At 43.4% G+C, this 115083-nt stretch overlaps 1 protein-coding gene across 2 annotated transcripts; it reads left to right on the forward strand.

The window, feature by feature from the left end:
• Positions 1 to 12154: 12154 nt before the first annotated feature.
• Positions 12155 to 93855, forward strand: LOC110535764 (protein FAM222A). Of its 2 annotated transcripts, XM_036935559.1 has the most exons (3): positions 12157 to 13131; positions 61067 to 61221; positions 90377 to 93855. In XM_036935559.1, the coding sequence occupies exons 2-3, from the start codon at positions 61116 to 61118 to the stop codon at positions 91867 to 91869; spliced, it is 1599 nt and encodes a 532-aa protein (XP_036791454.1). In that variant the 5' UTR covers positions 12157 to 13131; positions 61067 to 61115; the 3' UTR covers positions 91870 to 93855. The 2 variants fall into 2 exon arrangements, with proteins under 2 accessions (XP_021476678.1, XP_036791454.1); XM_021621003.2 differs by lacking the exon at positions 61067 to 61221 and having other exon boundaries at positions 12155 to 13131.
• Positions 93856 to 115083: the final 21228 nt, after the last annotated feature.

Below are 115083 nucleotides of genomic sequence, written 5' to 3' on the forward strand. Positions count from 1 at the left end.
AAGAAAAGTTTACAATGTAGGTGCACACAGGTCGAGAGACAATTTTTTTGGCCTGCATCTAGCTGATCTAGGGTGTAATCATTAGACCAACAGTTGCAAACGAGAGTTTCTATTAGACAAATTCAGGTATGGCTATCCCTGTTTCGTTCCATTTGCTTCCGTTTAAGATTTTTTTTCCAACAGAATCAACGGAATGAACACACCTCTGATCATGCGTAAATACAGTTCATTTTCATAGCAGCCACATTGTATTGCTTCTCGCATCTATGCGCTCTCCTCCTCTCACCTTTTCCCTTTGCTTGTGGACTTCAATGCACAACACATCAGCTGTAGGCAAAAAAACTTTCCAAGCCAAACCATTACACACATAACCATTACACACAGGCTACATCGTTGTCAATATATTAGCTAAAGTAACATCACAGTCAACATAGCTAATAGAACTAGCGCGTTAATAAACCCACCACTGTAACATTACAGTGTACAGTCAGTAAGCAGTTTAGCACGTACACCGGCTGGCCCCAGTGGCAAAAATACATCCGTCAAACCAAAAGCTTACCTTGACTTGGAAGAGTTCCAGTGTTGTGTTGGATAGTCATAGCCGGCTAGCTAACACAGCAGCCCACTGTTTGAGCAGGGTGTTAAACTAATAAGTTACCTAGTTAAACTAGTAGTTAACTAGTAAGTTAGTTAGCTGCATTTGCTAGCTAAGTAAGTCGAACTCTCTCTTGCTTCTACTTCATATTGGAAGAAATTAATTTGTTCAAAACTGTTCAACTACTGTCTTTCTCGCTCTCTCATCTACTCACCACATTTTATGCACTGCAGTGCTAGCTAGCTGTAGCTTATGCTTTCAGTACTAGATTAATTATCTGATCCTTTGATTGGGTGGACAACATGTCAGTTCATGCTGAAAGAGCTCTGATAGGTTGGAGGATGTCCTCCGGAAGTTGAGGCTACTGTAGACATACATTGCACAACAGGGTGTTTTAATCAATTATTTGGTGAAGTGAATCTATTTACTATAGTTTTATATTAAAAAAGGATATATTTTTTTTATGTTTTACAATTTTATTTTCATGAAATTCACTGTGGAGGATAGTCTCCCCTTCCTCCTCTGAGGATCCTCCACTGCTGTCGATATACAGTGCCTTGCGAAAGTATTCGGCCCCCTTGAACTTTGCGACCTTTTGCCACATTTCAGGCTTCAAACATAAAGATATAAAACTGTATTTTTTTGTGAAGAATCAACAACAAGTGGGACACAATCATGAAGTGGAACGACATTTATTGGATATTTCAAACTTTTTTAACAAATCAAAAACTGAAAAATTGGGCGTGCAAAATTATTCAGCCCCTTTACTTTCAGTGCAGCAAACTCTCTCCAGAAGTTCAGTGAGGATCTCTGAATGATCCAATGTTGACCTAAATGACTAATGATGATAAATACAATCCACCTGTGTGTAATCAAGTCTCCGTATAAATGCACTTGCACTGTGATAGTCTCAGAGGTCCGTTAAAAGCGCAGAGAGCATCATGAAGAACAAGGAACACACCAGGCAGGTCCGAGATACTGTTGTGAAGAAGTTTAAAGCCAGATTTGGATACAAAAAGATTTCCCAAGCTTTAAACATCCCAAGGAGCACTGTGCTAGCGATAATATTGAAATGGAAGGAGTATCAGACAAGACCTGGCCGTCCCTCTAAACTTTCAGCTCATACAAGGAGAAGACTGATCAGAGATGCAGCCAAGAGGCCCATGATCACTCTGGATGAACTGCAGAGATCTACAGCTGAGGTGGGAGACTCTGTCCATAGGACAACAATCAGTCGTATATTGCACAAATCTGGCCTTTATGGAAGAGTGGCAAGAAGAAAGCCATTTCTTAAAGATATCCATAAAAAGTGTCGTTTAAAGTTTGCCACAAGCCACCTGGGAGACACACCAAACATGTGGAAGAAGGTGCTCTGGTCAGATGAAACCAAAATTGAACTTTTTGGCAACAATGCAAAACGTTATGTTTGGCGTAAAAGCAACACAGCTGAACACACCATCCCCACTGTCAAACATGGTGGTGGCAGCATCATGGTTTGGGCCTGCTTTTCTTCAGCAGGGACAGGGAAGATGGTTAAAATTGATGGGAAGATGGATGGAGCCAAATACAGGACCATTCTGGAAGAAAACCTGATGGAGTATGCAAAAGACCTGAGACTGGGACGGAGATTTGTCTTCCAACAAGACAATGATCCAAAACATAAAGCAAAATCTACAATGGAATGGTTCAAAAATAAACATATCCAGGTGTTAGAATGGCCAAGTCAAAGTCCAGACCTGAATCCAATCGAGAATCTGTGGAAAGAACTGAAAAGTGCTGTTCACAAATGCTCTCCATCCAATCTCACTGAGCTCGAGCTGTTTTGCAAGGAGGAATGGGAAAAAATTTCAGTCTCTCGATGTGCAAAACTGATAGAGACATACCCCAAGCGACTTACAGCTGTAATCGCAGCAAAAGGTGGCGCTACAAAGTATTAACTTAAGGGGGCTGAATAATTTTGCACGCCCAATTTTTCAGTTTTTGATTTGTTAAAAAAGTTTGAAATATCCAATAAATGTCGTTCCACTTCATGATTGTGTCCCACTTGTTGTTGATTCTTCACAAAAAAATACAGTTTTATATCTTTATGTTTGAAGCCTGAAATGTGGCAAAAGGTCGCAAAGTTCAAGGGGGCCGAATACTTTCGCAAGGCACTGTACATCCTTCACATACAGTACCAGTCAAAGGTTTGGACACACCTACTCATTCAAGGTTTTTCTTTATTTTTACTATTTTCTACATTGTAGAATAATAGTGAAAACATCAAAACGATGAAATAACACATGGAATCATTATCCTGTTGAAAAACAAATTGTAGTCACATTATAGTCACACTAAGCTCAAACGAGATGGGATGGTATATCGCAGCAGAATGCTGTGGTAGCCATGCTGGATAAGTGTGCCTTGAATTCTAAATAAATCACTGACAGTGTCACCAGCAAAGCACTTTCAAAGTTTCAAAGAACTTTCAAAGTTCCTATAGTAATATTTGACTGTCGTTTTGCTTTGTTTATTTGAGCAGTTCTTACCATAATATGGACTTGGTCTTTTACCAAATAGGGTTATCTTCTGTATCCCACCCCTATCTTGTCACAACACCACTGATTGGCTCAAACTCATTAAGAAATAAAGAAATTCCACAAATTAACTTTTAACAAGGCACACCTGTTAATTGAAATGCATTCCAAATGACTACCTCATGACGCTGGTTGAGAGAATGCCAAGAGTGTGCAAAGCTGTCAGCAAGGCAAAGAGTGGCTACTTTGAAGAATCTCAAATATAAAATATATTTTGATTTGTTTAACACTTTTTTGGTTACTACATGATTCCACATGTGTTATTTCACAGTTTTGATGTCTTCACTATTATTCTACAATGTAGAAAATAGTTTTAAAAATAAAGGAAAACCCTTGAATGAGTAGGTGTGTATATACCCTGTATATATATTTATATTCTGGACTCTGACATTGCTCATTCTGATAATGCTCATTCAAAACTGTTTTTAGTTAAGATGTAAGAAGAATGCTTAATGTATATGTATACTGAATGTATACTGATGTATACTGAATATACAGTGCTGAGAAAAATAGATAAAAGAATGCAGAAAATGTCGAAGGTTAAAAAGATTGGAAAGAAGAGCAGGAAAATAAAGGGAGAGAGGGGCAATTATGGTAAAGATGGTGAGCGTGTGGATATTACACAGAGCAACATAGTTCCAGTTTTAGGGAGAAAGAAAAGCGAGGGAAACACCCCTCATTCTTTTTAGAGAGAAAAGAGGCCAATTAACTTCTGAACTCCAGGGTCGTGTTCATTAGGCACTAAAACGGAAGAATACAGTCATGTTCATTAGGCACCAAACAGAAGAAAGCAGACTGAAACAGGGAAGGACTACCTGAACTTTCATTTTCATTTTCCATTTCAAAATATCCATTTAAATATTCATACGGTGTATCCTAATTAGCATGACCAAGCTCACCACGTAACAGTGGTTTACAGCTGTTTCTAGACAGTGGGATATGATGGAATGAAAATGAGCACCTGGCTCTCCGTTATCCAAAAAGCTTAATTTTGTCTCTTTTTTTAGAGCAACATCAGCTGAATAGCACACAATCACTCTGGGAGTCAATTATATCCTGTGAAATGGGAAATGGACTATTTAATTGTACAGACCTCCATCCTGTAACCCTTTCTAATTGCATGTTGCTTGTTTGAACTGGGTCCCCCCTTGTCTAGTGATTGCATGTTTCTTTTCTGCTCTGGCTCTTCTACTCACCACCCGCAGGACCCTGATTTTAGCCCCCTCTCTCTGTCCTCATTCATACTTTGTGTACTTCATTTCCCGAAGATCCACAGTGTTTTTGCCCAGCTACCAGAGCTGTTCATTGGGCAACAAATAGAAGAAAAACAACTAAAACAGGGATGGTGTCACAACCTGATCTGTTTCACCTGTCTCTGTGCTTGTCTCCACCCCCCTCCAGGTGTCGTCCATCTTCCTCATTATCCCCTGTGAATTTATACCTGTTTTCTCTGTTTGTCTGTTGCCAGTTCGTCTTGTTTTGTCAAGTCAACCAGCGTGTTTTTCTGTGCTCCTAGTTTTTCCCAAATCTCTTTTTCTAGTCCTCCCGGTTCTGACCTTTGCCTGCCCTGGCCTCGAGCCTGCCTGCCGCTCTGTACCTCCTGGACTCTGACCTGGCTTATAATCTTTTGCCTGCCCCTTGTTTATAATAAATATCAGAGTCTCGAACCATCTGCCTACCGTGTCTGCATCTTGGTCTCGCCCTGTATTGTTATAGAGGGACTACCTGGGACTTGTCCAATTAGAAATGTTCATTTTCTCATTGCCAAGTGATAAAAAGGTGTCTGTTATGCACTTTAATGAACACAATGATGTAAAAAAATATATTCAAATCTATTTTTGCTTGTCACATGCTTCGTAGACAACAGATGTACACTAACAGTGAAAGTGTCACACCCTGACCTTAGAGAGCCGTTTTATTTCTCTATTTGGTTAGGTCAGGGTGTGATTTGGGTTGGGCATTCTATGTTAATTTCTTTGTTGTTTTTGCCTAGTGTGGTTCCCAATCAGAGGCAGCTGTCTATCGTTGTCTCTGATTGGGGATCAAATATAAGTTGTCATTTTCCGTTTGGGTTTTGTGGGGTGTTGTTTTCCGTTTAGTATCTGTGCCTGACGGAACTGTTCGCTTTCGTTTTTGTATTCGTTATTCTTGTTTGAGTGTTTCTTGACAATAAAGATCATGAACACTTTCCACGCTGCGCTTTGCTCCACTCTTCCTTTTGACGACGAGCATTACAGAAAGTCTTACTTGCAGGTCCTTTTCCAGCAATGCAGAGTTAAAGATAAAAAGTCAAATAAAAAATATATAAATAGTGACATGATGAATAAATACACAGTGAATAACGAGTACAAGTAACATGGCTATGTACAGGGAGTTTGTGAGCATTCCCTAGATGTAGCACTGAGCATCAGCTAGGATACCAAAGGAACCACAGATGTCATCCTAGTCAGTCTTCTGGCTTCATTCGGCATCATGGAAAAAGGCTGAAGAATCGATATACTGTAACAGTGACATTAGGGGCATCATTTCAGAGATTGGAATGAGCATGCAACAATGTCTCCATCATCATCATCATCATACAATGTTCCCTACTGAAAATGTTTGACACCCAGTGATGATGCTTTAGGAGGACAATTCCTGCAAGTGATGTCGTCCAACCGAAAGGATAATACACTACTCGGCAGATATTTAGAAGTATGGATGGGAGTCTAACCCTCATTGTCAGTCGTTCCACTCTGAACTAGGACCCTTTGTGAGGAAGGAGACCGAGGAGAAAGTATTAATTTGACTTTCATGGAGAAGGGTGTGTTGTAGTGTTCTAGAGAGAGAGAGAGAGAGGTTGTCTCGAATGTGATTAGCTGTCTGGTTGAAATTAAACACAGGCCAATCATGAAACCAGGGACAAAGTAGCCCATTGTCCTCCACATCCCCTGCAGATCTCTCTCTCCCTCGCTCCTCTGTTTCTCTGTCTTTCTCTGACAGCTTTTGTTCCGCCTATCATCTCCAGACCCTGTCCTTTTTTTAGAGACAGACAAACAGAAGAGAGAAAGGGGTGGGGGTGGGGGGCAGTGGGTGAAAAGAGGGAGCACTCAAATCCCAATGGCTCTGGGGGGCTGTCAGAACTGATAGTACTCTATCACTTGCGAACGGAGGTGCAAAATTGGGCAGAGCCGAGCGTTGCGCGAAGCAAAGGATGATGGTCCTTCTGTCCACTGGAGCCTGACTGACAGAGATGGAGGGGAGACAGAAGGAAGGAGGGTGTCTCCAGCCGAATCTCCAGGTGTAACTACAAAAACTCCTCCATAAATCACCAATGTAGTTAGAAACACTAACAATAGCGCTACTGAATAAAACACCTATAAAGAAACTCACTATTAATCATAATAAATAACTGGTAATGAATTCTCAACATTCTATTCTGTTTATTACATTCATATTACATTTACTTTGGGCTTCTGTGTTCTAGCATATCCTACCATTAGTGTGTTATTTGGGGAAGACAGCAAGAGTAACAGCAGTAATTGGTGACAAGGTTTTGCCAGGCTTCTGTATGAGTATGCTGGGTGTGATGGACAGCCCTCTTACCTGTCACACCGAGGTATCAGGGAACAACGGCCTTGTCTAAGAGGAGAGGGTTAGCGATGCTACCACGGCTTTCACAAAGAACAAACAGAGTTTGCTGTGCTGTTGGCAAGACCGTCCAAAACAACTGTTGTCACTTTTGACCCTAAGCCACTTCACACTTCTATGTGTAAAATACCCAGGACCAAGTCCACTCCACTCCAACCTCTAAACATTTGAGATGATGACATAGCTTCCTGAATTGTGTCATAAAGTAGTTTACCTAATGCATGTACAGTGTTTGCACATTATTGTCCAGACAGAGCAGCTATAGGGGAAAGGTTGTGCTTGAGCATCTACATGTGAAATGTAACTGTAAATATACTGTACATAACCATATCACATACAACTGATGCATCCCGTTGCGTTGTATTCACGTGTAAAGCAGGAGACCTTTTCTCAGTGCTTTAGTACTGAATATGACATCCATGTGGTTATGCCGTGACAAAGATGAAAGACCAGCTCCTGTTTTACAAGTGTAGAAAGGCCGTATGACCTTTCACACCTCAGGCGAGAGGAGTCACACTCGGTCTGACCTTCCCACTCCTCTTTGGTGTGCTGCTGGTTTATAAGTCAAGTCACAGGAAAATCACTTTGGATACCAGACAAATACATGTCAACTTTGTGTCATGAATATTACATCTCAAATAAAGTCATTCACACAATGCATAGAGCTACGTATGTATTCCTTTATATGCATGGGAATGAGTTGAAAGACAGAGCGCTGGAATACCCTGGGACAATTTGACCCACTATGTCAGTCAAAAACTTCATGAACAATTAGGCATGACATTTGAAGTTGAATATCTTACAAAATGTCATTCTATTTGAGAATCTGTTGATGATTGACCCTTGAAACGTTACATATTTTGTGATCTAATTCTACAGTAAGCCAAATCTATAAAAAAAAATATACACTGAGTGTACAAAACACCTTCCTAATATTGAGTTGCCCCTTGCCTTTTGCCTTCAATTCGTTCCGCAAGGATGCTGGCCCATATTGACTCCAATTTTTTTAATTTTACCTTTATTTAAATAGGCAAGTCAGTTAAGAACACATTCTTATTTTCAATGACGGCCTAGGAACAGTGGGTTAACTGCCTTGTTCAGGGGTAGAACAACAGATGTTTTACCTTGTCAGCTCGGGGATCTTCGATCTTGCAAACTTTCGGTTACTAGTCCAACGCTCTAACCACTAGGCTACCTGCCGCCCCCCACACCCCAATGCTTCCCACAGTTGTGTCAAGTTGGCTGGATGTCCTTTGGGTTGTGGACCATTCTTGATACACACGGTAAATTGTTGAGGGTGTATATCAAATCAAAATCAAATCAAAATGTATTTGTCACATAAACAGGTTTAGCAGATGTTATTGCGGGTGTAGCGAAATGCATGTGTTTCTAGCTACAACATTGCAGTAATATCTAACAATTCACAACAATGCACACAATACACACACTACACACAACCTAAAAGTAAAAGAATGGAATTAGGGAATATATAAATATTAGGATCAGCAATGTCGGAGTGGCATAAACTAAAATACAATAGAATAGAATACAGTATATACATATGAGATGAGTAAAGCAAAAATATGTGAACATTATTAGTGACAAATCCCAGGAGCGTTGCAGTTCTTGGCACAAACTGGTACTACCATACCCCTTTCAAAGGTACTTAAATATTTTGTCTTGCCCATTCACCCCCTGGCACAAATGCACAATCCATTGTCTCAAGACTTTAAAATCCTTTGTTAACATGTCTCCACCCCTTCATCTACACTGAATGAAATGGATTTAACAAGTGACATCAATAAGGGAGTATAGCTTTCACCTGGATTCACCTGGTCAGTCTATGTCATGGAAAGAGCAGGTGTCCTTAATGTTTTGTTCACTCAGTGTAAATGTGTGTACACTAATACTGTACCACACCTGCATCCTGGATAAAGCCATATTATGGTGTGTACTTTTCATCAGTGCCACAGTAATTTCCATCAGTACTTTCCATCAGTACTTAGTTATGTGTTCTTGGTTTCCAGGGAATCGGTAGTTGATTTACCCTGAGCACCCCCTAGCCATGTCACACATGGTCTGGACACCTAAATGCATCACTGTTTCCAGAATCTGTCCCTAACCAGTTTTTGCAGCTCACAAGTCGTCTATAGCCTACCTCATCCCACTGGGCACAGACGTCATTTCATCATCTAGTTTTGATTTACATTTGGTTGACTTGTCAACTAATGTGAATTCAACATGAAAACAACAAAAATGACACCATGTCACAGGATTTAGGTTAAAAATACAACATTCCATTACGTTGATGACTTTTTATAAATCCAATCAACTTTCCACTGTGATTAAACGTCGTCACATTTAATTTTTTGTTGTTGAAATTACATGGGAAAAACGTTGATTCAACCAGTTTTTGCCCAGTGGGATCTAGTCTATCCATCCACACCATCTTTTTCAATCTGACACTTTTTTGCCTTTGCCCCCACCCCTGTCTACCGTCCTTTCCCTGTCACCACCCCACCCCCACCCCCTTCCCTTCCTCATCATCCACCCCTGTGTCCTCTAACCACTTGACACCTTTTCAGATTCATCCCATCACTTGGCAGACAGTGTGTGTTTCACCAGTGGGCCACAATGCAGCAATCCGCACGCAAATCAATGGCAGATAAATCAATGCTATCTCTTTTTTTCCATGCCTCTGCTGCCATAAAAACATTTTCTGTTACTTTGGTGTTTGAGAAGACTTGAATTTCGCTCAATTAAACCCCAGTTGACTTTGCCTGGGGAGCAAATTGTAACAGGGCAAGGCTTGTATCTGAGTAACAGACAGTAAATCCCTGCCAAATTGTAACAGGGCAAGGCTTGTATCTGAGTAACAGACAGTAAATCCCTGCCAAAGCTTAGACAAACACTATTTATGAGGTGCCCCATGACAAAAAAGGACCTGGGACTTGATGTCTTTGGAGGTTAGATTTACTCTCACTAATGTTATTGCAAAGTTGATATACAATTGCCGAGTCAAAGATAGAAGTTTGCTCTTGTGAAATAATGTCTCTCTTATATTTCAATGAGACTAATCTTGATAAAAAATGGGAAACAACAGCCACCTCCCTAGATTTACAGTAGTGGCTTATCTAATATTGGCCAAATGGCCACCCAAAAAACTCAAATAGGAAAACAGCTGAAGCTGTAACCAGGCCATTTCGGATCAGTATCATTTAGGGAGAAAACAACCGTTACCAGTGCATTGCATGGGGGAAGTGTTACTTCCAGGTCTCTTGGCAGGGAAATGTTCAGTGGGATCTGCTAGGCCTATCATCAGGCCTTAATGGCACCGATATCATTGGGAATCATTTCCAGCTGATGCACAAGCTCAGACATATTATTTTGAAACCTATATTTAATATAGCTGCACAGAAAATGATCCACTGTGCTTGTCTCCTGTATAAATAATCCATTATTTGTATGTATGTGCCCTCATGGTACCTTGGGGGATTGGAACAGCTAAGTGTTTTCACATTGCAGTTGCATCCATTCTTTGGCGTATTGGGCGTACTCTAATAAAACTGAGTAAACATGCTTTGAATATTTGTTGAGAATTAACAGTTGAGTCATCTGCTTATCAGCTAATCAAATAGCTTGCTTGCATGCCTCGCTCGGGCACAACAGTGCTCTGCTTGAGTATTTTTCAATTTCTAAGATATTGAGTTGATTGACTGGCTGTATTCAATGTACACTGTTCGTGGAGATAGGATTGTTTCTCACCAACCAGCCAGATCCTTCAATAAAGAAAGCACATGACAACTGGAGGGTGACTAGAAGGGGGGAACAATTAGAGCCCACCCGCTGGGCAAAAACTGGTTGAATCAACGTTTTTTCCACATCATTTCACCCCCCCCCCCCCCCCCCCCCCCCCCCAAAAGTCCATGTTATGATGTTGAATCAATGTGGAAAACTGATTGGATTTGCAAAAAGTCATCACGTAAGGGCATATTTTTTTTTTTAACCCTACTTTTAACCAAAACCCAATGACATGGTGCATTTTTTGTTGTTGATTTCACTTCAAGTTAACGTTAGTTGACAACTCAACCAAATATAAATCTAAACTAGATGTTGAACTGGCATCTGTGCCCAGTGAGCAGTGACTAACTACCTAGAGGATGATACCCACAGAGTAGTGTCCAGTGTCTCAGACCACATAAAAGACCACATACTGTATGTATTCTCCAAAGAGATGTGACTTTTTTTTTTTGCCCACTGAGACTAGCATGAAAGTGCAAGTCATACAGAGTATTTTCAAGGGAAGGGCCAGGACAGCCAGTAACATAGCATGGAACTGCCAGTGCAAGAGGGGGGATTGGTGAGCAATCAGATAGGGCAGAATTGATGACCTGGCTCAGGATGGATTTCTGGAAGAGCGGGCTGCCACAGCGAGGTAATACTTTCAGGCTCTTATCGGCACTGGCATAAGCTGAGGGCTGCATCACCCACTTCCCAGCGTCAGCTTATTATGAGAGGCCATGATGTGATTGCCTTGTACTGCTTTTGTGTGTTCCAGCAGGGTCTGTATGTGTGTGCCAGGCTGCCGGCTGGACAGAGTGCTTGTGGAGATGCCCTCACGTCACTTACCGCAAACTCCATGTAGCTCCCTGTATTCATTGTGATAGTTTCCTAAATGTGGAATGCATTTTTGCAAGCAGAATACCAATGATGGATAGACTAGAAGATGCTGGGGTCAAATTCAAGTGGACAGAGTAAGTTATTTAATTTACATATTTATTGTGGATGCTACATGTAATACGATGTCTTAATTAAAGTATTTTTTAAAAATGGGAAAGGTTAACAGATGGTTTTTAATTGTGGGTTGGGTTGCTCTCTCCCATGTTGCCAGGCTGTGCCTATTTAGTGCTCACAGCTCACAGCAGCAGGCTCTAGCATTTGTTTGAAAAATTGTGAAAACCATGAGACAGTCTGTTACATATATAGGCTAATTGTAATAAGAGTTTAAAGCACACGATATACCTACATTTACTCTATATGGCTGCTCCTTCGTAAATTGGGAGACCCTTATCAGGGCTTTATTATGCCTATAATAAAGAGAGAATGGTCAATCCTTGTGGGCCTGTAATAAACGGATTCACGTTTCTTATTTACAATGTGCAATCGAGGCGCCTAGACTGAATATCTGCATTCTAGACAACTAGTCTACTAATTTCATTAAATTGGATAGATTTTCCGCGAATAAACAACGTGGTTTCAATAAAGACGCCAGGACGCTGACAGCGTCACCGTGGTAACAATCCTCAATTACCAATGATAGGCTAACCCGTGCAAACGTTTCAATTCCCTCAGTGCAATGATTGGTTGGTGGGCGGTCTGAAGAGCTGGGAGAGTCTGCATCGTTCCGGTTATTGTCAGTTTGGGCAGCTCGGCATACGGAAAGGACCGCATCTCGAAGCGCAGTGAGCTGCCTAAAACAGACTAACATTATCGCTTGGTATTTAGATAAAAGAAATGAACAACGCAGAGGAATGTTTAGAGCTTGTTTTGTCACCTCAATTGGAAATCCGAGTCTGTAACCGGGAGGACAGAGGTTTCTGATAGGCAGAGAAAGTGTTTAAGACGAAAAGAGCTTCATCGCCAGGATTTAATTGCGCCTATTCATTTATTTCCAACAACTGCATTTGTTTCAAAGCCAAGCTTTGGAATCTGTCCGGTTACTCGGTGCCATAGACTACGTTGAAACATTTTGTCTACTTGACAAATCCAGATTGATCAGACTAAATAGGGGAAACACTTTGCCTATAGCCTAAACTATATCAATTCTTTTGGATTGACAATTCTGTTTTGTGACAAGGCTTTTTGGAGATATTATCCAGGAAACGAGGAGAAGAAAGAACACGAAAGCGGATAATTTTGACAGGCTACTTTGTTTCGGAGGGCGAAAGGTTGATGCGTTAGGTGAAACCACCGTTTAACTGGAGAGATTGACACGCAACGCTCCTGGATTTGCCGACCTGTTATTTTAATACACCGTCGTCCAGTCCAGGAAACGAAACGTATCAGTTACAATATTGTTCCTTGACAGAAAGAGCAATTATCTGAACTATTTGGTTTTCCGGTTTGGAATCCGATTCACTCTCTGAATGTTCACGGCACTGAAAAGGGCAGAATAAACTGTATTGCTGATCAACGACGAGTGGTTTTGTGGTTTTTGAGAGTGGGATGAAACGTTTTTGATTACTCTCTGGACGGCAACGCTCTGAAGCAGACTGCTCAGCGCCAGTTAACCTGCATGGGATTCTAGTCTGCAATACGAAACAATTTATGGTAAATATGTTCCCCTTTCTAACTAAATCTTCACCTGCCAAAACGATATCGGCCTAGTAATAAATTCATCGCTTGCGTAAATTTGGGATTTTGTTGCAGCCTGATTAATGGCAGCTTGGGTCATTTGGCGACATGTCCGCATATCATAATTGATGGATGGAGTGAAGGACAGCACAGTGTATAACAATTGATGGCTAGTGTTGTAAGAAAATAGAATGAGGATGTAAAATGCTCGGTCTATGGTACACAGATGTTGATAGGATTCTGGGATAGGATAGGCTAGAAAACCTTTGTGTTCATGCATAGTCTAACCTACAATAAAGGAAGCGTTGTAAAATCGATGTCAGTTACTGAATGGCTTTAGGATCTGCTTTGATGTGTAGTATTTGGTATTTCAAGGATTGGGAGCAATTAAGTATATTGCCGGGAAGTGGGCTATGCAAGGCACTGGCACAGTAGGCTCAGAATTAGGGTGTGAAATTCCTTTCTGTATGCCTCCATGCGTCATATAATTTTTAATCAGCCGTGGGTAAATATAGTTTCAAAGGAAATTAATGATTTCCCCATAAGTGTAACTGGCGCTGCGTTTCTGTAAATAGTTAATGTCATACACTGATGTTGATCAGAGCTCTCCGATGTTCGCTTCCTCAAATGAAAGAGCATCACCAGTGATTAATTCCTCAGAACTTTTTCAGCTGGTCCTTGTAGCCTATGCCTAGTGTTACCGGTAGGCCTACCACTGTCCCATTCGATGTAGCAATGAAGTATAAACTATGCCAGAGTACATGTGCCGAAGAACAGTTTCCAAGACTAAATCCACAGTTTGACTATCTCTAATTTAAATGGGGAAATCGTCCGAATGTTTCAGATTAAAGCAATTGTTCATGATTTTTTTTTTTTTAAACAGCTGTACTGCTTTGAGGCGGAGCCGAGTAGGTTTGCCAAAGTATTAAATACATTTTGATAAATGTATTCACAGGCTACTATTTCATCCCTCAACAAAAATATAGACCTAGTCCCCGATACATCTATAGATGCTAGCCAAGCCTGCTGGCCATTCATTCTATCAGTTAGCTGGGTTGTTTGAGATGGACCCATTTTTTTGCATCTATGGATGCGAGCCAGTCCTCCATTCTAAATGGCAACGCTCTTACAGTGGCTTGCAGAAGTGTTCACCCCCTTGGCATTTTCCTATTTTGTTGCCTTACAACCTGGAATAAAAAATAAAACAATTGGGGGGGGGTTGTATAATTTGATTCACACAGCATGCTTACCACTGACGATGCCAAATATTTTTTCTTGTGAAAAAAAAAGTCAATACTTTGTAGAGACACCTTTTGCAGCAATTACAGCTGCAAGTCACTTGGGGTATGTCTATATAAGCTTGGCACATCTAGCCACTGGGATTTTTGCCCATTCAAGGCAAAACTGCTCCAGCTCCATCAATTTGGATGGGTTCTGCTGGTGTACAGCAATATTTAAGTCATACCACAGATTCTCAATTTAATTGAGGTCTGGGCTTTGACTGGGCCATTCCCAAGACAGTTAAATGTTTCCCCTTAAACCACTCAAGTGTTGCTTTAGCATTATGCTTATGATCATTGTCCTGCTGGAAGGGGAACCTCTGTCCCAGTCTCAAAGCTCTGGGAGACTGAAACAGGTTTCCCTCAATTTCCCTGTATTTAGCGCTCATTGGCCTTCATGGTGCTACTTGCTTGGTGCTATGCCTTGTTTAGTGGTGCTGCAGACACTGGGACCTTTCAGAAGAGGTGTGTTATTTATTTATTTATTTTTTTATATATATACATACTGAGATCATGTGACTGATCATGTGACAATTCGATTGCACACAGTTTGACTTTATTTAACTAATTATGTGACTTCTGAAGGTAATTGGTTGCACCAGATCTTATTTAGGGGCTTCATAGCAAATGGGGTGAATACATATGCACGCACCACTTTTCCGTTTTTCTTTTGATGTTGAATTTTTTTGGAACAAGTGATTTGTTTTCATTTCACCAATTTTGACTATTTTGTGTATGTCCATTACATGAAATCCAAATAAAAATCAATTGAAATTAGTTTAATGCAACAAAATAGGAAAAATGCCAAGGGGGATGAATACTTTTGCAAGCTATCTAGCCAACTGCGGCCAACATAGTTACGTCAAACTGTGCAGCTAGAATAACTGCAAAGTAGCTGCATTTACTTTAGTTTGACCTGTTTTTCTATTGACACTTCTTTGTCTATGGTGCATTCGGAACGTTTTCAGACCCCTTGGCTTTTTCCACATTTTGTTACGCTACAGCCTTATTCTAAAATGTATTAATTAAAACTTCTTAAGGCTAGGTGTTCCACTAGCGGGACACTTGCCGACAACATCCTGTGAAATTGGAGGGCACGCAATTCAAATTAATATTAAACATGAACACACATGTTCACATACGTGTCTTATATCATTTAAAAGCTTAACTTCTTGTTAATCTAACTGCATTGTCAGATTTCAAAAAGGCGTTAGGGCGAAAGCATACCATGCGATTGTCTGAGGACAGTGCCCCACCTCAACATATTTTTCAACCAGCACAGGCTTCACAAAATCTGGAATAGCGATTTAAATAAATTACTTACCTTTGAAGATCTTCCTCTGTTTGCAATCCCAATGGTCCCAGCTACAACATGAATGGTTGTTTTGTTCGATAAAATCCTTCTTTATATCCCAAAAAGTCTTTAGTTGGCGCCATTGATTTCAGTAATCCACTCGTTCAACATGCAGACAAAGGAGTCTAAAAAGCTACAGCTAAACTTCATCCAAACAAGTCGAACAACATTTCTATAAAATCCTCGGGTACTCTAAAATGTAAATAAATTATATTTCATACGGAATGTAGTATGTTCAATAGGAAAGGACAATTCGTAAGCGCGCACCCTCTCCCTCGCACGCCGAAAGACTGATTTTCTTCTGGTCCCCTAACAAAAACAAAATACTTGTTCGTTTTTCAAAAAAGAAGCTTGAAACCTTGAATAAAGACTGTTGAGATGGATGTACATAGAAACAATAGGTTTCCATAATAAGAGCCTGGGAGCTAAAAATAATTCTGGTTGGATTTTCTTTGGATTTATGCCTGCCATATCAATTCTGTTATAGTCTCAGACATGATTTTAACAGTTTTAGAAACGTCAAACTGTTTTCTATCCAATGCTACCAAATTAAATGGCTTAAATCCTGGCTTCTGGGCCTGAGTAACAGGCAGTTTACTTTGGGCACGTCAGTCAGGTTGAAATTCAGGAAACTAGACCCTAGCCCCAAACTCCCTTGTCAATCTACATACAATACCCCATAGTGAAACAGGTAGCCTAGTTGTTACAGCGTTGGGCCAGTAACTGAAAGGTTGCTAGATCAAATCCCCGAGCTGACAAAGTAAAAAATGTCGTTCTGCCCCTGAACAAGGCAGTTAACCCACTGTTCCTAGGCCGTCATTGTAAATAACAATTCTTAAATGACTTGCCTAGTTAAATAAAATGAAAGAAAAAAGACAAAGCGAAAATGGGTTGTTAGACATTTTTGCAAATTTTATTTAAAAAAAAATGGATACATGAGTATTCAGACTCTTTTCTATGACACTCGAGATTGAGCTCAGGTGGATCCTGTTTCCATTGAGCATCCTTGATATGTTTTTCCAACTTGATTGGACATGATTTGGAAAGGCACACACCTGTCTATATAAGGTCCCACAGTTGACAGTGCATGTTAGAGCAAAAATCAAGCGTCATGGTCAAAGGAATTGCCCGCAAGAGCTCCAAGACAGGATTGTGTTGAGGCACAGATCTGGAGAAGGGTACCAAAAAATGTCTGCAGCATTGAAGGTCCCCAAGAACACAGTGGCTTCCATCATTCTTAAATGGAAGAAGTTGGAACCACCAAGAATCTTCCTAGAGTTGGCCACCTGGCCAAACTGAGCAATTGGGGTAGAATGGCCTTGGTCAGGGAGGGGAACAAGAACCCGATGGTCACTCTGACATAGCTCCAGAGTTCCACTCCTCAGTAAAAAGCACATGACAGCCCACTTGGAATTTGCCAAAAGGCACCTAAAGGACTCTGACCATGAGAAACAAGATTCTCTGGTCTGATGAAACCAATGTTTGGATTGGGCCGACGCCGGCAGATAGGGCAGCTCTGCTTCTAGCTCCTAAGCAACTTTGCAGCATTTTGTTTTTGTGTGCTATTTCTGAGCCGAGGAATTTTTTTGTTTTATTGCAAAATAACCTTTGGATGTCAGAGCGGCGGTAACTCACCAGCATTACGACCGGGACTATGACTTTCCTGAATTGGATCCTTTGTTCGTAACCCCCCGGGCAATTGAACTGATTCCAGAGGCTGAGCCAAAACACCACCGGTGGAGAAGAGTTATTCGGAGTGGACATTCTATTCCGACTAAGGAGGCGCGCACACACCACTTCTGAGTAAATTACTTGCTAATGTTCAGTCTCTGGATAATAAAGTAGACGAGCTCAGGGTGAGAATCTCCTTCGAGAGACATCAGGGATTGTAACATAATCTGTTCCACGGAAACATGACTCTCCCAGGATATTCTGTCTTTGTCCATACAGCCAGCTGGATTCTCACTATATCGCGCAGACAGGAATAAAGAACTCTCCGGGAAGAAGAAAGGCAGGGGTGTATGTCTCATGATTAACCACTCATGGTGTGATTGTGATAACATACAGAGGCTCAAGTTGTTTTGTTCACCCGACCTAGAATACCTCGCAACCAAATGCATTACCTCCCAAGAGAATTCTCTTCGGTTATAGTCATAGCCATGTATATTCCCCCTCAAGCTGATACCACAACGGCCCTCAAATAACTACCCTGTACTTCATGCAAACTGGAAACCACATATCCCGAGGCCGGGGGATTTTACCAAGCAAATTTGAGGAAAACGCTACTGAAGTCCCATCAACACATTGACTGTAGTACTGCTAAAACACTCGATCACTGCTACTTCAACTTCCGGGATGCCTACAAGACCCTCCCCCACCATCCCTTTGACAAATCTGATCACGTCTCCATTTTGCTCCTCCCTTCCTATAAGCAGAAACTCAAATGGGAAGTACCCGTGCTAAGAACTATTCAATGCTGGTCTGACCAATCGGAATCCACACTTCAATATTGTTTTGATCAACCGGAATGGGATATGTTCCGGGTAGCCTCTGAGAATAACATTGACAAATACACAGATACGGTGACTGAATTTATCAGGAAGTGTATAGGAGATGTTGTCCGCACTGTGACTATTAAAATCTACCCTAACCAGAAATCGTGGCTAGATGGCAGCATTCGCGCAGAACAGAAAGCCCGAACCACCGCATTTAACCATGGCAAGGTGAATGGGAATATGGCAGAATACAAACCGTGTAGTTGTTCCCTCCGCAAGGTAATCAAACAGGCAAAACGTCAGTGTAGATACAGAGTGGAGTCACAATTCAACGGCTCAGAGACACAAGACTCATCTGGCAGGGTCTACAGACAATCACAGACTCCAAAGAGAAAACCAGCCACGTCGCGGACACCGGCATCTTGCTTCTGGACAAGCTAAACACCTTAGCCCACTTTGAGGATAACACAGTGCCACGACACGTCCCGTTACCAAGGACTGTGGGCACTCCTCCTCTGTGGGCTCTCCTTTTTTTGTGGCTGACGTGAGTAAGACATTTAAGTGTGTTAACCCTCGCAAGGCTGCCAGCCCAGAAGGCGTCCTCAGAGCATGCGCAGACCAGCTGGCTGGGTTGTTTACAGACATATTCAAACTCTCCCTATCCCAGTCTGCTGTCCTCACTTGCTTCAACATGTCCACCATTGTTCCTGTACCCAAGAAAGCAAAGTTGACTCATTTTTGCCCCGTTGCACTCACTTCTGTCATCATGAAGTTCTTTGAGAGGCTAGTTTAAGGATCATATCACCGCTACCTTACCTGACACCCTAGACCCAATTCAATTTGCTTACCACCGCAATAGGTCCACAGATGATGCAATTGACAACGCTCTGCACACTACCCTATGCCATCTGGACAAGAGGAATACCTATGTAAGAATGCTGTTAATTGACTATAGCCCAGCATTCAACACCATAGTACCCTCCAAGCTCATCATTAAACTCCGGACCCTGGGTCTGAACCCCGCCCTGTGCAACTGGGTCCTGGACTTCCTGTCGGGCCGCCCCCAGGTGGTGAAAGTAGGAAACAACACCTCCACTTTGCTGATCCTCAACACAGGGGCCCCACAAGGGTGCATGCTCAGCCCCCTCTTGTACTCCCTGTTTACCCATGATGGTGTGGCCACGCACCCCTCCAACTCAATCATCAAGTTTGCAGACGACACAACAGTAGTAGGCCTGATTACCAAAAATGATGAGACTGCATAGAGAGAGGAGGTGAGGGCCCTGGGTGTGTGGTGCCCGGAAAATTCTCACTCAATGTCGACAAAACAAAGGAGATGATCTTGGACTTTAGGAAACAGCAGAGGGAGCACGCCCCTATCCACATTGTCGGGACTGCAGTGGCGCAGTTGGAAAGCTTCAAGTTCCTCAGTGTACACATCACTGCCGATCTGAAATGGTCCACCCAGACAGTGTGGTGAAGCCTCAACAGAGCCAACAGGCTGAAAAATGTTGGCTTGGCACCTAAAACCTTCAAACTTGAACAGATTCCCAATTGAGAGCAACCGGTCGGGCTGTATCACCACCTGGTATGGCAACTGCACCGCCCACAACCGTAGGGCTCTCCAGAGGATGGTGCGGTCTGCCCAATGCGTCACTGGTCCCTCCAGGACAGTGACGCGTGTCACAGGAAGGACAAATGGATAATCAAGGACAACAACCACCTGAGCCACTGACTGTTCACTCCGTTATCATCTAGAAGGCGAGGTCAGTACAGGTGCATCAAAGCTTGGACCGAAAGACTGAAAACAGCTTCTATCTATAGGCCATCAGACCGTTAAATAGCCATCACTAGGCGGCTTCCACCCAGTTACGTAACCCTGCCCCTTAGAGGCTGCTGCCCCATATACATAGACTTAATCACTGATCACTTTAATTGTTATATTTTTGCTTTTATACTGTATTCTATTCTACTGTATTTTAGTCAATGCCACTCCAACATCGCTCATCGTAATCTATCTAGCTTAATTCCGTTAATTTAATTTTAGGTTGTATGTATTGTTAGATATTACTGCACTGTTGGAGCTAGAAACACAAGTATTTCGCTACACCCGCAATAAAACATGCTGACGTGTATGTGACAAATTTGATTTGAACTCATAGGCCAGAATGCCAAGCGTCACGTCTGGAGGAAACCTGGCACCATTGAATTATGGTGGTGGTAGGGATTGGGAGACTAGTCAGGATCAAGGAAAAGATGAACGGAGCAAAGTACAGAGAGATCCTTGACGAAAACCTGCTCCAGAGTGCTCAGGACCTCAGACTGGGGCGAAGGTTCACCTTCCAACAGGAAAACGACCCTAAGCACACAGCCAAGACAATGCAGGAGTGGTTTTGGGACAACTCTCTGAATGTCCTTGAGTGGCCCTGCCAGAGCACGGACTTGAATCCGATCGAACATCTCTGGAGAGACCTGAAAATAGCTGTACAGCAACACTCCCCGTCCAACCTAACAGCTTGACTGGATCGACAGAGAGGGATGTGAGAAACTCCCCTAATACAGGGGTACCAAGCTTGTACCTTCATACCCAAGAAGGCTCGAGGCTGTAGTCCTTGCCAAAGGTGCTTCAAAGTACTGAGTAAATGATCTGAATACTTAAGTAAATGTGATATTTCTGTGTTATTGTTAATACTTTAGAAAAAATGTCTAAGCCGGTTTTTGCTTTGTCATTAGGGGGTATTGTGTATAGATTAAGGAGGATAAAAAAATATATATTTAAAAAGTATAATAAGTCTGTAACGTAACAATTTGGAAAGTCTGAATACTTTCCGAATTATGCTGATTCATAATTTCGACTAGCTGAGAAAAGATGACAGTCTTGTCCTGACGCTACATTCTCAGTAGGACAGTGGAGATCGAATTTCAATATTGGAACAATGTTGCAAAATATTTGTCAGACAGTCTAACGTTTCTACAAACCCCCATTGTGGCGACAGTCTCGGGTCTAACTGCCGTGTCATTATATCCTCAACACCAGCTTCTGACATTATTTAAGTGATAATGCCTGTGTTCGGAGGATCTATTGACACGGGTGCTGTTAGACCTGTTTATACAATGTGTTACCAACACATTGACATTTTCACAAATGTTATTTTGATGAATTTATTCATACTATTTCTTCCTTTTTTAATGCTCTAATTACATTGGTAACCAGTTTATAACCGCAATAATGCACCTTGGAGGTTTGTGATATATGACCAAGAACAGCCCTTAGCTGTGATATATTGGCCATATACCACACCCCCCTGTGCCTTATTGCTTAATTAGAACGTGTTGTAAACAGCAGGTGCTGACAGGAAATATATATTTTTTTTTATCTGTTTAGGATTTAACATGGGGACCATTAGTACATGCACACACACCAGAGGCGGCTGGTGGGAGGAGCTATAGGAGGACCGGTTCATTGCAATGTTTGGAATTGAATCAATGGAACGGACTCAAATGCGTTGTTTCCATGTGTTTGATTCCATTCCAGCCATTACAATGACCCCGTCCTCCTAATAGCTCCTCCCACCAGCCTCATCTGACACACACCACACACACACGTTCATCTTCATAGACCAGAGGGGGGGGACAAACCCTAATTTAAGCAAATTGTTATTTTCCCAATGTGGATATCCTGGAGTTTGTGGCTAGCTAATACTCCTGGATAATTTATTCATAGACCACTTCAGGCCTTAGATACTTTAAGCAATCTCTGCATTTTTTCAGTGGCTGGATAGTGGAGTAGCCTTCAGTTGAGCACAGTGAAGCTTTCCCTTCCCTCGCTTGCTCATTGATAATCTAACATGGGGCCCCTCTACATCCAGGGCCAGGCTCCTAGAGTCGCCAGCCCTGTGCGGCACCTGCTATAGCATAGCACGGCGCCTGTTTGCTACTATTGAATAAAACATTGGGTGATGTACGAGGCCGAGGCTTCACCTGAGGGGGCAGAGCCGCCTCATTTACTTCCTCCACTCGGCGTCTATGACCCGCTGAGCAAATTGTGTTCATATTAGCGCTGCGGCTGTTCTTCACTGAAAACAAATAGTCTCCCCAGCATAATCCTTACCTTAACTCAACATGATGGTTGGGGATGGTAGCTGGAGAGGATGGGGTTAGCTACTGGTGCTAGAAGGACAGCCTAATATGTAGGCTAGGTCAGTGATTTACCTCTTGAAAAATTTTAACAAAATATCATGACTCATACTGGCTCTGAAGGCTGAAAATTAACATGGTGGCCTTAAAGTGTTTACTTAGGAATTGGGATTTTGATAAAGTATCCTGACATATTTTTCAAAAATAAATATCCCAGCTGATTGTTTTTACTGTAGAAATCTCATTCACAGGATTCTAAATCCATAAAGAAAATAACTAAATGCAAGGTTGCTATTGTATTTTTTTTTATTTTTTATGAATTCAATTAATCCTTAATTGAAACCATAACAAAGAAATCTCCCTGCCCCTGTTGGGCTAAAATGCTGAGGGATTGGCCTGGAGAAATGTAACCACACTCAAAATCATAGACAGTACTATGGATTAATGCACTGGCCATCAATGGTATTAAATGTATAGTTTTAACCATGTTTTGAGGCTATACAGTGTTTTGTTTACATTTAAGAGTAAAGCTTTTTTGGGTTCTGAATCGGTACAACAGTTAAACTAAGCGGTTGAAGCGTTTATATTCTTCAAGAATGAATTGGCATACAGTGCCTTCAGATAGTATTCACATTCCTTGACTCTATCAGAATAAAATGTATGTTACAGCCAGAATGTTAAATAGATTAAATTGATACCCCATAATGTCAGTGATTAGCATGATTTTTTTTTTATGACTACCTCATCTCTGTACCCCACACACAATTATCTGTAAGATTTCTCCACAATACTAACCTAGTTCACAGTGAAAATAATGAAAGCCTGTGCAGAATAAAAATATTCCAAAACATGCATCATGTTTGAAACAAGGCACTAAAGTAATTCTGCAAAAAATGTGGCAAAGCAATTCACTTTTCGTCCTGAATACAAAGTGTTATGTTTGGGGCAAATCCAATACAACACTTTACTGGGCATCATTTTCCATAGTTTCAAGCATAGTGGTGGCTGCACCATGTTATGGGTATGCTTGTAATTGACTGGAGAATGTTTCAGGATAAAAAAATGAATGGAATGGCGTGACGCACAGGCAAAATCCTAGAGGAATACTTGGTTCAGTCTGCTTTCCACCAGACACTGGGAGATGAATTTAACTTTCAGCAGGACAATAACCTAAAACACAAGGCCAAATCTCCACTGGAGTTGCTTACCAAGAAGACTGTGAATGTTCCTGAGTGGCCAAGTAACAGTTTTGTCTTAAATCTACTTGAAAATCTATGGCAAGACCGGAAAATGATTATAATATAATAGCTATAATATAATAGCTATAATCAACAACTAATTTGACAGAACTTGGGCAAATGTTGCACAATCCCGATGTGGAAATCTCTTAGAGGTTTACACAGAAAGACTCATAGCTGTAATCGCTGCCAAAGGTTATTCTGCAACGTATAGACTTAGGGGTGTGAATATTTATGTAAATGAGATATTTATGTATTTAATTTTCAATACATTTGCACACATTTCTAAAAACATGTTTTGATTTTATTATGGGATGTTATGTGTAGATGGGTGAGGAAAAAATATTATTCTTTTCAGGCTGTAATCGAGGGCTATGAATACTTTCTGAAGGAACTGTATATCATTCATTTATACAGTAAGTCCAAAAATGGATGTAGAAACTAAGTATTCTAGCTGTGGTCGAATGATCAAAGCACTCTAGTGGTCACACGAGTGTAATGTTATTAATATTTTTCATAATGAATCAACACTGAACGTCCAGTGTTTCTATGTCAAATGGTTTTGTTACATTTCAGTCTTCTGTAATGTATATAAAGTGTAATATTGGGATGCAAACTCAAACTTTTTAATACATTTTAGCTATATATCTGACATGGTACAGGTGTCTTCTATTTTTTTTTAAGCCCTTAACCATGTGTTTGAGGCGTATACTTTTGTTTCCAAGTAGACTTGTTTAAAGACTACCAAGAAACACTCTGTGTGACCCTGATTTAGCCCTGTGCAGTAAAAGGTTAAGGCGGTTCCATCCTAGGTAAACTCAACACTACGCTGGGTAAGTGCAATAAGACGAGCCTATCTTTCAAAGTCCATCTTTGTTTTTGATTAATTGCCTCCCCAAAACCATCTAAAAAGCAGAACAAACCTGATGCCGTTGGCTGAGCTTTCAACAAGTATCCTTCTTAACGTGCACAGAATTGTGGTTGAAGGACTGATTACATTTGAGTAAGATATTAAAACAGAAGTTATACTAAGCAAGCCCAGGCACTATTTCAATTTCCAACACTGAAATATTATTTGGATTTGATTGATAGCATTGGTGTGAATGCACTGTACTCCTTGCTTATGTAAACTGCAGCCATGTGAGAATTAGTAAGGTTGGCTCATGAATATCTGTAGAATAGCTCAACTTTAATTTCCTGTTCTATGTATTCATCTTTTTTATATCCCACTATGGTTTGATTGTCTAAATGCAGACCCAGAGGCAACAAAACCACAACGTGTGCAGTGCCACTGCAAACATACCTTGTATGATATATATATATATATATATATATATATATTTAAATCCTCTGCTTTGGTTTATCTTCACTATAAAATGAGCTTACTGTGCCCACGTAATTATTTGTGATATATTTACAGCAACGCAATAGCACATTTGTTTTCCAGAGAGAGGTGTTTTGATTTATTCTGTATAGCCTATATTTTGTATATGAAAGTAAAGGGAATGAAAAGCAGCGATCCTATCTTCATCCTGTGGCACAGCTTCCACAACCACTGACAATATTAAGTTGCTTCTTTCCTTCCAGGAAATACATTTAGGCAACAAACAAAAAAAATGTAATGTGACACATGGGCATTTGGGAGTTAGGTCCATGAACCTTCTCTCTCAAGGGTGTCCAAACGGCATCTCATTAGATATTGATCAAAGAGTTCCTCGTGCGGGGAAGTTAGTGTACTGTATATATTTGCGCCGACTATACTGTGCACAATTATTTGTGTTAACAATTTACATATGAATGAAGGAAAGGTGTTCCCGTGAGCGTTGGTTTGTGTTACAAGCAGCCCTATATCGTTTGCCATTTTGAGGTACAGGTAATATGCCATACGCATTTCCCCATATGGTTGGTAGTGTTAGCAAGGATGGAACCTGTGTGTAGTCTGTCTCAAGTGGCTCTATAGTATCTTCAGTGACACTATTTCTTCCCCGATCTTGCTGCCTTAGCACAATACGGCTTAAAGAGGAAATGGATCGGTCGATGTGGCTAGTTCGTACTGTGTTTTCAAACAATGTAAGGACACAAAAAGGGAGGAGGTTTGTCTCGCCCGCTTGTGAAGATTAAGGAATGATCGATCCTATGTTACCGTTTACCACGTTCCAGGCATGTGGTTTTGACATGCCTTGGGTCTTTAATGAGGCTGAAATGATTGTTGTTAAAGGATACGGTTAACGCTGGACCAGAACGATGTACATGAGTCATGACAACATCTCATGTCCTAACAACGGAATTCAATTTCATTTGAATTTGTTACCAAAGTTTGTACCACATCAAATCAAATGGACAGAAACCTGACCTAAAACCCCAAACGGCAAGCAATGCAGGTGTAGAAGCACATCTACACATCAGGGGTAGAAGCACATCACATCTGTTTATATCAAGTCTATATCACCCCCCAATATCGCCTTCTTTTTGGCTACTGATATCAGCCGTCTCCCTTCTTGTTTCCCTGTTTGAAATCGGGCCTAGGACCCACTAATTTTTATTTTAGAAATCTGGTGAGAGAAACAGAAGACATTGGCTCTTTTTGGATTCAAGAGGGCAGAGAGAGAAACATTTTTGAGTCTTGATTGTGTACGCCACCCTGCAGTGTCTCCGCTGGCTGCCGTGTGTTGGCGAGCTGGTTTTGTTCCCAAAGCCTTATTATATGTCTGTGCCTTGAGGTAATCTCAAGATATGATTACCTTGCCTTGGACTGTGAAGGACAGGTTGGTGATGTGCCCAAACAAGTGTTCATCCACTGTAACCCATAGTGATTGGCAGGCAGTGGGCTTTTCATCAGGATCAAGAGTGAAACTATAGCATAACTAACACATCCAACAGTACGGAACCAGGCTCAGTTGACATTCTATTCCTACTCCGTGATAAGCTAACCAGTTCTCAAAAAGGGTCATATAGAAGCCTAACACACAGAACGCAGTTATGAATTTAAGGTACAAGGTGGAATCTCCCAAGAGATCCTTGTCCCCAGTAAGGATAGTTATGTGAATCCTATACGTTTCAGGTTTGCACAACGAAGATTAATAGGCTGAATGAAATCACCTCAGCTGCTGAGGCGGCAATACAGAATATTGCTAGGTTCATAACCAATCGAGCTGGAGTGAAGGAAGGACGTGTTGCCGCCCAAAAAAACTTTCCAACAAAGAGGGAGAGGATAAAACAAATCTGACAAGCTCTCCAACCGCAAATTTGTTCTCCTTTAAAAACGATGCCTCTCTGGCCTTGCCTCATGGTAACATTGATTTGTCATGTGTGACAGTGCTGGCTGCTCTCAAATCACCCCGGTGATGACATTGATCTCAAGGATTGTGAGCGGGGGGACCATGGAGACACGGCACAATGATAACTCAACTCAAAAGCTCACTGAAGCCACCTCAACCTCAGCAGTGCATTAAAAAGGCTATATAGCAACTATTTTCCTTCTGGGGGTGTGCTTGAGCCAAAAGGGGTTCTTTACACCTCGGCATTGCTTTGAGGCCTTGGATATGATTAGGGCCATTTATTCCTCCAGAAACCTATGTGTGTCTTGGCCTCATCAACAATTATGCATGATGGAAGCTTTTGATTCGTTGTGGAGGCTTGGATGCCGTTTGAGTTGCTGTTGTGTGTTCCCGCGTTGCGCGTTATCTCCTGAACTCTTTATCGCCAGTTGTTTCCATGCCAGAAGCAGCAAGGGATGTTTTTTATTTAATTTTTTATCTCGTGCGAGCGTCTGATTTAATCTCTCTTCCCCCCCAATGCTGGTGTACTTTAATCTGGAACGGGAACTATCTGATTCTCCTCGTTTATTGAGGAAGATCAAACTATAATGCAACAAGGAACTGCATCTCATCCTAATCTCCGTCTCTGTTTTGATTTTGGTCAGTTGCCCTTCCTTGTGGGGAGGGCAAGATAAAGCGTTTTGTCTTTATGCTTTGGTCGTTCTCCGATGACAGTAACCCGCACTTTACATGTCTTTTCATCTGCTGATTGGTTGATCACCTGGTTGTTGGAGCTGTCAGCACGAATAAACAGAGCCAATGATTGTAAAATATTGCGAATAGCCATATGACCTAAATGGGGTGAACTTTTGTCTGCCGTTTTTTTATTCATTTCCCTAATGATTAGGTAGCTCTGGCTATGGGAGCCAAGTGCTCTTTACATATTGGCAGATTTGCACAGGGGTTTGAGGCCCTATGTGAATGACCTAGGTCACCCTGTGCCCTCGGGGCCTGTGCTGTAGATTGGCTTCAGCAGTATGGATGTCTCATAGTTCTATTTTGTTTAATTAGAATGCAGTCATTCAGAAATAAGCTACTACTGAAATTTTGCTCAGCCAATTCAGATATTATATCATTCAAAACGATAGGGATTGTAATGTGTTCAGAAGCCTGGCTTTGGGAGTGTGTGACAATGGCTACATGACTTGATTGTTGTAAATGGATACTACTTATACGGGGGTGACACAGCGACCGTTAGCGTCTGTGACAAAAAAAAATAGAGTCTGTTACCCAATTCTGATGGCATTGCTGTAAAGGTAATACAATTTCCACTGACTGGTGAAAAGAATGTCTGTTCGGCATGGTAATTGGAGAAGCCACCCCTCTTTGTTTCCCCCAGCTCAGCGTGAACGCAACACGATTTAATAAAACTCTGGAGATTTGAATCTTTTACTGCCGGTCCTAGTACCGGGGACACGGAATGGAAAGCCGAGGCATGCACAGATAAAAGTAATTTAACTTTGACCTGTTTGAATTTTTAAGCTATAGACAGATTTGTGAGAGAGCATGCGAGGAGGGTGGGATGGGGGGGGGGGGGGGGGGGGGGGTAGTTGGTATATGTTTCTAGGCTAAACCCACTGTTAGAAATCCTTGCGATATTAAGATCTGAGGCCCCTTGGCTTCCCCGTGCCTGCTTTCACTCGCGTACAGTCAGGAACATAGAAACAATGGCGCCAGGACACATATGGACAAACACACCCACTTCTCTCTCCTCGCGCCTGTTTTATTACCTCCTGCCGGCTGCTGGAATTGCTTTCCTCCCTCGAGTGAGCCAGTCAAAGCCGGCTTTATTGTGTTAACCTATTTGTGTGTCAAGAGCGATTGCGGAGTTCTTTATCTCTGTTTGTATTCGGACGGGGAGAAGGCAGCGAGATGGAGGGAGGGAGGGTGGTGGGCAGGGGAGATGGGCGAGCCACCAGAGTTCGACGGATGGATCACCTCGATCCACTCCTGAAGATAATGACTGGTTGCTAAGCTATTTTTTTTTATCTGCCCCCCCCCCCCCCTCCACCCACTGCCATCCTGTGAAATCTGCCTAATAGTATTTAAATGTATTTAGATGAGTGGGGGTGGATATGGAATTGGAGATTTGAGTTTGAGGGTTGGAGATCTAATGTTTGACTCAACAACCTGTGTTTTGTGTGTGTTCCTTTTCCCAATAAGTTCAAACCACCTGCTGTAGCATATACGCTGATGCATTTTCTACTTTGGCTGTGAGCAGTTGGAGTTTGACGCCCAACCCCATACACACACACACACACACACATATTCAGAGACCAGGGGGGATCAGCGTTCCTTTTTGTGAGCTCTTAGTTTTATTAACATTTTTATTGAGTTGAAGGACTTGCTGACCCTTGGTGGCATAATGAATTGCCTGCTGTGCGAGTTTTGGCAGAAATGACTGGCACGGATCCAAGCTTTTTAACCTAAGATTTGTGCTCTGTTGATTGAGCAGGTAACTTGGAGTCGGGGGTAGGTAGGTATGGTAGGTCGGTCTGTATTTAAATGGCAGGATGAAGGCATATTATTTGAACATGACTGCAATTTACACAGGCTTTCGTCCCAGCAGTCACTCATGTGTGCCAAAGTCCAGCCTCATTTTAATGCCTGGCCAATTATCTTCGCTGCTTCTGAAATCACCCTTCCCTCTCCTCCTTTTCCCTTGTATGTAGAGGTAAAATATTAATTAGAAGTTTAAATTAAAACGTGAACATCTTCAATCAGGAAAACCTGAATACAGACCAGAATACTTGGGGTTCAAATAAAAATTGTACAGGATGGTTGGTGTTTGCGTTAATAAAGCACCACATTTGGATGTAGAAGTACATCTTGAGGTATTTGCTTATTTTTTGAGGAGCAGAGTGGGCGTCTCATCCACGTCTGTCTGGCGTTCGCTCAACTGTGTGCTGCTTCACTCACTCTGGTTTCTATTTAGTACCATCTCTCTTGAAATTTCAGACTCAAGAAACCGTTGCTACATCCGTTGCTATGTTTTGACAGCTTCCCTCGTCCGGGGAACTTCATACAGACATATGAAACGTTCTACCCCTCCTCCCTCCCTTTGTGGTATGGTTCTGTGACTGCGTCTCCGGGAAGGAACAGCTGTCCAGCTGTCACCACAGCCAGCCAGTCAGCTGGTATCCAAGCAAGGCAACATCTGTAGAGGCTGAACGGGCAAGGGGCAGCATGTCTCTACTCTTGTTTCTGAAGACCACGGAAGTGTGTCAAGCATGTTCACTCTACATGACCACTGTACTGACCATGTAAGTAGAATCGCTAGAAGTGGACGGCCCCTTGGAACACGACAATTTGACTGCACTCCCATAGGTACATTCAATATGGCTGACATGGTATTGACATATCGATGGGTTCGTTCGTTACGCAGTCTCACACTATTACATTATAGCTATAATACGTCCACCCTACTGTTTGGCGGCGCATACATAGGCAACTTCAGAACACCTTTTCACCAAGTACACGGAATTGTACTTGTTGATATGGTGCTGCTAGTGACTACATTTAGAGACAGAATACAAACAGTGGAGTTTAAACCGTTTACATACATTATATACAGTGCATCCACCCTGTACCGCGCTAAGCAACCCAAAATGGATCTTGGAACCTGTCATTATGGTTGACTTGGTTGAGTCAATATAAACCACCTAAAAATACATTTAAAATCCCACACACCTTCATGTGTTCTTTATCTGATGATGAGTGTGATTCCTGTTTTGGACATTGTCAAATACATAAGGAATTGGCTCTGTCTGCAATTCTTTCTGTTCTCATTCTAAGCTCCATCCCTACTAACAATTCTCAACCTCTGGATTGTGCATGTGTGTGTAAACAAAGTCCCAGCGATAGTGGCCTGGGCCTGACAACAACCGACTGGGAGACTCTCTCCTTCATGTAGCCCCCCTCTCCATCTCTCCCCTCACTCGCTCCCAACCTCCTAGCAGCATGGGGAGAGGGAGAGGAGGAGGACGCCCATAGAGCCACCTGAGTGGGGTGGGGGAGAGCAGAGTGCCAGTCTCCTCTGTCAGCCACAAACCAGGATCTGGGAGAGCGAGCACATGGGACTTCCTCCTGGGATGATCCTGTGGTGAAGGAAAGGGAGGACAGCATCTGTTCACTGGGCTTGTTTTCTTCCTCTTCTTTCCATCAACGCATCGCTTGCTCTTTCCTCTCCCCCTCTCTCTGATGCTGTCTGTCTTTAGCTTCTGTCATGCTGTTGGTGGATTTGTGGACTGGCACATGGAAAAGGAAACATGTAGCATATAATTCTATATGGACTGACTAAGAAGAGGTCAGTTTGAGGATAGTGTCATGACACTGCCATCCACCTTCCTCTTCCACCTTCCTGCTTTTGTTATGAGACAGAAGTAGTGGATGACTTGTACTATTTTAAAACAGGCCTCAGGCATAGACCTCTGGTTTTCTACCCCTAGACAGACAGCTGCTGCTGAAACTGCGATGTGATGGCTTTGAACAAAGTTTGATGGATACTGTTGACTGGAGCTGAGTGAGAGAATGCCTCGATGACTCCAATTAAGTGTCACTTCAAGGCTCGTCTCCCAGTCCCATTTACATTTTGTTCTCCATCTACGGCAGTGGTGTCAAACATATGGCCAGCGAGGGGGTCCAATCCTGCCCGCGGGTGGTCAAATTTGAACTCATCAGACCAAAGGAAAGATTTCCACCGGTTTAATGTCCATTGCTCGTGTTTCTTGGCCCAAGCAAGTCTCTTCTTAATGGTGTCCTTTAGTAGTGATTTCTCTGCAGCAATTTGACCATGAAGGCCTGATTCACAGTCTCCTCTGAACAGTTGATGTTGAGATGTGTCTATTACTTGAGTTTCTGAGGCTGGTAACTCGAATGAACTTATCTTCTACCGCAGAGGTAACTCTGGGTCTTCCTTTCCTGTGACGGTCCTCATAAGAGCCAGTTTCATCATGGTTTTTGCAACTGCACTTGAAGAAACTTTCAAAGTTCTTGAAAATGTTCCATAGTGACTAACCATCATGTCTAAAAGTAATGATGGACTGCCGTTTCTCTTTGCTTATTTGAGCAGTTCTTGCGATAATATGGACTTGGTCTTTTACCAAATAGTGCTATCTTCTGTATACCACCCCTACCTTGTCATAACACAACTGATTGGCCCAAACGCATTAAGAAGGAAATAAATTCCACAAATTAACTTTTAGCAAGGCACACCTTTTAATTGAAATGCATTCCAGATGACTACCTCATGAAGCTGGTTGAGAGAATGCCAAAAGTGTGCAAACCTGTCACCAAGACAAAGCGTGGCTACCTTGAAGAATCTCAAATATACCATTTATTTTGATTTGTTTAACACTTCTTTGGTTACTACATGATTCCATATGTGTTATTTCATAGTGTTGATGTCTTCATTATTATTCTACATTGTAGAAAATAGTAAAAATAAAGAAAAATCCTTGAATGAGTAGCTGTGTCCAAACTTTTGACTGGTACTGTATACGTTTTAGAAATCATTTTTTTTGAGGGTTAAACTAACTCAATATACACTATACAGTAATTCGGAAAGTATTCAGAGCCCTTGAGATTTTCAACATTTTGTTACGTCACAGAATAATTCTAAAATGTATTAAATAAAACAATTGTCATCAAACAATACCTCGTAATTTTAGCAAATGTATTAAAAACCAAAAAGATACCTTATTTACATAAGTATTCAGACCCTTTGCTATGAGACTCTAAATTGAGCTCAGTTGCATCCTGTTTCCTTGAGATGTTTCTACAACTTGATTGGAGTCCAACTGTGGTAAATTCAAATGATTGGACATGATTTGGAAAGGCACACACCTGTCTATACAAGGTCTCACAGTTGTCAGAGAAAAAAAAACAAGTCATGAGGTCAAAGGAATTGTCCGTAGAGCTCCCAGACAGGATTGTGTCGAGGCACAGATACAGGGAAATTTCTGCAGCATTGAAGGTCCCCAAGAACACAGTGGCCTCCATCATTCTTAAATGGAAGAAGTTTGGAACCACCAAGACTCTTCCTAGAGCTGTCATTATGTGTAGATTGATGACGAATAAGGCTGTAAAGTAACAAAATGTGGAAATAGTCAAGGTCTGAATACTTTCCGAAGGCACTGTATCTACAAAAGTATGTGGACACCCCTTCAAATTAGTGGATTTGGCTATTTCAGCCACACCCGTTGCTGACAGGTGTATAACATCGAGCCCACAGCCATGCAATCTCCATAGACAAATGTTGGCAGTAGAATGGCCTTACTGAAAAGCTCAGTGACTTTCAACGTGGCACCGTCATAGGATGCCGCCTTTACAACAAGTCAGTTCGTTAAATTTCTGCCCTGCTAAAGCTGCCCCTGTCAACTATAAGTGCTGTTATTGTGAAGTGGAAACGTCTAGCAGCAACAATGGCTCAGCTGCTGAGTGCTGAAGCACGTAAAAATCGTCTATCTTCGGTTGCAACACTTGCTACCGAGTTTAAAACTGCCTCTGGAAGCAACATCAGCACGATAACTGTTCGTCAGGAGCTTCATGAAATGGGTTTCCATGGCCGAACAGCCGCACACAAGCCTAAGATCCCCATGTGCAATGCCAAGCGTCGGCTGGAGTCGTGTAAAGCTTACCACCATTGGACTCTGTAGCACTGGAAATGTGTTCTCTGGAGTGATGAATCACATTTCACCATCTGGCAGTCCGCCGGACAAATCTGGGTTTGGCGGATGCCATGAGAATGCTACCTGCCCCAATGCATAGTGGCAGTAATGTTCTGGGGCTGTTTTTCATGGTTTGGGCTAGGCCCCTTAGTTCCAGTGAAGGGAAATCTTAACACTACAGTATACAATGACATTTTAGATGATTCTGTGCTTCCAAATTTGTGGCAACTGTTTCAGCATGACAATGCCACTGTGCACAAAGCGAGGTCCATACAGAAATTGTTCGTCGAGATTGGTGTGGAAGAACTTGACTGGCCTGCACAGAGCCCTGACCTCAACCCCATCAAACACCTTTGGGATGAATTGGAAAGCCGACTGTGAGCCAAGCCTAATCGCCCCAACATCAGTGCTCGACCTCACTAATGCTCTTGTGGCTGAATGGAAGCAAATTCCTGCAGCAATTTTCCAACATCTAGTGGAAAGCCTTCCCAGAAGAGTGGAGTCTGTTATAGCCACAAACGGGGACCAACTCCATATCAATGCCCTGATTTTGGAATGAGATGTTAGACGTGCAGGTGTCCACATAATTAAAACCAATTTGAAACTGTGTAGAAATTGTAATGGACCTACATTCATACAGTTCCTTGACCGTGTCCCGCCTGTTAAAAATCTAAATGAAAGCTAGACAGTCAGGGAGCATCGAAAATGTAAAAAACTAGGGGTGTTGTTTTGTACTAATTTTGAGTGCGATGAAATATAACACACTTTCAGTGCGATCCTCCGGACTTTGTTGGAGACCGAATGCGCGGCAAAATTAGTTTAACACTCCTGTTCTACGGTGATGTGGTCGTGCTGCTAATTGTACCAGGGGATTGAGAGGAAGGTGTTTGGTGATTAAGCGTCATTGTGGCTTGACTGGGGGGCGAATCCGGAATCTCAACATTCCATATGGCTCTGTAGTGGTAAAACCTCTCCTCTCCTCCCTTGGCCCCCATTCAGCCACTCCCCACCCAGCCCCCCAAGGAAATGGGGAAATGGTCTGTTCATGACTTATGGTTTTATCATTCAAATGTTCTCCATTGATGCCCCAACACTGTGATTGGCAGCTGAAGCTGAAAGACCAATGGAGCTGGGCGTCGACAGCCAGTTGGTAACCGTGACAATGGTGTCTCTCTCTGCTTTGTTTTCAAACTTTTCCTGTTGTCACGGAAACCCCTCCAACTACATTTCTGCCACAAGGACAGCATCCCCTATTAATCTTTTAAAGATGAGCCTGAGTGAAGAGGCCATAGGGGTGCTGCAGCACCCCCTGAACAAAAATCTGTATTAAAATACAATATTCATTTTTCCACAAAAAACACACAAAAGTAGTGCACTGGGCCTTTACTAGTCCTGTCTTAGTGGACGATATAGCCACGGGAAGCCAGCCAGCATTTGGCCTCCCTTGATAAAAAGTATACAATTATAGCCAATCAGCGTTGAGCAAAACTGAGTGAGCTCAACTGTGAAGGGAAGCCAGTTTGGATTTGGTTTCACTCCTATCACAGAGAAATACGTCATCGATAGAAACAAATTGAATTGTTGCATCTCCTTGTGTTGTTGTCCTCCGGTTGCTAGTTAGCTAGCTAGCTAAAATCGTCCTATTCCTAAATTAGCTGAGAAGATGGACGTTCAATATGTAGCTAGATGTAGAAGGCTAATGTTAACTAGCTAATGCTGCCCATGAAAGGAAGTTAGTCTAACAAGCATTTTGGCCAGGTAGCCTAGGACAACAAAAAATAAACGCATGTACTGTATGACAGAGTCATAGCCCGAAAATGATGGAAACATTTACTTTCTTGACCATGCTGTAGGTCATGTAACTGTTTGTTACCAGCAATATGCTTTGTGGACTTCACAGGACAGAGTTTGCGCTCTGGTTTTGTGATGAAACAAAGGTCTGGTTGAATTTATTCTGCCACTGTGTCTTCTTGTTGTGTTGGCCTTAAGCATATATCACGGTTGCAAGGCATATGAACTAACAAGTTATAGAGCAAACAATTCAATTATCACAACACGGTGATTTTACCCATGCACCGCTACTGAGCCTGAGTGCAGTCAGAAGCATCCTGATACCCCAATGCGTCAACAATTTAGGACACCCTCCACCTCTCCTGTAGGTGTGTCAGTACCAGGGTTTCCATTTGAAGGCAATATCTTGTTTTTGGCCGTTTTATTTGTTTTTCTAACAGCAGAAAAATAGAATTGCCGCCAATTGTCCGCGAGAAGAGAAAATCCAATTGCGAAATCCAAAATCCCATTTCGAAATAATGCTTTTTAGTTTATTCATTGATGGAAATATATTTGACTGGTCATGCATATCGGTCTATAGGTTAATTTAGTGGAATTAAATTGGTCCGTGTGTACAGTATATTCGTTATGTATCTTATTTATCACACGCGTACAGCATACAGATACAACGCCTTTGAGCGTAAAACACTGTCAGACAGCGCTAGCGCCGCTGCTACAGCATCTCAAACAGAAAATGCATAGATGGCCAACGGAAACCAGGCTTCATCAGCACGTCACACAACCCTTTGCAATGAACCGGAGGCAGTATACCATTTGAAAACATATACTCAATTGTTCGAAACCTGAACGTTTTACGACATAATATGAGGAATGTCTTACCTTGCTTCAAAGTAGCCTAGACTAAATCAGACCATATCCGCGGAGGCAATTATTTTATATCAACTTTCTTTCATTGTCCAGTAGCCAAAGGCACACTCCTTGTCACATAAGCAACCCATGCTAGTTTTTGCATATTAGATCTCCCCTCTTTCAATATTTGTTACGGATATGTTCATCTCTTGTCACGTGAAGCCGCTCTGGTACGCTTTTGATGGTGTTATCCCGCTAATTGCTTTATGTAACGAACCTTCAAGCATGGCCCACTTGTGCACATTGGCTGTATGAATTTGGGATCTATCGTCACACAACTGTCCCAGAGTCTGTTTGGAACAGGCTATTTCTTTCTCAGCAAGCTGACCAATAGAATAGGTCAACTTTTCTATTATGGGGATAGTCGATTAATATAGACTAGTGATTTGGTTGTTCGTTACTCGTCTTGTTGGCTGAGAAAAGGTAAATATGGACAGCTATTCTAACATCTTCAAAGTGCACGTCAGAATTCGGCAAGAAGGACCACATCGTTGCATCCTTGACTTGCATGTTCTGTTAATATGCAGTACCATAATCTAACAGGGATTTCTGTCATTCTGAGCCTCGTGGGTGAATGCCCTAATCAGTTCACTCACTTAATGCATTGGGTCCAGTAAATTGATCAAATGCCCGGTAAATAAAAAATGCTGCTGGTCAAATGTATGGCACAACATTTTCATAACAGAAACCCTGGTCTGTACTCAGATCTGGAAGATGGTAGTCTGAATATTCTAAGCATATATGGAATTATTTATCTGTTTTGTTATGGGAGAAATGGAACTTCATACATTCTGTAGTAGCAGTATGTTTCAATATTGCTACAGTATATTCAGAAATTCATGCTGTAGGGACCTCTCACTGAGAGATGCAACAGTAACAAGGCCAACAAGTCACTGTGCATAACAGAACAGCAACCTTGTAGAACAGCCCATTTCTCCTAACCTACATTCATCTCTGTGGAGATCATAGCTGGTCCCATGTTGTCTACATCACAATTCTTTTTTATGGTTGCTAAGGGTTATTTTGTTTTGTGTGGGTTACTATTTCATGTAATTGTTATTAATTTTCCTAACAGTGAGTCCAGATTACTACCCCTTTCAAGGAAAAGCCTTCTTGACACTTTAATTTGTCATGAAAGCCTCTGTGTGCACTGCTACTAAATCCCACTTCATTTAAGAATGGATGATGTGGAAATATACACATAAATAACATAAATATACAGCAGCTAGAGTTGCTGTTCTATGAGATATGGTGGGTCTTGTATGAAGATACTAGACGCTATCAGGGCACTTGTGTCCTTGTCTCCCATGCCCTCCCCTCCCCTCCTGGCCAGTTTGGTCGGGTGCTCCCTGGTTGTGGTCTCATTAGAAACCTGATCAGACAGGCCCAGCTCAGCTCCAGACGGCCTGGCTGGGCTGACTAAGACACCCAGGTCTGGGTCAGGCCAACCCCATCTCCCTCCCTCTTTGGCTCTCTCCCGCGCTCCCTAAACCAGACCCCCACGCCCCAGTCCTGGTCAATGGGGTTGGATTGGCTTTCCCCCTCTGGTCCTCTGGTCAACCACTACTGTCATGCTCTGTGGTCTCTCTCCCTCTGTCTGCGTGCGGAGCTATTCATAGTCTTCTATTCTGAAAAACACTGTCAATCAATACATTAATAATGAGACACGTATAGAGTTCAGAACAATATAACCCATGACGTAAAGCACTAGTCTGAACTATTCCATTCTTGCAGAATTCTAATGTGGTACATGTATATGTGGTGTAAATGTTCACTTGATCTGCAGAAATATCGCTGTTAGACTAACAGAATGTTGAGTCTTTTTCAATGTTGATACAATGCTGTCACATGATCAGGCTTAATAATGAGTTTGCTTTGTACTAACCCCCTGGAAAGTCTTGCTGTCTTGATTTTTTTCATGACTTCCAGTGCAGTTAATGCAAACCTGGCTCTTTGTGGATACCTAATTAAGTGTGTGTGTGTGTGTGTGTGTGAGAGAGAGAGAGTGAAGGTTTACCTTTGTGAGACTGTATATGTCAATGTTCCTCCTGACCTGGCAGATGTGTGTTAGCGCACAGTGAGGGGACCTCTTTTTGTGTTCCTGTTTGCAGTAGATAAGAATCAACACAAACACTGCTGTCCCAGATTCAGCCTCTCTTCAGTCTACCAATGTCTGCAATCCAGCGCAAGTAGCGCTGTGATCATGTGATCACACAGCCACTAGTTGTCCCTCCACCACTAAATCTTGAATTTCTTTCACTTTCAAAGGGGTTGCGATGCATAGCCCAACAGTAGTGTGTGTAGAGGCATCCTCCACCTCTCCTGACCTCCCCTCCCCATTGAGACAGCACTCTTGACCTGCCGCCCCATTGTTTCCACTGGGGATGGATGGGGAGCCAAGGCGCCTCTGCCAGGGTGATCCACCCCTCAATAGCCACCCCATCTGTCGGCTGCATGCCTGGGCGTCGCAAGCAGGGATTTGACACCGTCTGTGCGAGATCTGAAAGGCGCCCATCTCGGGGGGCTCTGTCTCTGAATAGGGGTTTAACACTGCTGCGTTGGGGTGTTGTCACCCCCCCCCCCCTCGTCCCGTCGCAGGCCCCGACCGATGCAGCCGGCTGGGAGTGTGTGTATGTGTGCGTGGAGGATGAGAGACCTTCATTGTGTCTGTTCACAGGCCCCCCGAGCGACAGGGTCACCTTGTCCCTCAAACAAACGCTGCCCTCAGTGGGATTGTTGGCACTGTGTGTGTGTGTGTGTGTGTATCTCTAGCATCTATCCCTTTCACATCACAGCCTATTCAGCTCAGTCTGTCTGGATCAAGCTTTCAAAGGATGTCTGAAATGTGTGGGGGAAACACTCCAAACTGCTTTGCAGGTTAAACTAGACTTAGTTAGCATTAAGGCTAACAAAACTGCTGATGTCACCCGCTCTGTCTTTTCACTGCTGATTTACGAGGATTCATTGAAATGTATATTTGTTTAGTCTCTTTAGTGGGGCATGAGCAGCCTTCGGCTGGGTTGTGGGAGGAAGAGAGAGGCTGTATCAGAAAGAACAGAAGACAGCCGGGGGCAGGAAAAGAGGTCACCCGGTAGCTACTTAGCAGGTGCTCACCAATCCCCACAGTCACCAACCACTTTGCGGCTCCTCCAGGCAATTTCAGTCAGTTCAAACTGGGGTTAAACACCACCAACAGCACCCTCTCCACACCTGTGTGTGTGTGTGTGTGTGTGTGTGTGTGAGAGATCCTTCAAACCAAAAGCGCCCTTTGGAAATCTGGGCATGTCACTGTTCTCCAAATTAGTGCCGTGGCAGCTCCACTGCATATCTGAACCGGAGGAATCTATTTCACACCAGCGTATGCATTATTAACTGTACGGCGGGTCCGGTGCTAAGCATTGTGGCGATAGACTGGTTATTCACAGCTCTATTGGGAACGAACGTGTCGCCAGGAGAAACCGCTGCCGCGCTCCACCCTATCAGATCGTTTGTCATGAGTGATAGACAATTTTCAACGGGAGCCTTTTTCAATTTATTCACCACTATGCTGTCACTGCAGTTTCCTACCCCCATCCTCTCTCTCGCTCTCCCTTTCTCTTTACCCATCTCGTATAGAAATGGGTAAACTCATTTTTACTAGAGTTTGTGTATGTGTCGTTTGTGTAAAGACCGTGCTCTGTAGGCTTGGTCTGGATAATTCCGGACCTTTAGTCCTGTACTGAATTTTTCTAGCTCGCATTCGGGGCCCTGATACCAATTATGCAAACTATTAAAAATTTAAGGAGGACAGTCTTTTTATAATTTAATCCTAAAGTAATAGATTTGATAAAAAATGCATGAGAGGAGCTTTATAGATGAAACTAGAATGAGTGTATCAGAGACTCCAGTGAAGGATGCAGAGGGACTGGGCAGGAGGGAGGGGTGCGATCTCCTCATTATTCAAATGAAATGTGATTAGCACAGAGTAATAGTCTCTCAGAGGCAGGGCTCACTGGCCAGTCTATTCAGACCAAACACCCATTGAGGTCATGTTCAGCAGACAAGAAATGGAAGAAAATGCTACGAAACTGGGTGAAATGGGGAGGTTCTATCTGAACTTGTCCAATAACAAATGCTTCTTGTTATTTTCCTTAGGCCCACATTTTGAAACATTTTGATACAATGTGCTCTAATGAACACAACCTGGGTTTGGGGAGACTCAACAATAGCGTTTGCTTCTGTGTGGTAGGGCTATAAATATAATGATTTCTGAAACCTTTTTCTAGAGGGATGTATTCTACTCCTGTAGCTCCCCGTCTCTCTGGCTCTCGCTCTCTTCCGATTGTTTCGTCTTGTCCCTGCGTAAAGTGCACATAGAGAGGCGTGAAAGCAGGAAGCCTGCACAACTCTAACAGAATGGCTTTTTCCCCTCGGGAGCGACAGAGCTTTTATTGTCTGTTGTGCTGCTCATAATGTATAATTGCTGAGTGGCAGCAATGGCACATTGACACTCCGCAATGATACATTGAGGGCCACGACTTGGAGTCAACATTGAGGCAAACGTTGTGTTGTGGTTGTATGTCCACTGGGTCAGTCTGAAAACACTCTGACCTGTTTGCTATGAGTTTAAAGTTGTAAAGGCATGTAAAGGGATGCAGATCTTGACTGTGTCGTAATTCCCATACCAAACCGCCACTGAAAGGGATCTCTAGGCTAGTTAAATACAGGTTAAATAAAAAAATAAAAATAATAATCCACTTCAATCAGTGTAGCCGGTTAAAGAAAGACTTAAGGATTTTTAAGTCTTGAGACATGGATTGTGTATGTATTGAACTGGGTATGGTTTTACGTGCCAGGCGCACCGGTTTGAATGTGTCAAGAACTGCAACGCTGCTGGGTTTTTCACACTCTACAGTTTCCCGTGTGTATCAAGAATGGTCCACCACCCTAAGGACATTCAGCCAACTTGACTCAACTGTGGGAAGCATTTGGAGTCAACATGGGCCAGCATCCCTGTGGAACGCTTTCGACACCTTCTAAAGTCCATGCCCTACTGAATTGAGGCTGTTCTGAGGGCAAAGGTGGTTGCAACTCAATATTAGGAAGTTGTTCTTAATGTTTTGTACACTCATTGTATATAAATATGTATATATATTCGAGAAATTGGGTTGAAACCACCAACGAAAATTGAAAGCCAGCGAAGCTTATGGATTTTAAGTTGTGCCTCAGGGGTAAATTCCTTGTTTTTCTATGGTTGCCTGTTTGTGGAATCAATCCAATCGGGCTGAATCGATCATCTCCGTGGAAAGGTCAGGAGAAGAGGCAGCCGTGTTTGAAGTGCTTATCCCCGGGAAAGTGAGCCAGAATTGTGACACCTCCATATGAGTAGGCCAGGCGGATTAGAGGCGGACAGGGTGGCCCACGGGGGCGATTTAGGCAGATCCAGCTCTAAATAACCCACATATATCACCACAGAGGGAGAGAGAGCGAGAGAGAGAGAGAAAAAAGTTTAAGCTGCCTATACTCTAATCCCCATTTTCAACAGAAAAGCATATTAGCTAGTAGATTTTGAAAAAAAAATAGGACATTTAGAAAAAGCTGAGGGGGTCAACACTTGTGTAGGATGGGGGCGGTGCACTTCCTTCCTGTGTGTTTTGATTTCATATTGTTTGAAGTCACGGGTCGCTCGGCATCATCCTCTGCAGTCTTTATCTAATGTGGAGTGGGTGGTGGTTTTGAGCAGGAGGCAGCAGCATCTGTGCAGAGTTGAAACAGGGCTCTCTCTAGCTAATCCTCTACCCAGGGATCACTCAGTGGGGTGAAGACAATTACTAGGCTGCTTTCTCATGCTAATGGATTCTCCAACTAGATCTTCAACAAAAAAAAAAGGGAGAAAAAAGGAGGAGAGGGAGGGAGGCATGGTGGTGCAGGAACAACGACCGACCTAGCTAAAATGGGTTTTTAGATTACTGTTTAATTATGGATAGGGTCCCAGTTGTAATGGCTAAGGTCAGGAATAAGGAGTGAGAATTGGTTTTGTTTCGGAGAGAGAAAGGAGATAGGTTGTTATTGGGATTTTGTTGCGCGTGTATGTGACGTCAAGGACTTCAGTGTTCAGAAAGGTCACGCGGTACAGATGCTGCCACTCACCCTTCCTTCATATTCGCCCTGCAGCAAGGTGTCAGACTCTGGAGTGGTTTAAAATTGAATTAATATGCCGGAATTTATAGAATTCACTCCCTTGCCATTTCTCCTGGGAGAGGAAAAGAGTATAATGGTCTCCATCTTCACTAATTTCTGGGTCTTGGCAACACTACCTGTCTCCAGTGAAGGACACACCTGGGCACACAGCTGTAACTCACAGTGATGCAACCTGGAGCAGCAGCCACTGATCTGCTGGAGAGGCGGCCACAGGAAGATGGATGTCTCAGGGGCCTTTTGTGAGCTTGAACTTCACGAGCGACGTTAATGAAGGGGACGACTTCAGCCAACTTCCAAGTTCCTTCTCTCTCTCTCTCTCTTTCTCTCTCTCTTTCTTTCTTTCCCCCTGTGTACCAAACTTCTCCAAATTCTTGAGAAGGAAAAGAGACTAATAATCTGTCAGCCCGTGTTGTTATCTCTAAATGTCTGGTCACATTCGCTGATAAAAAGGCTCTTTATCAGACTCCCTTTGTCATGGAAAGTGGTCACCATTTTAAAATCGTTATGACCCAGGCAGTTTTTCACTCTCATCACTGAACTACAAATGAACTAAGACCTTGCAGGTACAGTTGAAGTCGGAAGTTTACATACACTTATGTTGGAGTCATTTAAAACTCATTTTTTCAAACACTCCACACATTTCCTTTTAACAAACTATAGTTTTGGCAAGTCGGTTAGGACATCTACTTTGTGGGTGACGCAAGTACTTTTTTCCAACATTGTTTACAGACAGATTATTTCACTTATAATTCACTGTATCAAAATTCCAGTGGGTCAGAAGTTTACATACACTAAGTTGACTGTGCCTATAAACATTGTGGAAAATTCCAGAAAATGATGTTATGGCTTTAGAAGCTTCTGATAGGCTAATTGACATCATTTCAGTCAATTGGAGGTGTACCTGTGGATGTATTTCAAGGCCTACCTTCAAACTCAGTGCCTTTTTGCTTGACATCATGGGAAAATCAAAAGAAATCAGCCAAGTCCTCAGAAATAAAATTGTAAACCTCCACAAGTCTGGTTCATCCTTGGGAGCAACTTCCAAACGCCTAAACGTACCACGTTCATCTCTACAAACAATAGTACTCAAGTATAAACACCATGGGACCACACAGCCGCCATACCGCTCAGGAAGGAGACGCGTTCTGTCTCCTAGAGATGAACGTACTTTGGTGGGAAAAGTGCAAATCAATCCCAGAACAACAGCAAAGGACTTTGTGAAGATGCTGGAGGAAACAGGTACACAAGTATCTATATCCACAGTAAAACAAGTCATATATCGACATAACCTGAAAGGCCACTCAGCAAGGAAGAAGCCACTGCTCCAAAACCGCCAGAAAAAAGCCAGACTACGGTTTGCAACTGCACCGTACTTTTTCGAGAAATGTCCTCTGGTCTGATGAAACAAAAATAGAACAGTTTGGCCATAATGACCATTATTATGTTTGGAGGAAAAGGGGGGGGGGGACTTGCAAGCCGAAGAACACCATCCCAACCATGAAGCGCGGTGGTGGCAGCATCATGTTGTGGGGGTGCTTTGCTGCAGGAGGGACTCGTGCACTTCACAAAATGGATAGCATCATGAGGATGGAAAATTATGTGGATATATTGAAGCAACATCTCAAGACATCAGTCAGGAAGTTAAAGCTTGGTCGCAAATGGGTCTTCCAAATGGACAATGACCCAAAGCATACTTCCAAAGTTATGGCAAAATGACTTAAGGATAACAAAGTCAAGGTATTGGAGTGGCCATCACAAAGCCCTGACCTCAATCCTATAGAACATTTGTGGGAAGAACTAAAAAAGTGTGTGTGAGCAAAGGAGGCCTTACAAACCTGACTCAGTTACACCAGCTCTGTCAGGAGGAATGGGCCAATAGTCACCCAAATTATTGTGGGAAGTTTGTGGAAGGCTACCCGAAATGTTTGACCCACGTTTAAATTGTTTCAGGCAATGCTACCAAATACTAATTGAGTGTATGTAAACTTTTGACCCACTGGGAATGTGATGAAAGAAATAAAAGCTGAAATAAATCATTCTCCCTACTATTATTCTGACATTTCACATTCATTAAATAAAGTGATGATACTAACTGACCTAAGACAGGGAATTTTTATTAGGATTGGATTTCAGGAATTGTGAAAAATGGAGTTGAAATGTATTTGGCAGAGGTGTATGTAAACTTCCGACTTCAACTGTATATAGGCAGGAGGAAAAGGTTATATTAGCACACACTCCGTGCAAAAGGACCCATAGTCCAGAAGGGATGGCTTTTTGTATGTACAAGGGCTGTGTTAATGGGAGAGTATCCTCATGGGAAACATCGCACCTTTTTCTCCCTCTTTGTTTTAGATGACAGCCGCTCTCACTCTACATTTGCGGTTCATCTTTCCACACACTCGTTCTCTCCGATTTGTCTTAGAGCTCAGTGTTGTGTGAGCCTGAGAGAGACAAGTCTACCTGTCATATGGGTCTCTATCAAATGTTTCCTTGTTCCGTGGTAACAGCTTGGTGGCGTCTCTACTCAGCATTACAGAGTAGAGGGAGGACTGTTTTTGAGAGTCTCAGTATTTCCTGTGTTTGAGGGGGTGCACAATCCACTTGTCATTTAAATCTCGCTGGATTGATTGCTTTCATTTTACTCTGGCGACTCTATCCCACTCTTGCTTGTACCATTCGTTTCTCTCCGTTAATGTAACGACCGCGGAAACGTTTGTAATGACCTGTCAAACACACTCCGGTAATGGCTGCAATGGGCTCAGCTGAATACATTGGCTTTCCGTTGCATCTATAAGAGCACTGAAGCTTGGTCGGGGATTTAACAATAGCGTCTTGACACCTACATCACAATAAAGATAATAAATAACTTTTGTTTTGACGGGTATTGATTTTTGAAAAAAAAAAAGCGTTATGATTTAATACAGTTGAAATGTTTACAAATTAGATGTGCTGAAATGAAAGCAACTTCCTGAAAATGAACGCTGGGATAATAGTGTGATATTATGTCTGATCTCACAAACAATGTAAAGTATGTTTAGATAGGTGTCATCTAGAACCAAGCGTTTTTAGTTTAAATCACTGGGTGTCCTTCTCTTGACACACTTGTAGAGTTATGCAAGAGAACGTGACCACAACAGTAATGAATAATTCATCAAGCAGTAGCCTAGACAGAGCACATTTTTGGTCGTTGCAGCGCTGTTCCTCCCTTTTTATATTCATTTATTAATGTACGCAAATACACGGTATGCGGTATACGGTATATGCAAAAGAGGCACATCTCATTTTTTTTTTATTTTATCAGAAAGTATAAAAAAATAACTGGTATACTAAGAACATGTATATATGAGTGCATTATAAGAAAGGAAAAAGTGATGTTTTACAATAAATGTAATACCCTAATTCCCACCAAAATGCCTGAGCTGAGTATCTTCATCCATTGTCCAACAGTTACAATTATTCCATTTATTTTTTTAACGGTCCATTTTTTGTTGTAACTGTTGCTAGTCTCAGGTCTAAAAACCGGACTCAGTGTGAGGAGGAAAACACCTGCTGGGTTTCGAACTGTGTTTTGCTGTGTGGACAAATCCAACAGCACAAAAGTAAAGGAATCTGTCACCCCTCAGTTTGATTGAATGCGATCAGTGTCAATATATGAAGAGGCCCTCATAACTCTGTGCCACCATTTGATCTGTGACGCCCTCCAGTCAGACCCTGGGGGTCACCTAAATACCAGCACGGAGTGTTTTTTTGTTCAGAACTAAACATGAAGGAAACAAGGAAATAAATCATGTTTCCTTTTAATTATATCCCATTGATTTATTAATCACCACACATATATTTTCAGACATGCATCTTTTCAGGCGGAAGTCTTTTGTGTGCGAACGTGCATGTGACGTGTGTGTGTGCGTGTGTGTGTGGGTGTCTGTGTGCGTGAAGGCTTCGCCATTTCTGTCTCTATTTGTCTGTTTGGTTTCTTCATAAACTGACGTTGGCTTCTCTTTGATCTGTCGGAGCCAAGCTGAGAAACGATGGCACCAACAAACAATGAACAAAACGTATGAAGATGACGCTCTGTGTTTGAATATTCGGGGGGGTGGTGGTGGGGGGGGGGGGGGGGTGTATTAGAATAGACCATGTTGTTGTGTTAATCGATGAATAGATCTATCTGTGACACACACACATCCTGGGATATGAAACTTCTCAGTGTTTTTTTGGACCAGGGTTTGGAGACTTTTTGGAGACGAGGCATTGAGAAGGGTAGATGGGGGAGATTCCGTTCCATGACTACTTGCATATAGGCATAATTTTAAAGTACGTTTTTAACAGTAATTAAGTCCTACTTGAGTGGTTGTCTTAACATGTGCTTAGTTGGTCAGAGGTGTCGGTGATGGAGCAATCGAAGTGGCACACTGACATGTCAAGAGCTGGAAGCATCATGGGGGGCGTCACAGGGAAGTCACATCTTTGCAGTGGACCACTGAGACTAAGTGCTACTTGCTCCTGTGTTTCCTCTGTCGTCTCTGACAGACTATACTTGTATTTTTGTTTCTTACAGGCCAACAGCAGCACCAATACACACTACATGACAAAAAGCATGTGGACACCTGCTCATCGAACATCTCATTCCAAAATCATGGGAGTTAATATGGTGTTGGTCCTCCCCTTTGCTGCTATAACAGCCTCTGCTCTTCTTGGAAGGCTTTCCACTAGATGCTGGAACCTTGCTGGAGGGACTTGCCTCTCCATTCAGCCACAAGAGCATTAGTGAGATCTGGCACTGAGGTTGGGCGATTAGGCCTGGCTCACAGTCGGCGTTCCAATTCATCCCAAAGGTGTTCAATGGGGTTGAGGCCAGGACTCTGTGCAGGCCAGTCAAGTTCTTCCACACCGATCTCGACGAACAATTTCTGTATGGATCTCGCTTTGTGCATGGTGGCATTGTCATGCTGAAACAGGAAAGGGCCTTCCCCAAAGTTGGAAGCACCGAATTATCTAGAATGTCATTGTATGCTGTAGTGTTACGATTTCCCTTCACTGGAACTAAGGGGCCTAGCCCAAACCATGAAAATCAGCCCAGACCATTATTGGCACTATGCATTGGGGCAGGTAGCGTTCTCGTGGTATCCGCCAAACCCAGATTTGTCCGCCAGACTGCCAGATGGTGAAGCGTGATTCCTCACTCCAGAGAGGGCGACACCACTGCTCCAGAGTCAAATGGTGGCATACTTAACATGGGGATCTTAGGCTTATGTGCGGCTCCTCGGCCATGGAAACCCATTTCACCACGAACAGTTCTTGTGCTGATGTTGCTTCCAGAAGCAGTTTCGAACTCGGTAGTGAGGATTACAACCGAGGACGGTCCCGTTCTGTGAGTTTATGTGGACTATCACTTCGCGGCTTAGCCGTTGTTGCTCCTAGACATTTCCACTTCACAATAACAGCACTTACAGTTGACTGGGGCAGCTCAAGCAGGGCAGAAATGTTACGAAACGACTTGTTGGAAAGGTGGCATCCTATGACAGTGTCACGTTGAACGTCACTGAGCTCCTCAGTAAGGCCATTCTACGGCCCAATGTTTTGTCTATGGAGATTAATTTTATACACCCGTCAGCAACATGTGTGGCTGAAATAGCCAAATCCACTCATTTTAAGAGGTATGTATGTATATAGTTCTACCTGTATGCATTTTCTATGTGTGAACTGTAGGAAAGGGGTTGTTGCTTGGTCAGAGTGTCACGGTTGTCTCATTTGGGTGGCCTTTTATTAGGCAATAATGATAGAACAAGCCCTGCACAGAGACACCGCAGTCAGCCCAGAAGTCAATTAGTACTCATTGCTATGACATGGCGGACATTAGTGTATGCAAGCGTGTGGTGATACGAGATGGCAGTCTACTCACTGCTTTTTAGACTGACAGCAGACCATGACTGAAAGACTGATGCAGACTGGAATATGGAACCAAAAGGATACTGCTTTATTTTATTTGACAACCCAGATTTAGCTGGTACTCACCTAGGCCCGGTTTCCCAAAAGCAAAGTTAATCCTTGGAACCTTTTTTAGGAGCATCGTTAAATCTCCGAGCTGTGTCCCAAAACCATTGTTATTGACGTTGCACTTTAAAACGCCTGCCTCAGACCACTCGTAGAACAGCTAAATGCGTTGTTAATGCTTTTTGTTTTTTTTTGCCCTTCCGCAACACTTTATACACAGACGTTCTCCCCTGAACTTAGGATCATATGGTTTATCCGTCTCTTGACCGCGGATAACCTCAGAACAAAGTTGATTACGAATAGAACGTAGCCTAACGTGAGCAATGATGTGCCAAATCGGTGATTTAGTGCATTTTTATAGGGTAAGCCCCATCAATATTTGCAGCCATAGGTGGTAATATCTCTCCAGGAGCTGATCCGTCTTCAGTATTGTGAAACAATTATAATCTTAAGGTAAGATTTGAATTGAGAAAGCTGATCCGAGAGCAGCATGGCCTTTCTTTCGATCCTATCAGTATCGACACATGCTCCAACGACGCACTTGGTTCTCTCTGTGTGTTTTGGGAAACGCGCGTTGCGTCTTCGGCCGCTGTGGGAAAGATGCATCATTAAAACACCCGTAAGCCTAAATTCCATCACTATTGGGAAACTGGGCCCTAGTATTTAGGCAACCAAACTAGGCTGTTTGGTGACAACGGCTCCTTTCTGGTCGGCGTGCTTACCGTCGAAGAGGGTAAGACTTTGTAAGTATTGTCATTCTGTATTACGAATGACCGTGATTACTAACAGTGAAGTGAATGGATCCTTCTGCACTGACCATTCTCCATACGTGTTATATAAATAATGTGTCACCTACCAAATAGTTCCTGTAGGCTTTAGCACACAATGGCCTTTTGTTGGGCCAGTTTTGTTTTGCTGGTGTATTGGGTTGTGCAGGACTGTTGAGTATAGACTGTGTCTAGGGGCCTGTATTGTTCTAGGGAATCGGTGTCTCTTGTTAGTGGAGCTGTGCGGGTTGGTTAACAATGCCTTATTTAATGTCCCAGCTTGCGTGCCTGTCAGCAAATGTCCTCTCAGGATTTGTATGTGTGTGTTGTTTATACTTGTGTGTGCTGGTGCAGTGTGTGTCTGCGATCTATGGGAGCCTCTCCCTTTGTGTTTGTGTGTCCAAATTGGGGTCTGTAGCTCTTCTATTGTGTGCCCTATCCACCGTAGACTAGTGTGTATGCGTGAATGTGTGCGTGCGTGTATAGTGCTGTGCGTGGAGGAAAGTTAAAGGGCAGGGGAGTTTACTGCCAGCCATTCCTAATGGTAATGGGGCCTTTCATTCTCCCGCTATTCATGAGGGGGAGCTGGGGGATCAGCGGGGTAGAGGCAGTGCCTTGTTAAAGAAAAAAGAAAGGGATTTGAGTGTGTCGATTGGATTAACTTGTTTGGGTCTATTAACAGGGGAGACACAGCATCTTGTTAAAAGCGCTGCATGGGGCGTCCCACAGTGAGCCGGTGGGTCACTATTCAATTAGGCCCAAGCCCCGCCCTGTTCACCAAGCACGCCCACTACCAGTCAGCCCGCCACCAGGCTCCCAGACCTGAACTGCTCTGGTGGAAGGGGGAGGGGCATCACCAGGGCTGCACAGACAGACAGACGATCGCAAACACACATGCACACTACTCTTTTACAATGGCTTCCACTTTTGGAGCGTACAAGGCCCTTTCTTGAGGTTGCTCTCCCAACCTGGTTGGATGCTTGTCTAGGCAGACAAGTGCAGGGTGCAGGGGGACGCGCCTCCTATAATCCGAGGGTCCATTCTCATTGATGAGAATTAATATTTATTCTCGAGAGACATAACTGTAATGAATATTCATTCATCTGAAATTGCAGTAACAGCGTGAGCCACCACCCATGCAAGAAGCTGATCAACTCACCAAGGGAATTATCAGCATTTTCAATCGGCATTTTGCGTTTACCTCATATAATGACTTCATGGCATTGATAAAACTAAGCCTGGTTTGTTCTAAGATAGCTTTAATACGGTGGAGCTGTACTTTTACATTTTCATATGAGAGGGGTAAACGTTTATGTTTAATATACTAACATTGCTAGCTAGCATAGCTACCTGGGTGTGTTTATTGTCATGCAAGCCACATTTATATGCAAGCGACATTCAGCCAGTGCGTGTAAGAATGACAAAATAAACATTTAATGATCTGCACACGCTTGTGAATGGTTGAAGAGTGTAGCTAATATGGTTTGGTTGCATTATTCAACAGTAGTTCATGTTGGAAAAGTTGATTGCGTTGTTGAATAGTTTGCGACAAACTGGTGGCTACTGTGATACTGATATTTACGGTAAATTTAGAGCTCCAGAGCAATCGTGTCACGTTGCCAGACAACGAAAGGCAAAGGCAAGGGAGTGCATTCAATTTCGTTTATACAATTTGCCCCTTTTTTTTTGCTAGAAACATTATACTGCACATTACTATATATATTATATTATATTATTATTTAGCTCCTTTGTTAGCAGTAAGATACAGTTTATAGTTCATGCCCAGTACGGTAGGAAAATGTTTGTTTGGAAAGGTATGTTCATAGTGTAACGACCCTGGGTTTATAAGCGCAGTCGATAGCGCGACGGACCTCGGGCTCGAAGGTCGAGGGTTCAAGACCTGCTCCCTGCTATTTCATTACAATATATTCCTTTCCACACATACATGCGGTTATTTTTTATTTAAAAAAAATATATATATATTTCACCTTTATTTAACCAGGTAGGCAAGTTGAGAACAAGTTCTCATTTACAATTGCGACCTGGCCAAGATAAAGCAAAGCAGTTCGACACATACAACGACACAGAGTTACACATGGAGTAAAACAAACATACAGTCAATAATACAGTATAAACAAGTCTATATACGATGTGAGCAAATGAGGTGAGAAGGGAGGTAAAGGCAAAAAAAGGCCATGGTGGCAAAGTAAATACAATATAGCAAGTAAAACACTGGAATGGTAGATTTGCAATGGAAGAATGTCCAAAGTAGAAATACAAATAATGGGGTATTTACCCGTCTCTAAGCCTACTCAAGGATGAAACTTTGTTTCGGTGCACAGAATCATCATAACACCACGAGATAGAAACGGTTTATTTTGGCCTGTTAATGCTTTTCTTTGTTCATACTTCCCGAATTGTTGGAGTTCCGTGTGTCTGTCATTTGGGTTGTGCGCTAGGATCGCGCGCACCACTATATGCTACTAGGTTGCCGGACGCCATTCACTGGTTCCATTCATGTTCATGATGTTATTTAACGTGTGCCCAATTGAACCTTTTACTGCAGTGGGCTAAATCAGGGTCACAGAGTGATTCTTGGTAGAGTTAAACAAATCTACTTTGAAACAAAAGTATACACCTCACACGCATGGTTATGGGCTTAAAAGAAAAGAAGACACCTGTACCATGCCAGATATAGAGTTTACATTTATTCCATTTTGAGTTTGCATCCCAATATTACACTTTACATACATCACAGAAGACTGACCTATAGAAAAACTGTTTGACATAAACACCAGAATTTGTCATTAATGATTCAGTGTACATGGAAGTGCTCATGTCTGTTTCGGACACAATATATTTCATGCTTGTGCTTCTAGCTCCGACAGTGCAGTAATATCTAACAAATTACATAACATATACACAAAACACACAAATCTAAGTAGGAATTAATGAATACTATATACAGTGCCTTGCGAAAGTATTCGGCCCCCTTGAACTTTGCGACCTTTTGCCACATTTTAGGCTTCAAACATAAAGATATAAAACTGTATTTTTTTGTGAAGAATCAACAACAAGTGGGACACAATCATGAAGTGGAACGACATTTATTGGATATTTCAAACTTTTTTAACAAATCAAAAACTGAAAAATTGGGCGTGCAAAATTATTCAGCCCCTTTACTTTCAGTGCAGCAAACTCTCTCCAGAAGTTCAGTGAGGATCTCTGAATGATCTAAATGACTAATGATGATAAATACAATCCACCTGTGTGTAATCAAGTCTCCGTATAAATGCACCTGCACTGTGATAGTCTCAGAGGTCCGTTAAAAGCGCAGAGAGCATCATGAAGAACAAGGAACACACCAGGCAGGTCCGAGATACTGTTGTGAAGAAGTTTAAAGCCGGATTTGGATACAAAAAGATTTCCCAAGCTTTAAACATCCCAAGGAGCACTGTGCAAGCGATAATACTGAAATGGAAGGAGTATCAGACCACTGCAAATCTACCAAGACCTGGCCGTCCCTCTAAACTTTCAGCTCATACAAGGAGAATACTGATCAGAGATGCAGCCAAGAGGCCCATGATCACTCTGGATGAACTGCAGAGATCTACAGCTGAGGTGGGAGACTCTGTCCATAGGACAACAATCAGTCGTATATTGCACAAATCTGGCCTTTATGGAAGAGTGGCAAGAAGAAAGCCATTTCTTAAAGATATCCATAAAAAGTGTCGTTTAAAGTTTGCCACAAGCCAGCTGGGAGACACACCAAACATGTGGAAGAAGGTGCTGTGGTCAGATGAAACCAAAATTGAACTTTTTGGCAACAATGCAAAACTTTATGTTTGGCGTAAAAGCAACACAGCTGAACACACCATCCCCACTGTCAAACATGGTGGTGGCAGCATCATGGTTTGGGCCTGCTTTTCTTCAGCAGGGACAGGGAAGATGGTTAAAATTGATGGGAAGATGGATGGAACAAAATACAGGACCATTCTGGAAGAAAACCTGATGGAGTCTGCAAAAGACCTGAGACTGGGACGTCTTCCAACAAGACAATGATCCAAAACATAAAGCAAAATCTACAATGGAATGGTTCAAAAATAAACATATCCAGGTGTTAGAATGGCCAAGTCAAAGTCCAGACCTGAATCCAATCGAGAGTCTGTGGAAAGAACTGAAAACTGCTGTTCACAAATGCTCTCCATCCAACCTCACTGAGCTCGAGCTGTTTTGCAAGGGGGACTGGGAAAAAATTTCAGTCTCTCGATGTGCAAAACTGATAGAGACATACCCCAAGCGACTTACAGCTGTAATCGCAGCAAAAGGTGGCGTTACAAAGTATTAACTTAAGGGGGCTGAATAATTTTGCACGCCCAATTTTTCAGTTTTTGATTTGTTAAAAAAGTTTGAAATATCCAATAAATGTCGTTCCACTTCATGATTGTGTCCCACTTGTTGTTGATTCTTCACAAAAAAATACAGTTTTATATCTTTATGTTTGAAGCCTGAAATGTGGCAAAAGGTCGCAAAGTTCAAGGGGGCCGAATACTTTCGCAAGGCACTGTACATATGGATGAGCGATGTCAGAGCAGACCGGACTAAGATAAAGTAGAATAGAATACAGTATATACATATGACATGAGTAATGCAAGATATGTAAACATTATTAAGTGAATGAGATACTGTAGAATAGTATAGAAAACAGTATATACATATGAGATGAGTAATGTAGGGTATGTAAACATTATATAAAGTGGCATTGTTTAAAGTGGCTAGTGATACATTTATTACATCAATTTTTCCATTATTAAAGTGGCTAGAGTCGAGTCAGTATGTTTGCCCCCGCTAATGCGTTGGGCAGGTCGCACCCCTCTCTGGAGAGCCTTGCAGTTACGGGCGGTGCAGTTGCCGTGCCAGGCGGTGATACAGCTCGACAGGATGTTTTCAATTATGCATCTGTAAAAGTTTGTGAGGTTTTTAGGTGACAAGCCACATTTCTTTAGCCTCCTGAGGTTGAAGAGGCTCTGATGCACCTTCTTCACCACACTGTCTGTGTGGGTGGTCCATTTCAGTTTGTCAGTGATGTGTACACCAAGGAACTTGAAACCTTCTCCACTGCACCCCCACCACTCTCCCAGAGCCCTCACCTCCCTGTAGGCTGTCTCGTCATCGTTGGTAATCAAGCCCACTACTGTTGTGTAGTCTGCAAACTTGATGATTGCAGACGACACAACAGTAGTAGGCTTGCTTACCAAACCTACTAATACAGCTAATACATCGGTATTAGCCAGATGTTGGTGTCATGTTGCCATAAATGTTGGTATTTTCCTTGGGTATACAGTATATGGGCTCGTTTTGGATAGAAATTCAGTTCTGCTTTAGAATGTAATTTGGGAGTCTGTTTGAGCCAGGTACACTCCTAACCTGCGGTTTGCTATTTTGTTTGAGATGTAAGTCTATTGTCTACTCGTATGTGTTGTGAATATCTTTGCCAGCTATCACTATTGAACACTGTGGAGAAATATGGACACCTTTGCACCAGACCTTCAGTCACACTTTATTTGGATAGTCCATCTGTAGATGATGGTCATACTATCTGTTCATAAGCATCTGACGATCTGTTGATAAGCAACTGCTTGCTAAGGGTACGGTTAAGGTAAGGTTTAGAGTAAGGGTTAGAGTTAGGGCTGGGATTAGGGTAAGGGTTAAGTTTAGGGTTAGGATAAGGATCAGAGCTAGAGTTAGTTTATAAGTTAATTGAAATGTTACTGACAGTCTGTAGAACGTGTACAGATGGACTATTCAAAAAGTCTCTTGAATATCTACCCTTAAGACCACATCTCCACGTTACCTAGTTCACATTTGGTGGCAGCGGTGGGATATGAACCCACGCCTCCGAGGAGACTGGAGCCTCAAAAAAGAGCCACAGGAGTAAAGTGACAGCTATATCAATCCAGCGAGATTTGAGTGACAAGTGGATTTTGCACCACTCAAACACAGGAAATAGATGGCTGAAAAATACATCCTCAGGTGGGAGGGGCATGCACGGCGCTAACTTAATTGTTACCAGAAATGATTTGATATTGAGATGAAAACGGCTGCATTGGACCTTTAATAAATGGGCTGAGAGGACACAGAGAGAGGCTTTTAGCCTTTGAATGGCCAGTAATGAGCTCAAAGTGCCTGTGTGTTTGGGCCAGGCCTGCCTCACTGTGTGTGTGAGAGAGAGAGGGGAAATGGCACTGCACACACTAGTAGGCTTTTCAGGGGCACCTGGCATGTGCGTGCATGCACATACTGCAATCAATAGGTCTTCTTTGACTATGCATACAGCACATGAACGCCAGGGCTTTTTGTCCATCAAAAAGGGGCTTAGATGGTGGGCGTGTCATGGGGCGTGGCAATCAGCGAGATCGGAGCGGCTGAATTCTAGAGAACATTTTAGAGTGGCGCAGCGGTCTAAGGCACTGCATCCCAGTGCTAAGGCGCCACTACAGCCTGGGGTTCGATCCCAAGCTGTGTCACAGCCGGCAGTGACCGGGAGCCCTATGGGTCGGCGTACAATTGGCCCAGTGCCGTCCGGGTTAGGGGAGTGTTTGGCCGGGGGGCTCATTGTGCTCTAGTGACTCCTTGTGGCATGTCGGGCGCCTGCAAGCTGTCATCATGGCTACTTTGAAGAATCTCAAATACAAAATACATTTTTATTTGTTCTAACACTTTTTTGGTTACTACATTATTCCATATGTGTTATTTCATAGTTTTGATGTCTTTACTATTCTCCAATGTAGAAAATAGTAAAAAATTAAAACCCTTGAATGAGAAGGTGTGTCCAAACTTTTGACGGGTACTGTTTATAAAAAAGATTTAGAGGCCCCCCATCTTGGCGGTGAAGATACATTTTTTGCAGTTTAAAGATCATTTCTTGAAATTCTACCCATTTTGACACGCAGCTTACAGAAAATGTTGCAGTTTTAAAGCTAATTTGCTGAAATTCTATGCATTTTGCAATGGGCTAAAGCTATGTTATTTTTCTTAAACATAATACCTAAATCAATGCTGCTAAATTAAGTGTTTTTGGAGTTTTCAATTCTCCCTGACTGTTTAGCTTTTCTTTTGGTGATTGTCAATTCTCAAAGATTATGTTAGAAAAAAATATGTAGGTCCATTATATTTTTTTATGTACTTTATATCTGAGTTTTAGTCGTTTAAGTTTACACTGAAAGTGTTTTTTCATCCTGAAAATGTATAAACTAAAAAACATATATATATATACACATGCACTGAGTGTACAAAACATTAGGCACACTTGCTCTTTCCAGGACATAGAATGACCAGGTGAACCCAGGTGAAAGCTCTGATCCATATTGTTGTGACTTTTAATTTTAGTTATTTAACCTGTATTTAACTAGTCAAGTCAGTGAAGAACAAATTCTTATTTACAATCACGGCCTACTCCGGTCAAACCCTAACCCGGACGACACTGGGCCAATTGTGCGCCTGTCTATGGCACTCCCAATCACGACCAGTTTTTAAATCCAATTCTAATCATTGTAGATTAAGGGGGGGAGAAAGGTTAGAGAATACTTTTTAAGCCTTGAGACAATTGAAACATGGATTGTGTGTGTGCCATTCAGAGGGTGAATTGGCAAGACAAAAGATTGAAGTCCCTTTTAAATGGGGTATGGAAATAGGTGCACACAGACACATGCTTTAAACATTATAGGCTTACTTATAGTTTGAGGTTCTGATCTACTGTTTTTACATTGTGTTTAGTCTACAACGAATGAGGCGATAGAGTTTATACACACAATAACTTACATTCTGTGAGGCATTTGGGTCTTTATGGTCATAGAGCTGGAGATTTATAGCCTACGGGGAGATTGATTAGTGCCGTCACTGGCCCTGATGCAGGGTTGGCACTCCCCCTCCCCACCCATTTGCCTGTTCTCACACACACACACACACACACACACACACACACACATCTTGGTCCCCCAGGCCTTTGCTGACAGTTTCCGAGAGCGGTCGCATGTTAAGTTGCTACAGACAGACTGCTGTTTCTCAAGATTACAATTTTTTTGCTGTCCAGAGATAATGCTATCAATCACCATGGCACAGGAGTGTATGTGTGTGTGTATGTACTGTACAGTGCCTTCAGAAAGTATTCATACTCCTTGACTTATTCCACATTTAGTTGTTTTACAGCCTGAATTCAAAATCGAATAAAAATAATAATCATTCTCACCCGTCCACACACAATACACATAATGACAAAGTGAAAACTTGTTTTTGGAAATTCTAGCAAATGTATTGAAAATGAAATCCAGAAATATCAAATTCTGTAAGTATTCACACCCCTGAGTCAATACACTTTAGAATCAACTTTGGCAGCGATTACAGCTGTCTTTCTGGGTAAGTCTCTAAGAGCTTCCCACACCTGGATTGTGCAAAATTTGCCCATTTATTATTTTCAAAAGATTTTGAAGTAGATTTTAGTCAAAACCGTAACTTGGCCACTCAGAAACATTCACTGTCTTCTGAGTAAGCAACTCCAGTGTAGATTTGGCCTTGTGTTTTATGTTATTGTCCTGCTGACAATAGGTTACTGTGCTGTTATTGTCCTGGGAATTCATCTCCCAGTGTCTGGTGGAAAGCAGACTGAACCAGGTTTTTCTCTAGGATTTTGCCTGTGCTTAGCTCCTTTGCGTTTATTTTTTATCCTGAAAAACTCCCCAGTCCTTAACCTCTCTGGGATCGTTCGGGACGCTAGCGTCCCACCTCGCCAACAGCCAGTGAAATTGCAGGGCGCCAAATTCAAAACAACAGAAATCCCATAATTAAAATTCCTCAACCATACAAGTATTTTGCACCATTTTAAAGATGCACTTCTCGTTAATCCAACCACAGTGTCCGATTTTAAAAAGGCTTTTCGGCGAAAGCAGAACATATCATTATGTTAGGTCAGCAACTAGTCACAGAAAGCATTCAGCCATTTTCCAACCACAGAGAGGTATCACAAAAAGCAGAAATACAAATAAAATGAATCACTAACCTTTGACAATCTTCATCAGATGACACTCCCAGGACTCAATGTTACACAATACATGTATGTTTTGTTCGATCAAGTTCATATTTGTATCCAAAAACCTCCGTTTACATTGGCGCCATGTTCAGAAATGCCTCCAAAACATCCGGAGAAATTGCAGAGAGCCACATCAAATAACAGAAATACTCATAAACTTTGATGAAAGATACATGTTTTACATAGAATTAAAGATAAACTTGTTCTTAATGCAACCGCTGTGTCAGATTTCAAAAAAGCTTTACGGCAAAAGCACAATATTCAATAATCTGAGAACAGCGTTCAGCCACAAAAGCAAGCCATACAGTTACCCGCCAAGTTGTGGAGTCAACAAAAGTCATAAATAGCATTATAAATCTTCACTTACCTTTGCTGATCTTTGTCGGAATGCACTCCCAGGACTTCCACAAGAAATGTTTGTTTTGTTCGATTACGTCCATATTTATGTCCAAATACTTCCATTTTGTTAGAGCGCGAGCGCAAAATCCAGACGAAAAGTCAAGAGTTCCATTACAGATTGTAGAAACATGTCAAACGATGTTTACAATCAATCCTTAGGGTCTTTTTATAATAAATCTTCAATAATATTCCAACTGGACAATAGCGTATTCATTACAGAGGAAAAAGTTGTTTCTAAAACTTGATTGGAGTCCACCTGTGGTAAATTCAATTGATTGGACATGATTTGGAAAGCCACACACCTGTCTATATAAGGTCCCACAGTTGACAGTGCATGTCAGAGCAAAAACCAAGCCATGAGGACGAAGGAATTGTCCGTAGAGCTCTGAGACAGGATTGTGTCAAGAGGCATATACGGGGAAGGGTATATGAGAACATATACCCAAGAACACAGTGTCCTCCATCGTTCTTTAGAAGAAGTTTGGAACCACCAAGACTCTTCCTAGAGCTGATCGCCCGGCCAAACTGAGCAATCGGGGGAGAAGGGCCTTGATCAGGGAGGTGACCAAGAACTCGATGGTCACTTTGACAGAGCTCCAGAATTCCTCTGTGGAAATGTGAGAACCTTCCAGAAGGACAACCATCTCTGCAGCACTCCACCAATCAGGCCTTCATGGTAGAGTGGCCAGACGGAATCCAATCCTCAGTAAAAGGCACATGACAGCCGCTTTGGAGTTTGCATAAGCACTCAGGACCTCAGACTGGGGCGAAGGTTCACCTTCCAACAGGAAAATGACCTTAAGGACATAGCCAAGACAACATAGGAGTGGCTTCAGGACAAGTCTCTGAATGTCCTTGAGTGGCCCAGCCAGAGCTTGGACTTGAACCCGATCAAACATCTCTGGAGAGACCTGAAAATAGATGTGCAGCGACGCTCCCCATCCAACGTGACAGAGCTTGAGATGATCTGCAGAGAAGAATTGGAGAAACTCCCCAAATACCGGTGTGCCAAGCTTGTAGCGTCATACCCAAGAAGACTCGAGGCTGTAATCGCTGCCAAAGGTGCTTAAACAAAGTACTGAGTAAAGAGTCTGAATGCTTATGTAAATGTTCTATTCAGTGATGTAAAGTACGTAAGTATAAATACTTCAAAGTACTACTTAAGTACTTTTATTCGGTATCTGTGCTTTACTTTACTATTTATTTTTTTGACAACATTTACTTCACTACGTTCCTAAAGAAAATAATGTAGTTATTACTCCATACATTTTCCCTGACACCCAAAAGTACTCGTTATGTATTGAATGCTAAGCTGACAGGAAAATGGTCCAATTCATGCACTTATCAAGATAACACGTGGTCATCCCTACTGCCTCTGATCTGGCAAACTTACTAAACACAAATGCGTAATTTGTAAATGAGTGTTCCCCCTGGCTATCAGTGCATTTTAAGGAATTAGAAATTATTTATACTTTTACTTTTGATACTTAAGTATATTTAGAGCCAAATACTTTTAGACTTTTACTCAAGTAGTATTTTACTGGGTGACTAACTTTTACTTGAGTAATTTTCTATTAAGGTATCTATACTTTTACTCAAGTATCACAATTGATACTTTACCACTGGTGATAGTTCCGTTTTGTATTTTTAATAAATGTGCAAAAATGTCTAAAAACCTGTTTTTGCTTTGTCATTATGGGGTATTGTGTGTAGATTGATGAAGGAAAAAAACACTATAATCCGTTTTAGAATACGGCTGTAACGATACAAAATGTGGAAAAAGTCAAAGGGCCTGAATAAATTCCGAATGCTCTGTATTGACTGAAGACATTACAGATTTTCATTTTTTATTAATTAGTCAAATAAATCAAAGACGTTATTCTACTTTGACATTATGGGGTATTGTGTGTGGGCCAGTGACAAAAAAACCTTATATTTAATACATTTTAAATTCAGGCTGTAACACAACAAAATGTGGAAAAAGTTAAGGGGTGTGAATACTTTCTGAAGGCACTTTGTGTTAGTTAGAAAGATGTGTATCTAATAGACAGAAGTCACGCTAGAGCAGATGCCATGTTTGAAAGCGTCAGTTTGGATCCTCCTTCCTCAAACCTGTTTGAACTCTTTGTCACAGAGTTCCTAAGAAGACAGGCAGTTGTAGGCGGCATCGAGCCAGTCCTTGTCCCAGCCTGCTACTGAGCTTCACAGACTTCCATGCCCGTGAAGTTTTGCTTCTTCTGTTCTGATTCTTTCTTCATTCCCTTCTCTCGTTCTCTTCTCTCGTTCTCTTTCTCCCCCAGGTTGGCCTTGGCAGTCCTCCGGCTGTAGTTGTCTCCCCACCCCCCCACCATGCTGGCCTGCCTGCAGAGGAGGCAGAACCCTCCCATCCCATCCTCCCAGCACCCCCTGTGTGCTAGCAAGGCCCTGGAGCCGCCTCAAGCACTCAGCCGAAAATGTAAGTCCACGACAAGGAAATATAAGAAAGGTCAAGAGTTTTGTTAGGTTGACGTTATTTGTTGTTTCCAAATGTACAGTGCCTTTAGAAAGTATTTACACCTCTTGACTTTTTACTAGGGCAAGATGAAAATCTTGGTCGACCGAGAGTCGTCTGTTCTTTCAACCAATCGATTGGTCGAAATGTTAAAATGTGTATTTTTCAATATATAGACACACTGTTTGAATAAATGTAACTATATGTAGGCTACTGAGCTTTATGCACTTCAATGAAAAATTAAGAAACACAAATGACTAAAGAGGGAGCCAGAGATCAATATAGCCTAACCAGAAGGGGGAAAAAATGTTGTCGCCCCCCCCCCCCCCGCTGCCCGTTGCTACTGGCCTTAGCAGATTCTGCCGTTACGCTCCTGAAGTTGCTGGTAATAGGCTACACCAGCAGTCTGAAACCTTTTCCATTTGGAGTGCCATGTCTATTGTTCTGCATGCCAGTTATGATTTTCATATGCACATTTTCGTGGAACAGTTTCATTTAATTTATAATAAAGTCTAAATATCTACAAATCAATGTCATGTGGTTAATCAAAATGATATCTAAATGAAAATTATACAAATCTAAAAGTAACTTCTATTGCCATTGCCAATATGTACAAATAGCCTACCTTAAGCCAACAAGTAAAAACATTGCAGCCCGCAGGTATAAAATATCCCGATAAAGATAAATATCCTATAAATCACATTGGCCACGCATGGCCTGCCTGCAAGGAACTTGAAACATTGTATCAACAATTAACTTGATCCAAAATCTTGTGTTAGCAAACTTGAAACATTGTATAAAATATTCTGGGCCCTCAGAGTTTCCTGCGCCATTAAGCTCCGGACAGACAGCCACAGCTGTCGGCTATTTGTGCAAGGTATAAGAAATAATCAGATAGGCCTATTTTATGACGTTTCCACCGGATCGGAGCATGACATTTTTTCTCCTTTCATGCTGAGTGGTTATCGAAAGGGAGAGCGCTGGAAATATTTTTCAAATAAACTATATTGTCATTCTCAATGGAGGTCAAATAGACATTGTTTACTTGCTGTTTGATTTAAATAAAAAAATACTTTGATAAGCTCCACGGTGATGGTGAGTTAAGTCAATCAGAAATAGTATCAGATCCCCAAATGGGCACATTTATAGGCCTACATTTGCGCGCAGGCCAGGCAGCCTAGGCCGACTGTACTTCTATGCATAAACAGGTGCGTATCCTTACTCAAGATTGACAGGAGCACTCCAAACAAAAAACAATGAATAACTCGACCAGTCGACTAAATAGGGTCAGCCCCACTTTTGACACATTTTGTTAGGTTAGAAAGTGAGATTAAAATGGATTTAATTGTCCTTTTTTGTCAATGATCTATACACAATATTCTAATGTCATACTGGATGGAAAAATTATACGATTATGTAAAACAAAACACATTTTGATTAGACAAGTATTCGCCCTCATTGGCAATGATTACAGCTATGAGAGTTTTTTGGTAAGTCTCTAAGAGCTTTGCATACCTGGATTGTACAATATTTGCCCATTTATATTTAAAAAAATTCAAGCTCTGTCAAGTTGGTTCTTGATCATCGCTAGACAGGCATTTTCAAGTCTTGCCATAGATTTTCAAGGAGCAAACTGTAACTAGGCCACTTGGGAACATTTCAATATCGTCTTGGTAAGCAACCCCAGTGTATGTTTGTAATTTTCCTGCTGAAAGATGAATTTGTTTCCAGTGTCTGTTGGAAAGCAGACTGAACCAGGTTTTTTTGTATCTCCAAAAAACACCTTAGTCCATGCCGATGACAAGCATACCTATAACATGATGCAGCCACCACCATGATTGAAAATATGAAGAGTGTTACTCAGTGATATGTTGGATTTGCCCCAAACAATGCTTTGTATTTAGGGAAAAAAGTTAATTTCTTTACCACATTTTTTTGCAGTATTACTTTAGTGCCTTATTGAAAACAGGATGCATGTTTTGGAATAATTGTATTCTGTACAGGCTTTCTTCTTTTCACTTTGTCATTTAGGTTAGTATTGTGGAGTAACAACAATGTTGATCCATCCTCAGTTCCATCACAGCCATTAAACTCTATAACTGTTTTAAAGTCACCATTGGCCTCATGGTGAAATCCCTGAGCGGTTTCCTTCCTCTCCAGCAGCTGAGTTAGGAAGGACGCTTGTATCTTTTTAGTGAGTGGGCGTAGTGGTACACCATCCAAAGTGTAGTTAATAACTCCAGCATGCTCAAAGGGATAGTCAGTGTCTGCTTTTTTTCTCACCCATCTACCAATGGGTGCCCTGCTTTGCGAAACTTTGGATAACGTCCCTGGTCTTTGTGTACCTTACAGATAATTCTATGTGTGGGGTACAGAGATGGGGTAGTCATTCAAAAATCATGTTAACCACTATTATTGCATGCAGAGTGAGTCTATGCCACTTATTATGTAACTTGTTAAGCAAGTTTTTACTCCACTTTGACATTATGGGATATTCTGTGTAGATCAGTGACACACAATCTCAATTTAATCAATTTTAATTTCACTCTGTAACACAACAAATGTGGAAAAAGTCAAGGCACTGTATTTGATGTGGTGTGCACTTACAGTAAAGTGAGTCTTTGGGGTTGCCGTGTTGTTCCTCATTGTGAAGAGAGGGACTGTTTAGCTGTGCTGACTGTGCAGTCCTGGCAACGCCGCGTTTGAACAGTGTTAGTGTTTAATGTGCCTCCCTTGCCCTGGGTGACCCTCAGGGACCCTCGGGGTGTGTAAACATTTACAGTGTCTGGCCCCTGCCTCTGCGGCACGGTGGGCTGGCTGTAAAGCACCACAGCTGCTCTGTTTGAGCCCAGAACACAAGCCTCCAACTTCCCTCACATGAAACACTATGTCCATGGGAAGTTATGTAAAACGGGAGGGGAAAGAAACTAGAAACTAGTTTGGACCAGCTAAGGATTAAAGAAAGCTGCCGTATTCCCGCTGGAAGGTGAATTTCTGCCTAAATTCCCTGAAGCCTCAGGATTAACCCTTTAGTGGAACAAAACTGTCCTGTTTGTGTGTGTGTGGCGGGCTGTTACGCTTATAGGGCACTCAATACTCTGGGAACGTTCTATGTTTGCGTGGCAGTCCTAGTACCTCACAAGCCGATTAAAGGGGAAGTAGAGAAGGAGCACACTCACCTAGCAATGTCTACCTCAGCTTAGGGAAGCTTAAAGGAACTATTGTACACGTAACGATTTCACCTGCTAATAGCCCTACTTTTCAATAGCATATCACTAGTAGTAAAGGAAACATACTTTTCTGACTTCCGCATGCCACAATAAAATAGCTTTATTGGTCTGGCCAGCTTGTGTACACCTTTCACTGTTGCATGATTGATTCATGTTTGCAAGGTTGACAACTTGTAACATATGTTTTTTAAAGTACGATAAGGTTGTAAAGCGATACTCAGCTTTCTCAAGTTTAACCCCCCCCCCCCCCCCCAAAATATTATGGCTAAAAGGTTACATGTTACTCCTTTAATGGGGATAGCAGTGCCTGCTCCCCTTCCTCGCTCTACCCAGCTATCGACGCCCCTGATTGGCTGTAGGGCAAGAAATGAAATACTAACCTGGGTCTGACAGGCCAATTAGATTTCAACAATGTCCTTCCCCTGTTTGCGTCAATTATCAAAGGGGAGAGGTAAAGAGAGGACCTGGTTGTTCAGACCTTACGTTAGTGTTTCCTGGTTCCATGAGGATGGAGCAGACCTATAGTGGAGTGAAGCCCGTCCAGTTGAGTGAATGAGAAAGTGATTAAGAGGGGAGAAATGAAGAGTGCGAGGACAAAAGAGGTCGGCCTCGAATGGCCATCTTAATCGATTCCTTCCAATTTGGACAGGATTAGCCCACTTCCTCCCCGGGCCTCTTATTGAAGAGCAGCCAGTGGGAGTCGGAGTTAGAATCAATAGATAAAAATAACAGTTTCTCCTTGTCCCCCCTTCTCTCCCTCTCTGTCTCTCTGTCCACCTGTTAAATCCGTTGATTGAAAGATTACCACCGTGGCCGCATTGAGGTTTATAATGAGTGTATTTGAGAAGACTGGCCTCCTTTCTGTCCCGGCGAAGGTGAGACTGTGTGTTGGATTTCAGAATTGTACTGTACTCTATAGCCCTTGCCCCTCAATGAGAGAGGGGATTGTTCAGCCAGGCTCAAAAGGGGTTCGGAGGGGCAGATGTCGGCTTTGGCCGGGGGAACGTGGGCACACACTGAGCTCCCTCATGCAAAGCTAGGTCATCGTCGATCGATCACCCGTGGCCCAGTTAGAGATGAGGGACGAGGAGGCGGCGTTGTGGGGTAAGTTGACCCGGGCTCTCAGTAGAACGCTGCTGCCTGTCTCTGCCTAGCCTGAACGATTCCAACCGCTCACAGAGAGAAAGAGGGTGTGAGGGAGATTGTTACCTGGCAGTGACAGGAGAGGGGAGCTGGTCTCCCATTTGCATCTTCTGTCTTTTACACAAAAGCAGTGAGGAGGGTGGGTGCTTAGGAAAGCGGTGGTGGGTAGGGAGAGGGTGAGGAGTGGGGCAGCAGGGGTATTAGAACCCCCCCCCCCCCTGCATGTAAATGCAGAGGGGCTGCACAGTTCATTGACGTGACTCCCATTAAAAATACCTCATACCCTCAATAAAAAAGGACTTAACTGGCGGAAAGCATTCAGATCGGCTTGCCAGACAATCAATTTCCCCTGAGCGCACAGAGCTTAGCGGGAGAAACGGGAGGCGGGGGGGGGGGGGGGGGGGGGGGGGTGTGTGTAGGTAATACCACTGAGGAAGCCATGCCAGGAAAAATGTGTTTTGACAGTTGCGTTGTTTGCAATATAACCTATAAGTTCATATCCTTAGCCTAGGCCTATATACATATAACGGTGGCAAAGACAATAAGAAGACACAGTGGCAAGATAAATTCAACCCCACCTTTATTTATAACAAAACCAAAACCAGAGTGTACCTGTGGATTTTCAAGGCCTACCTTCAAACTCATTGCCTCTTTGCTTGACATCATGGGAAAATCAAAAGAAATCAGCCAAGACCTCAGAAAAAGAATTGTAGACCTCCACAAGTCTGGTTCATCCTGGGATCAATTTCCAAATGCCTGAAGGTACCACGTTCATCTGTACAAATAATAGTATGCAAGTATAAACACCATGGGACCACGCAGCCGTCAGACTGCTCAGGAAGGAGACACGTTCTGTCTCCTAGAGATGAACGTACTTTGGTGCGAAAAGTGCAAATCAATCCCAGAACAACAGCAAAGGACCTTGTGAAATGCTGGAGGAAACAGGTACAAAAGTATCTATATCCACAATAAAACAAGTATTATATCGACATAACCTGAAAGGCCCCTCAGCAAGGAAGAAGCCACTGCTCCAAAACCGCCATTAAAAAGCCAGACTACAGTTTGCAACTGCACATGGGGACAAATATCGTACTTTTTGTAGAAATGTCCTCTGGTCTGATGAAACAAAAATAGAACTCTTTGGCCATAATGACCATTGTTATGTTTGGAGGAAAAAGGGGGAGGCTTGCAAGCCGAAGAACACCATCTCAACCATGAAGCACGGGGGTGGCAGCATCGTGTTGTGGGGGTGCTTTGCTGCAGGAGGGACTGGTGCACTTCACAAAATGGATGGCTACATGAGGATGGAAAATTATGTGGATATATTGACGCAACATCTCAAGACATCAGTCAGGAAGTTAAAGCTTGGTCGCAAATGGGTCTTCCAAATGGACAATGACCCCAAGCATACTTCCAAAGTTGTGTCAAAATCGCTTAAGGACAACAAAGTCAAGGTATTGGAGTGGCCATCACAAAGACCTGACCTCAAACCTATAGAAAATGTGTGGGCTGAACTGAAAAAGCGTGTGCGAGCAAGGAGGCCTACAAACCTGACTCAGTTACACTAGCTCTGTCAGGAGGAATGGGCCAAAATTCACCCAACTTATTGTGGGAAGCTTGTGGAAGGCTACCCAAAATGTTTGACCCATGTAAAAAAAATGTAAAAGCAAAGCTACCTATTACTAATTGAGTGTACAGTATGTAAACTTTTGACCCACTGGGAATGTGATGAAATAAATTAAAGCTGAAATAAATCATTCTCTCTAGTATTATTCTGACATTTCACATTCTTAAAATAAAGTTGTGATCCTAACTGACCTAAGACAGGGAATATTTACTAGGATTAAGTGTCAGGAATTGTGAAAAACTGAGTTTAAATGTATTTGGCTACGGTGTAGGTACATTTCCGACTTCAACTGTACATGACCTACTACAGCACGGTAAAGCAAGTTAATGTTTCAGATATTTATGGACTACTAAACAACTACTGATTTAGAACCACAGAGATTTACCGCAAGTCGCAAAGAAAACAGGAGCTGCCTCCACTATTCTAGCACCACTTCAACTTCAATATTTCATCATCACATCACCTATACAGTGACAACTAAGATACTTTTGGTCATGTAGTGTATTGGGACACCTACTCGTCACACATCTCATTCCAAAATCATGGGCATTGGTCCCCCTTTGCTGCTATAACAGCCTCCACTCTTCAGGGAAGGCTTTCCACTAGATGTTGGAGCATTGCTGTGGGGACTTGCTTCCTTTCAGCCACAAGAGCATTAGTGAGGTCATTCAATTAATCCCAAAGGTGTTTGATGGGGTTGAGGTCAGGGCTCTGTGCCGGCCAGTCAAGTTCTTCCACACCGATCTTGACAAACCATTTCTGTATGGACCTCGCTTTGTGCATGGGGGCATTGTCATGGTGAAACAGGAAAGGGCCTTCCCCAAACTTAATCGTCTACAATGTAATTGTATGCTGTAACGTTAAGATATCCTACCCCAAACCATGAAAACAGCCCCACACCAAACAGCCCCCTTGGCATCGTTGAATACAGGCCACTGCTCACTGGGTGAATGTTTTTATCTTTCTGGCCGTGGAATTAAAAGGAGTGTGGAGGCATTACTTAAATTATAAATCATAGGCACTTGCTTTCAGCATCCCCAAATTCCCAGAGTATGTGGCTGCACACTCCCTGTGCCAGGCCCTGTCATTTTTTATTAAATCTCCCTTTGTAGGTGACATTTGTAGCGTCCAACCCCCCATCATGCCTGTCTGCAGCTAATGTATACGCTGCCCTAGATGGAGGTAGGGGAGGAGACGGCGGTGGAGTCAGGGTCTCTTGTCAAGCAGTTCCCCAGAGAGGGGAAGTCCAGTCAGAGGAGAGCGAGGGAAGGCTCTGGGCCTTTCGGGGAGAAGGATGCCACTGACCTCAGTCCCCCCTCTCACTTCCTCAGCCTTCAGCCCCCGTGGAACTGGCCTCTCCCTAGATAGGGAGGTGTGGACAGCGAAGGGTTCTGAGGTTAGAGTTAGTAGCTCTAAGAGGGCTGGGCAGGACCGCAGCACAGCAGCAAGTAGCAGCCCTTCCATAGCACCTCTTTCTAGCCCCAGACAGAAGCCACTGTACGGTACTCTCTACAGCATTTCACCTACATTATTTCAGTCTACAATTTGACAATAATGTAAGAATGTGTCCAGGCCATTTTATTCTCTGCAACGTCATTTGTTTTCTTGTATGGTGGGTTTAATGTTGGCAAGATAAGCAGGAGTGACGATGACGCTCGTGGCTATCCATATGGTGTGTTTGTGACAGGCCTGTCAGAATGGGTTCTGTACGTTGGTGGGTTCTTCTTTTCCCCGGTCGGATCGCCGTAGGTTCTTCCCTCGTTAGACCGCACATGTCACAGCCACTCCTGTGTCTGCCCCGTGATTGGATCAGACCTCTCGGGCTCTGTCCTGTGATTGGATCAGACTTCAGGTTCAATCTGTGTCTCCCTGTCATGCCTCCAGCCAACAGCAGGCCCTGGCTCTAAACCCAATGTCCAGAAGGCATGCTGACATCATCATCCAGCAGGCCTTTGGAAGCCAATCGGGGAGGTGCATGGAGAATGAGTAGAACAAGAAATAAAAGAATGGGAATGTCAGTTCTAGTCATTATTTTTCTATGCTGATATTCTGTGCGCCCTGGTCAAAAAGTAGTGTACTATATAGACACGACCTATGTTCCAGATAATGACTTCCAGTCTCTCGCTCTTTCTCTCTCGCTCTCTCGCTCTCGTGTTTGAGCCAGAGGTAGACATGACAGTAGAATTACCCTTCAATATCCAATTTAAGTACTGTACCTCCACGACCTGTTAAGTGGGGAGAAAAAGGGAAAGGTTTTCTGTAGAATATTTAAATGTGGTCACGAGTGGCAGCAGAAATAACAAACCTTTTCCCTGATTGCCTTTGAGCCCGGAGGGAGAGAGGATTGGAGTGGAAATGCAGAGTGGAGGAGAGAGAAAGGGAGGGTATAAGAGAGGGAGAGAAGCAGCGGTGGACCCGGGGAGAATCTGCATGCACTTGACCTTTCTCCACTGATTGAACTGCCTCTCTTTTCCATCCCCTGTTTGGAATTCCACAGACTCCCTGCACAAGGCCAGCCTGCCGCCGTCATTATTCCACTTATTCCGCTTTAGCCAGAGAACAGAGAGAGAGAGAGAGAGAGAGAGGTCAGAAGGATTTCTTTTCAAAATGAGAGGTGATTGACAGCCAAGGATTCCATGCTCCACCCCCTGCCCACACTCCCTGATATACACACTCTTCTCAGTATCCCTAAGTCTATCTCTACAACAGCCACCCATATATATTTTTTTACATTTTTGAACGCACCAATTTGTTTTCATGAGGTAACAACTTTACCTACAATTGATTGAGCTTGCTCGGCACCATGGAACCAATGGAATATTCCCAAAAGTTCAAACCTGCCCTAATTTGGCACTGAAGGAAGGCGTTTAAAAAAAAAGAAAAAAATAAGAAAACAAAGACTATTTGAACCCAGGCCTGAGCATGGTTTTGAGGACAGGCACAGTCTGAGCAAACAGTACAAGCAATAGCAGCCTGTCTCATGCTCACTGGCACTCTGTTGTGCCAGGATGGTGGAGGGCATCTCAGCGCTGGCACTCAGATGATCATTTCCGGCGGGCCGCATCCCACAGTGCCATGCCTCTTTGCTCTGCCCTCTGCCGTCTGTTAATGGGGCAAGGAGGTGGCGTGTGGGTGGGGGTGTGGAGTATTGTTACTGCATAGTGCAGTTAGGCTCTGGGAGGCAGGCCACCGCTCTAGTTTTGGCCACAGTGGGACTTGGTTTAGAAACATACTGTAGGCTCCCGTTCCAAGCCAAACCCCCTCCCAGCTAGCTGGCATTTGGGCATCACAGGTGCATGACAGTGGCACCATATTACTAATAGGGGAAGGAGTGTCCACGGCCCCTGCTGTCCCACAGGAAATGACATGGTAGCCCCCGCCATCTCCTGAGCTGAGCCCTCAGTGGGCTGGGGTGTAGGATGCTGCGGAGGTGTTGCACATTGGTGTCATGGGGGCTGTGAGATTCTGTTTGTCACTGCCAAGATTAGGACTCTTTCTTCATAAACAATGTCGTAGTGCTCCTACTAACGACACCATCTTTCGGATGGATAATTTTACAGTTGCTGTCCATATCCAGCACTGCCTATGTTGACTGAGACAGTTTTCTCCTGGCCTCTGTCCATTCAGTCCAGTTAAGGATGACTGAAAGGGATGGACTGAGAAGATGGAGAGAGAGGAGAGGGTTGTACTGAGAGAGGAGAGGGATGGACTGAGAAGATGGAGAGAGAGGAGAGGGTTGGACTGAGAGAGGAGAGGGTTGGACTGAGAAGATGGAGAGGGAGGAGAGGGGATGAGAGGGATGGAGGGAGAGGAAAGGGTTGGAATGAGAGAGGAAAGGGTTGGACTGAGAGAGGAGAGGGTTGGACTGAGAGAGGAGAGGGTTGGACTGAGAGAGGAGAGGGTTGGACTGAGAGAGGAGAGGGTTGGACTGAGAGAGGAGAGGGTTGGACTGAGAAGATGGAGAGGGAGGAGAGGGATGACGAGAGATGAGAGGGATGGAGGGAGAGGAGATGGGTGGACTGAGAAGACAGAGAGAGAGAGGAGAGGGATGTAGAGAGAGGAGAGGGATGGACTGTGAAAACACACGCGAATGTTGGCCACAGCACAATGCTAAAAGCATGGTGTCTAAAGAACCTTTAACTTGAATTAGTGTGGCCCATCTTAACTGTGTTGTATATGCATGTACGTGCGTGCGCGTGTGTATGTTTGTTTATTCCATGTGTAACTCTGTGTTGTTTGTGTCGCACTGCTTTGCTTTATCTTGGCCAGGTCGCTGTTGTAAATGAGAACTTGTTCTCAACTGTCCTACCTGTTTAAATAAAGGTGAAAAAATTAATTAATAATAAAAACTGTGTCGGAGGGTCGGCCATCCAAGCTATTAGACCTAGAGCAGCGTTCAGTAACTGTGTCAGAGGGTCGGCCATCCAAGCTATTAGACCTAGAGCAGTTTTCAGTAACTGTGTCGGAGGGTCGGCCATCCAAGCTATTAGACCTAGAGCAGCGTTCAGTAACTGTGTCAGAGGGTCGGCCATCCAAGCTATTAGACCTATAGCAGTTTTCAGTAACTGTGTCGGAGGGTCGGCCATCCAAGCTATTAGACCTAGAGCAGCGTTCAGTAACTGTGTCAGAGGGTCGGCCATCCAAGCTATTAGACCTAGAGCAGTTTTCAGTAACTGTGTCGGAGGGTCGGCCATCCAACCTATTAGACCTAGAGCAGCGTTCAGTAACTGTGTCAGAGGGTCGGCCATCCAAGCTATTAGACCTAGAGCAGCGTTCAGTAACTGTGTCGGCGGGTCGGCCATCCAAGCTATTAGACCTAGAGCAGCGTTCAGTAACTGTGTCAGAGGGTCGGCCATCCAAGCTATTAGACCTAGAGCAGCGTTCAGTAACTGTGTCGGAGGGTCGGCCATCCAAGCTATTAGACCTAGAGCAGTGTTCAGTAACTGTGTCAGAGGGTCGGCCATCCAAGCTATTAGACCTAGAGCAGCGTTCAGTAACTGTGTCAGCGGGTCGGCCATCCAAGCTATTAGACCTAGAGCAGCGTTCAGTAACTGTGTCGGCGGGTCGGCCATCCAAGCTATTAGACCTAGAGCAGCGTTCAGTAACTGTGTCAGAGGGTCGGCCATCCAAGCTATTAGACCTAGAGCAGCGTTCAGTAACTGTGTCGGCGGGTCGGCCATCCAAGCTATTAGACCTAGAGCAGCGTTCAGTAACTGTGTCAGAGGGTCGGCCATCCAAGCTATTAGACCTAGAGCAGCGTTCAGTAACTGTATCGGCGGGTCGGCCATCCAAGCTATTAGACCTAGAGCAGCGTTCAGTAATTGTGTCAGAGGGTCGGCCATCCAAGCTATTAAACCTAGAGCAGCGTTCAGTCGGCTCTTCCCCCTTCTTCTCTCTCTATCGCTCTCCTAACTCTTTGGCCTTTCTCTTTCCCCTTCTTGCTCGCTCCCTCCCTCCCTCTTGCTCCCTTTACTTCTCCCTCTCCCTCTCCCTCTCTCTCTCTCTCTCTCTCTCTCTCTCTCTCTCTCTCTCTCTCTCTCTCTCTCTCTCTTCCCTGGCTGCTGGTGTAGTGCAGACAGCGGAGGGCCTTGTTGTCTGTGCAGTGTTAAATATTAATTGGGAATCAGTGGAGGACTTGTCTCCTAAATGATAGAACAGAAGGGCCCGGGCTTTTGCCTCAGGCAGCCTGCGGGTGCCTCTCTTCTCCCATTTGCGTGCAGGCCCGCGAACCAGCGCTTCCTCCAGTCTGACAGCCCAGGCCTCTCCCTCCCTCTCTCCCTTTCCCACCCTCTGCTGCTCCGTTCAGCTCTGCCTCATCTCTTACCTCTGTTTCTGTGTGCTCCTACAATCTCCAGGCCTCAGGTCCCGTACTCAAACTCTGGGTTTGGTTGTGCATGTGGAGGAAGTGTGCGCGTGCAACCGCCGGCTCTCGACTCTCGGCTCTCAAGGGAATAGTGTAGCACAGTGGCAAATACTACTGAAGGACAGCAGCCAGGACAGGAGAGGTGCCTCGTTGTCATCACAGGTGATATAGACGGGTACAGTGTGCTGCTTAACACAGAGCCTCCCTTTGTCCCTGTTTATCAGGGCTATCATCTGGAGAGGTGTGGTGAGATGAAACAAGTGCCCCAGTGCATGCTGGTGGGTGACCCCTATGTCTCAGGGATCATTAGCGTGTATATATATATATATATATATATATATATATATATATATATATATATATTGGAAACCAGTCTGGGTTGATATTGAATGTCGGCTCTTTAGTGCAGCTTCAAACACAGAACACAATGAAATGGGGGGGGGGGGGGGGGGGGGGGGGGGCACATTGTGTTGGAGGGGGCACATTGTGTTGGAGGGGGCAGGGCTGGACGGGGACTAGAGAGGGAGATAAATAGTGCGGGAGGAAGAGCGAGAGGGAGGGAGAGGGCAGGGGGCTGGGTTGACTTTGATGCCACAGGAATGAGTTCACAGGTTCCTGAGCACAGGCCTAATCGCACATGACAATATCGGCTGGTGTGCCAGTCGCAACGCATAACCGCCCGCCGCTGGCTAGTGCTGCTGACTCGGGGTATTTGCTGATAACGCTCTGCATTCTAGACCATGCTGTGTGCACAATGAGGGTGGCCCAGGCTTGCCTCAGGGAGAGGGGCAGTCTCGTCATAGCCATACTCCAATCGAATCGAAGGACAGGCCGGTGAATAAAGTCATTTTCCTTTCAATTTCTAATTTATTATGTCACCCGTTGGGCCCCATAAATTATTGCAAATGGAAACGAAAAAGACTGGCGAGGCTCAGGGCTTGAAATGAGATTGGGGCTACAGGCTTTGCCGGCGGTATGAGATGAAACATTTTCAGTTGTTTTTTTCTACAGGATTGATTGGAACACCCTTTTTTGTCTTTCATGGGAACAAACAACGAAGCATAGCTCTTTTTGTTTGGCCTGTTTTATTTGTAGGGTACCGCGTGAAGTGTGGGGGTAAACATGTTGCCCCAGATTCTCTGTTTGTTTGGTGCACAAGCCGCTGTCCCACAATAGAGCCGACATGGCGGCTGCTGACGGACTGCATTCTTCCTCCCCAGCCAGCACAAAAGAGGGACCGGCTGGGCCAGCGCTCGCTCTCTGTCTCTCTCTGTGTCTCTCTCTCTCTCTGTGTCTCTCTCTCTGTGTCTCTTACTCTCTCTGTGTGTGTGTGTGTCTCTCTCTCTGTGTCTCTTACTCTCTCTGTGTGTGTCTCTCTCGCTCTCTCGCTCTCTCTCTCTCTCTCTCTCTCTTACTCTCTCTCTCTCTCTCTCTTACTCTCTCTCTGTGTCTCTTACTCTCTGTGTGTGTGTGTCTCTCTCTCTCTGTGTCTCTTACTCTCTCTCTCTCTGTGTGTGTGTCTGTTACTCTCTCTGTGTGTGTGTCTCTTACTCTCTCTGTGTGTGTGTCTCTTACTCTCTGTGTGTGTGTCTCTTACTCTCTCTGTGTGTGTGTCTCTTACTCTCTCTGTGTGTGTGTCTCTTACTCTCTGTGTGTGTGTCTCTTACTCTCTCTGTGTGTGTGTCTCTTACTCTCTCTGTGTGTGTGTCTCTTACTCTCTCTGTGTGTGTGTCTCTCACTCTCTCTGTGTGTGTGTCTCTCTCTCTGTGTCTCTTACTCTCTCTGTGTGTGTGTCTCTTACTCTCTCTGTGTGTGTGTCTCTCACTCTCTCTGTGTGTGTGTCTCTCTCTCTGTGTCTCTTACTCTCTCTCTGTGTGTGTGTCTCTCTCGCTCTCTCTCTCTCTCTTACTCTCTCTCTGTGTCTCTTACTCTGTGTGTGTGTGTGTCTCTCTCTCTGTGTCTCTTACTCTCTCTCTCTCTCTGTGTGTGTATCTGTTACTCTCTCTGTGTGTGTGTCTGTTACTCTCTCTGTGTGTGTGTCTCTTACACTCTGTGTGTGTGTCTCTTACTCTCTCTGTGTGTGTGTCTCTTACTCTCTGTGTGTGTGTGTCTCTTACTCTCTCTGTGTGTGTGTCTCACTCTCTGTGTGTGTGTGTCTCTCACTCTGTGTGTGTGTGTGTGTCTCTCTCTCTCTGTGTGTCTCTCTCTCTCTCACTCTGTGTCTCAATCTCTCTCTCTCACACTCTCTGTCTCTCTCTGTATGTGTCTCTCTGTCTCTCTCTCCCTGTTGTTGTTCGTCTAGCAAACAGGGTGATGGAGGGCTAGAATCGCTGTTTAATATAGTCAGCAACCTCCTTTTTCTCTGTGGGGATTAAACATAAATATTTGGCGCAATCTGAAATGGCAGCCTATTCCCTATATGGTGCACTACTTTTGTCTAGGGTCCAAATGGAATAGGGTGCATACAGGCTGTCCGTGACACACTGCACAAACAACTGAGCTTTAGTTTTGAGTACTTTATTAGGATCCACATTGGCTGCTGCTAACACAGTAGCTACTCGTCTCGGAGTCCACACGGAATGTCAAACACGGCATGATACGAAACGTCAATAGGCAACAACAACTCAAGGACAGACCTACATGTAGCCAAGATGACCAACAAGCAAGAAATGCCCATGAATATTTAGCAAGACACGGCAAACTTCACTGAATATTCAGCCATAGGAGTTCTTTGACCGTGACATATGGAAATGGTCTTTCTGTGTATTAAGAAGACTATAGAGGCACCATAACGACATGGCCACCAGCGCTACTAGGATTAGTCCTCCTTCTAATAATAATCCTAAAAATGATAAGAGGAATTCCAGGTCAAATGGAGTTGTAGCAGGGGTGCCTGCAGGGCAGGAATGCTGTGGTGCTTTCCCACGCTGTTGCTTTCCCTCTGCCGGCCGCGTTTGAGACGAGGCTCTGCTCTAGGCTCGGCTGGGCTTGCCTAATGCAGCCCGAGAGAGGACAAATGGAAAGTGACACTTGTGTGTGTAGAATGGTATTTGTGGTGACTCTTTGACTACAGATAATAAAGTGTTCGCCCGAGGTGATTTCACGCGGCGAGCACCCCCAATGGACCTCACTTACTCGGGGAGAGAGAAGAGACGTGGAGGGGGGTTAGAGGGAGGGGTGGAGGCTGAAAGATAGAAGGAGGAAAGGAGGTAGAGGGAAGGCGAAAATCCAGACTTCTTCAAATGATGCACGGTGGAAGTGAAAAGGATGTGGTGTATGTGTGTGCCTGCGCGAACGTGCGTGCACAGGTGTGTGTTAGGCCCTGTGTACAGTGGAATTCTTCAGAAACAATCGATCCTCAGTCATTTCCCCTACAGCCCATAAAAAGCAGGTTGCTACATCAAACCAGCTAATTATACTGAACCAAAATATAAACGCAATATGCAACAACTTCAAAAGATTTTACTGAGTTACAGTTTATAGAAGGACATCAGTTAATTGATATAAATGAATTAGGCCCTAACTTGTGTATTTCACATGACTGGTGTCGTTACACATGGTCTGCGGTTGTGAGGCGGGTTAGACGTACTGCCAAATTCTCTCAAACGACGTTGGAAGCAGCTTACGGTAGAGAAATGAACATTAAATTCTCTGGCAACAGCTCTGGTGGACATTCATGCCGTCAGCTTGCTAGTTGCACGCTCCCTCAAAACTTGAGGCATCTGTGTCATTGTGTTGTGTGACAAAACTGCACATTTTAAAGTGGCCTTTTATTGCCCCCCCCCCGCACAAGGTGCACCTGTGTAATGTTCTTGCTGCTTAATCAACTTCTTGATATGCCAGGTGGATGGATTATCTTGGCAAATGAGAAATGCTCACTAACAGGGATGTAAACACATTTGTGCATAACATTTCAGAGAAATTAGCTTTTTGTGAGTATGATTTTTTTTTTTACATTTCAGCTCATGAAACATGGAACCAACACTTTACATGTTGGGTTTACATTTTTGTTCAGTGTAGTTTTGATGTAGCGCTATTTACAGTGCCTAGCGAAAGTCTTCACACCCATTGCACAATATTCACATTTTGCTGCCTTAAAAGCTAAAGATTTATTCAATTGGGTTGTTTTCCCACCGATGTACACAACCTACTTCACATTTTCAAAGTGAAAGAAAAATGCAATAACATTTTCTTAAAAAAAATAAAAGACGTCTTGATTTGCGTATGTCTTCACTCCCCATAGTTAATACTTGATGGATGCACCTTTGGCAGCCATTAGAGCTGTGATTCATTTTGAACCAGATTCTACCAGTGGCACGAATTGATGGATGCCAAGGTAAGCCAGGCTTCCCCATATAATTGGCCATGTAATGTATCTTTCATATCACGGTGTTCCATAACTTTCCTTCAATTTGCAAGAGGCTGACTGTATCTCTCCGGCATCCGAGCGAGTGAAACAGTGCCCCTCTGTCTCTGTATGCGTAGCCCATCTATCTGATGCTGTCTGGTCAAAAAGACTATAACATTGTTGCCGCCCATAGCATTGAATGCAGGGGAAGCAAAGCGAGCATTTGAGCTCCCTTGATTAAAAAAAAGTATAAAAGAATAGCCAATCAGCATTGAGCTAAACTGAGTGAGTTCAACTGTGAATGGTCCTGGCGCACCAAAAAAAAAGTTTCAAGGGAAGCCAGTTTGGATTTGGCTTCCCACCAATCACTTCACATCAAAAGCAAAACTTAATTGACGGAAAAAAGTTTAATTGTTGCATCTCGTGTTGTTTTCCTCTGGTGTCTAGATAGTTGCTAGCTAAAATGGGCCCTTTCCTAAATTATCCGTGAATGGAGATAGGGATTTGGACTTGTGGTTATTTCTCCGTTTCGGCCAAATATTATTAAGACAATTCTGATCCAAACATCAATGTATACATTGTGCCCCTGGCCTGAGAGGATGGTAGTTCAATATGTAGCTTGATGTAATTGTCTAATGTTAACTAACTGCTTCACCGTTGCCCATGAAAGGAAGTTAGGCTAACGAGCAAGCATTTTAGCCATACCCATAACATGATGCAGCCACCACCATGCTTGAAAAGAGTGGTACTCGATATTGTGTTGTGTTGGATTTGCCCCAAACATAATGCTTTGTATTCAGGACATAAAGTCAGTATCTTTGCCACATTTTTTGCAGTTTTACTTTTACCTTGTTGCAAACATGATGCATGTTTTGGAATCATTCTTTTCATTCTGTAATTCATGTTATTATTGTGGAGTAACTACAATGTTGTTGATCCATCCTCAGTTTTCTCCTATCACAGCCGTTAAACTCTGTAATTGATGTAAAGTCACCTTTGGCCTCATGGTGAAATCCCTGAGCGGTTTCCAGAGTTATGAAGGACGCCTGTATCTTTGTAATGACTGGGTGTATTGAGACACCATCCAAAGTGTAATTAATAACTTCACCATGCTCAAAGGGATATTCAGTGTCTGCTTTTTTAAAAAGTGTTACCCATCTCCCAATAGGTGCCCTTCTTTGCAAGGCATTGGAAGACCTTCCTGGTCTTTGTGGTTGTATCTGTGTTTGAAATTCACTGCTTGACTGAGGGACCAGAAATCATGTTAATCACTATACAACTTATGTGACTTGTTAAGCAAATGTTTACCTGACTCCAGAAATGATGTCTAAAAACACAATTCCACTTTGGTATTATGGGGCGTCTAATCTAAATGTAATCCATTTTAAATTCAGGCTGTAACATAACAAAATGTGGAAAAAGTTGAGGGGTATGAATACTTTCTGAAGGCACTGTATTTACAGACACTGTAGTAAATGATTGCCTAATCATATTTAAGTACATTTCCTTGAACAGTGATTGGCCACGTGATTGGCAGTTAGGCAACCTACTCTATTTCATTGAGCCCACACATCGGCCTACTGTACTGTAGGTGCACTTGATCTCGCAGGCCCAACTAGGGGAGGAGTGGTAAGCTACTGAACTTGAATCAGCGAGTGCTGAGATGGTGTGAATAGGTAGGCTGACGCATACAAAGCAGAAAGACAGCCGTTTCCAAATAATCTGCGGGGGGGGGGAATATATATTTGTATCTCAAAAGTTCTGTCTGACCGCCCGGTCCCGTTCCTCAGCATGAAGAAATGCAGACCGCGCCGCATTGATCTCTGTCGGGGATATGCAGCCCTCTACAAAATGTTCAATCATTTTTGTTTCACTTTGAAAGGTTGTGAAAAAAAATTGAATTTATTCCCTTTTAAATTTCAGGGCAGTAAAATGTGAAGACTGTGTAAGGAGTGTGTGGACTTTTAGTAGGCGTTATATCGAGATTTCTGGGGAACAAATGCTAAAATGAGGAGAAAATGATCTTGTCTACTTGTTAAAGCTAATGTACTACAGTGAAGTTTATCTCCCAGACCTAAGCTTATACAGATCAAAACCAAGACTAACCTAAGATACTCCAGTGTACTGAGACCCTGAGAAAAGGAAAGGTGCTCAGTGTGTCCGAAGGCTAAAGCTTTTGCCAGGAAATCAATTGATTGAATCTGAGGCGAGATAGACTCTAATGAAATCAAATATTACATTTGGGAGTCATGTCCGAGCTTTTTTCCATATTCATTTCTAAATCCATTTTTTTTGACACAGCCCTTATGACTCAGTAGCCGGCTGTGATAGATCACGGTGGAGATTGCAGAGTGCCTCAACGGGCCATTAGTAGAACACTCTCAATTCCCTCCAAAGCCTTATGGGAAGTATGTCTCCATCTCTGTTACTCAGTCAGGGTAACCATCAGGGACAGGGAGTACACAGATGGGGGTGGGGTTGTAGAACCTATGTATCATCATCATCATCATCATCATCATAATTCAAGATATCATCATCATCATAATTCAAGATATCATCATCATGAGCTTTGATACAAATCTGCCCAATTATAGCTAGCCTAATCTTTGAATCGTATATATTTTTAAAAAACTACGCCGTCCCCTAGCAAATAATCATCAACCTTGAGATGAACCTAGATAGATGTGTACCTGGAATGTTTTCCCTTTTTTCCTGTTGCCGAGCAGAGCAAGCAGCAGAGTCCCCCCCCCCCCCCCCCCCCCCCCCCACATATAGACTTGAATTGATTAGTTCCCCTAGCTGAGGGCATATTCAACGTGTCTCTACCCCCCCCTCCCCACCAGGCAACTCTTCCCCGCTGATCGCTGGCTCACACATGCTCCTCCTCTCTTCTGCAGTGTCTCTCTCTCCATCGCTCTCCTCAGAAAGCTCCTGCGGGGGAGCCAGGTTTCTGATTGGCTGACAGCCGAGACGGCAGCGCACTATTACTATTGTTTTTACCTCCGACGAGGAGGTGGGGGGTGCTGTCCTGGGGGTCTGGCCAACAGCCCCTGCTTTGTGTGCCCAATAGTCAATTAGAGGCGGCGCCCCGGCTGAGACGACAGGGATGCAGGGTTAATTGCAGAGGACCAAACAGCTGGCTCTATCAGGGCCCATTGTGCATTGCAGCAGTTGTCACGGCAATCCAGGGCCAGCCTGTAATCGCTAACTAGTCAGCCCTGTGGCAGATGACACCTCCATTAGCACAAGGCAGGTATTGTTCAGCGAGCAAACCCGTCTCTAGCTCCCCCCCCTCCACCCCCGCCTGCGCCTCCTTTCATGGCCCAGCTTTTGTCCGGTGTTGGTAACAGAGGGGGGCGGAGAGGATGTCTGTCATAGGATCAGGGTCTATCTAGCCCTGGTCCAAACGATAGGCACGGGTCAAGGGTGTCCCTTCGCAACAATGCATTTTCATATCGTTCCATTCCCGAACGGCAATGCGTTTGAACAAGTCAAACTTTTTCCAAAGTAAGTGATTCAAGCATGAGGGATTCGAAGGCTGTTCTACACATGAATTATTAACTTGAATAGCTCCATAACAATGAGGTGGAAAGGGCAAAGCGTCGCTTGCTTGCTCCGTGGAGACAGGATAGATTGAATATGCAGCAGGATGGTGGAAGGGGAAAAAAAGTAGATTAGCATGGCTTGGCCTAAAAGCATTGTAATTTATAGGGACCTGTGGTTTTAAAAGGACACATGGGGGTGGGTGATGGGGCCCCGGACTGCAGCGGATAATGCCCTCTTTGGGCTTCGCTCGTGCTGACAGCTCATGCACATTTAACAGCAGCTTCTCTTCTCTGGAGAAAAAGTTCCCGGTGAACCTGGTGGATGTTGCACTGCTGCTGACCTAGTGTTTTCTTTCATCTCTCTCTCTCTCTCTCTCGCTCTTTCTCTCACTACGAATCAACTCCTGTTGGAATTGCCCTAACCCTGTTATCCTCACAGCCTCTGCTTATTTGGTCAAAGCTAATGCGTGTTATGTGCTCATCGTTCTGTGAAGACATCATTGCAAACCGCTCAACCACATGGTCTTTACAACCCTTTTTTCTCTTAAACTTAAATGGTATTTTCTTTGGCTTTGTTGCTGTAGAAAGAAAGAGGGGATGGATGAATGTGTATAAGTAAGCGCCACATTGCTGCCATTGGCTGAGAGTAAAGATTGAGAACATAGCAGATCTGATGTGTCGGTGTTACCCGTTGGTTTCACTACTAACTAGAAATGTCTCCAACCTGCTCATGATTTCAGAACATTTGGAGCTCTAATAAATGGGAGAAAGGAGGGAGAGGATTTCAGGCAGTTCTTTCCGGCTTATTCCTGTGAATATTCAATTAAGCCACTAATTAGAATGCAAAGCAGTTTTATGCTCCTCTGAATTTCATACTGCACTCTCTCTGCACAACCTCTGACTCCTCATCCCTGTCTGTCTCTCCTTTTCTGCCCTCCCTCCCTCCCTCCCTCCCTCCCTCCCTCCCTCCCTCCCTCCCTCCCTCCCTCCCTCCCTCCCTCCCTCCCTCCCTCCCTCCCTCCCTCCCTCCCTCCCTCCCTTACTTTCTCCTTTGCCCCCACCTCGCCTAACTCTACACTCTCCTGCTCAGTCCATCTGCCACTGCTTCTATTGATCAACACAATTTGACCCCTCACTTGGAAGAAGTGCACCAAATTTAATGGATTTTTTAGAGTCTGATCCCGTTCCCAAATCTCTCCTTATTGCTGTTTCGTACCCTTCCCTCCTCCAACCCCATACACAGAAAAATGTGTTCATCAAAATTCAGAGTACCGCTGGCTAATTAAAGGAGTGTTAATTGAGTGTTCAGGATTGAGCTACACACGAGCACACAAACCACCCACAAAGATGGCACAGGGGCACCCCAAGGATGATGTGCTTGGGGAGCTCCACGTCACTCAAAAGACAGAGGGGAGAACAGTTACATCCACCCCGTCTGCTTTGTTCTTTTAGTGTCTAAGCCCTGTCTAAGCCGGGGGAGGGGGGTACTATTAATTCTGGTATATGAAATTGTTTTAAGAAAGTCATACCAAGGATTGTTTTGCTATTTGATTTGGAATTTGAAGACCCCTTGAAGTTTGAAAAATATCGTAAAACATTTTTTTTTATTATTTTTTTTTATTTCCGGGGGACTTAATGCCATTAGCCCATACAGACACATTGAATAACTGATTCACTACATGGAACAACAAATGGTCCCAAAAACATACCAAAAGGATGTTTTTTCCTTGGGACCCCTCTCAGATATAGGAGAGGCACTGTGTAGCTCAGTTGGTAGAGCATGGCGCTTGCAATGCCAGGGTTGTGGGTTTGATTCCTACATGGGACCACTTTGAAAATGAATGCACTCACTACTGTAAGTAGCTCTGGATAAAACAGTCTGCTAAACGACTAAAAGGTAAATATAAGAAATATTTATTTTGTTTATTTTTGATTTATTACATGTACATTTTTATTTATTACATGTATTTAACTCCATAACAGTCTATATACAGTATACAGTACCAGTCAAAAGGGGTTTTCTTTACTTGTACTATTTTCTACATTGTAGAATAATAGTGAAGACATCAAAACTATGAAATTACACATATGGAATCATGTAGCAACCAACATTTTTTAAACAAATCAAAATATTTTTAGATTGTTCAAAGTAGCCACTCTTTGCCTTGATGACAGCTTTGCACACTCTTGGCATTCTCCCAACCAGCTTCACCTGGAATGCTTTTCCAACAGTCTTGAAGGAATTCCCACATATGCTGAGCACTTGTTGGCTGCTTTTCCTTCACTCTACGGTCCACTTCATCTCAATTGGGGCCGTCATTGTAAATAAGAATGTGTTCTTAACTGACTTGCCTTGTTAAATAAAAAAAAATACAAACAATTTGGGCTGAGGTAGGGTTATTGTGGAGGCCAGGTCGTCTGATGCAGCACTTCATCACTCTCCTTGGTCTACCGACGGACACTTGTGGAGGTCGTAGAGTAAAAGGGAGAACACTAATTGTGTTTGTGAGAGTCATCTTTCCATAGAGGGATTTTGAGGATGTCTCATGGTCTAACAGACACTGCTCTAACTCTGTTACCTTTCACCGCAGATGCAGAAGTGCGACATAGGCGGATTTGGTGGATTGAGACTCATCCAATGCAAAAAAAACCCGTATATTTCTGGCTTAAACTGACAGAGTATGGGGATTTTTTTTTTATTATGCTAATAAACCTTAGGGGTTAAAGAGCTTCACGATTCTGTTGAGAAAGACCCTCTGCTGTTCAGTTCTCTTCAGTTCTGTCTTGCCATGCTATGGTGTATACACACAAACACATAGCCTCTCTCACTCGGGTGCGAGGCGCTAATGAGCCATGGCATTTCGAGATGTGCCTGCTCTGACACACAGGCATTGTGTGCCAGGCGCTGGGTGATTAAGGACGAAGGTCAGTCCGTTAATTGCCTCCCTGCCATCTCCTCTCCCTGGCGTGGGAGCCAAACCCAGCTCCCAGCTCTCACCACCACTAGCTGTACGGTGCTGGCTCTGCCACTTTTATCTTCACTGCTATAGTATATACGCAATTGAAACGTATGGTATGAGGATGACCTCACTATGAAGTCTGGGTTTGGATAGTGATATTGTAACATTACGCTATGAAGCCGTGCTTGTCTTTCCCGTTTTTTCTCTGTTCGGTGATGCCGTTTCAGATGTGCATGTGAGAGTGCCGGTCGTCACCTCATGCCTTGTTGTGGAAAATAAAAAGTGTCTTATTCCATCCCCAAGGGAAATAATTAATCCGTACAAGGCTGTCGTGTGTTGAAATGAAGCAAGTGTGAAGCATTTAGCCCAGGAGGCATTGCAGGCTGTCGCCTGCACAGGCACCTGTTGTCGTCCCTGCCCTACATTTCAGCAGAGTGCACAGAGCAGAGCATAACAACATGCTCCACTGATGCCACTGTGTTTGTGTGCGCATATGCACGTAGGTGCATGTGTGTGTACACGTGAGTGTGTGTACAGGAAATCCTAGCCCTGTGAAGAGGAGGTAGGGAAGCTCAGCGGAGGCAGTGGCGGGCACCTCGGTGGCTGTTTATCAGCCAGTAACATCTGTACGCTGTGATCTACTGTAGCTGGAGCCAATAAGTCCCGCAGCGCTGCAGAGCTGGCCTCAACACCGTTAGGCGCTCTCCTTTCACCTCCTCTATGCCCTTCGCTTACTTATCCTGCAAACCCACAGCTCCTCCTGGGAGAAGACGGATGAAGATCCCCTGGCCATGCACATCAAACAGCACGTCAAAGTGTGTGTGTGTGTCACATTTAATCAACTCTGCAACTAACAGAATAGTAGGCAACTAGAATCCGAAAGAGCACAGACGCTCATTTGCCTCCTCCTCCTCTTCCTCGGTGCCAGTAGGCTCTAATAACCGGAAGCCTTTGTGGGGCTGAGATGGGTTTTGTGGGACCTGTCAAGCCTCTAATCCCTGTGGCCTCTGAAGTGTGAAACCCTTTGATGCCAGGTCGCTCCCCAAAGGCTCTGCCTGTTGACAAACAACGGGCGAGCCAGGGAGAGATGGAAGGAGACTGAGGAGATCGGGAGGAGTGGAACTTTTGTCCGCAGCAGAAGGAGAGACAGCACAGTAGAGTCAGACATGGAAAATATGGACTCAGTCACTGACAAGGAATGGGAATTTGCCACCCTTGAATGAATTTTCTGGTTGTTTTGCAACGTTTTTTTAATTCACGTGGCAGTAATTAGGGGGAATGATGGGCATGTTGCAGGGGGGTGAGGAGGGGCACAGCCCCTTGATATGCCAAAGCAGAATATCGCTCCTCATTTAAACCATGTAATGATCAAATATGTTTATTTAAAAATGCAGCCAGCCCATTTGCATGTGGACCGGCGAATGCCGAGATTTTTTTTCTTTGGAGCACATTAAATAAGTCTTCTGTCAGTTTCCCCTGCCTGTGGGAACATCAAAGCGTGTTGCAATCAACGCTGTCACCAGGGAAGGTTAGGTTGGGAGAATTGTGCCCCAGTCAGGCAGCCTCAGTCCTGCTGCCCACTGATCTGGATCTCTATGTTCATGCCTGTAAGGTGTCCATATTAGGACATTCCTACATATGTACTGTGTCCTTCTAAGGACAGTCAAGCATTCCTTGGTTTCCGAGTCATATATGACCCTTTCAGCCCAACCCATTACAATGTGATCAGATTAATTTACAGCCATAAACATAACATTGTATTTTTTTTCAACCTTTTACTCCAGTGGGCTAAATAGTCTTAAACAAAAATCTACTTTGAAACTAAAGTATACACCTCACACTCATGGTTATGGGTTTAAAAACACCTGTACCATGTCAGATATACAGTTGAAACATATTATATTTAGAGTTTGCATCCCGATATTACACTTTATATACATATATCACAGAAGACTAAAATATAACAAAACCGTTTCACGTAGAAACACTGGATTTCCAGCATTTAAATTTGTTTAATTCATTATGAAAAATATGAATAAAATTCCCCACTCAAGGGTGAGGGTGATTTGACTGCAGAAAAGGGATACTACATTGTCTCTCTTGTCTTATTTAGGACCAGTTGTGATGCTGGAGTCTGATCGTACTGTCATTGACTATTGAAAAGGTTGTGATGTGTAGACCTAATATATTTGCTTGAAGCATCAGTATGTTTTATTTACTTCAACAATCTCCCAGGTGGCATAGCGGTCTGAAGCACTGCATCTCAGTGCTAGAGGCGTCACTACAGACCCTGGTTTGATCTTGGGCTGTATCACAACCGGCCGTGATTGGGCATCCCATAGGGCGGCGCACAATTGGCCCAGTGTCGTCTGGGTTAGGGGAGGGTTTGGCTGTCATTGTAAAATAACCATTTGTTCTTACTTGACTTGCCTATTTAAATAAAGGTTAAATTAAAATAGTATTTTCTTGTCTTGTAGTTGGAGCATTCACAATTTCACAGACGCAAATACTATGCAAGCTCTAACTCCCAATTTATTTCCTTTATGATACGGATCTTGTAGATTTAATCATTTTCACAGTTGGAGGCCCATTGAATAGTATAAATGAACTTCTCATGCTATCAGTAATGGGAGCAGAAGAATAAGAGTTGGTGACTGCTTGGCTGTAAAGTATCTTTAAACTGAAATGGAGTGAGTCCCGCTCATACAGCTCTTTGCCTCGAAACTCCTCAGGTCACCACGACATTCGCTGACTGGCGCGTTTCTATTTTGTTTAGTCTTGGTGTTTTTTTTGTTCGCTTTTGCATAAAAATTCAAAAAGAGCAATTGCTAATACTGCAAGGAACACAAGCTACAGACATGGCTTTTATTAGTAATTTTCTGGATCAGAAATTAAACAAATGAAACTGACAGGATGTGAGAAGACACTTGTATATCTGGGAAATAAACATGTATGTCAATAATTATTCATATTCAGATAATGAGATATAATCTAGATAGCTAATTAGCTAGCTATAGCTAGACAGTTTATTGCCAAGTAATGTGCTGAGGCTGCCATTCAAACAGCTAAGACTAGCTGGCTAACTAGCTAGCTAAATGTTTTAGTTGTTAAGACTGGTTGTATGAAACAACACATGTATAATGAATGTTAGCCAGCTAGTTACCTAGCTAATAAACTTAGCATACATATTGTTTCCCAAGAAGTAAACTATCTAGCTAGCTACACTGGCTGCAGCCATTGCAGACAAAAAGCTAACTAGCTAACCAAAATGTGGCTAACTATCACATGAAAACAATGAAGCTATTTCTGATCAAATGTTACCATATGTAGATAGCTAGACCCTTTCTTACTAATTGTACTGTGAATTCAAGGTTAGCTAGCTAGTAAGCAAACATTAGCTAGCCCAAGTGTGGGTTAGCTAGCCAAAAACATCCATGATCATGATCTCTCCCAGGGAAATTGCTTTTAAAAGCATATACTCATACACAAACACTCTTACTACTTTGAGCTGGCCCTTAATAAAGATCACTGTAAACAGTAGTGTCGTTTCAAGTGATTTATTATAGTTAGATAGAAGGAGAACAGCATCTTGTCTTCTCATTCTGCAGCATAAATCTGCTCCGACCACCGACTGTCACAGTGCAGCACTAGTGAAAAATATAAACTACTTTGAAATCCCAGTAGCTAGCTACAGACAGACTATCAAGGTTATCTCTTGACAGATTAGCTTGATCAAATGTGAAATTGAGTTCTGATTGTGTTCTCAACAGTACAATATCGAGCATGTGATATGTTGAACATTTTCAAATTCTGGAATTTTCACAATGCCCTCAAATGACATCCTTTCCAAACATTCCAAAAGAGAATGTTGACAGGTAGTCATGCCTGTTTTAGTGTTAAGGTTTGGAAAAACAGGGAAACCTTTGCCTGTCAACTTTAAGTAGCCATGAAATTGCCTGAATATCATTTAAATCCAATCTCTGTACCCCACCCCCCAACACTGACAAATAATGGTGGGCTTTTAGAAAGGGACATTTTCCTGATTTGCCACCTCATCTCTGGGTCGATTAAGCTGTCGCTACCTGAGTAAAGGCCAATAATACTAGTCTGTGTGACCGAACTCAGACGTTGTGGGATTTCATTTGGGGTTTGGAATGGCTCCAAGTACTAGGTAGCGTACCACAACCACCATTTAGTTGTGAGTGACAGAGGATCTTGCTTATGATAGTGGAATTCTGGCACTAGGCAGGATATCTAGCTAGTGTTACAGCCATAGAAATACGTACGTACATATGACTGCATATTACTATGTGTTCTAGTGAATTCTGTGGACCCCAATACTGAAATTACAGAGAAATAAAAAACTATATAAGCCATATGCCAACTTTAATCTAAACTTTACAATTCAGAGATTTTAAAATTAAACATTTTGGAGTTACACTTTACTATGTTCATTCTTTATTGTTTTGTAGCAGCAGGGTTGAAACACATTGTATTAAACGTGACTTGCTATTCTCATTATTTAGCTCACCCTAAAACCAGGTTAAGAATTCCCTACAGATGGTTAATTGTGATTTTAGTTAGGGTTTCCATCGCCCCATCTCCAAGTAGTCCTGGGTCGAATCATTGAGGAAGGGTAAAACCCAGTAAGTGATACTACTTATAAATCTCAACTGTGCCACTGCAATTAAATATGCTTCTCTACCCCCTCCCCCTCCTCCCTCTCCTCATATCAAAGGCTAACCCAATTCGACGCTAAAGAGAGTCTGAATTAATTTCACAAAGCACTGATTTAACAGTGCCTAAGGTGCCAGCCTTCAACAGAATTAGTTTTTTTTTATTTTTAAAGATCCATTCGTCGTGGGATATACTTTCGGGGGGGGGGGGGTGAAAATGAGATGGAGGGGTCCTGGGGTCCAGCAACATTAAGGCAGTTATATACAATTTTAAAATATTACATGACATTACATTTCATAGCACTTCACAACACATTAAGTCTGTTCCCTCTAGCCGCTACTCTCTATCACATATCTACAATACAAAATCCACGTGTGTGTGTGTGTGTGTGTGTGTGTGTGTCGAGTGCGTGTCTTAGCATGTGAATGTGTGTCTGTGCCTGTGTGTATCTCTTTACAGTCCTCGCTGTACACCATAAGGTGTATTTTTAAATCTGATTCTACTGCTTGCACCAGTTACCTGATGCGTAGTAGAGTTCCATGTAGCCATTGCTCTATGTAGTACTCCAATAGTCTGTTTTGGATTTGGGGATTGTGAAGAGACCTTTGATCGCATGTCCTGTAGAGTATGCATGGGTGTCAGAGCTGTGTGCTAGTAGTTTAAACAGACAGCTCGGTGCATTCAGCATGTCAACACTTCTTACAAAAACAAGTAGTGATGAAGTCCATTCCTTCTCCACTTGGTACCACGAGAGATTGACATGCATATTATTAATGTTAGCTCTCTGTGTACATACATTGGTCAGCCGTGCTGCCCTGTTCTGAGCCAAAATGTAATTTTCCAAGGTCCCTCTTTGTTGCACCTGAACCCACGACTGAACAGTACGACAAAACTAGAGCCTGTAGGACCTGCCTTGTTGATAGTGTTATTAAAAATGCAGAGCAGCTCTTTATTATGGACAGACTTCTCCCCGTCTTAGCTACTGTTGTACCAATATGTTTTGACCATGAGAGTTTACAATCCAGGATTACTCCAAGCAGTTTAGTCACCTCAACTTGCTCAATTTCCACATTATTTATTACAAGATTTAGTTGAGGTTTAAGGTTTAGTGAATGATTTTTCCCAAGTACAATGCTTTTAGTTTTGGAAATATTTAAGATGAACTTACTCCTTGCCACCCATTCTGAAACTAACTGCAGTTCTATCTCAAGCGCAGCAGTGATTTCACTTGCTGTAGTAGCTGACTTGTATAGTGTTGAGTCATCCGCGTACCTAGACACACTGCCGTTATTCAAGGCCAGTGGCATTTCATTAGTAAAGATTTTAAAAAGTAAGGGGCCTAGACCACTGCCCTGGGGAATTCCTGATTCTACCTGGAGTATGTTGGAGAGGCTTCCATTAAAGAACACCCTCTGTATTCTGTTAGACAGGTAACTCTTTATCCACAATATAGTAAGAGGTTTAAAGCCATAACACATATGTTTTTCCATCAGCAGACTAAGATCGATAATGTCAAAAGCCGCACTGAAGTCTAACAAAACAGATCCCATAATATTTTTATCATCAATTTCTCTCAGCTAGTCATCAGTCATTTGTGTAAGTGTTGTGCTTGTTGAATGTCCTACCCTATAAGTGTGGTGACCTGTACGGACTTATTACTTTGTTCCGTGCTTAGCTCTGTCTCTTGTGCTCACTCCCATGTGTCTCTTGTCTATTTATCTTGCAGGTGACATGGTGGTTCCCATGCATTCTCCCCGCTACCCCAGCGTGGCTGAGCTGGATGCCTACGCCCAGAAGACGCAGAGCAGCCCACTCTCCATCAAGATCTTCCCCACCAACATCAGAGTGCCCCAGCACAAGCACCTTAACCGGACTGTGAACGGCTTTGACACCACAGGTAGCCAGCGCTACAGCCCCTACCCACACCTCCATACAGGCGGTTACACAGGCCTCCTGGCCATTGTCAAGGTCTCTTCCCCCTTCGCCCCCACTAAGGGCGTCCTCAAGAACTCGGAAGGCAGGCGAACTAAGCTTTCCCCAGCCCAAATAGCTGTCGCCCCGTACCCTCCCCCTAGCAGTAGTACTTTAGCCAATGGCCACTGCCGGATGGTGTACCACACTGGACCCTCGCAGCCCCCCGAGGCCCCTGGCCTCTCCCTCTCGGTGCCCCCTAACGTCACTGTGGCCGGCTCTGGGATCCCTGTGACAGGGGGACGAGGCCTGGTCCAGCTACCCCCACAGTCCAACCTCCCTTCCATCCAGAGCATCATCTATCAAATCAACCAACACTGCCAGGCCCAGGCTCTGCAGCAGGTGTGTCAGGGTGCAAACTCCTCCACCGCACCCTCTACCAACCCCAGCCCCTCCAAGCAGGGAGCGGGGGGTATCATGGGGGTATCCTCCTGCTCCTCGGGAGGCGGCTACGTGGGCGGCATGGCGCCCCAGCCTAACCTGGTGTACACAGGGGCAGGGCTGCCGCTGGCGGTGCACAGTGGCGAGACCATGAAGGCCGGGATGTACTCGGACAGCATGGACTACATCCTGTGGCAGAAACAGCAACAGCAGCAGCAGGCTGTGCTTCGCATGTATAGTGCGGGCAGCGGGGGAGGAGGGGCCATCAGTAAGTCCCCTGAAAGCTGTGGTGCCCCGGGGGGTGCAGGGATCATGGCTCAGGCGCAGGTGTCATCCTCCTCCTCCTCCAGACCCTACCACCTGACGGGGGGAAGTGGAGGGGGTGGGGGGTGCCTGGACAAGGTCAGCTCCTCCCCTCTGAACTGCATGGGGATGCATGGGAACTTCTCGGTGGGCCAGTACTTTGCCCCACCCTGGAACAGCGTGCTGGTCACCCCCGACAGTGACTGTTACAACCCGCACCAGGAGCTCCTGGGGACCACCACCCGAGGGCCAGCCACTGGGGGGCACAGGGAGATGGGCTACCCCCACCACCATCATCCCCACCATCACCACCACCATCACCACCACCACCCCGCAATAGACAGCGGGAGCGGGGGATGCCTGTGCTGCAGCTTGCCCAGTAAGAACCAGCTGTGCAACACATCGGTGCTGAGCAGCAGCCTGCAGTCTCTGGAGTACCTGATCAACGACGTCCACCCGCCCTGCATCAAAGAGCAGATGCTGGGCAAAGGCTACGAGACTGTGTCGGTGCCACGGCTGTTGGACCATCAGCACGCGCACATCCGCCTCCCAGTTTACAGATAGAGCGTGGGGGGATGAGGGCGAGAGCCAGGGGACAAGAATGAATGAATGATGCGAAATCTGGATCAAAAGCTGAGGGACAGAGAAGAAGACCTTGATTTCCTGGGGACATATAGGCCTGTTGAGACTGGCACGGCTTGAAGCAGCTCGGAGGCTCCAGGGAGGGAAGCGATGGTGTTAGAGTGGATCTTGTGTTGGGTGACGGGTTGGGGGGTTTCTCCCTCCCAGCCCAGACTGGTTATTTATCAGTCAGGGAGAAAAAGGGTTTTGGTGGTTTTGGGTGCCCTGACAGAAGATTCTCCAGATGTCCCATAGTGTGGTTTGCCAACAGGAATTTGGGGGTGATTTTATTTGTATTTGTTCCTTTCTTGTTTTATTGTTGATGTTGTTGTTTTGAGTCGATTCAACTTTTTTGGTGAGAATTCTAGCTTGATATGAAAGTGCATACAGCCACCTCTGTTGTTCCCCCATCCAAATACAAAGCAACTGGGGTGCTATAGTCACAAAGAAGGCCCCAAAGGGCCAAAGGGTAGGGCTGCTTTCTAGTCCCTAAAGAAATACATCATACTCGCACACATTTTCATACATACACATGCACACACTCAAAAACTCATACACAAATACAGACGTGTACACACAAATGTCACAATGTTGAATGAAAAATATGTGACAATATTAGTAATTATTGTTCTATAATTGATCCCATAAATTGCACTGCTTGGAGTTTAAAAACTTTGTTAACTTTGGAGTTTGGAATTGGGTAGTTTGGATATGATATATTTAAGAAACTTGAAAACTTGAACCTATTTTTGTTGTTTTCTATATTTGTAGGTATATTATATGCATAGGCTGCTATGGGGGAAAAGTGTCTCAAAATGCTTTTTTATTGTTTCTTGTTATTCCTCCTCAAGCTGACGTGCAGTTTCTGATGTCCTGGTACAAGGCATAGTCGCTGCTCTGGTTCTGTAACCTAGCCAGAGAGCTATCTTCTCTAAACAACACTGGAATCTACAGTACATCTTGAAAACACTTACTAAAAAGAAAATGTTGCAACAAAAAAAAAGTTTTTTTTTTTTTTCCTCTATTGAAGATTGTTACTGTCTGATTGAGAGGTTTTCCAGCATGACCTCTTGTGTGTGGTTTAGTTATACATCTTTTAATATATTTATTTTAATATATTCCTTTTAATCCCTAGATTTGTTTTCCCTAAACCCCCCCCCCCCCCCTCCCCCACACAAAAAACAAACCCAGTTTAGGAATCTGAAAAATGAGGCTGAATCAGCTTTTTGCTATGGGAGGCTTTTGACTTCGTTCCGTTATAGTGCTATTCCTGTCATGCCTCCCTTTTATAAGTATGGTAGAAGTGGGATATCCCTTTTCACTTCTGGGCACTATCATATAGGAGGAGTGAGAGCTGGGACCAAAAGGGAGTCTTGATGTGAAACAATCATGCCCTGTTCTCTCGGGTGATGTGAGATGAGACAAGGTACACTGCTTTTTCCTGGTCCGTTTCAGCCCATGGTTGAGACGCGTTGAGCCCGAGTCATTCGTTGACTTTAGGATTCAGAACATTTGAATATTTATGACTGTGAGTTTCCCTTGAATGTACTGCACTTAAATTACTGAAATGTCTAATGCCTTGGCTTGAGGGACTCGAGTGAAAATATTTTTAAAAAATTATAATAATTGATCAATGCAGCAGTCCTATGGTCCTAAATTAGCATTTCCTTGGTCAGTCAAATTTCACTGGTAAATTGAGTTTATTAACTGGAGAGAGCGCTGAGGCTTTGTCACGTGGAAATGCTGGCAACAGTGGATATTTATGAAGTGCAATTATTATGACTGTATTAACATTTTTCTCTGAGCTTACACCAAAAAAATGTAAACTACAGTTGTAAATACATTCCCAATGTACCACGTGCCCGACCCCCATACTTTTCTGTTTTGAGGTGTAAAATAAATCTTATTTAAGAATATATTCAGAAGCCACATCTTGGCTGTGAGGTCTGTCATTATTATTATTTGTTTTTATATTCCGCACAAGAAAAATTGATAGAGAAAAACATGGACTCAAGCCAAATATCTATGATTCTTGAGAGGGTCATATTTTTGGCAAGTCTCATCGTGGTGTGTATAGATCTGAGGTTTGTGTGTGGAATGTGTGTTAAAGTTGAACTGAAACCATTTAGGAAGCAAGGGTCCTTTTTAATAACCTTATACGATCAACAAGCATGTCCCAAAGGCTTCATAAATGTTTTTGTGATCACCGTGGAACCTCTTCCACAAAAACAAACCTTTATATAATGGATTGATCTTCTTTTAAATTTGCCACAATGTGTTCAAGTAGCCGCGTCCATACCATTGTTCATATAGGCCTACCGCTGAAAGAAAGTAGTTATCGACCTACAGTCTTTTCTATCCCAGGATTTGAAGATATTCCAACTCAATATCCTTAGCTTTAGTAGAGATGACTAACGGCAAAACTGAAACTTTCATCGTTTTGCACCTCAACACATCAGCAAATGTGATTTGCATTTCCCCCTCAAGATAACCCTCTTTACCATGAGCCTTAAAGTGGCAATCAGCAGTTGAAACATTCCCAAAGCGTTTTCCCCACCACTATTTCGGTAAAAAGCAGGGTGATGGGTCTGGAGAAATGTAATTACTCTCAAATTTAAAGACAGCTATGGATGCAAGGACTTACCATCCATGGTATCCAAATGATAGTTTAACCATGTTATGAGGCTGTACAGTGTTTGTTTACATTTACAATGTTTACAAACAATGGAGTATAAAGAGCTTATATTTTGTGTTCTGATGGGGTGTGACAGATAACTAAGCTCATGAGGCATATATAAGGGTGGGGTGGCGGGGTGGCCTAGTGGTTGTAGCATTGGACTAGTAACCGAAAGGTTGATAGTTCAAATCCCTGAGCTGACAAGGTACAAAGCTGTCATTCTGCCCCTGAACAGGCAGTTAACTCGCTGTCATTGAAAATAAGATTTTGTTTTTAACTGACTTAAATAAAGGTAAAATAAAAATAAAAAATAAGTTATACAGTGCTGGGAAAAAGTATTTGCTCCCTTTTATAGTTTTCTCTACTTTTGTGTATGTTTGATACTGAATATTATTAGATATTCACCCAAATCCTAATATTAGAGAAAGGGAACTCGAGTGAACAAATAACACAACCGTTTTCTTGTGGTGAAGGAGAGGCGGACCAAAATGCAGCGTGGTGGTTATTCATGTTCTTTAATAAAGGAACTATACATGAATAAACTAACAAAACAATAAATGTGCGAAAACCTAAACAGTCCTATCTGGTGCAAACACAGAGACAGGAACAATCACCCACAAACACACAGTGAAACCCAGGCTACCTAAGTATGATTCTCAATCAGAGACAAATAATGACACCTGCCTCTGATTGAGAACCATACTAGGCCGAAACAAAGAAATACCCAAATCATAGAAAAACAAACATAGACTGCCCACCACAACTCACGCCCTGACCATACTAAATAATGACAAAACAAAGGAAATAAAGGTCAGAACGTGACAACAACAATTACACACTTATTTCCTAAACAAAGTTATTCAACACCCTGTCACGCCCTGGCCATAGAGAGGTTTTTATTCTCTATTTTGGTTAGGCCAGGGTGTGACTAGGGTGGGCATTCTAGTTTCTTTATTTCTATGTTTTCTGTTTCTATGTTTTGGCCAGGTATGGTTCTCAATCAGGGACGACTGTCTATCATTGTCTCTGATTGGGAATCATACTTAGGCAGCCTATTTTGCCACCTTAGTTGTGGGTAGTTGACTTTGTTAGTGGCCTGTATAGCTCTAGTAAGTGTCATGTTCGTTTTGTTGTTTCTTGTTTTGTTGGCGACATTATTATAAAAAGAAATGTACGCTCCCCACGCTGCACCTTGGTCCGGTCATTTCCCTGACGACGTTCGTGACAGAACTACCCACCACAAACGGACCAAGCGGAGTGGCCGGGAGGAGCAGCTTTTTCTGGAGGAATGGACATGGGAGGACATCCTGAATGGGAAAGGATCCTGGACGTGGGAGGAGATCCTGGCGGGAAAGGATCACCTGCCGTGGGAGCAGGTGGAAGCAGCGAGGAAGGCGGAGGCAGCGAGAAAAAGGGCCCAGGGTTACACAGGGTCACAGCTGACACGAAAGACCTGAGGGCCACTCCAAATATTTTTTTTGGGGGGGAGGCACACGGGGAGTGTGGCAGAGTCAGGACTCAGACCTGAGCTAACTCCTCGTGCTTACCGTAAGGAGCGTGATACTGGTCAGGCACCGTGTTATGCGGTGGAGCGCACGGTGTCTCCAGTGCGCATTCACAGCCTGGTGCGCTACATTCCAACTCCCCGCATTGGACGGGCTAGAGTGGGCATCCAGCCAGGACGGATAGTGCTGGCTCAGTGCGCCTGGCCTCCAGTGCGTCTCTTCGGCCCAGGATGTCCTGCGCCGGCTCTGTGCACTGTGTCTCCGGTGCGTCTGCACAGCCGAGTGCGTCCTGTGTCAGCGCCCCGCATTTACCGGTGAAAGGTAACCATCCAGCCAGGATGGGTTGTGCAGGCTCTACACTCGAGTCCTCCAGTGCGCCTCCACGGCCCAGTGTATCTGGTGCATACTCCAAGAACCAAGCCTCCAGTATGTCTCCTGGTAAGCCCTGTGGCAGCTCCACGCACCAGGCTGCCTATACGTCTCCTCACTCCAGTGATGATCCATGGCACGAAGCCTCCGCTGTTGATCCATGGCACGACGCCTCCAGTGATGATCCATGGCCCGAAGCCTCCACTGATGATCCATGGCCCGAAGCCTCCACTGATGATCCATGGCACGAAGCCTCCACTGATGATCCATGGCACGAAGCCTCCACTGATGATCCATGGCCCGACGCCTCCAGTGATGATCCATGGCCCGACGCCTCCAGTGATGATCCATGGCCCGACGCCTCCAGTGATGATCCATGGCCCGAAGCCTCCAGTGATGATCCATGGCACGAAGCATCCAGTGATGATCCATGGCCCGAAGCCTCCAGTCATGATCCATGGCACGAAGCCTCCAGTCATGATCCATGGCACGAAGCCTCCAGTCATGATCCATGGCACGAAGCCTCCAGTCATGATCCATGGCACGAAGCCTCCAGTGATGATCCATGGCACGAAGCCTCCAGTGATGATCCATGGCCCGAAGCCTCCAGTGATGATCCATGGCACGAAGCCTCCAGTGATGATCCATGGCACGAAGCCTCCAGTGATGATCCATGGCACGAAGCCTCCAGTGATGATCCATGGCACGAAGCCTCCAGTGATGATCCATGGCACGAAGCCTCCAGTGATGATCCATGGCACGAAGCCTCCAGTGATGATCCATGGCACGAAGCCTCCAGTGATGATCCATGGCACGAAGCCTCCAGTGACGATCCATGGCACGAAGCATCCAGCGACGGTCCCCAGTCTGGGGCCTGCGGCGAGGGTCCCCAGTCCAGAGGCGCCACCAAAGTGGGTGGAGCCAGAGGTGGAGTGGGGTCTGCGTCCCGCACCGGAGCCGCCACCGAAGTAGATGCCCACCCGGACCCTCCCCTATAGAGTCACTGGAGCAGCCACCGAAGTAGATGCCCACCCGCACCTTTCGGGGGGGGACTGTCACGCCCTGGCCATAGAGAGGCTTTTATTCTCTATTTTGGTTAGGCCAGGGTGTAACTAGGGTGGGCATTCTAGTTTCTTTATTTCTATGTTTTGGCCGGGTATGGTTCTCAATCAGGGACAGCTGTCTATCGTTGTCTCTGATTGGGAATAATACTTAGGCAGACTTTGTTAGTGGCCTGTATAGCCCTTGTAAGCTTCACGTTCGTTTTGTTGTTTCTTGATTTTGTTGGCGACATTCATAATAAAAAGAAATGTATGCTCACCAGTCTGCACCTTGCTCCGGTCATTTCCCTGACGACGTTTGTGACACACCCAATGCCCCTGTGTGAAAAAGTAATTTCCCCCTTACACTTAAAAACTAGCTGTGCCACCTTTAGCTGCAATGACTCCAACCAAACACTTCCTGTAGTTGTTGATTAGTCTCTCACGTCACTGTGGCCCACTCTTCCATGCAGAAGTACTTTAACTCAGGAGCATTTGTGGGTTTTCAAGCATGAATTGCTCGTTTCAAGTCCTGCCACATCTCAATTGGGATTAGGCCTGGACATTGACTAGGCCATTCAAAAACTTCACATATGCTGCTTTTTAAACATTTTCATGTAAACTTGATTGTGTGTTTTGGATCATTGTCTTGCTGCATGACCCATCTGCGCGTTAGCTTCAGCTCACAGACAGATGGCCGGACATTCTCCTGTAGAATTCTCTATCAGAGCAGAATTCATGGTTTCTTCTGTTAAGGCAAGTCTTCCAGGTCCTGAGACAGCAAAGCATCCCCAAACAATCACACTACCACCACCGTGCTTCACCGTTGGTATAACGTTCTTATTGTGGAAGGCAGTGTATGGTTTTCACCAAGCATAATGGGACCCATGTCATCCATAGAAGGAACCATGAATTATGCTCTGTATCAGAGAATTCTACAGGAGAAAGTCAGGCCATCCGTCTGTAAGCTGAAGCTGAAGTGCAGTTGGGTCATGCAGCAAGACAATGATCCACAACACACATGAAAATGGCTAAAAAAACAAACAAATTTGACGTTTTGGAAAAACCTAGTCAAAGTCCAGAACTAATCCCAATTGAGATGTTGTTACAGGACTTTAAATGAGCAGTTCATGCTTGAAAACCCACAAATGTCACAGAGTTAAAGCAGTTCTGCATGGAAGAGTGGGCCAAAATCCCTCCACAGAGACGTGAGAGACTAATCAACAACTACAGGAAGTGTTTGGTTGGAGTCATTGCAGCTAAAGGTGGCACAACCAGTTATTGAGTGTAAGGGGGCAATTACTTTTACACACAGGGGCATTGGGTGTTGCATAACTTTGTTAATTAAATAAATAATGTTTCGTTATTGTAAACTCAGGTTCCCTTTATCTAATATTAGGTTTTCATTGAAGATCTGATATTCAGTATTAAAAAAATAATTCAAAAATAGAGAATCAGAAAGGGTCAAATACTTTTCCACGGCACTGTATTCATATCATTCATTTAAAAGTCCAAAAATGTATGTAGCATAGCTGATTGCCCCTTTAAATTAATACGGTAATACAGTAGTGTTTGTGGAAATCCTTGGAAGGCTGACAAAGCAAAGCTCTTAGACCAAGGAGTATCTAGACTTGCACTAATACAGTAAGTATTAGTGCAACATTTAACATTCCACAGTGAAATATTTTCACGTTGTTTCAACAGCTTAACATCCCACCACATGTTTCTGGCATCGTTTTATTCAGTCTTGTTGAAGTATTTTGACAGATTTACAGAAGATGTATCAGATTCCAAATCCCTTTCCGTTTGGCTTCAGCACCCAAGCATTAAACCATGTCACATGATGTTGGAGGAGAGCTATAGTGAGACTACAGGCAGTGTGTGGAGCATTTGGTGTCAGCATTTTCCCACAAGGAGAGGTTATTGGTGTTGCGCCTCCCATCTAATGGGAGTATTGGATAACGCCAGGCCGACAGACAGTGGGAGTGGCGTACATTTGTCCACAGGATTGTAATGCAATTTACCCTGTTTTTCAGAGAGCAGGGGGATTATCTTTAGGGAGAGAATAATCCATAAAACTGTTGATAAATATTTGAATATATCCCTTATTAATTCCTGTTGTTTCCCATCACATATTTTGTCTATTAGTGTTTTTTTAGATAATGACAAAATACATTAGAATTTGTTCATGTTTTTTTTGTTCATCATTGGACAATTGAAAGGATATAGCTATGTTAGGAACAGGTCTGAACTGTGAGCTCACCGCCTCCGACGTCACTGTGGCAGACACTCAAGTTAACCACACAAGTCCCCGGGGACTTGGCATTGTGACGGATTGTCTTTCTTCTTTTGGTCGTGTCTGTCAGATCATTGTCACCACAAAAGAAACGTCTCAGAGCACCCTTCTAGGTGGTTATCTCTTCCGGCCTGGCCTGTCATCTTCTGTCTGTCATCTTTTGGGAGGTTGTGTTTTAACAGTGGATGTGCAGGACTTTAGTACTCAGCTTGGTTCGTCTTTCCTGTCTGTGCTCCACACAGACCTATATTGAGGCTTATATTATATCCAAATATAAAGCTCTGAGCTCCATTATGGACACTATTCTCTCAAACTCTAGTCCTGTAGACAAGTGATTTATTTAATGTCCATTTGCAGTTCTCTGCTTTTTCAGTTGTCATTATGAGAGGGTAGAGGATAATACTGTGGTTTAGAATTAAAGAGCAACTGCCCTTGAAAAGCAACTTCTCTTTTTGAAAATGGCTTATGTGGCATCGATATAAGTCAGCAAGCTTTATTCTAGTGTCAAATTTGACTCTGAAGTGTAAATAAGATAATTTTGGTCATAAATATTTGCGAGATGATAGGAAAAAAATGTGTCACGGAATGAAGGGTACCGTAAAATTATCCTGCTCACATGCCAACAGTAAGTTGTTGTCAATTCTGAGCGCTGCACATGACCCTATCTTAATGCCCATGACTTGACATTAAATTTGACATCACTATGGGGCTAGTTTTTTTAATTGAACCTTCATTTATATAGGCAAGTCAGTTAAGAACAAATTCTTATTTACAATGGCAGCCTACACCGGCCAAACCCAGACGACGCTGGGCCAATTGTGCTCCTTCCCTTGGGACTCCCAATCACGGCCTGTTGTGATACAGCCTGGATTCGAACAAGTGTGTCTTTTGTGACACCTCAAGCACTGAGATTCAGTGCCTTAGACTGCTGCGCTACTCAGGAACCCGAGTGGGACCATCAGTAAATTAAACAATGTACATGGGACAATATATTAAAAGGTCAATAGCTCCAAATGTCAATAAAATAAATAATCAAAAAAGTCAAACCAACCAACTTTGCCACACCAGCTAATTGGCTAAATGATTTGGCTAACTCTTCCCACCTGTGAACACACACGAGAGACACCCACATCAAACCACACCCTGAAACCAACTCATGTTTGAATTCAGTCATGGCCGCTAACATCTCTTAATGAACCAAATCTAAACTGGGCCAAATCTTTAAACATTCCAAAAGAAAGTCGCTTCAATTTATCGTTCCATGGATAAAAATAGACAACATTTCCCTTGGTCAATGAAAGTGATTATTTTGTATTGTTAGAATGGAGTAATACTATTAACATGTATCCCTCATGGAGTGGGATAGGGGGCTTTATTTTAGGTCCCACACAGCCTCCAAACCGACTGTCCCAAGGGAGGTTACTGTTAGTGGAATCTGTTGCACTGGCCTCTATCTAGGATTTCTAGGCTCCTTTGCGACAATGGATGCTCAGCCCAAATCAGGATAATGGAATTACATTTTCAATAAGACTTGTGACCGCCCATCCATGGCTCCATCCGTGCAGGGCCTCTCTTGGCTGCAGAGTGGCATATGGCATGTCGTTATCTACGCCCTCCCTCCCTCCCCCTCATCCAGGGCCAACAGGGTTCACCAGTGCTTAAACAAACCCAGTAAGGAGGACTGACGGGATGGGGACGTGTGGAGGGAGGGGGGGGGGGACTACAGCCACTGCAGTGCCTTCTTGGATGGCCTTCCTCCTCCACACCACCCTGGGCTCCGAGGCGGCAAAGGCACCTTTGAAAGATGGCCTGCTGTTTTTGATGATGGAGGGGAATTTGTTTTTTGTTGGATTGCTGTATGTGCCTTGGCCCTGGCTGGCTGGCTGGCTGGCTGGCTGGCTGGCTGGCTGGCTGGCTGGCTGGCTGGCTGGCTGGCTGGCTGGCTGGCTGAGGGGCCCTTTCTGCTCTCTGTGACAGATCTCAGGGAGAGATTGAGATGGCGAGGCAGAGGGGGTCAGAGCAGGCCCTTGAAGCATTTAGTAATCAGGATAATTGTCACGTTGTGGCCGGGTGCTGCTTCTGGTTTCAGCCACCCAACCTGTGTCTCTATGCATTGAGAAACAGTAGTGTGTGTCTCTGGAGATGTTATGATGCACACTGGTCGCTCGCATCCAAACTCTTCTGCCTATCAATTAAGGTCTCTGGCCAGGATTCCAACAAACTAGACCAATATCATATTGTTTTTTTTACTGGTAAATTCAATTGGTCAATACTGCAGATGTCGGCTCAAGCGTAAATTACCTTCATAAGTCAAGTGCAGTGTGATGTCGTCACAGTGCAGCTTGCTTGAATCCTGGCCTAGGTCTCTATCTTATTGAAGGACAGTCTTCAGTGAGCGGTATTGAAAGGTTTCCACTCGTATGAAGCACAAAGGGTATGTTCATGTTTATCACTTGCCATTTGTTCCTGGAAGGGCAGAGGTTAGTGGATATATATAACAATCTCCCACTCCTTCACTACACAGAGAATGACCTCCACATCTTTTGTGCTATCTTCCTGTGGCCAATGGCTGTATAGAGAAAAGTTATCCTCACAGAATGTCTATTAACGTATTCCTCCAGCTCTCAGGTATCTCAAGGGCACCATGACTCTGGGAAAGGGAAGATACTATGAGGCCAAGGGGAGAGAGGTGAAGAGGGATCGACTGTGATAGACTGGCTGTTAAGATATCTCAGTAAACAAAAAAAGGGCAGATACTCTCTCTGTAGAGCCTTGGCGCTGCCTCTATATACTGTACCTTGCACACACAGATGACACGGGTTGGGGGGTGGTTCTCCCCCCTACTAGACACTGCTTTGCCCAGACCCAGAAGGCTGGCTGAGACATGTCCTCTGACTTCCCCTATCCCCGGAACCTCTCCTGTCCTCCTCCATTTTTTTCCACTGCCGACTGGAACATCATATCATCAACACAGTCCTCTCCATTTCGCTCTTCTACCTGTTAAAAGCAAAGTATTGTTTCTGTTGATAATTCTGTTCTTCCTGAGGAGGCTTGTACAGGTGACCTAAGAATCTTATGGATGTTGCACATGATCTATACTGGGGATTGAATTGCCCACAGATTTGGAGCAGAGTGCTTACAATGACTCCTCGTTGGCACAGGTGACACAGTTGACAGGCGGACGTGTGAATACCATTGTGTTTGAATGTAAAGTACTGGTGATGTACTGTAGCGTCGTTATCTTTTTTTTTTAAATAATACAACATCAATAAAATAATCAAAACAGTTCATTTATAGCACAGATTAAAGATCAAAGAAGTGTAATCAGTGGGATGCCCCTGTCCCTGAGGAAAAGCTTAGAATTTTACAATTTTAGGTGCTTGTGATGTTGCATTTTCCTCAATGTTATAACTGTATGTAAGGGAGATTGGTGGCAATTTGAACCCCTTGAATGGATCAAAACAGACACAAGCTAGAGTGATGAACCACCCACAGTACATGCCCATTTAGGTTATCTTCCTGCTTGAAACGTTACAGCCAAATGTCTCACTATTTCTTTTTTAGGGGTGAAAGTAGTTTCCACCAGCTATATTTTTCCTAAACTTCCCTGAGCATTAATATCCAGCAATTCAAACGAGCAAAATGTTCATCACAATATGTTGGCTAAACATTGACATGAATGACGTGTCACTATTGTTATCTCTTGCTGGGCACATGAGGTTTTGTCATGGCTGCTGGGTTGGGGGCAAATGACCCTGAGCCAAGCAGTCAAATGAGGAAAACAAGTGGTTTTAACTTATTATAACATAATATCTGTAACTAGCCTTGGGGTCCTGTAGAGTGCCAAAGAAGTTGTGAACAGATATGATCTGGGCACCTCCATCACCATTGGGCTCCTGAGTGGCGCCAGTGGTCTAAGGCACTGCATCTCAGTGCTAGAAGCATCACTACAGACCCTGGTTCGATTCCAGGCTGTATCACAACTGGCCGTGATTGGGAGTCCCATAGGGCGGAGCACAATTGGCCCAGCGTCGTCTGGTTTAGGGTTTGGCCGTCATTGTAAATAGGAATTTGTTCTTATTAACTGATCAGACTATTCAGATGTTTTGAGAGGAAGCGAATGCCCATGCCAAAAACACGAGTGTTACTGTAATTATTGATTATGTACATATACATGTTTCATTCAGAATCATTACATTTGTCTATGATAAAAGGGTCATTCATAAACATGAATGTTTTTAGGTGATACATTTGACCCCAGCCACTTTTACAATAGCAGGGGAGAAGTACAACGTCCTGACTTTTCGGATGAACATCAATATTGTGATCCGACCGACTTATGTGCCGAGATAATTTATATGAGTGATTAGGAGACATATGCAGGTTAATTATATATAAGAAAATGACTGGCCTAGTTCAATACAATACAAAAACTGTTACAATTGCCCCCCGTCTCCCCTCTTACAACACTAATTCTAGAAGGACCCCCAAATCTCTCATCTATTTCATGGGGTGTCAATATGGCTGTGTCCAATCTAAAAGTCTGGGGATTTTTTTGGTTTGTTTTAGTTTCTATTCATTGTTTGTTTGGCACACAGAATGTTCCTGTAGACAAACAGGACTGATTCTACAATGATCTCCAATCCGCCAATGCTGCCAAACGTATGAGGGTGCCGCAACCTTGAGAAAATAATATATATGGAAATAGGAAATCTATAAAGCATCTCTCTTATTGTTCTCCCTGCAGTGTTTGTATTTATGATTTTGCCTCCTCAGGATGAAAAATGTGTAAAGAATACCTTTTTGTTTTTTTTGTTTGTTTTTTGGAAACAGTAATAATATTTATTGATCTTGGATTTCAAACGGATGGTTCGGAATTCAAAAAAAGTGAAAAAGCTGTAAAATTCTTTAGCCTTGGGATTTTCAACGTTGGAGTGTGCCTACAGCCAAGCATACCTGTGATTGCTTACCCCCCTATATCCCAGCCCACCTCTACAATCTCCCCATAATCACACCGACGTCCCCCCTCACCTCCCCTTCCCACCCCACCTCTACCACATCCAATCTTTTGTGACTGCCGCTGTATGCCCTCTCCCTCACCCCTAATTCCAACCCCCTCCAGCCCCCTTCCTCCAGCCCAGGTATCATAGTGGATCATCTATTGTAACTGCTTTTTTGGGGGGTCAATCTCAGGACTGAAATGTCTTTATTATGATGTAGATGGTTAATTTATTCTCTCTGTTCTGTAATATTGTTTGACATGAAGTAAATAAAGTGGATGATGACTTCTATGTCCATGACTGGTCGTTTTTCCCCTTTGTTATGATATAATAATCTGATTTCGCTGCAATCAACTAATTTGAATGAGTTGCAATCTCTCCTTATCTGTCCTCTCGCTCTCTTTTTTCTCTCTCGCACTCTCTCCCTCGCTCTCTCTCTCTCTCTCTCTCTCTCATTCTCCTTGCTTAACCTATTGTGTAAAGGACTTTCCCATCAGGTCCTAACTGATTACGGTAACCAAGGTAAGTTCATTAGTGGGAGGCCGAAGCTCCGTGAACGACACTATGAGCACATACTGTAGTGCCATATGCTGCCCTCTGCAATCCGCTTTGGTCTTTTCATCTGTTAGTGTGCAACTACATCTGAGGGACAGAATGTTGCTCTGTTTACAGGCAGGCAGCCTTTGGGTGACTTTGGTACTCGCTACTGCTTCTCTTTCTGTTATGTCCACGGTTGACCTTTACTGTTGCATAATTAACCTTGGCGCCCCACATGAGGAGAAAAGCCTTGCAGTGCTTTAAGCTGAAAAGGGGGAAGCGAGAAAGTAGTAGTATTATATAATAGTACTGCAGTGATGGAAAAAGGTACCCAATTGTCATACTTGTGTAAAAGTAAAGATACCATAATATAAAATATTTAAACAAGTAAAAGTGAAAGTTAAGCAAACCATATGACACCATTTTCTTATTTCTTAAAGAAGAAAATGCCATGCTAATGCAGTCTTTTGGTCTCTAGAGAACTCCATGGCCAGGACATGGGTTTGGTTACAGTGGGTTTCAATTATAAATCTATCCTAATATGACTTGGATTTAAAGGATAAGTCCCTAGACTGGTACAAGAAATATGCCGGAGGGAATCTCTCTTGCACTGACTCACCCAATGATGGGCAGCTCAGTGGCTGGTGATGGCCGATGCGCTGATTGTGCTCGTGCCAAAAGCCGACATCTATCTGTCTTGTTTTACTTTGTAAAACAATATGCACTCAATAGGCCTATTTGGATGTTGAGCAAATATTTTGGTCATCTACAGCAGAGAGATTAGTCGTCTCTTCTCAGCAGGAGCCATTTGCTTTCCAACCTGCGTTTTCCCGATTGCAACACTCCCTGATAAATATATATATTTTTTATTTTATATCCCCCTATATGCTACACACAATCCACAGCTAGACAATTTTTTAAAGAAGCTATTGATCCTTTGTGGCTAAAGTGTAGGCCTACTCATGGAGTAGTAAGTAGGCTATTCTGAATTATTACATTTCTTCTGAACAAACAGCAGTAATTCTATAACTTCTGGGAAATATATTTCAGTTCATCAGGGGTGCTGCAGCACCTCCGGCACGATGATTCTACAAGGAAGTAAATGACTAAGTGCTGCTGCACATATGCTATCGGCCAACCAGACCGAATATTGATGATGATGTAAATCAAGTGTTAATCAAATGTTATTCTGATGTGGTCGTACTGTCAATATTTAAACGAGGCAGCTTGTTACACACGCTCGACAGTAACCAATACAGGGCGGGTGCAATCTCTGTACAGGGCAGACTGGGGAAAGGCAGAACCGGGCACATGTGAGCTATGTAGGCTACAGGGCAGACGAACAAATGGGGTAGGGGTAACGTAGCAGGCGTAAAAGAAACACATGAAACTACACCCCCCCCCCCCCCCCCCCCCCCCCCCCACATACTGATCTTGATTTATTTTTATGTATTTTTTAATTGGGGGAGGTTCTCTTCTACGCTGTTCAACCAATCCAATAAACGTGGCAAGTGGGATAGGGCAAAGAGGCAGCTGCTTGAGCACAGGTAGACCCTTATCTGTGCACGAGCAGGAGAGCAGTGCATTACACGTGACTTTCTAGATGATGTACGCTTGAGCTGATGAGCAATGCTTACCGTGAAATACGATATCTGCAAATGTGGAGGAAACTGCCTTTAAAAGGCACATTGCGTTGTCAGCTGTCCAGTGCGCTGCTCTATAACACACCTTGGATTGAATCGCTGCCTCAAACTACAAGCACTCCGTTTAAATGTTTAATGACACTGTCACCTTTAACCCTAGAAAGTTGAGCTGTGGTTGTTTTGTTTTTTTCCATTCCATCCTCCCCACCACCACTACACTCCACTCCACCCACCTAAACCCTCTGATAAGCTCCCAGGCTGATGAGGCAGCCGCCTTCACCAGAGCCTGTGGATATGGGAGACTCACTGCACACTGATTTCATGCACAATGATTTCATGCACGCTCACTCACACAGTAAAGAGGGGATCTGTAAAGCAGAAATGCTTCTCTTATTAGCTAAACTCATCCGCCAGCACGCCACATTGAGTCCCTGGCAATTTCACAAGAAATCAGGAGGACAGATGCCCATAGAATGGGCCTCCAGTGGGGTGCTGTAGCTCTGCTGTCACCATAACATCAACCTGCTATTTAGGCTGGGTTTACACAGGCAACCCAATTCTGATAGTTTTTCACAAATTGGTCTTTTGGACAATCAGATCAGCTCTGAAAAATATCTGATGTGATTGCACAAAAGGCCAATTAATGGAAAAAAATATCAGAATTGGGCTGGCTGTGTAAACGCAGCCATAGACACTCAATTCTAGTTCAGGGCCCGGTTTCTCAAAACCATCTTTAAGGCTAAGTTCATTGTTAAAATAGTGGAGCAGGTTCAGAGCTTCAAGTTCCTTGGTGTCCACATCACTAATTCCTTATGTTAAGCTAATCAGACAGCACCATTTTCTAGTTTTTTATTTATTTACAGATAGCCAGGGGCACACCCCAACACTCAGGAGGACAGATGCCCTTCGCATGGGCCTTCAGTGGGTTGCTCAACTATTTTAACAACAACAACTTATCCTTAGGATACTTTCGAGAAACCGGGCCCTGAACTAGAATTGAGTGTCTATGCCTGCGTTTACACAGGCAGACATAATTGACAAACTAAGCATTTGTGTTTAGTGAGTCCGCGAGATCAGAGGAAGTAGGGATGACAAGGGATGTTCTCTTGATAAGTGTGTGAATTGGACCCTTTTCCTATCCTGCTAAGCATTTAAAATGTAACTAGTACTTTTGGGTGTCAGGGAAAATGTATGGAGTAAAAAGTACATTACTTTATTTTGGAATGTAGTCAAGTAAAAGTTTTCCAAAATATAAATAGTACAGATACCCCAAAAAACTACTTAAGTAGTACTTTAAAGTATTTTTACTTAAGTACTTTACACCACTGGTAGTGAGCTGTTAGTAGCCCATATGCCTTTTAGTAGTCCATAGCCCATGTGCTGTTAGTAGCCCAGGTCCCTTTTAGTAGCCCATAGCCCATGTGCTGTTAGTAGCCCAGGTCCCTTTTAGTAGCCCATAGCCCATGTGCTGTTAGTAGCCCAGGTCCCTTTTAGTAGCCCATAGCCCATATAGCTTTTAGTAGCCCATAGCCCATGTGCTGTTAGTAGCCCATATGCCTTTTAGTAGCCCATAACCCATGTGCTGTTAGTAGCCCATATGCCTTTTAGTAGCCCATAGCCCATGTGCTGTTAGTAGCCCAGGTCCCTTTCCCCCTCATAACTTAGCTTACTGTTCTGACTTGGTGGTGCACATATAGCCTGTTTTAGAGAAATGTCATCATCAAATATTGTAAGAACTTTCATTGTCTGCTTATATGCCCCCTGTACTTATTGTACGGTTCTGATTTGGTGTACAGGGAGAATACTGTAAGAATGGCCAATGTTCTGAATTCTGTTGCTGTACATTTCAAAAGTGCTGAACAAATAGTTATACTGACTACGTCCGTCTTAGCTCGCTCATTAATGTCTCAATTGAAATTACGGATTGCCTCTTATCCGCTCATCGTTCCCTTATGCCATAGTTTGTACATCTCAATTGTCAGTAGAAACCATATTTGTTTAAGCAAGTCAGCCATATCAGCTATGTTTTTAAAAAAAGGCGGCAAATGAGGCTGAATTAACTATTTCGAGCACCAGACAAGGCTCTGCTGATAGCCAGGTGTAGCGGTGGTAAGGATTTACTCCATGGCGCTGAAAAGAAAGCTCTGCTGTTGGGACAGCTTTATGTAGGTCCTAACAGTTTGTGGGCACCATTTGTCGTAGTCATAGTGCAATTACTTTATTGTTTAGTATTGTGTAGTGGCTTTGCTGGCATGCATCTAAAACATTGTTATTTTTTTCCCCCCACCATGATTTACATGCTGAAATCGCCACTGTTATTGGGTAAGCACAATAAGCCTCCTCAATAGCCTATTTGCAGCCATAGGTTGTAACATGTCTCTTGGAGCTCATCCGTTGTCAGTATTGCAGGATATTTATAATGTCAAAGTAAGATTTGAATGGAGAAAGCTAATCCGAGAGCAGCGCTGCTTTTCTTCCGATCCTATGAGCATCGACACACGGTCTAATGACGCACTTTAGGGAACAACGTACTTTAGGGAACGCTCTCTCTATGTGCTTGTTAGGGATATAATGCCGGGCATACTCTACACGATTTTGCCACGAATTCGCCCTGTTTTTGCCGTCCCAGATGAATTTTCATGATCGGGGTGAAATCCTATGAACTTGGGCTAGGATCAGTAGCCTATGTCGGGACTCACACCAATATTATATCTGCATCTTACCATGACAGAAACCCCAAAAATCATGTCATATTATCATTATTATTTCATATTAAGTTTATATTCTGGGCCTGCATCTCTTTTTTGACCTTTCTACACATACTGTGCATTCGGAAGGTATTCAGAACCCTTGACTTTTCCCACATTTTGTTACATTACAACCATATTCTAAAATTAATTTAAAAAAAATGTTTCCTCATCAATCTACACACAATACACCATAATGACACGTTTGCAAGTTCTGTTAGGTTGGATGGGGAGCTGCACAGAGCTGCACAGCTAATTTCAGATATCTCCAGAGATGTTCGATCGGGTTCAAGTCCGGGCTATGGCTATGCCACTCAAGGACATTCAGAGATTTGTCCTGAAGCCACTCCTGCATTTTCTTGTCTGTGTGCTTAGGGTTGTTGTCCTGTTGGATGGTGAACCTTCACCCCAGTCTGAGGTCAATCCTGACTAATATATGGGAAACTTAAATCAGTTTTACCTAATTTCTATCAGCATGTTAAATGTGCAACCAGAGGGAAAGAAATAGACCACCTTTACTCCACACACTAAACTAACATGGTCCAAGCAAACCAAGACAGTCGTGAAGAGGGCACGACAAAACCTATTCCCCCTCAGGAGACTGAAAAGATTTAGCATGGATCCTCAGATCCTCAAAATGTTTAACAGCTTCACCATCAAGAGCATCCTGACTGGTTGCATCACTGCCTGGTACAGCAACTGCTCGGCCTCTGACCGCAAGGCACTACAGAGGGTAGTGCGTACGGTCCAGTACATCACCGGGGCCAAGCTCCCTGCCATCTATGACCTCTATACAAGGCGGTGTCAGAGGAAGGCCCTAAAAATGGTCAAAGACTCCAGCCACCCGAGTCATAGACTGTTCTCTCCGGAACACCAAGTCTAGGTCCAAGAGGCTTCTAAACAGTTTCTACCCCCAAGCCTCCTGAACATCTAATTAAATGGCTACCCATACTATTTACATTGCCCTTCCCCCTTCTATGATGCTGATAATCTCTGTAATATCTATGCATAGTCACATTAATAACTCTACCTACATGTACATATTACCTCGACACCGGTGCCCCCGTACATTGACTCTGTACCGGTACCCCCTGTATTTAGCCTCGCTATTGTTATTTTACTGCTGCTCTTTAATTATTTGTTACTTTTGTCTCTTGCTTTTTTAGATATTTTCTTAAAACTGCATTGTTGGTTAAGGGCTTGTAAGTAAGCATTTCACTGTAAGATCCTGTTGTATTCTGCGCATGTGACAAATACAATTTCATTTGATTTGACTAGTTTCCCAGTCCCTGCTGCTGAAAAACATCCCCACCACCATGCTTCACTGTAGGGATTGTGCCATGTTTCCTCCAAATGTGATATTTGGCATTCAGGCCAAAATGTTCAAACTTGGTTTCATCAGACCAGAGAATCTTGTTGCTCATGGTCTGAGAGTCTTTAGGTGCCTTTTGGCAAACTCCAAGCGGGCTGTCATGTGCCTTTTGCTGAGGAGTGGCTTCAGTCTGGCCACTCTACCATAAAGGCCTGATTGGTGGAGTGCTGCAGAAATGGTTGTCCTTCTGGATCTCCACAGAGGAACTCTGGAGCTCTGTCAGAGTGACCATCGGGTTCTTGGTCATCTCCCTGACCAAGGCCCTTCTCCCCCGATTGCTCAGTTTTTTTTGGTACCCTTCCCCAGATCTGTGCCTCGACACAATCCTATCTCTGAGCTCTTCCTCCAACCTCATGGCTTGGTTTTTGCTCTGACACGCACTGTCAACTGTGGGACCTTATATAGACAGGTGTGCGACTTTCCAAATCATGTCCAATCAATTGAATTTACCACAGGTGGACTCCAATCAAGTTGTCAAAACATCTCAAGGATGATCAATGGAAATAGGATGCACCTGAGCTCAATTTCTAGTCTCATAGGGGTGGCAGGTTAGCCTAGTGGTTAGCGTGTTGGACGTGTAACCCGAAAGGTTGCAAGTTCAAATCCCCGAGCTGACATGGTAAAAATCTGTCGTTCTGCCCCTGAACAGGCAGTTAAACCACTGTTCCTATGCCGTCATTGAAAACAAGAATTTGTTCTTAACTGACTTGCCTAGTTAAATAAATAAAATAGGAAAGGGTCTGAATACGAATGTAAATAAGTAAATTTGCAAAAATGTAAAAAAAACTGTTTTCGCTATGTCCTCATTGGGTATTGTGTGTAGATTTCAAAAACACAAGTTATTGAATCCATTTTAGAATAGGTCTAACATAACAAAATGTCGAAAAAGTTACAAGTTAGTGTAATAATGTGCACACTAATTAACCAGGTCACTGTTTGCCTGTCCTCATTTTTTTCCTATGACAACCGAGAAATGCAGGGCAGGAGCAACTAGGGAATCATTTGTAATATGAGCACCGAACATCCTGGGATTGAGGATGGACGGAATGAAAGATTTGGGACAAGGGAATCGGGAAATGTGAGCACGCCCAAGTAGTTAAGATTTTACAAGTCATGTAAGTGTACGCCCAGCACTAAAAAGTTGCCACATAGTTAACAATGCATCTTATATGATCATCGTAATGCTTAAATTACATTGCAACTGGAAAACGAGGCCCTGGTCCCTATTCCCAACTCCCCCAATGGCTATATTCATTCAGAAATGTCCCACCCGGGTGAGGTATTTCACAGGTGCATATGAAAAGCTTTTTAGGGAATTACTTCAAAGGAAAGCCTAATTACGTTTGGCAGAATAAAATGTCTGAGGGGCAATGAGTGATTCTGAGATAAACATGTGTCAGCATGGCTCTTATTCTCCTTTCTGTACTCTATAATCTATCTTCCCACTGGGCAAAAACGGTTTGAATCAAAGTTGTTTCCACTAAATCAAAGTGCAAAACTGATTGGATTTGCAAAAAGTCTTAAAGAAAATGTTTTTTTTTTTCCACCAAACTTTTAACCTAAATCCTATGACAAAGTGGAAATGTTGGTTGATTTCACACTGAATTCACTTTATTTGACAACTCAACCAAACGTAAATCAAAACTAGACATTTAACTGACGTCTGTGCCCAGTGGGCTTCAATGGTTTCTGGACTCTACCGTCTATCATCTTTTAATGGTTATGAGGAATGTGGTAAATATGTTAGTTGTGGTTCATTCCATTGATGAAAGACTTACAGTTCCCGTCACTGCCACATTCTGATTTATGATGATCAGTATCTGTGGATAGGTTGTTTTAAAGCTGAGTTGGTTCATGCGTATAAAGTACAGCCAGAATGTCGATATCTTTCATTTACCATTGAGTGTCTTTTTAAAAAACAAAACAAAAGTGAATGTGTGGAAATATCTGACTGATATTCAATTTTGTAAAAGTAATCAACAACCTTAGCAATTGGCTGGGCCAACCTGGTCTAAGAGGGTTTTGTATTATTCTGTATGTAAATTCACACACTCCATTTTGTATAATACGTTACATTTCGTATGGTATGTATTAATTAATAATGACATGTTACGAATTATAATTCTCGGGGATCCTGAGTTTCGCAGCGGTCTAAAGCACTGCATCTCAGTGCTAGAGGTGCCACTACAGACCTGGGTTTGATCCTGGGCTGTGTCACAACCGGCCGTGATTGGGAGTCGCATGGGGCGACGCACAATTGGCCCAACGTCATCTGGATTAGGGCAAGGTTTGGCTGGGGACGTCGGTCATTGTAAATAAGAATTTGTTCTTAACTGACTTGCCTAGTTAAATAACATTTCATTTTATGATTTTGCAAAACATACAATATGTTACAAATTTTCAAAATGTATGATATGTCACGAATTCTGTCTAGGCTAGGGGTTAAGGTTAGGGTTAAGTTTAGGAGTTAGGTTAAAGGGTTCAGGTTAGGTTTAGGGGAAGGGTTAGCTAAAAGGATTACGGTTAGGCTTAGAGGAAGGGTTAGCTAACATGCTAAGTAGTTGCAAAGTAGCTCAAAAGTAGTAAGTAGTTGAAAAGTTGCTATTTCGCTAAAATGCTAATGTTGCCCGTGAAGAGAATCAAATTTGCTAGATGTTCACGTTATATGTCCACCCTTCCACCCCAACCAACCACCCTACTTTCGTTTTTTTGCCTTTAGTAACCATCTGTCTTACGTAACCATACCAAACAAAACATTTTGTACTAATTTGAGTGTCCTGGATTTTACGTACAGAATAATACGAGATGCTCGAGACCAGGGTGACTGGGCAGGACACTTGATCCAAGTTGGATGCTGCCTATATCATAATGTAGACACACTGCAATTAAAGAAAAGCAGCAGTGAGTGAGAAAAGTAAGCATGAGTGGATTGAGCAAGACTGAAGTCCAAATACCATCAGACTCATCAGGCTCTACATCTAAGGGCCTAATTGGCTGGGTGCCAATATTTGGACAAGGTGTGCTGCCAAAGCTGCAGTCCAGGCTACCCATTTCTGATATATTTTCCCGCCACTAATTAGTCTTTTGACCAATCACATCAAGTCTTTTCACATCAGCTCTTAATTCAGATTGGTCATAAAGACTAATTAGTGGGAAAAAAAGATTGAAATTGGGCTGCATGTGTAAACACAGCCTAAGAGGCTGCAGAGAGGAGGGCGGGCCAAGTTGTCAGGTGCTCACACTACTTCGATAAACCTGAAGGATTAGTGGCGTAGTTAAAGTTAGGGCAGAGAAGATTAGCCTTTCCTCTGTGATGTGGCAAGAGATTCCCGGTGTGCTTCAGTAAGGCTGGGAATGTAGGGAGGGTGGGGGAAGTGATGTGAAGGTGAGAGGTGAAGCTCTGGGCCGTATTCACAAAGTTCTATAGGGTCAGATTTCCCTTTTAGACCATAATGAATACGATTATATATCAGCACTCTGAAACTCTTTGTGAATACAGGCCCGGGCATCATGGTTGGAGGGTCGTGCAGCACTTATGCCTACATCGTATCTGAAAAACATGACTGCAGGGGAAGACAAAGGAGCAGGTTTGCTGGATGAAGGGGAAAATCTTGGAGGTGCTTTCAGAGGTAGTGGGGCTTTGACTGATGTATGAGAATGTGTTTAGATTTTTTTTAAAGTAATTGGTCAGGCTCGTATTCATTAGGGAAACACCGTAGCAAAACATTTCCAATGGAAAAAGAGGATTTCTTATTGGACAAGTTCAGGTCAGGTGGTCTTTTTTCTTCCTTTTGGTGCCTAATGAATACAACATTGGTGCTTTTGCGACGTGAGGGCACTGACTATATCAATGAGGAATTTAGACCTCTGCTTCCATCTGCTGGCCAACATAAGGATTGCAGTAGATTGCAGCTTCAGAACAGAAATAAATCATTGACCGTAGCCCAGAGTTTACCAATTTGTGGCCCGCA

Source organism: Oncorhynchus mykiss, chromosome 11 (assembly GCF_013265735.2).
Source record: "Oncorhynchus mykiss isolate Arlee chromosome 11, USDA_OmykA_1.1, whole genome shotgun sequence".
Classification (NCBI taxonomy): Eukaryota; Metazoa; Chordata; class Actinopteri; order Salmoniformes; family Salmonidae; genus Oncorhynchus; species Oncorhynchus mykiss.

Bases quoted from the DNA above. Each gene is read 5' to 3' on its own strand.
- LOC110535764 (XM_036935559.1), top strand. From the start codon at position 61,116: ATGCTGGCCTGCCTGCAGAGGAGGCAGAACCCTCCCATCCCATCCTCC. The intron at 61,222-90,376 runs GTAAGTCCACGA...TTTATCTTGCAG, and splicing joins TCAAGCACTCAGCCGAAAAT to GTGACATGGTGGTTCCCATG.